This window comes from Rattus rattus, chromosome 2 (assembly GCF_011064425.1).
Source record: "Rattus rattus isolate New Zealand chromosome 2, Rrattus_CSIRO_v1, whole genome shotgun sequence".
NCBI lineage: Eukaryota > Metazoa > Chordata > Mammalia > Rodentia > Muridae > Rattus > Rattus rattus.
The window spans coordinates 176,553,032-176,696,851 of record NC_046155.1 but is presented as its reverse complement, the minus strand read 5'-3'; the positions used below and the strand labels follow the sequence as shown (position 1 = coordinate 176,696,851).

Sequence of the window (143,820 nt, the reverse complement as noted above, 5' to 3'; positions counted from 1 at the left end):
TACCCGGCCCACGCCAAGGTCCACCATTCTTCGGGTAGTCCATGAGTATCATTTGTTGTGGGTAGTCCCCCGTATTCAAGGTCTTTTGCTGGACACTAGCCCATTTGGGCGTAGGAGCACAGAGTGTTGGGTCCCCGTATTCATAAAACAACTGGGCAGGCTTCCCTTCTATCTTTGCACATAGCCAGCACTCTAGGACCAAGAGGCTTGCCTTCGGGGCCACTGGAGAGGCCCCTCTTGTTTTTCCTGGGGCAGTCCCTGACCCAGTTTCCTTTTTTCTTTGCATTAGGCACACTGATCTTTAGCCAGGAATTCTATTCTATTGCCAGGTACTGTCTTCCTAGGTTCCCTAACTATTGTGGCCAGTATATGTTCCTCTCCTGTCTTTTATCTCTCTAGCTTCTTCTTCTTTTTGTCTCTTTTCTTCCTTAGCCCCCTGCTCTTTTTACCTTCTTTCCTCTTTCTCTTCCTCAGTCTCTCTCATATCTTAACCACACTTCAACTTTACTTTCTCTGCAACTTACACTAACTCTCAGCAACTTAGCTTAACCCTTCAAATTTCTGTAACTTTTTCTTTATATCTTTTTCTTACGTTAGCCATATTGGTAGGGCACTTTCTAGTCCCTCAGAGACCCACTCTTGGAGCCTGGCGGCAGACCCGGAGCACTCCCTACCTTCAGAGGTATTCAAGTCAACAGTCAGGAGTGAGGGTCTTCCATCCATGTCTGGAACATTCTTTCTGGCCTCTAGTAGGATTCTGTCTTTCCTCGGTGGTAAAGAAGACCTGTAACAGTTACTAACAAGCATCTCAAATGGGATAGTGAGAAAACAAGAGAATCTTGAGAATAGAGGTCCACTGAAGAGGGCAAATAGCATTTAGTCACACAGCTAAACCAGGAGGACTTTTTGGGACAAAAAGGCCATTGTAAAAATAAGCACCAGCTTTGTGTCTGTGAAACAGAAAGGCAAGCAGAGAAGGAGCTGATCTGTTACCGACTATCTCTCTGGACTTAAGAACTAATAACAAAAGGATGGAGAGATGGTTAGGACCTGGGTGCTAGATACCAAGTGACAAAAGAATTGTAACCGGTTCACCTGGGACTTTCAGGACCTCAGTAGCAGCCCTTTACCAAACTGTCTCACTGGGTTAAATGCCCATGGAAAAGAAAACATTAATACTGACCTTGGCCACAGCCAAAGCCTGAATTCTAAATTGACTAGCAAAACAAAGTTCTTCACAGTTTGTTGCAGATTCTTTTTGAAACTATTTTAGGGGCTTCTCTGCCCCCCAACCTGGGGCATTTTGACCACAGGGGCAGGAACTGGCTGCTGAGGGGATAGGATCAAAGGCACTCTCCATGTCAATGATGACTAATGGGGAAGGTTATTTAATGTTGGAGATCAACTCCTCTCTTGGAATAGGGCCAGCAGATAAGGCAGGCTCCCTTAAAGAACTTCTCTTAATGAACGCTCTCCTTCTGTGAGCAAGTGTTGAAGGTCTGGCCACTGAAGGCAGCCACTGAAATTATTTTTTTTTCAGGGCCAAAGTCTCATAAAACAACCACTAACTCTACGCTATCTTTTTGTTGTCAAAGCGGCAACCCCAGCCGGCCTCCTCACCTTGAAACTCCTCTTATGTTGACTTGGCCTGGGCTGTGCTGTTGCCCATGTGCAGCCTGCAGCTTGCTAGCAGGCCTGTATGCTCACCACCCTCAGCCCCTACATTTTCCTACTCTGTGCTGTCCCTTCCTTAGAAGCTGTGAATGTTTAAGGAACAGGGAGAATTTTTCTTCAGGATCTAAGGTAAAGCTTTCAGGTTCTTGTTAATGTCTGCTTCAGACAAGGTCACTCACTAACCTGGAGTTCTTCATACACAACTATTAATAGCAGCTAGACTGGACAAGGGGAGTAAAGGGAGGGGCAGCTCTCCTTGGAGAGGAGGCTCAAGGAGAAAGATAAAACTCCCTGGCAGAAAACAATTTTTCTCAAGCAAATTATTTTTAACTTTTAAGTTAAGCACCAAGAGGACCAAGTAAAACTCTTTGACAAACAAAGCAAACAGTTTCCTGATTTCAAACACAGTTGTCAGTCCAAGATTTCAAAAACAAAACAAAAGCCAAAAAGACACTCGACAATACCACAGAAAACAAACCAGACAAACAAGACCAAGACAAAGCATCCTATAACCAATTTCCACAGATGCCTGGTACCTTCAGTACCTTGCCCAAACTGCAGCTTAACCTTAGCTGCTTCTGGGATGAGACGGATCATCTGATTCCACCTCCCAACAGGATTCCAGAGTGTCCTCTTGCCCTAACGTCTGTCCGATGGTCCACCATCAAAGACAAAGGGGTTGTCACAGCCTGCCCCATGGCAAAGAAAAAGAACACCAAACACAGAAACAGAACACAGACAACAGACACTAACACGTCCGAGCACACTCATCTGCGCCTATACTTAAATAGGCAGCCGAACGCGACCTCGGGCTCTCTCGACTGCTCTCCACCTCTGGAACGTCTTCCAGGGCTGCAGCTTGTGGGCTCAGGGCATCCCCCCTTCCGTGGCCAGAGGGTCCTCACGGACCACAGAGGTGGCTGCACAGAGTGGGATTCCACATCCACTCTCCTCTCCTATTTCAGACCAGTACAACACACACATATACACACACAGCACACACAGCGGAATCAAAACAGAGACAGACACAGACAGCGGCCGCACACTCAGATACAATTGGGGATTCCCCTTACCTCCAAGAAGGTCTTTGGAGTTGTGGGTGGTTGCGAGATCCCGGACAAGCCCCCAAATGAAAGACCACCAAGGTGGGGAAGACCCCCACTCAAATCTCGAGACAACGCAACCCCCCAAGAACTCACGAGAAACCAGTCTTGAGGTACTGAACAAGAGGTGTATTTGAGGAACCAGAGCCCTGGGGATGACACGTATCTCACACAGGAGACAGAGGAGTTGACCCCGAGCCCAATTAGGGGAAGGGATTTATAGGGAAAATTACATAGGTAGTTGGCAACAGTCACACAAAGCAATTCCATTGGTTTGTAACTTGGGCTCAGTTCAACTCTAGGCCACCCTTCTGGGGCAAGCTGACCCTAATTCTCGTTTTTCTCAGGACTGTTGAGTCAGGCCTTATCGAGGCCAGATGGTTTCTGGTGGCTATAGCCAGGCTACATCCCCAAAATATGTTATGTTATTCTTTGCTGTGAGGTGCACTTGTCCTCACAGCAGGGTCAGTGGGGGATAGTTTAAAATCTTTATTCTTTCAAGGGTCTTAAAGCCCATGTTCACAGTGACACACATATTCAACAAGGCCACACCTCCAAATAGTGCCATTCCCTGAGCCAAGTATATTCAAACCATGACCGATACTCTCTTTATTTGGGGGATGAGCACACAGGGATACAGAGGTATGAGAAAGAAACAATTCTATTATCAGGACTCTGTGTGGTGGTGGTTGGGGGTTGTTAGGCAACAAATCCTTTCTCATTTACTTTCTTTTCTTACCAAATTACCAGAGTTGTTGGGCTTACAGTCTGGACCCCAAAAGCCTTCCCAATCCAGGCTCAAGCACTCGTCCTCTGTAGAAGAAACAGATACTCAAGAGTAGTGAAAATCAAAATGGGAGAATTTATTGAATGTGACCATATTGATACTATATAACTGGTTAGCAAAAGTACACCAGTTTCCTTCCTGGAATGAGGCTGTGGTTTTATTGCCCCAAACTTCCTCCTTCTGACTTCTTCATTTCTGTAAAACGTCACAGTTCCTCCTCACCCTTCTCTACGGACTGGCCATGTCATTTCTTCTTTCATATCCCCGCCCTTTTGTTCCTTCCTCACCTTCTCTTCTCTCCTGACCACAGATCCTCACTTGATAATGTCTGCATGCCTGGATACTAACATTCACTGAAAGAAATGTGCTCATTTCTCCTTAAGACATTGGAGAAATATTTACCAATTGTCTCAATATCATACTCTTTAATGTTAGATGATTATGACATCAAAATCCCCTCTCAGTTTGTGAGGATCATGGAGTAAAGAGGCATTCTCATTTTCAGAATATGACATGGTATACAGGAGTGTGTGTAGCCGGAGTGACTCATCAACCTACACTTGCTCTCCTACTGTACAAGAACATAAGATGCCATACTGCATCCTGAATAGAAAGGAAGATGGCTATAAAGATGTAAAAACACCATTGTACTACATTAACTATGTGCTCAGGCAAATTATTAATCAAATCTTTTCTTAGGAATTTGACCAAGGAAGCTGGAGAAGGCTCAGGAGTTAGGAGCAATCCCTCTTCTCCCAAAGGACCCACATTTGATTCTCAGCATGTACAGTTGAGTGGCCCACAACTGGCTGTAACTCCAATACCAGGAGAGAGCTGGTACTATATTCCAGCTTCTGTGTACAGATAGGCAGACAGGCAGGCACACACACACACACACACACACACACACACACACACACACACACACACACACAATGCATTCCCATAGATAGGCACACAAATAAAATGTTATTTTTTCAAAAGTTTCATTAAGGAGGCAATGTTTGATTGTTGTGACTGCTGAAGCACCATGCACTTCTCTGGTGGTTTCAATGAGAACCACCATGGACTTGTATATTTGAATACTTGGTTTCCAGTGTGTGGCATTGGCTGGTCAGATTATGGACATTTCAGGACATGGAGGCTTGCTGGGGTAAGTAGGTCATTGAACATAGGCTTCGATGATTTATAATCTTGACCTATATCCAGTTCACTCTCTCTTCTTGTTGGTGAACTGATAAAATATGATCAGCCAGCATCCTACTCCTGCAGCCTGCTGCCATGCTATCTTTTCAATTGTAGATTGTCTAACCCTTTGTGACTGTAAGTGAAAACAAACCTTCCACAAATTGCTTCTATCTTATCACACCAACAGAAAAGTAACTAATGCAAAACCCCTTCTGCCATAAGGATTCTACGTTGTAGTTGGGTTTTCTCCTTATTGAACATGTTCATACAACAATTCATGTTCATAAAACATGAATTTAACAATAAATATTTCAAAGTATGTAACTCAATAGCATTGAGTAAATTCTCAATGATATACAGCCACCACCAGTATCTAGTTCCTAGACATTGTCACCATCCCAAAAGAGAACCTCATGTCCACAAAGCAGTCACTGCCTTTGTCTGCTGCAGCATGACAATGCAAAGTAAGGTGTGACATGGTTTCTACCCCTGGAACAGAGCCAACAGGATGTGGGTCTCCTCAAATGCTGATGGTTGCTGGACGTTTAAGGCTTGTTTGCATAATAATGTACATATTTTACTTTGTATTCCTCCTTCAGAGAAAGTTCTCCCTGCCAAGGTTATTGGGGAATGTTCTCCTTGCTGAAGTTAATGACTCCATGATAATCAGAAACAGCTCATTTCTGAGAGGTAAGGCTGTGTCTGATAATCCTCCAGTAAAGTGGTGATGCTGGGACCTTCAGGATAGCCCTCAAGGCTGTGGGAAAGAACTCTGAAAACATGAGTTCAAGAATACATAAATCAGGAATAAAAACTGTTCCTCACAGGATTTCTTAACTATGCAAAATATAAAGATACAATATGAATTGTATGAAGGGCTTCATGAACCTGAAAAAAACAGAGGTAGCTGCACTAATGAGTCAACTTAGTCAGAAAGATATTAAAGGAGACATGATTTGGTCAACAGAGGAAAAAACCTAGATCATGAAAGAATAAGGAATAATTAACAAATAAGGCTCCGAAAGATGGTTATATAATATTATGGTAAAATGGTGGTCTTCTCCTTGGAAGCCATCAACAACTAAATTTAATCTAGATATTCTACTCCCTAAAGAGGGTAGTTTTATGTATGATCCAAATAGAGGTTGGGGACAGCAAAAGTCTGCTATCAAGAAAGAGGTGAGGGCTTAATGATAGTCCTACTTTCTGGGATCACTTAATACTTTCCAATAATAAGCCTTGGAGTTGCTGAAATTAAAAAATATCCAAAGATTAAAGTAATATATTGAGGTAGCTAAGAATTATAAAAAATCAGCTTCAATGCTGCTTGCATCAGCAAAAGCAAGAGTTTGCTAAATTACCCAAAAATTTTTTTAAACTATTATATTTAAGCTAACTTTCTCACATAAAAATAGCCTTTATGTCTAGACTCAGAAATCACAAGGGGATAAAGTCATAAAATACTGATTCGTGGAATGATCAAAAGAAATCCTGGGGTAAATGATTAAACAGATATGCAATTCCTAAGGAAGTAGCTTAAACAAATAAAAGACTGTGCTTTGGTCTGCCAGAGGAAGAGAGTGAGAGAGAAAGAAAAAGAGAGATAGAAGGGGGAAGAGGGAGAGAGGGAGAGAGGGAGAGAGAGCTATCTCGAGGTGATTACAGAGCTGTCAGCTTGCATCCTTCATTGACTCTGAGTCATTCTTAGGCCATGCCCATTCAGTCAAGCTGAGGCAGGACCTTGGCATTTGTCCACTACTCAACTTGTGATTCCCACAACTGTGGAACAGGAGCATCTTTCTCAAAGTAGTGTACAAAGCAAGTCTGTTTTTAAAATATTAATTTTTATTATTTAAATTACATGTGTGCAGGTGAGGGAGTGGGGGGAAAGTTTGCACATGAGTGCTGTGCCCTTGGAGGCCAAAAAGGATAAAAGATTTCTTCAAACTGGAGTTACAAGTGGTTATGAGTCACTCAATGTGGATGCTGGACACTGAACTCTAGTTCTCTGCAAAAGCAGTACATATTATTAACCTCTGAGCCATCCCCCCATACTCTGTCCATATTTGTCCTTCTCCCAATGCCCCTTTCCAATCCTCTTATTCTCATGATGTTCAATTTCTTTCTCCCCAAACCTCCCCCTTCTGTGGATGTGTCTTATGAATGAAATGAAGACAGAGTAAATGACACTATTTATCATACTCTATCATTTAGCCTATTTCAGTCATCTCATATTTTCTTATAGGATACATCACAATCTAATTCCCCATAGAATGATTGTAATGTACACTATATTGGTAAATTGTCATGTGTTATTTAAGTTTGGCAAAACTTAACTCTGGTAGTGTAGAAAGCTCTTCTATGTCAAACACTAGCATGTTTACCTGAAGTGTCCTCATGTATTTCTATTTTCTAACCAATATAAATTAGTTTTGTATCTTTGTGTGTCTCTAGTTATAACATACATGATAATAACATACATGTAACGCATGTTTATAAATAAAATAATTTATATGTTTTATCTTCTTTATTTTCTTTTATTATTATCTTTCATTTCATTTAGTTACCTGTCTCATTGTTACAATAAAATAACCTGTCAAAAGCAACTTAATGGAGCTGAAGAGATGCTCATTGGTTAAGAGCAGTTGCTGTTTTTGCAAAGGACCCAGGATAAGTTTTTAGCACCCATATGGTGACTTACAATTATTTATAACTCTAGTTCTAGAGGAAACAATGTCCCCTTCTGACATCCAAGGACACCAGCCACACATATAATGTACATACATAAATTCAGGCAAAGCTCTCATAGAACAAAATAAAATAAATCTTTTTTTGAGACACTTAAGGAAGGAAAACATTGCTCTGGCTGTCTTAGTTATGGTGTTCTGGCTGTGAAGAGACACCATGACCAAGACAACTCTTATAAAGGCAAATATTTAATTGGGACTGGCTTAGAGTTTCAGAGGGTCAATCCCTCATCATCATGGTGAAAAGCATGGTATTATGACATAGTGCTGGAGAAGACAAGAGTTCTAAATCTTGATCCAAAGGCAGGCAGAAGGAAGCTGTCTTCCACAATGTGCAGAGCTACAACATAGGTCTTCAGAGCCCACTGCCACAGTGATGAACTTCTTCCAGCAAGGCCACACCTACTCCAACAAGGTCACACCTCTAACAGTGCCACTTCTCATGGACCAAGCATATTCAGATCACCACACTGGAGCACTATCCCAGGCTACAGTCTATCTTGGTGGGAAAATCATAGTGGCAGGAGCATGAAGCAGCTGCTCACATGGCTTCCATTCAGAAAGCAGAGAGAGATAAATGCTGGTGCTTGGCTCACTTTTGCTTTGTTATAAAGTGAGAGACTCTAGCCCATAGAATGTTGCTACATATATTTAAGATGGGTCTTCCCATCCTCATGAACCTAAGCTGGATAATCCTCACAGAGATGGCCAAAGGTATGAATCTATGGTAACTCTAGATATTATCAAGTTGACCATCAGTAGTAATCATAAGCCAGAAGGAACAAAATGTTGTAAATTTAGAGTACAGTTTTTCAAAACTGTCAACTTTATTTCATGGGACTTAAATTACAAAATATTAAGAACATGGATAGTATATGGACACCATTACTTGGATTCCATAGTGTGTGTGTGTGTGTGTGTGTGTGTGTGTGTGTGTGTGTGTGTGTCTGTTGTGTCTGTGTGTGTGTCTAATTATAGAATAAATAAATTAGAGACATGATTATGAATCTGAGTTGAACATGTCAGGGAAAGACATGAAGTTGAAAGAGGAGATTATGGATAAAATACATCCTACTCATGTATACATTTCCAAAAATTATTTTAAATGAACAAAATACCAATGAGAAATGTAAACATCACTCAAAAAATTTTAATTCTCTTCTAGTGAGTTTTATATACAGTTTTATTAGCTCCTTTCCATTGTATGTTAAAGACCTTGACTAGAAGGAAATTGGGAGAAAAAAAGATGCATTTAACTAACACTTCCAGGTCACAATCTATCCCTGAGGGAAATCAAGACAGAAACCCAAGGAATTAGAGACAAGAACTGAAGCAAAGACCATGCATGACTGCAGCTTACTGGCTTGTTCCCTGTGGTTGCTCAGTCTGCTTTTTTTTTTTTTTTTAATAATATTTTATTTATTTAATGGATATGAATAATTGTAGCTGTCTTGAGATACACCAGAATCTGTTACAGATGGTTGTGAGCCACCATGTGGTTGCTGGGAATTGAACTCAGGATCTCTGGAAGAGCAGTCAGTGCTCTTAACCACTGAGCCATCCCTCCAGCCCCTCAGTCTGCTTTTTGATATACCTCAAAACTATCTGCCCAGGAATGATACCAGCCACAATGATACCTTCCACATCAACCACTAATTACGAAAATGTTCAAAAGACTTGCCTGAAAGCCAATCTTCTGGAGGCATTTTCTCTTCTCAAATGACTCTGGGTTGAGTTGACATAAAACTAACTAAAAAAGTTGAGACTTTCTCAACCTGACAATCACATTACTATTAAACTATAACTTTCCCTTTTTTGTTTATCCCCAAAATAAGAAATTAACACTAATATTCAATATAAACATCTCAATGTGAAAAAGTCCTTTAAAACTTCTAAAAATAGGGGTTGGGGATTTAGCTCAGTGGTAGAGCGCTTGCCTAGCAAGTGCAAGGCCCTGGGTTCGATCCCCAGCTCCGAAAAAAAAAAATAGAAAAAAAAACTTCTAAAAATTAAAAGTTCAGTCTCAATTTCTCCACATATTGGACAGCATCTGCTGTCATCTGAGCTTTTGATCTTAGACAATTTGACTGATGTGAGATAAAATCTCAGGAAATTTGCATTTCCCTGATGACTAAAGATGTTGAACATTTCTTGAAGTGCTTCTCAGCCATGCAAGATTCCTCAAAATGACGCTGAGATTCCACCTCACACCAATCAGAATGACTAAGATCAAACATGCAGGTGACAGCATGCAGCATGAGAGTGGGCTTTGGGATTTCAAAAGCATCTCTCTCTCTCTCTCTCTCTCTCTCTCTCTCTCTCTCTCTCTCTCTCTCTCTCCTTTCTCTCTCTCTCTCTCTCTCCCCTTCCTCCCCTCCTCTCTCTCCAAACCCCACCTCTGCCTTCAACTTTTAAATCAAACGTGAACTCTCCATCATCTTGCCTGCCTGTTGTCACGGTCCCTGCCATGATGACCATGAACCCCTCTGAAACTGTAAACAAACCCCTAACTAAATGCTTTCTTTTATAAGATCTGCCTTATCCATTCTATCCCTTCATAGCAACAGAACAGTAACTAAGACAGTAGTCAAGAGCAAGTTGGGAAGGACAGACTTTATTTTATCTTAAGGATTGTAGTTCATCTTCCATGAAAGTCAAGACAGTGACTCAAGCAGAGCCTAAAGGCAAGAACTAATGCAAAGACCATGGCAGAGAGTGTTGACTACTGGCTTTCTCTTTATACCTTGTTCAGCACACTGTCTGATACCACTTGCCCATACCACCACTCACAATGGGTTGACCCCTCCCATACCAGTCACCAATCAAGAAAATATCTCATAGACCTGCCTACCGGCCAATATAATGGAGACAATTCTTCAATTAACAGTCTTCCCGACAGGTGACTTTAGCTGTGTCAGGTTGTCACAAAACCAACCAGCACATCTGTCTCTCCTCAATACTCTTGACCTCCAGTACTTCTGAAAATGTCTATGTATGGGAAGTTACCAACTGAGTCTACACCTCTCGAAGTAAAAGCAGAAGGTCAAGTCTCCTTCAGGAAAGGTACAGATGGACAGCCTTGACACCACAGGTCAGATGTATCCCTGTAAGATGTCAGTTTTTGGAGTTGGTGATGTAGCACATTAGACTGGGTGAGGGAATCCCCTGTGTGAGAAGAACATACATACATACATACATACATACATACATACATACATACATACATACGTTTTCCTAAAGCCACTGTGGTGTGGTCTGAGATGCCACAGTGGAGAAAAGAAGAAACTATTACTTTTTTAGCCCAGTTGGGGGCAGCATTGATATCTAGGATACCAGTTAGTCCTATGTTGCCAACTGGGTGTGATCTTCACAAAGTCTCCTCCAGTTTTCAGTCTCTGGTCCATAGGGATGCTGGAGAGTCCTACAATTATTTCAAACATTTATTGTCCAACTCAAAACCACAATTGGAAGCCGTGCTACACTTGCTACGAAAAGAAAAACATTAATACCGGTTGGTGAAGGGGTAGAGAGGTCAGAACGCTAAATTGCATGTGGTGGCAAATGCCTGTAATCTCAGCACAAGGGAGGCAAGTGACAGACATACTTGTGAGTTTGAGGACAGCCTGGTCTACATAGTGAGTTCCAGCATGGCCACAAGAACATATGGAGACCCTGTCTCTGACACACACACACACACACACACACACACACACACACACACACACACACACACACACACACACGGAGAGGGGGAGAGAGGAGAGAGAGAGAGAGAGAGAGAGAGAGAGAGAGAGAGAGAGAGAGAGCAGCCTAGTGGGAGAAAAGAAAAAAATCTAGTGTTCTTCTGGTGAGAATTCAAAAGATCTTCAGAAATTAAGAATTGAACAAACCAGATGTAGTGACATATGCATTTAATCAGAACTAAGGAGGCAAAGACAGACAGCTCTCTATAAGTTTGAGGTCAGCCTGGTCTACATAGTGAGTTCCAGAACAACTAGAGCTATGTAGAGAGACTGTCCCAAAAAAGAAATTGAATTGCTCTATGAGCCAGTCATTTTATAGAAGAATGCAATATTGTTTACAAATGCTAAAAAGATAATAGTGACCCATCGGTGGATGGGTAAAGAAAGCTGTGATTATATATGTATAATGGAATATTAGTCAGTCCTTAAGAAGAAGACGCTGAGCTGGGCAGTGCCGGTGCACAGCTTTAATCCCAGCACTGGAAAAGCAGAGGCAGATGAGTCTCTGTGAATTTGAGGTCAGCTTGGTCTACAGAATGAGTTCCAGGACAGCCAGTGCTATACAGAGAGACCCTGTCTTGAAAAACAAAACAAAATGAAAAAGAAAATCCTGTTATGCATTCTAATGCAGAAACCTTAAGGACATTGTGCTAAGAGAAAACCGGCCAGCTCTGTTCCCTCCCCTCAACAAAGTAAATATTTAAATGAGTTAAAACTGAAGAGATAGCCAGCTTGTCATAATCCCAGGTGCCCAGACTGCTGAAGCAAGAGTTAGTACCAAGAGTTTAAGGGCTGCTGAAGTGAAGTAAATATTGAGTTCAGTGGCAGCCTGGGCTATGTAGGGAGATGTTTTCTCAAGAAGAAAAAAAAATCACTGAGGCAAAAAGTTGAGGTTATTATCAAGGATCAGGGAGATGGAAGGGTCAGGGTTAGTAAAAGTGACTGAAATGGTCAATACTGCCTGTAACCACAATTTTTTTTAAAAGTTTGTTTTCTACTTAACTGAGAAACGCAGATATTTGTGTAGGGTGGAGGCAGGAGTCACAACCCAGCCACTCTGCACACAGGCATGCAGGGGTAGGGCTCTTGCCATAATCCTATCCACTTGGATTTAGAATCAGGAAAGAAGGGAGAATGGCAAACCTCACAAAAAAAAAAAAAAGAAAAGAAAAAAAAAAAAACTTTTAAGGATTGTAGCCATCATCTCTGGAGATCCTTTCCTACTTCCTCAGATTTCCTACTTACTACCCAAGTGTCCAGTGTTCTTCCTATGCCCTCAGTGGGCTTTCAGGAAATCTTCCTGGTGTGAAAGGGTGGAGAGGGAGGAACTTCGGGAACTTAGGCTGTCCGCACTTTGGCACAGAGGTAGTAACAGAAACCTCAGCAAGAATGGGAAAGCACCCCTCTAGAATAGCGTACTCCACACATAGATTACTCTCCCCACCCCACCCCATCCGTTACCTTTTTCCTCCTTTCCTTCCTTCCCCCTCCATCCATCCACTCTGAACCTAGACAGTGTTCTCATAAAGTCCTTTTGCTACTGTGCACCCCAACCTTGAGCTATGCTGGCTGTGCGGGCAGCCTGCACCTAACTGAGCTGTACACGTTCCCGAAGCCCGAGGTGCCGTTCACTGCAGACTTATGGCCTCTGGCTTTATGGACTTCAGTACAGACTCTGCCTAGATGACTCAGTTTGGCTGATAGGATGGAAAGAGATAACATACCATGTGTGGAACACACCTAAGGAACACACTTCCTTGTGTGTTTCCGGTTCGTTGCTTGTTTTTTTTTTTTTTTTTTTTTTTTTTTTTTTTTTTTTGAGTCAGAGTCTTGCTGTATAACCCAGGCTGGCCTCAAATTTGCCATCCTCCTGCTTCCCACTTAAGAGTACTGGAATTATAGGCTTGTGCCACCATATCAGCAAAAAGCTCAAAAGATGCTTCCTGCTGTGCTCCTCTTGGGCTAGGGTGGGCCAGATTCTGTTTCTTCCCTTCAGCCAAGGCAGAATTCCTTTCTCTGACATGAACCTAGATAGTACATGTCTTAGAACTGTGTCCTTATGTTTCTCATTCCTTCCTCTTTACCCACAGGGTGCTCCCTGTCCCTGGACAAACCCTCTGTAAATTCCTTGGGCCTGAGCCAGTTACTGTGGAATGGGCCCCAAGTAGCAATGACCATTTCGATTTGAGTCAATTAAAATAATTAGATCCACTTAAATTCCATTTTCTCAGTCCCACTAGCCACTAGTGACTATCATGTTAGACAATGTTAAAAGTCAATCTCATCATTCCAGAAAATTGTATCACTAATCTATTTCTTTTTTTTTTATTTTTTTTTTTTTCGGAGCTGGGGACCGAACCCAGGGTCTTGCGCTTCCTAGGCAAGCGCTCTACCACTGAGCTAAATCCCCAACCCCACTAATCTATTTCTTAATTGCTCCTAGGTGACCTCTCTGAACAGACCATTAGCTGGCCTACGTAGAAATCTTGCTCATGCAAATTAATTTCACTAAGATCTAAAACTATTGTAAAATTTGGAAAGATATGTCCATGTATCTTGAATGTCATTAAAAGTTACTCTTTGAAAGGAGAACAGGACTGGCAAAATGGCTGAGTGGGTACAGGTGCATACCGCCAAGCCTGAAGACTTGAGTTCAATCCCTGGAAAGGACAGAACCAACTTCTACAAGTCCTCCTCTCACGTACACACAGAGTATATCATGCCCCCACACCTATAAAATAAATAAACAAATAAATAAATAAAAATGTAAACAAATTTTAAAAGAAGCTCATTTTTATGTTCTCTTTTCTTCTTTGAAATGTTCAGACCAAATGCAATGTATCTTGAACATGTAAGAAAGAAAGGAAGGAAGGGAGGTGAATGGGAAAAGGAGAAAAAGGAAAGGAACATGACTGGTCCCCAGTACGATGGAGAAAGTTTATTACACATATATGGGAGAACGTAGCCAGAGACATGGACATCTGGGCGAGTGCAGAGTGGACACGATCCTGGGCCATGTGGGGAAAGTGGGAGGGTAGAAAAGAGGGGAAGGAGAGGGACCAGGTGCAGCAACCAGAAAGCCTAAAGGAACAAAGAATGTCGGTAACCAAAACTGTTGGATTATATAGAGAAGAGCAGGCAGGGCAGAGGATGTCAGCCAGGAGAAGCCTGTAACATATAGGGACTGAGGAACTGAGGGAGAACCTAGAGGGCAGTGTCCATTTTGACATGGTAAATAGGTACCTCAGTCATCTGTCCCAGGTTTAAATTCTAACAGAAGGAAGGCAAAGAAAACAGAATAGTAGCTAATGCAACCAAACTATGGAAGAAAGAAAAGAACTCTTTGTGTTTTAAAATTTATTTATTCTTTAATCTTTTTATAAAGTCCAGATTCTATCACCCTCCTGTTCCCACCGCTGACTGTTTCACATACCACACCCCTCTCACCCACCCCATACCCTGTGTCCAAGAGGATGTCCCCACCTCACACCCCACCCCACCACACTGCCCACACCCTGGGACCCCAAGTCTCTCAAGGTTTAGGTGTATCTTCTCTGACTGAACCCAGATCCAGAAATCCTCTTCTGTATATGTTTTGTGGGGCTCATATCATCTGGTGTATGCTGATGGTTGGTGGCTCAGTGGATCCAGGTTAGTTGAGACTGCTGGTCTTCCTATAGAGTCGCCCTCCCTCTCAGCTTCTTCCAACTTTTCCCTAATTCAACCTCAGGGTCACGAGCTTCTGTCCATTAGTTATGTGTAAATATCTGTATCTGACTCCTTCAGCTGCTTGTTGGGCCTTTCAGAGGGTAGTAATGATAGGCCCCTGTTTGTAAGCACACCATAGCATCTGTAATAGTGTTAGGTCTTAGAGCCTGTCCCTGAACTGTGTCTCGACCACCTCAGCCAGCAAGGAAGACGCAACACTGTCGGATTCTTTTCAACAGCCTTTATTGTAGGAACACCTCATTATTGATATGGGGACCCTGAGCAACAAAGCCACTAGCCTTATATATAAAACAGGCTATGGCTGTAATTTTGTCCTCTATGGATTGGTGGAGCATGAAATACCTCACTAGCATGAATATCACCCCGGCCTTGTAGATGCTGGAGGTATGCCAACACATGTGCTGTAAGGTTGTTTACCACAAACGACCACCGGATGTCAGCGCCATCTTTTTATCTATATGTGCTGCTCCCTACAGAACTGGATCTCAATTTGGGCCTGTCACTGAACCTCTTCTTCCTCAGACTCTCCTTCATTTTTGTCCCTGCAGTTCTTTCAGACAGGAACAATTCTCAGAGTTTTTGACTGTTGGATGGCAATCCCATTCCTCCACTAGTGCCCTATCTTTCTACTGGGGTAGACTCTATAAGGTCTCTCTCACAACTCTAGAGCATTTATGTCATCTAAAGACCCTTCCTTTGAGTCCTGAGAGTCTCAATTCCCAGGTCTCTAGTACATTCTAGAGGGTCCCCCTACCTCCTATCACCTGAGGTTCTTGTTTAGAATCTTTCTGCTGGCCCTCAGGGCTTCAATCCTGTATCCCCACCACCACCATCAATACCTGATCATGTTCGCTTCTTCCCATCCCTGTCACCTTTTCCACCCAGTTCCCTCCCTCCCCTGCCCTCCTGTGCTTGCTTTCTTCTCCCTCCCAAGTGGGATTGAAGCATTCTTACTTGGGCCCATTGGCTTGTTAGCCTTCTTGAGTCTTATGGATTGTATCTTGGGAATTCTGTACATTTTTTTGCTAATATCTACTTACTAATGAGTACATATCATGCATATCCTTTTGGGGTTCTCCGACTTCAATCACTCAGGATAATATTTTATAGTTCTATCCATTCGCCTAAGAATTTCATGTAGTCATTATTTTTAATAGCTGAGTAGTATTCCATTGGGTAAATCAACCACATTTTCTGTATCCATTTTTCTGTTATGGGATATCTGGGTTGTTTTCAGCTTCTGGCTATTACAAATATGTCACCTCCGTCTCCGTCCCGCAGAAAGGAGCGACACCGCGATGTTCTTCTCAAAGCAGTTTATCAGGAACCTTTCTTTCTGCATGCAATCAGCGATCTTTCTTTTCTTTTCTTCTCTCTCTCCCAGCCCCTGAGCACACTCCCTTATATCTTCCCTCAACTCCGCCTCCTCAGTCCAGACTGCGTAATCTCAGTTCATAGGTCCACGTCACATGGCCTGATCTTACGTCATGGTGCGCCTGTGCAGCTCTCACAATGGACGTGGCTAGTTTCAGGTGTGTGAGGAAGTCAGGTGCTGTCATGAGACTTAGCTGCAGTCCCGGGCGCCATCTTGGGACTGCCGCCACACCCGCTCCCCACACAAATAGGGCTGCTATGAACACAGTGGAACACATGCCCCTGTGGCATAGCAGGGCGTCTTTTGGGTATATGCCCAAGAGTGGTATAGCTGGGTCTTCAGGTAGATCTATTTCCAATTTTCTGAGGAATCTCCGGATTGATTTCCAGAGTGGTTTTACAAGTTTGCAATCCCACCAACAATGGAGGCATGTTCCTCTTTCTCCACTTCCTTGCCAACATGTCCTGTTACCTGAGTTTTTTATCTTAGCCATTGTGATTGGTGTAAGATGAAATATCAGGGTCGTTTTGAATTGCATTTCCCTGTTCTTCTCAGCCATTCGAGATTCCTCTGTTGTGAAGTCTTTGTTTAGTTCTATACCCCATCTTTTGATTGGGTTGTTTGGTTTCTTGAGTTCTTTATATAGTTTGGATATTAGCCCTTTATCAATGTGCAGTTAGTGAAGTATTTTTTTCCCAGTCTATAGGTTGCCAATTTGTACTATTGACTATGTCCGTTGCCTTACAGAAACTTTTCAGTTTCATGAGGTCCCATTTATCAATTCTTGATCTAAGAGCCTGAGCCATTAAAGTTCTGTTTAGGAAATTTTCCCCTGTGCCAATGAGTCAAGGCTCTTCCTCGTTTTCTCTCTATTAGATTCAGTATATCTGGTTTTATGTGGAGGTCCTTGATCCATTTGGTCTTGAGCTTTGTGTGAGGTGACAAATATGGATCTCTTTTCATTTTTCTACATACAGACTGCCAGTAAGGCCAGCACCATTTACTAAAGATGCATTTCTTTATTCCATTGTATATTTTTGGCTTCGTTGTCAAAGACCAAGTGTCCCTATGTATGTGGTTTGAGTTCTGGGTCTTCAATTCTATTCCACTGATCAACGTGTTTGGCTCTGTACCAATACTATGCAGTTTTAAATCACTATTGCTCTGTAGTATAGCTTGAGGTCAGGGATGATGATTCCCCCAGAAGTTCTTTTATTCTTAAGAATTCTTTTCAATATTCTGGGAGTTTTGCCTGTCCATAGGAATTTGAGAATTGTTCTTACTATGTCTTTGAGGAATTGTTTTATGATTTTGATGGGGATTGCATTGAATCTGTAGATTGCTATAGATAGGATGGTCATTTTTACTATGTTAATTCTGCCAATTCATGAGAATGAGAGATCTCTCCATTTTCTGAATTCTTCTTTGAATTCTTTCTCTTTTTTTCCCTCCATCTTTATTAACTTGGGTATTTATTATTTACATTTAAATTGTTATTCCCTTTCCCGGTTTCTGGGCCAACATCCCCCTAATCCCGTCCCCTTCACTTCTATATGAGTGTTTCCCTCCCGATCCTCCCCCCATTACTGCCCTCCCCCAAACAATCACGTTCACTGGGGGTTCAGCCTTGGCAGGACCAAGGGCTTCCCCTTCCACTGGTGCTCTTACTATGCAATTAATTGCTACCTATACAGTTGGAGCCCAGGGTCAGTCCAAGTATAGGCTTTGGGTATAGCTTAGTCCCTGGAAGCTCTGGTTGGTTGGCATTGTTTTTCATATGGGGTCTCAAGCCCCTTCAGGTCTTTCAGTCCTTTTTCTGATTCCTTCAACGGGGGTCCTGTTCTGAGTTCAGTGGTTTACTGCTGGCATTCGCCTATGTATTTGCTGTATTCTGGCTCTGTCTCTCAGCACAGATCTACATCCGGTTCCTGTCAGCCTACACTTCTTTGCTTCATCAATCTTATCTAGTTTGGTGGCTGTATATGTATGGGCCACATGCAGGGGCAGGCTATGAATGGGTGTTCCTTTTGCCTCTGCTCTAAACTTTGCCTCTTTATTCCCTCCCAAGGGTATTCTTGTTCCCCTTTTAAAGAAGGAGTGAAGCATTCACATTTTGATCATCCGTCTTGAGTTTCATTTGTTCTAGGCATCTAGGGTAATTCAAGCATTTGGGCTAATAGCCACTTATCAATGAGTGCATACCATGTATGTCTTTCTGTGATTAGGTTAGCTCACTCAGGATGATATTTTCCAGTTCAACCATTTGTCTACAATTTCATAAAGTCATTGTTTTTGATAGCTGAGTAATATTCCATTGTGTAGATGTACCACATTTTCTGTATCCATTCCTCTGTTGAAGGGCATCTGGGTTCTTTCCAGCTTCTGGCTATTATATAAATAAAGGCTGCTATGAACATAGTGGAGCATGTGTCTTTTTTATATGTTGGGGCATCTTTTGGGTATATGCCCAAGAGAGGTATAGCTGGGTCCTCAGGTAGTTCAATGTCAAATTTTCTGAGGAACCTCCAGACTGATTTCCAGAATGGCTGTAACAGTCTGCAATTCCACCAACAATGGAGGAATGTTCCTCTTTCTCCACATCCTTGCCAGCATCTGCTGTCACATGAGTTTTTGATCTTAGGCATTCTGACTGTTGTGAGGTGGGATCTCAGGGTTGTTTTGATTTGTATTTACCTTATGAATAAGATGTTGAACATTTCTTTAGGTGTTTCTCAGACATTCAGGATTCCTCAGCTGTGAATTTTTTGTTTAGCTCTGAACCCCATTTTTTAATAGGGTTATTTGACTCCCTGCGGTCTAACTTTGTGAGTTCTTTGTATATTTTGGATATAAGGCCTCTATCAGTTGGAGAATTGGTAAAGATCTTTTCACAATCTGTTGGCTGCCGTTTTGTCCTAACTACAGTGTCCTTTGCCTTACAGAAGCTTTAGAATTTTATGAGACCCCATTTCTTGATTTTTGATCTTAGAGCATAAGCCATTGGGTTTTATTCAGGAAATTTTCTCCAGTGACCATTTGTATGAAATTCTTCCCCAATTTTTCTTCTATTAGTTTGAGTGTATCTGGTTTGATGTGGAGGTCCTTGATCCACTTGGACTTAAGCTTTGTACAGGGTGATAAGAATGAATCAATCTGCATTCTTCTACATGTTGACCTCCAGTTGAACCAGCACCATTTGCTGAAAATGCTATCTTTTTTTCCATTGGATGGTTTTGGCTCCTTTGTCAAAAATCAAGTGACCATAGGTGTGTGGGTGCATTTCTGGGTCTTCAATTCTATTCCACCTGTCTATCTGTCTGTCTCTGTACCAATACCATGCAGATTTTATCACTATTGCTCTGTAATACTGCTTGAGTTCAGGGATAGTGATTCCCCCCAGAAGTCCTTTTATTGTTGAGGATAGTTTTAGCTATCCTGGGTTTTTTGTTATTCCAGATGAATTTGCAAATTGTTCTGTCTAAGTCTCTGAAGAATTGGATTGATATTTTGATGGGGATTCTATTGAATCTGTAGATCGCTTTTGCTAAAATGGCCATTTTTACTATATTAATCTTGCCAATCCATAAGCATGGGAGGTCTTTCCATCTTCTGAGGTCTTCTTCAATTTCTTTCTTCAGAGTCTTGAAGTTCTTATTGTACAGATCTTTTACTTGCTTGGTTAAAGTCACACCGACGTATTTTATATTATTTGGAACTATTATGAAGGGTGTCATTTCCCTAATTTCTTTCTCGGCTTGTTTCTCTTTTGTGTAGAGGAAGGCTACTGATTTATTTGAGTTAATTTTATACCCAGCCACTTTGCTGAAATTGTTTATCAGCTTTAGTAGTTCTCTGGTGGAACTTTTGGGATCACTTAAATATACTATCATATCATCTGCAAATAGTGATATTTTGACTTCTTCTTTTCCGATCTGTATCCTTGACCTCCTTTTTTTTGTCTGATTGCTCTGGCTAGAACCTCAAGAACTATATTGAATAAGTAGGGAGAGAGTGGGCAGCCTTGTCTAGTCCCTGATTTTAGTGGGATTGCTTCAAGTTTCTCTCCATTTAGTTTAATGTTAGTGACTGGTTTGCTGTATATGGCTTTTACTATGTTTAGGTATGGGCCTTGAATTCCTATTCTTTCTAGGACTTTTATGATGAAGGAATGTTGAATTTTGTCAAATACTTTCTCAGCATCTAATGAAATGATCATGTGATTTTTATCTTTCAGTTTGTTTATATAGTGGATTTCGTTGATGGTTTTCCATATATTAAACTATCCCTGCATCCCTGGAATGAAGCCTACTTGTTCATGGTGGATGATTGTTTTGATGTTCTTCTGGATTTGTTTTGCAGAATTTTATTGCATATATTTGTGTCGCTATTCATAAGGGAAATTAGTCTGAAGTTCTCTTTCTTTGATGGGTCTTTGTGTTTTAGGTATAAGAGTAATTGTGGCTTCATAGAAGGAATTCGGCAGCGCACTATCTGTTTCAATTTTGTGGAATAATTTGGATATTATTGGTATGAGGTCTTCTATGAAGGTCTGATAAAATTCTACACTGAACCCATCTGGACCTGGGCTCTTTTTGGTTAGGAGACTTTTAATGACTGCTTCTATTTCTTTATGAATTATGGGGTTGTTTAAATGGTTTATCTGTTCCTGATTTAATTTTGGTATCTGGTATCTGTCTAGGAAATTGTCCATTTCTTCCATATTTTCCAGTTTTGTTGAATATAGACTTTTGTAGTAAGATCTGATGATTTTTTGAATTTGCTCTGTCTCTGTTGTTATGTCTCCCTTTTCATTTCTGATTTTTTCAATTTATACACACTCTCTGTGTCCTCTCATTAGTCTGGCTAAGGGTTTATATATCTTGTTGATTTTCTCAAAGAACCAGCTTTCAGTTCTTTTGATTCTTTGTTTAGTCCTTTTTGTTTCTACTTGGTTGATTTCAGCTCTGAGTTTGATTATTGCCTGTCTTCTACTCCTCCTGGGTGTGTTTGCTTCTTCTTTTTCTAGAGCTATTAGGTATGCTGTCAAGCTGCTGACATAGCTTTCTCCTTTTTCTTTGTGCAGGCACTCAGAGCTATGAGTTTTCCTCTTAGAGCTTTCAATTTGTCCCATAAGTTTGGGTATGTTGTACCTTCCTTTTCATTAAATTCTATGAAGTCTTTAATTTCTTTCTCTATTTCTTCCTGGACCAGGTTATCATTGAGTAGAGCATTATGCAACTTCCATGTATATGTGGGCGTTCTTTCCTTATTGTTATTGAAGACCAGCTTTAGCCCATGGTGGTCAGATAGCACGCATGGGATTATTTCTATCTTTCTATATCTGTTGAGGCCTGTTTTATGACTGACTATATAGTCATTTTTGGAGAAAGTACCATGAGGTGGTGAGATGAAGGTATATCCTTTTGTTTTAGGATAGAATGTTCTATAAATATCTGTTACATCCATTTGGTTCATGACTTCTCTTAGTCTGTCTATGTCTCTGTTTAATTTCTGTTTCCATGATCTGTCCATTGATGAGAGAGGGGTGTTGAAATCTCCTACCATTATTGTCTGAGGTTCAAAGTGTGCTTTGAACCTTAATAAGGTTTCTTTTATATATAGGTGTTCTTGTATTTGGAGCATAGATATTTGGGATTGAGAGTTCATCTTGGTAGATTTTTCCTTTGATGAATATGAAGTGTCCTTCCTTTTCTTTTTTGATGACTTTTGATTGAAAATCGATTTTATTCGATATTAGAATGGCTACTCCAGCTTGCTTCTTCAGCCCATTTGCTTGGAAAATTGTTTTCCAGCCTTTTACTCTGAGTTAGTGTCTGTCTTTGTCTCTGAGGTGTGTTTCCCATAGCAGCAAAATGTTGGGTCCTCATTGCATATCCAGTTTGTTAATCTGTGTCTTTTTATTGGGGAATTGAGTCCACTGCCTTTGCGAGATAATAAGGAATAGTGATTGTTGCTTCCTGTTATATTCTTGTTTTGATGTGAGATGTCTGTGCTTGTCTTCTCTTTGTTTTATTGCAAAACGATTAATTTCTTGCTTTGTCTAGGGTGAAGCACGCCTCCTTGTGTTGGGCTTTATTATCCTTTGTAGGGTTGGATTTGTAGAAAGATATTGTGTAAATTTTGTTTTGTCATGGAATATCTTGGTTTCTCCATCTATGTTAATCGAGAGTTTTGCTGGATACTGTAATCTGGGCTGGCATTTGTGTTCTCTTAGGGTCTGTATGACATCTGTCCAGGATCTTCTGGCTTTCATAGTCTCTGGTGAGAAGTCTGGTATAATTCTGATAGGTCTGTCTTTATATGTTACTTGACCTTTTTCCCTTACTGCTTTTGGTATTCTTTGTTTTGTGCATTTGGTGTTTTGACTATTATGTGATGGGAGGAGTTTCTTTTGTGTTCCAATCTATTTGGAGTTCTGTAGGCTTTTTGTATGGGCATCTCTTTCTTTAGGTTAGGGACGTTTTCTTCTATGATTTTGTTGAAGATATTACTGGTCCTTTGAGTTGGGAGTCTTCAATCTCTTCTATACCTATTATCCTTAGGTTTGATCTTTTCATTGTGTCCTGGATTTCCTGTATGTTTTGGACCAGTAGCTTTTTCCATTTTACATCGTCTTTGACAGTTGTATTGATGATTTCTATGGAATCTTCTGCTCCTGAGATTCTCTCTTCTATCTCTTGCATTCTGTTGATGATGTTTGTATCTATGGCTTCTTGTCTCTTCCTTTGGTTTTCTATATCCAGGGTTGTTTCCCTTTGTGCTTTATTTATTGCTTTTATTTCCATTTTTAACTCCTTCACCTGTTTGATTGTGTTTTCCTGTAATTCTTTCAGGGATTTTTGCATTTCCTCTCTATAGGTTTCTGCTTGTTTATTTGTATTTTTCTGCATTTCTTTTTTTTTTCTTTTGTTTTCGGCGCTGGGGACCGAACCCAGGGCCTTGTGCTTGCTAGGCAAGCGCTCTACCACTGAGCTAAATCCCCAACCCCTTTCTGCATTTCTCTAAGGGAGTTCTTTATGTCTTTTTTGAAGTCCTCCATCATCAGGATCAAATGTGATTTAAAATCTAGATCTTGCTTTTCTGGTGTGTTTGAATATTCATTGTTTGCTTTGATGGGAGAATTGGGCTCTGATGATGCCATGTAGTCTTGGTTTCTGTTGCTTGTGTTCCTGTGCTTGCCTATAGCCATCATGTTGTCTCTGATGTTACCTTGTTCTGCTATTTCTGACAGTGGTTAGACCGTCCTATTGGCCTGTGTGTCAGGAGTGCTGTAGACCTTTTTTCCTATTCTCTTTCAGCCAGTTATGGGCACAGAGTGTTCTGCTTTCAGGCGTGTAGTCATTCCTTTCTACTGGTCTTCATGTGTTCCTGTGGGCATGTGTCCTGTGTCCACCAGGCAGCTCACTTGGAGCAGAAAAGTTGGTCTTCCCCGTGGTCTGAGGCCTGAAGTTGCTTTTCAGATCCAGGTTACAGCTCTCCATGAGGGCAACAACCAGAAGGGCCTGCCCCACCTTTGCTCGGTACCCTGTGCAGAGGGGGCCCAGATGGCACTAGGTGTTTTCCTCTAGAGTCAGAAATGTGGGCAGAGAGTAGTCTCCTCTGGTTTCCCAGGCGTGTCTGCCCCTTTGAAGGTCTAGCTCTCCCTCCCATGGGATTTGGGTGCAGGGAGCTGTTTGACTGGGTCCCTTTAGAACTGGGCGGTGTCTGTACAGCAGCATTGAGTGTGCCTATCTTCCTGTTCCCAGAGGCCCTATACCTTGATTTCTTTCCTGAGAGACTTGAAGTTCTTGTCATACAGATCTTTCACTTGTTTGGTTAGAGTTACCCCAAGATATTTTTTATTATTTGTGACTATTGTCAAGGGTGTTATTCCCCTAATTTCTTTCTCAGTCTGTTTATCATTTCTATAAAGATTGCCTATTGATTTATTTGAGTTAATTTTTATCTAGCCACTTTGCTGAAGTTGTTTATCAGCTGGAGACGTTCTCTGGTAGAATTTTTGGGTTCACTTATGTATACTGTCATATCCATCTGCAAATAGTGATACCTTGACTTCTTTGTCAATTTGTATCCATTGACATCTTTTTGTTGTCTTATTGTTCTAGCTAGAACTTTGAGTACTATATTCAATAAATAATGGAGAGATTGGGCATCCTTTCCTTGTCCCTAATTTTAGTGGGATTGCTTCAAGTAACTCCCCATTCAATTTTATATTGACTGTTGATTTGCTGTAAATTGCCTTTATTATGTTTGGGTATGGGCCTTGACTTCCTGTTCTCACAACAAAGCCAAAAGGACAGAACCATATGCACATAATGTCACCTACAAAAACAAATGTAACAGGGACTAACACTCATCTGTCTATAATATCTCTCAATATTAATGGATTCAACTCTCTTATAAAATGACATAAGCTAACAGACTAGATATGCAAACAGAATCCAGCATTTTGCTGTATACAAGAAACACACCTCAATCAAAAAGACAGACACTATCTCACAGTAAAAAGCTGGGCAAAAGTCTTCCAAGCAAATGGTCCCAAGAAGCAAGCTGGAGTTGTCATCCTAATATCCAGTAAAATAGACTTTCAACCAAAAGTTATGAAGTGAGATGATAAAGAACACTACATATTCATCAAAGAAAAAATCCAGCAAATGAAAGGGTCAATTCTGAACATCTATACTCCAAATGCAATAGCACTTTACTAAAAGTAAACTTATGGAATATAATGAAAGTAGTGCTAAGAGGAAAAGTCATAGCTCTGAGTGCCTCCAAAAAGAAACTGGAGAGAGCATACACTAGCAGCTTGACATCACACCTGAAAGCTCTAGAACAAAAAGAAGCAAATACACCCAAGAGGAGTAGAAGGCAGGAAATAATCAAACTCAGCACTGAAATAAACAAAAAACGAAGAGAACTATACTAAGAATCTACAAAACCAGGAGGTGGTTCTTTGAGAAAATCAACAAGATAGATAAACCCTTAGCCAGAGTAACCAGAGGGCACAAAGACAGTATCCAAATTAACAAAATCAGAAATGAAAAGGTAGACAAAACAACAGAAACTGAGGAAATTAAGAAAAAAAACAAACCATCAGATCCCACTACAAAAGCCTATATTCAACAAAATTGGAAAGTCTGGGATGACATAGACAATTTTCTAGACAAATACCAGGTACCAAAGTTAAATCAGGATCAGATAAACCATCTAAATAGTCCCATAGCCCATAAAGAAATAGAAGCAGTCATTAAAAGTCTCCCAACAACAACAAAAAGCTCAGTTGGGTTTAGTGCAGAATGCTATCAGACTTTCAAAGAAGACTTAATACCAATAATCCTCAAACTATTCCATAAAATAGAAAAGAACTTTTTCTTAGCCTACCCATTCTATCACCCAGCCCTTCACCTCCTGCAAAGCACCCAGTATTTCCTACTCTCTCTCTTTTTTAAAAAAAAGATTTATTTATTTAATGTATATGAGTACCCTGTAGCTGTTTCAGACACACTAAAAGAGGGCATCAGATCACATTACAGATGGTTGTGAGCCACCATGTGGTTGCTGGGATTTGAACTCAGGACCTCTGGAAGAGCAATCCGTGCTCTTAACCACTGAGCCATCTCTTCAGTCCTCCTACTCTCTTTCATGTGTTCTGCTCCTTCCTCTCTTCCTACCTCAATCTTGCTTCCCACTCAGCCCTCAGGACCCAGCTCTCACTCAAAACCACAGCAATTCTCTGGGTTATTACTAAATCCTTTGAGCCTTTTGTTTGGTTTGGTTATGTTGTGCTTTGGCCTGAATTTGAGACCCCAGGGTTGCCTGCTTTTTTTTCTTCAATAGATTTGAGCTAAATGAATAGCATTTTTAGACTCGAGTTATTAAAATCATTATATCTAGACTCGAACACATCTTTTTAAGTCAGAATAGGAATCAGGACAATCTACATGTTTTTGCCATGAGACGTTTGTTTACTTCTTTGCACAGAAATCTTAGTTTTAGAACCTGAAAGACTCTTGGGAAATGTTTTCTGCATCCTGCTGTTTGTGGAAGTGTTTTCCCTGCAAAGTAATTGAGAAGCTTGAATAAGTGTTTGAGGGTTGATGAGAAGTGGGGAGAATGTGGTACATGAGGCAAAGCCTGAGTTCAATCTACAGAACGATGATAATGGTGATGATGATGATGTAATCACATTTATTATTTTAGTTATGTTATTACTAAATCTATTAAGAATGAATTCAAGGATATCAAGATGGCTCAGTGTACAGGTGTTTGCTGCCAAGTCTGACAACCTGAGTTGGATTTCCAGGACGTACATGGTAGAAGAAGAACCAACCTCATCGAGTTGTCCACCAGCCTTCACTCATGTGCTGTGCTATGGCACGTGCATTTGTGTGTGCACACAGTGAATGAATGAGTCAAGAAAATTAAAAAAAGTATATTCCAATATCAAATGGCAAATATCAGCAATGACACACACACACACACACACACACACACACACACACACACACAATACTTCTGCAGCAACTAATCAACTCCTACCTTCCCTATAATTATAAGGAAGGGATTTAAGATACTTTTTGGGGGGTTGGGGATTTAGCTCAGTGGTAGAGCACTTGCCTAGCAAGCGCAAGGCCCTGGGTTCGGTCCCCAGCTCCAAAAAAAAAAAAAGATATTTTTTGGAAGGTTTTGAGCTTTGAATGACTCTCAGATGCTACTGTGATTTTGTTTGTTGTTTGGTATTTGGACTTTTTTGAGACAGAGTTTCTCTGTGTAGACCTGGCTGCCCTGGAATTTGCTCAGTAGACCAGGCTGGCCTCAAACTCAGAGGTCTGCCTACCTCTGCCTCCCTCCTGAGTGCTGGGATTTAAACTGTGCACTGCCACCACCCAGCCATTTGTTTTTTATTCCTTACTTTTGTGACACTAAAGTTTATGCTTTCTTTCTCCTTAAAACTGTTTTTATATATGGTGAGTAATGCAAAAAATAATTAAATGTAAGAAAGAAGTATAGTGAGTCATTGTCTCATACACTGCCCTCTTCCCAGTGCACACACAAACACAAACACAGACACATATCTCTCAGCTGGATTATGAGCTGAGGCTGACTCTGAACTCCTGATATTCTTGACACCCGTGTGCTGGGATTCTAGGTGTGTGCTACTCTACAAGCAGTTTTCAAAAATCATCTCATACGATTTCTGATTATTTAAAGAACAGCGCATGTTCTTTAAACACAATCTATATGAGTGTTGAATACCCCAAAGATGATTTTCCTACTCAGGAATATTTGGCAGTAGTGTCTGTGTTGTGATCTGAGTTTTTCTTTTTTTTTTTTTTTTTTTTTTTTCGGGGCTGAGGACCGAACCCAGGGCCTTGCTCTTGCTAGGCAAGCGCTCTACCCCTGCGCTAAATCCCCAACCCCGATCTGAGTTTTTCTAACTCCTCCCTTCCCACTGAAGTGTGTGCCCCAAGGTTATGGAGAGGATAGGTAACAAAATGCTTGGACTTTGTGTCCATGGGCCCTAGCATTTTGAGGACCCAATCCCAGATCTGTTCTGATCTTGGACTTATGACTCCTAGATTAGATTCCATATCCAGATTACTCAGGTACTATGCATCCGTCTAGTTACATCTTCTCTGGGCAAATCTCCTAGTGTCTGGTTCTATCTCAGAATCCTTTCTGCCTCCTGGATGTCCCACCTTCTATCCTACCCTTTCCTATAGGCCATAGGTTTTTAAATTGACAGGTGATGCATCCACAGAATACACAAGATGTTCTCTCTATAGAAGTATAGAGAAAGCCTGGAAACACTTTTGGCCTTGCAAATGAGACATGTGGGAAATATCTGGAAGAATCTCACAGTCAGAGCCTAGGGACTTCTGCTGAACAGACGCTCACAGGGTGACCTTTGGGACAAAAAAATATCCAGCCCCATAGAAATGTGGATTGAGAGAACCAACTATATAGGCTTATCCTCTGACCTCCATAGACTACCCTCTCACTGCCCTCTAAACACACAAATGAATTTTAAGGTGTACTTTTATTTTTAATTATCTGTGTGCTTGTGTGTCTGTGCGTGTATGCACATGAGTGAGGGTGCCCAGAGAGGCCATAGAACCTGACGCTGGATCTCCTGGGACTGGAATTACAAGTGATTGTGAGCCATCTGACCTGGCTACTAGGAATAGCACTTGGGTCCTCTGCAGAAACAGTTAACCACTAAGCCACCTCTCTAACTGCAATTTAAAAAAAAAAGTTTCAAAAACCCACAACCCATACAGAATAACATTGCCTATAAACCTAGCATTGAGGGAGTGAAAATAGATGGACCTCAGGGGTTTGCTGGCCAGACAGCCTACCAAATGTGTGAGCTCTGGCTTTAGTCAGTAAGAGATTATGTAAATAAATAAATAAACAAACAAACAAACAAACAAACAAGCAAGTATGTAAGTAAGTAAGGATCTGGAAATATAGATCAACAATTAAGAACGTTTGCTCTTCTGGGTGTTGTGTTTTATAAAAACAGATATAGAGAGGAATATGTTTGGTGGATGTGCAGTCAGTGTGGACCCATGCTGAGGCATCCTTTCCTCCTGAGGGACCAACCACACAGTGGTATTGTATAGAATAAAGTTTATTCAGGGCATGGGGAAGGGAGTTGAGAGGGTAATAGAGACAGAGAGAGAGAGAGAGAGAGAGAGAGAGAGAGAGAGAGAGAGAGAGAGAGAATATAAAAAAGAGAAAGGAAATTATTCAGCCCCAAATAAAAATATTTGAGAGTGAAAAGGTTCAGCCCAAATTCCCAAATTGTAAGAGTCCCTGCCCATGTCAGGAACTGTACCCTGAAAACTAACTTCAAGACATGCATAAGGTTGCCACCTTATACAAGAAGAAGGAGGAATACCACAGGGAAGGATTAGTTCCCACCCCCACACCCCACACCAAGTTGGTTTCCCAATGCCAAGTGGTCAGCCCTAAGATCATATGCATACAGGCAACCTGACACAAGCTGAACAGCTTGGGTTTGTGTATTTAGGAGTTTATAATTCTGTATATGTGTGTGTAAGTATGTAGCAACAACTGAAGACAAAAATGGGGCTGTGAGTTTGAGAGATGGGTGGTGCAAAAAAGAGATTTAAGGAGGAAAGTAAAGGGGAGAAATAATATAATTATATTATACTTTCAAAAATTACTAAAAATAGTAATAAGATAGAAACTAGATCAGCAGTCATGAAAGCCTTATTGAAGATTCCTCCACAAGAGAATGATGTATTTGTATATCCTCAATATCACTGAAAAAATATTCTGAAAAAGAATTATTTTGAAACAAAATCAGTGGTGGTACATGCCTTTTAATCCTAGCACTTAGTAGCCAGAGCTGGGAGATCTCTGAGTTCTAGGCCAGACTGGTCTACAGAGTGAGTTCCAGGACAGCCAGGTCTACACAGAGAAACCCTGTTTTGAAAAATATAAAGAGAAAAGAAAAAGAAAAGAAATAAAACTAAAACTATTTATTTTTTTACTTATTCATTTTACATCCTGCTCACCACCTCCCTCCCAGTCACGCCCTCCCACAATCCTTTTTCCTCCCTCCTCCTCCCCTACTCCTCTGAGCAGGCTCCTTTGGTAGCCCCCCACCCTGGCACACAATGTCTCTTTGAGGCTAGGTGCTTCCTCTTCTACTGGGGGCAGACAAGGCCAAAATCGTAGTGAATGTATCAAAACCAAGAAAGAAAGGAAAACCCTTCTCTGACCCTAATCCTCCCTGTAGATAATCTATCTCACTTCCCCAGCCTGACCTGGCCTCCTCGGAGCCTCCCTTCCTCTCCTTTCCTGATTCTAGCCTTGCTTTCCCCCACTGGTCCTCTTCAACCATCTCCTACCCACACCCCCAGCCTGGGATGTTATTAAATCTGGCAACCCTGTTGATTTTGTTTATGTTTATTATTTTATTGTCCCTGGATTTCTTCTTGGACTCAAGAGGCCTACCCTCAATCCCCCCTCCCCCTTTCTCCTGCTACTGCAGTGGCCTTGCCCCAGGGGTTCCCTCCTTCTTATCACTCAAACTTTGCACTTCGGGTAGATTTTTGCTCCAGGCCTTACCTTCTTTTTTCTTTTCCCTGAGAAATCAGCCTCATAATCTATGAGTTTTAGTGTTTAGTTCAAGCATAAAGGAGCCTGTTCTCTAAAATGAGGAATTGCAAGTGGGGGGTCTGCTGAGCATTAAAACAAGCTCCAGGCATTTGTGATCACATCCCTGGGCACACAAAGTGTATGCTCTTGTAGCTGGCTCTGCTCCAGCCCACTACATCCTCCAAGATCAGTGGTTCTCAACTTTCCTAATGTTGCCACCCTTTAATACAGTTGCTCACGTTGTGGTGAACCCTAACCACGAAATTATTTTTGTTGCTACTCTATAACTGTAATTATTTTGCTACTGTTATGAGTGGTAGTATAAATACTGGATAGGGAGGATATGCGATATCTGATGCCTGTGGGAGGGTCTTTTAACTCCCAAAGAGGTCTCAACCCAAAAATTGAGAACCGCTGCTCTTGGATGATCTCTGAGGGTCATTGAAGCTGGCAGAATGAATTGAATCAAAGACATCCTCACACTAGCCTCTGAGCCCTTTTGTGGGTTACCTCACACAACAGACAAGAGTTGGTTGTGTACATTGCCCCCTTGACCTGTCACATATGTCATCTTTTGTCACATATGTTACAAATGTTATAATTACATTATATATCTTAACTATATATTTGTTGCAATGTTGATGAAGTGTAAAAACATGCACACCCAGAATAGGTAACTCAAAAAGCTAATAAAATTCATAAACAGCCAGGCAAAGTGACACATCTCTAATCCTGGCACTCTGGAGAATAGAGGCAATCAGATCTCTGTGACTTTGAGAATAATTTGATCCACATAGAAAGTTCCAGGCCAGCCAGAGCTACATAGTGAGACACTGTCACCTCAGCTATCCAGGATACTGAAGTGGAAGGAAGTGAAATTCAAGTTCAGCCTGGGTTACTCAATGAAAGACCCTGTCTGAAAAACAGGGTACAGGATAGAGGATAATTTTTACACTGTGCATAAAAACATTATTCCTACAGGAGGGAGTGGTCTATAGCTCCGTGGTACAGAGTTTAACTAGCATGTAGAAGGCCCCAGTTTCAATCCCTACTGTCACCAACAAAACAATTCATCAACAGCAATGTGTGCAGGTGGGGGTGGAGTTGTGTGAGGGTGATTGTGCAAATGAGTTATAGTTGTCTTCTTTATCAGTAGGGATTGTTTAACCTCCAGTTCTATTCACTTTCTCAAAAATGACATAATCATGCTTTTCTTCAAGGCTGCCCAAAACCCCTTTGGGAACATACACCACCATTTCTTTATCCAATCATCCATCTGTTGACAGGTGTCCAGACTAATTCATTAAGCTGGGTCCTGTTAAAAAGCTGCAAACACATGGACCAGCAGTTATGTGTCATTCTGATTTAGATTTCTCCTAGTGGCTTTCAAGGTGACCTCTCAGTGTCTACCAAAGTCATTTCTTTTCTACTTGATTTCCTGTGTGTCTGTGTTCCATGTGCTTTCTGTGTATCCTGTCCAGAGTCCCTGACTCCAGTGCCTCCTGCAGACCTCCCAAAGTTTCTCTATAAACACCGGGGAATTGTCCCTGTACTATAAAGGCCTAGACTAACTACCATGCCTAGCCTCTAACTTTCTCTGAATGTGCTCCCTCCTCCCTGGGCTGTACAAGGTCCCAGTATAGACCTTCAGTGTGTATCTCAAAGGGGCTTATTTATTAGATGTGTAACTGGGTCTCCCTCTGAGCCTTCCAACTTTCTGCAGATTTTATCATAAGCCACACCACACTTGGGAACAGCACACACACCTCACACCCCCCCCAAACACCTTCACTCCTGCTGTGCTCCATCAACTTCAGAAGAATGTTTTGGATGCTAGTGTGTTGTCTACAGACACAGACATTCAGAGTAAAGACCCTTCTCTGGAAGATGGTTGCAAATAGGAATATCCTGGGGAACTCTCCAGGGCAATGTCACAGCACTATAGCACTTCTTTCCCATCCATCTCTCTCTTTTCAACTCTCTCTCTCTCTCTCTCTCTCTCTCTCTCTCTCTCTCTCTCTCTCTCTCCTCCCCCTTCCCCCCCCTCCCCCCCTCCCCCCCCTCCCTCCCCCCTCTCACGCACACGTGCACACGTGCGTGCACACACACACACACACACACACACACACACACACACACACACACGCACAAGCACGCACAAGCACGCGCGGTCACCACTCCCCCAACAGCTGTAGTCTGGAAAAAATTACTCTTCTAAACAGCCAGACTTCCCTGGTTTCAGGAAATTCCAGGCTAGGCGGGGGAGGGGCCAGGCTGGGGACGAGACGGTCCATACCCGCTAGCTCTGCTCCGGCTTCCACTACGCTCAGTCCTGATCTCCACCTACCCCCACAATCCCTTCAAAGGGCCTTTAGGTTTACTACCAGCAAGGCTTTCTAGTCCTTTAAATCCTAGAGGCAAACTTTGAGGGACTAAGGAAGGCTGGGAGGGGCCTATGGCTTAACCCTCTCAGTCTGGGACAAGAGGCCAACTCTCCCTGGGCGTTGACTCGGTGTTAGGTTGGGAGGCTGCTATGGCCCCCGAGAGGGGCTGAAGCTTATTCCCGGTGCAGGTAAGAAGGAACCACAGTGGGGGCTTGCCAGACTCTGGGGGCTAGTTTCCTGAGTCTGAAGGAGGAGGGCAGTAAACGATAGAGAATGAAGAAGCCCGGACTCCTGGAATGTGAGGGAGGAAAGCAGGGTAACTCCCAGCTTGTGAAACCAGAGAGCTCGGAGGTGGGGCTCCTGGGACTCAAGGGTGCAGGACCCAGCGTGCAGCGGTGGCACTCAGACCACATGCCTAGGTCCTGAAACCCCTACCAGGTAGGACGCGATACTTGTTTTGTCAGGTGAGATCCCGCCGGGAGAAAGAAGGAAAAAGGCGTCAGAGAGGTAGCCTCCAAGGCCAGGAGAGACCCCAGTTTAAGCCGGATTCCAATTCAGTCTGGACCACGAGGTGAGGAGCGCAGGAGTCTTCAACCAGAGAAAAAAGGAGACAGACTAGTTACCAAACAGACCAGGGCCTTTGAAGTCTCTGATGCAGCCCACTTCTTCAATGTGTACGGAGGGGAGGGTGCTTGAATGTGTGGTTGGCCTTAGACCAGTGTTTTGGATATTAAGTGGACAGAGTCTCCCCTGCTCTGAGAATGGGCATTGGTAATCATCTATTCTAAATCTGTAGCTAATGCTAACTGGTTATATTTTTTATTAGCCTTAATGGAAAGCACTCCAAAAATAATTTTTTGGTACCTGTTCTCCAGGAATGCTCAAATATTTTTGTTGGGGTGACCCACATAGCATAATCGTCATGCATAGTGAGACTTTTGGAATTTTTGTTTAAAAAAATTAGAATATTCATTCATTTTAATCCCCGGTGTAGGGATGTGGGGCTGCTTCAGACTTTCTTCAGCAGCTGTGATTTGCCTACAGCTCTAGCAGAAGTGTGGGTTTGCCAGCTGCAGATTTTTTTTTTTTTTTTTTTTTTTTTGTGATTTTGTGACATTTGGAATTCTGGAAACTTTTCAAGGGTTACATAAATGTGAGGACCCTGAGAGAGGTTGGTAGTTCTTGGTTGTTTAGGGAGGCTGTTTGCGGTATGCTGGTAGCCATGATCAAAGAAAAAAGAAGAAACAAAAGTAAAGAAATTAGTGTTAGGGGATGAAATGGGGTGGGGAGGGTTATAAAGGGTGATAAGAACAACCCACAAAGTAGCAAAGACCAGATATAGTTATGGACATGTTAGACTCAGGAAAACCTAAGTATGTCACTGAGTTCAGCAGTAGTGACCTTGCTTCCTCATTCGTTAACCGATAACAGTCCCACCTAATCCTGTTTTATGAGAGCATTCTGTGGCTGACTATGTGGGATAGAGACACAGAGTTGGGGCTCCTGGATGAGGCAGCTCATATGCCTATGTCCCCACAGATGGCGTTGTTGAAGCAGGTGGGCCCTGCACAGCCCAAGAAGCGACTGGAACGTGGAGCACTCTCTATCTCAGCACCCCTTGGAGACTTCAGGCACACATTGCACGTGGGAAGCAGTGGCGATGCCTTTGGAGATACCTCATTCCTGAGTAGGCACGGGGTTGGTCCACTTCCGGAGGCTGGAGCCCCACCAGTTGTGGCCCCACATTCTGTCCCTCCACCTGCAGTTCCACAGGCCTCTGTGCCTAGTCTCCGAGTTCCTTCACCTGCAGACCCGCTACTGTCCTTCCACCTGGACCTGGGCCCCTCTATGCTGGACGCAGTGTTAGGCGTCATGGACGCGGAGCGCGGCGAGACAACGGCCACCAAGCCCAATGGGGATGCCCTCACTGGAATGCAGCATCCCAATGCCCACTGCTGCTCCAATGCTGACTTCCAGCTGGATGATGTCATTGGTCTGTAGTATCTTGATTCCCGCAACTCCTCCCTCCCAGCACTCCACTTTTGTACACATAAATAGCCGAGTTTTACGCGGGAAGGGGTGCAGAAGCAGGACAGTGGTGGGGTGCCACCAACTAAAAGTCAAATCTGTCCTCAGTGATGCCTCTTTTAAGAGTTTGAAGGTGTATTCATGTAATGTCTCTCCCAAAAGGCGGACTCTCGTTCCTGACCTCTCCCACAGCCCTATTCATTCCTCATATATTGACCGATCCTCACTGCCACCTGGTCTAGACCTGGTGGCAGCTGCTACAGGAAAAATTGGCCTAAAGAGTCACAGTCACCTGGCCTTCCACTTCCCTCCAGGTGCACTCTGACTGGGTGGCACCGCTCCACTTTCAGGGAGCAGCTCAAAGGGAAGTGGTTGGTGACCTTTGGAGTCAGGAAGGGTGTGGTTCCTGTGTGAAGGGCTTCGGGTCCCACCAACTGTGTGTCACCCTGTGGGTGGCTGTTGCGTTCCAAATCTGGGCACAAAGTTCAGCCTGAGCCCACGGATGTCGAGATATTTTAACATCCCATAGGTGCAGGGCTGTCTGAACCTATATCAGGACTGAGGGTGAAGTAAGATTCTCAAAGGTTTCCAGAGGGAAGGAACATCTAGACTTGGTCTCTGGGTTTGGGATGGAGCTATCTTAGGTCCCTAGAGGGATGAGATCAATTTAAATTAACCGGACCACAGGCAGGTCCAAATGGGTAGGTCGCATATGTCAACCCTTAGGCTGGGGACGGGAGTAAAACCGGACCCCCACAAACAGGAATAGATAAAACCATTGAACCTTGGTGAATTCAGGGTTAGACCAACGGGGGACGGAGCATATGTAAAATATTCAGGTGGGGTGGGGCCAAGTTAGAGGGGTGAGGCTCCCAGGAAAGACAGGAGCGGACGTCTGTAAGTAACTTAATATAGACAGGACCAGAAGTCACTTTACTCATTATGAGGTATGGTATGTAAGTTAATCAGTGGTATGGGGGCTGGCTACCAACTTTAAGGATGATTGGGGGCGGGGCCAGGACCGCTGAGCCTAATCAGATGCTGCCCTGCCAGGCTTCCTAGAAGTCTCAAAGGTCTGGGCAGATGCAAAGTATCTGGAGGCTGCGGGCGGGGTTTTCTAAGTCCTACCCCCACCAAGGCTGAGGAGTATATGTAAATCAGATGCGGAGAAGTCTAGCTCCTAGGCTTTCTTGAGGCCCCAACAGCGGATGAGGCACGTGTCAAATATTTGCGAAACTGTCTCGCTAAAGTCCCAAAAGGGAGGAGCACATAGAAAGTAGTTGGATGGAATGTGACATGGCTCCCTTGGGTTCCAGAGAAAAGCTCCACACTCACGTAAATTGGCTGGTTGGGCAGGGCCAGATTCTCAAAGGCTCTCTGATGGGCCGGACTATGTAAATCATTTTAGGCGGGGCAAGACCGTGTTCCCAGCAGTTTACAAGCCGGATAGTACAGAAAAGCTGGGCTTGACTTTGGCGCACCAGAGCCCCTGTTACATTCTGATCCCCCGCCTCGTCCTTTGGCGTCCTTCCACCTGAGGCGGGCAGAGCTCCTGGCGTCACAGTTGGTGATCAACGCTGCGGACTGAGACCACTTAGTGCGTGGGGGACTATGGAGGCCTCGGCCGATTCCTCTGAGGCCTCCGCCGCCTGCCGCTTCTTCCTAGAGGGCCGCTGTCGCTTTGGTGCGCGCTGCCGTCAGCCACATCCCGGGGCCCCGGCGCCGTCCCCCGAGGTTGCGCAGCCTGAGGCCGGGTCTAAGAAGCCTGCTCTGCGTACTGCTGCTGACGTCATCCGGCGTATCCGCTGGGACCCGCGCCTGGACCCCGCTGACTTTTCTGTGGGCTACACTGACCGCTTCCTGGGTGTGCAGGAAGAGCCATTCAGTGCCTTTTGCTGGGACGAGCCGCTAGCAGCGCTCGGACCCGGCGTGTTGGCAGTGCCGCAGCACCGCATTCGCTACTTCCGCTTCCGCGGCCGCCTGGTGTGGGACCGTGCCTCCCGTACTGACCTTATTTTTGGCTCGGGCTCTGTGGCTGGACGGGGACCCACCATCCTCGATGCTCTGGACGACCGGGACGAGCATTGGAGAGAGGTTAAGCCAGAAATTCCGGACACAGAGAAAACAGGGGTGGGTTTCGAGGATCTGGACACCCAGGGTGCCCCTGAGGAAGGGGGTGGAAACCCGACCACGACTGGGCTTGATACGGGCCTAGAGACACAGGAAGAGGGTGGGGCAATCAAAGAGACCAGAACTGGGCTTGATTCGGGCCTAGAGACACCCGAAGAAGGTGGGACAATCAAAGAAGCCAGAACTGAGCTTGATTCCAGCCTGGAGAGACTGGAAATAGATGGGCCAACCAAAGAGACGGTACTGAATGGGACCACTGAGTTAGAAACACCAGACCCAAGCACATGCTGCTCAGGAGTAAAGGAGATCTTGAACTCTGTACAAGTGCCCAAAGCCACAGTGCTTTCACAGTGGCAGGTGCAGGTCTTGGAAACTTCAGGTTCTGCAGACGAGATGGAAAGTGTGTGGGATCCAGGTGCTTGGCCTGATGACAGAAGGGCCCCTCGCAAACCCCGGCCTACACATTTTGTGGCACTAATGGTGACAGAGCCTGGGCTTAGGGCTGAGGTGGTCAAGGCCCAAGAGCATCTGGTCCGGATTGCCCCTTATTGTGCCGAGTTCCTGGTACCAGCACAGGCCCTGCACCTGACAGTGGTCTTGCTAAGGATAACAGGCCCTGGGGAGGAGGCTGCAGCGGTTAGAGCTCTTCGGAGAGCCATCTTGAAACCAGGGCTTCAGGCACCCTCCGAGTTACAGTTCCGTGACTTGATTCTTCTGGGCCATCATGTGCTCTGTGCCACACCTTCCCCAACACTGGCAAGCATGGTCCAAACACTGAATCAGAGGCTAGAGGCCGAAGGGCTTAGAGTGGTGCAGCTGCCAGAACTACAACCACACCTCACGCTGGCCAAAGTACCACATGGAACCCAGGTCTGCCTCCCCAAGCCTGAGTATATCTTGAATGAGGAGCTAGGAAGGCAGCCCCTAGAGAAACTCTGGCTGTGCAGAATGGGCAGGGCAGGGCAGAGCTACCTGCCCCTGGCTCAAATTCCCCTGAACTGACTAAGGTTTCAAATTTCAGAGAAGAAACAGGTTCTCACTCTCTCTCTCTTTAATTTTGGTTTCAAGCTTCCAAAATGTACTGTACTCAATGCTCAAGGAGAATGAAGGAAGGGGAGGGGGAGAGGTGGGGAGGGGAGGCAGGGAGGCATCTGGAAAAAAAGCAGCCTGACAGTCCAGCTGTTTGCAACCTCATAGCACATCCTCCAGTTACATGGCAGAGGGGGGGCAAAAAAGAAAAGGGGAGAAGGAAGAAAAGTAACTTAAATAAACACACACACAGAGAAAAGAGAAGGAAACGTGACGTGAGCTGGTGATCCATGAAGGCAGAGGGGAGGAAAGAAGGGAGGGTAACCATTTTACCTGTGTTGAACCAGGGAGTAGGAAGGGAAGAGGAAGAGGGAGGGAGGGAAAGAAAAAAAAAATCAGAAGAAACATTGGGGCAGAGGGAGGAAGGGACACGGAGACAACTTAATACAACTTGAGTAAGACGAGGCAGCCCGGCTGGCATGGTCCCGCGAAGGCCTTGGAGTCCTCAGTGCGGTGCGGCGCTGGTCTGGTTGTGTTGGTGGTGCTGGCTGGCGTTTCTGGGGTGAGGAGCTGAAGGTGGGGCATAGTCTTTAAGTGGCTTCCCTCACCCCAAACACTGAGGCCCCAATGGCTGGGCAGCAAGAGTCTATGAAGAGGCAGATGAGGCAATGGGTGTGGCTGGCTGGTGGCCCACTGCAGGCGGGTGCGGGCTGGACAGCCTGTCTTCTTTCTGCTGGCCCCCCAGCATGGGATGGGCCAGCACGCAGAGTCAGGTGCTGGAGTACAAGCTCGAGAGAGAGAGAGAAAAAACACTGAGACAGCATTAGTGGAGGTGAGAGGTGGACACAGAACCTGTAGCCCCCACCCCACCCTGCTCCACTATATACTCCCAATTATCCCCTCTGAGACAAAAAATAAAAACGTAGAAAAATCTCTGTACAGGTCCCCGGTGGGAAACGGGGGTAGGGATGCCGGCTCTTCCTGGAGCCTACTCCCCACAAATTTTTACAACCCATGTCCATGGCTCAAAAACAAAATTTGAAAAGGCGGCGCTGGGCCACAGCCCTGCCCCCGCCCGTGCTCGATGGGTGCTCAGAAGGCTGGCAGCTGCGCCAGGCTGAGGCGGCAGTCCACGCTGGAGTTGTCCGGGCCCGTGTAGGACAGGCCCAAGGGCTCTAGGAAGGCCCGGCAGGCGGCCTCGCCCTCGAAGGCCAACTCGGCCTGCAGGTAGGAGACGGGCAGCGCAGGGCGGAAGCTATGGAGACAAGAGGAGAAAATGATGAGGCAAGCAGACAAGGGAGGGCCCAAGAGCAGAGAGCAATGCTCCCCATCTGGGCTTGCATTTTCCTCAGCAAGGAACCTGCTGGCTTCTGCAGCCCCTCCCAACCTCCCCATTATCAGGGGCTTGGGGGGGCAAGGGATGGGGTTGGTAGCCCCAGTGCCCAGCTGTGCCCCCCCTTGCCCACACTTACCTGTTCAGGAAGGAGGGGGCAGGAGGGAAAGGGCCCAGCTTGGCTCCTCTGCTGACTGAGGAGCTGGAGCCAGACAGAGTAAGTGGTACATGGGCTCAGAGGGTAGGGACAATGGCGCCCCTCCCCACAGGATGTTCGCACAGAGTGTTACACTCAGCAGTGCCTTCAGGTTGCTACTAAGATGCCCTAATTGTGTACATGTACTAATTCTGGGGAACCTCTCCTGAAGGCCACCAAAACCCTTTAACCACTTAGAACGGAACCCAGGCAACCCATGGCCCTGGGACAGAACAGCCTGCCTTAGGCTATGGCAGGAACACAAGTCGGATAGCTGTCTGCTGTGCTAAGTTCATAGAAAAGGTGCTGTGAGAATGAGGTCAACACAGGCCAGAGCTTGAAAGCTGCCCACCAAGTGGCTTACTAGATTACAAAAGGCAGAGTAGCCTGATGTCCATTCATTCCAGCTAATCAAATCTGGAGCCACAGTCCCCACCTCCCTTGAGTTGGACTTACAAAATTCTAGAACAAGTTTTTTGACGCCATAGATTGTAAATCCTACTATAATGGAACCACTAATGACAAAACACTGCTGCCTAGCCTGGCATTTAAGGCCCCTCAAGACTTTTGACAGAGCTCTTGACCAGGGTTTTTCAACCTTGGCAAGACTGGCACACACTGCTGCCGGGCATTTTGTTGCACAACATCCCTGGTCCCTACCCACTATATGGCAGCAGCATCCACAAGCAAAAATATCTGGAGAGGTGTTTGCAGTGGTGTTGGGAATCTCTTCCTCATATGGGCAAGCATCATGCCATCGATGCCTTGCAACACCACCCTTGTTGCCACAAGTCCCCAGTCCAAGACTTCTGACAGTCAAAAATGGAATGGGCACAAGGTGTCATCTCAAGAGACTGCTAGCAATATGAGCCAAGTCACCCTTTCTAGTGTCAGGAAGAGCAGCATCTAGCTGCAGGCAAAGACCCTGAAAAAGGGGAAAATAAACCAGGTTCCAAACTGACGTAACAGGAGTACAGGGAAGGACAGGACATGACACCAGGAGCAGTGAGGTCAGAACAGTGGGAGAAAACCTGGAACTGAAGGTGGCTGAGGAGGAAAGCAATGAGGGCCAGGGTGTGAACAGGGGATTAGGAGGGGACTCCAGCAGAGAAGCTGAAGGCTGACCAGGATGTGGAGGGGATGTGGCAGAGCCACAGCACAGAAGGCAGCAGAGTGCAGTGCCACATACGTTTTGATCATGGCCTTGAGGGCGGCCTTGCGCTCCCGGTCTGCAAACTTGTCCACAAGGTAGCCAGACATGCAAGGTGCATGGCAATAGAGCTTGAAGAAGCGGTGGTAGTTGCCCAGGGCCCAGGCTGCCCTCAGTGCCAATGCGTGTGACACGCAGGGGTCTGCCTTCATCTCCCTCGTGAGGTATGCCAGTTCCGTAGTGATGTCTGCACAGGAGGTAACTGGAGGTCAGGTGGCAGGGTGCCATCTTGGGCATGGTACCCTCCATCTTGGGAATGGGCATCTCACCTCCAGAGTTCTTGGTGAAGATGTAGTAGAGAATTCGGTATGCAGTAAATTCACCCACGTTGCCTGCTAAATTCTCCGCGTACAGCGACTTAAGCTGTGTTTGGCACTGGTTGAATTCTTCATGGTCACCCTGAGGGTAGGGCATAGAGGGAGGGGTGTGAGGCACAGGCCAAATACAGGTGATTTCAAGAAAGGAGTGGGAGGAAGCTACCAAGCTCCCTACCTTTTCCAAGGCAATGCGGGCATGGGTCTCATACACCTCACAGTGAACTCCGTCCGGATGCCTTGCACCTAGGCAAAAAAAAAACAAAAAAAAAAAAAAAAAACAAAAACAAACAAACAAACAAAAAAAAAACAGCAGCGTCAGGCAGAGCAGAACAAGTTAAGACAGCTGACATCAGAACCCTCTCAGCATTTGCCTTACTGTCAGGTCCTGTCGAATGGACTTCATCTGCTCACAGGCAAAGGCATAGTCCTGCTTCTCCTTCCAGTGGGACTTGACCATGCACAGAGACTTCTTCAAAACCTCCAGGGAACAGAATTAAAGCTAAGTGGAGAGGAGAGCTGACAGGCCAAAGCCACTGTGTCCCCACTCAACAAGAGCTGCATCAAAGCCACTATCAATGACTCACCACTGCTATGACAAACAAAATTGAGCCAATACGCAGCAGGTATTGGCTAGGCCATCCTGATACACAACACCAGTTACCTTCCCAAGGCTATCTTTTTCTAGGGCCCCACACATAAATCTCCCTTAACTTTGCTGGTCATAAGGCAGATTGTGGCCGGGCTATGCCCCAGATGTGAAGGGTCTGCATGAGAAGATTTTCTCATAGTCAGAGTTACCACCTCTGACATCTGACATGTCCCATGTACCCCTCTTGCTATGTTAGCTCCTTGTCCTAATGCCAACACATCCTTGGGGCAGACACACTCTGCCTGGGACTTACAGCGACAGGTCGCACAGTTGATGGGTCTGGGGCGCAGGTGAGCCGCAGATAATGCTTTGTGATGTCAGGACAGGTGCCCACAATCTGCAGCTCCTGCCAGTCAGGGTCAGCTCCACTGCTTTCCAGGTTACTCATTTGTAGCACCAAAGGTTCAAGGCGCAGGCGACGTGAGTGCCCATGCTGGAAGCGGGCTGCCCTCTTTTGCTTCTTAAGTTCACGCTCTGGGTCCTCACACTCCAGTGCTGCCATCTTCTTGCGGCTGCGTTTGGTAGGAGCTAGGTCATGTCTGGGGAGAAAGGGTTAAAAAGAAAGCCAATATCTTCAGCCACTCTGAAGGCCATCTACCCCACCTGTGAGACCCACCCAAAGCAACTTACCTCTTTCCACGCTGCGCCCTGCCTCGACCTCGATCCATGTGAGCCCCGCGACCTCCCCGACCCTTGGGGGGTGGGTTCCTGCGGCCTACAGGGTGGCACTCATTCCCTGAGTAGGAGCTGTCAGAGTCTGAGTGTGAGTCACTACACAAGAAAGAGGAAAAGTCAGGCCTGAAGCACAAGGGTCAGGATCCAGGCAGCTCCCTCCCAGCTGCCTTCCAGTCTAAGCCCACACACCTTCTCCGGAAGTGTCGGGTAGGAGACCTAGATGAGGAGCGGGAGCGCGAATCCGTGCTGGAGGAAGAGCTGTTATCCTTCATGAAGACGTTGCGGTTGCCGAACTTGGCGAAGCTGCTACCCCGAGCTCGGCCAGCACCCCCAGCCCCAGGTGTCCCTCGCTGGGATTGGGCACCCCCGCCCCTTGTCACAGAGCCTGCCCCCCTGGAAGGGTGAAGGCTGCTAGGGGCCTCCCACCGCTTCTTCTTGGGGCTCTCAGCCACAGGCTCCCTGGTCAGCCTGAGGATATAGCAGGGCAGGGCATTACCAACCAGCCACCAACCTGCAGTTCTGCAGACCCCACCCCATGGCCCAGGCCCACAAAACCTCAGAAAGGAGAGGCACTTACCCCGGCAACTCAGCCACTGTGGTGCAGGAAAGGGACCAAGCCCAAGATTGTCTGTGTCCAGGGGATGCTCTTAGCCACTGAGCCACCCATGCCTCCCTAGCAATCCCTTCCCATGTCCTAAAACCCAACTTTGATCACTCCTAGACCTCCTACCCACCCCATGGAGACATGAGATATAAGTGTCCTCTTTCGGGATCATGTCTCTGAAGCTGCTAGTTTTGGTGTCCATGTCCCCAACCCACACTCAGCAACCCCACTGTTTCACAGTGTCATGCAGACTGACCCAGGCAGAGGCTCTCGGCTCCAGTCGATGGTGTAGGCAGAGCCATCCTGGAGCCGGGCCTGTAGCACCTCCTTGAGCAGTTTCTCTGTCCGGTCCTTGTCCTCTTCTGACTCGCAGGCGGTAAAACACCGTTCCACATATTCCTTCATGTCCTGAGGCCAATCATCTGGCTTCCCAGACAGGTTTCCCCGGCCAGAAGGCCCACTGTGGGAAGGGGGACAGATGAGGGCACGCAGGTAGGAGGACCCACACATCAGCAGAACTTCATCACTGTGATCTAAGAAGGCAGTTCTGTACATTTCTATGTTCCCTAAAGAGGGACCCCTGGAACATAGAGGATGAGTAGGCAGGGTCAAGCATGATAGTCACCTGTGATTCTGAGTTTTCTCGGAATTGGGCTGGGGTCCAAAGCTACTGTGTTGACCCTCTGAATTGGAGCTGAAGCTCTGGTTGGTGACAGCAAAGGGCCGCTTCTGGATATTAAATTTTAGACCTCCAGTCCCAGGGGCTGCTGTGGGACAATAGCAGAGACAGAGTTGGACCCTTCCCCAGACATTCAAACAGGCCAAGCTCTAGAGAACAAGTTCCTAACATGAGCATACCTATTCTAGGACAGTTTTCCCCTTAACTAGGGCCCATCGCAATACTTAGACAAAGGTCCAGACACCCTGTGTGGCTCACAGCTAATCTCCAACCCTCTGAAATCCCCCACAGATCCTCTAACTTACGTTTCATGCGGGTCCACAACTGCTGACCCTTCTTGGGTTTGGCAGGTTCACTGTAGCTGTGTGGCCCATAGGTCTGTCCTGTAGGAGCCCCTGCCTGATTGTGCTGAGTGGTTGGGGCTGTTCCAGACTGAGGGCCGTTGTTTAAACTATGTGTTCCATGTTGTGGGTTTGAGGGCTGAGGGGGTTGGGCTGCAGGTAGCTGCTGTGGGGAAGCCTGGTAGGCCATACTCTCATCCATGCCAGGGACTGGAGGCTGCGGGAAAAAGCAGAGGCTGAAAGCAGCAGGCAGCATCCTGAGGCTGAGTCACATGGTATTCAGTCTTTATAGTCATCTCTTTAGCACTCAGTACTACAATCTCTTATGGGCTGCCATTATGTGTGCTCAGTGACTACCTGGGGTATCTACTTTCACTAGCAGTTCATTTCACAACTGAGAAGATTAAGCCTTAAGGGACTGAACAACTTTACACAGCCTAGCTGTCAAGGAGCAGCTACCAAAAATGCCAACACTGGGGCTTGACTCTACTACACTGACGGTACATCCACTAACTAAGGTTCCTTCTCTTGAGCATATCAACACATGACAACACAACTGTCCAATCCCTATGACAAGACTGCACCCTCTTGACTCTGAAGAGCCATTAAGGCGTGGTAGTCATGACTCAAGAGGTCCAAAGAAGAGGCTAACCAAGCACTCAAACCCAGGTCAATGTACTTCCCATGCTCTAGGCTCCTCTACTCCTCTAGGTTGTGCCAGATGCAAAGGCACATGTTGGGTAAGTATGGGTGTGTGTGCACCATTTGCTGTGTGGGGGCTGGGGCAGGGGCTGAGGGGACATGCTCTTGAATGCAGATATAAGTGCACATGCTGGAGGAAAAGAGAAGACAGATTGCCAAACTACAAACTACTCCTGCTACCTCCCCAATACCGCACATATATAGCCCCTTGGCCTTGCTAGCCTCATGCCCATTCTACTTTTAAAAGTTAAGCTTTTAGATTAGCAGCTTCTTGGCAAGAAAGAACAAGGAGGAAGGGAGGAGCAGCTTTGAAATCGTGCAGACCATTGGTTGCATGTCCTCTCAAAACCCAGGCTCTCTCGCAGCTGACCAGGAGCAGCTAGGCACAGCATTACCTGGTTTAGAGTCCCTTGGTGCTGGGGAGCCGATGGCTGCTGGGCTGTAGCTGAGCCGTAGGAGCTGGCCATCCCATACTGAGAGGGGGAGCTGTAGCTCTGGTACATGCTCTGCCAAGGCACAGTGAAGTCAGAGTTAGTGGACGCTGCTCACCATGCCTTTGGCCTCCCTTGGAACTGTGTACAACTCAAGAGGCTATAGACTCCAGGCCCTTATTTTTTTCTACCACACAAATGCACCAATCAAGTATTTTCTAAAATAAAATAATAATCTAAAACAAAAATCTCTTTATTCTACTTATGCTCATGCCCAGAGTCCTTGTTAATAGGTAGTAAGAAATAGTAAGTGCCAACACTTTTAAATGCTATGATAAAGTGATAGGGGCAACAGCTCACCCCTTTAATCACAGGACTTGGGCGTGGGGGAGAGGCAGGTTAATTGCTGTGGAGTCTGAGTAAGCCTGATCTATACAATGAGTTCTAGGCCAACCAGAATTACACAGTGAGACATTGTCTTAAAACAAAACAAAAAGTCAGAACAACAAAACAAACAAAAACACCCACCAACCAACCCAAAAAAAAAAAAAATCAAGCTATTGTGATGTGGTGGTATACATTCAGGCAGTTGAGGCAGAAGGCTGAAATTACCCTGGGCTATATGGACTCTGACTCAAAAAGAAAAGCAAGAACCTAGACTTCAGTAAAGTTTACACACAACTACAGGTATGAGTGGGTAATGTCCTGCAGTAAGTATCATGAAAGAGAACTAGGCAGAAAAAAGGAGAAGCAGGAAGATGACTTAAAAGGCAATGGGAGGCTCTCTGAAGGTGTTCTCTGGGCAGCAAGGAACCTTGAAGTGAGCATGATAAAACGAAGAGCTGCAGCAGAGCAAAGCATAGGGGACGAGGACATGCTGATGTCCTGGGGTCTGGAGGCAGCGGGAATGTCAGCATCAACAGTGAAATGGACCAGAATGGATATGCCGGACCCTGTGAGACCTGAGCAGAAATCTGGTGGTTTGGGGGGCATGGAAGGGTGGGGGAGGCTGCTATCTATCTTCACCCCAACCAACCACTCACCCACCCCTTGCAGTCAGGTCCTCACCATGGGGTAGTAGTAGCTGTAAGGATAGGCATAGTTGTACTGTTGGTACCACTGGTAGTACTGTTGCTGCTGCTGCTGCAAAGCTGAGGCTTCTGCCTGAGAAACGTACTAGAAAAACAGAAGTGTCTGTCAGTACCAGCCACAGGAGCCCATGGGCACTACAGTCCCAAGAGGGCAGGCCCAAGGGAGCAGACTCTGTATAGTATGACTACACATCTTAAAGATGGGGAAGATTCTCTTTAAGATCAGTCAGGCCCTGGTTGACCCAAAGAAGTTAACATTTTCACTTCATCAGATTTAGTTAATAGGAAAACATGTTTACAGACTCCCTAAGGTACTCCCAAATCCTGCATTCCATTCTCACTTGTGCACTGGCCACAGGCCCACTGCTACTGGCTTTGGAACTGCTGGCAGCCCCTGCTTTGCTGATGCTGGCCAGGGCCTGGCGGGCCTTCTCCCACTCTGGGTTCTCATGCATAGGAGTCTCCATTCCATTTTCTCTGCTGGCCCCAGCCACCATGCTGTACTGAGAAGACCTGTAAAAGTGAAGCAGAGCTATGTTCTCCCACTGTATACAGGTAGACAAAGTTTGGGAGGGAAAGCAAACCCAAGGCTTGAATTCTAGAGCTAAACTCCCTTCTCACCACAGCCCAAGCTGAAGGTAGCGCATAACCAAGCAAACAGAAGGCTGACCAATATGTACATAAGTTTACACGTGACCTTAGGAGAACTGTTTTTTATAAGCCAGTAAATTTTGATATGGCCAACAATGAAAAAAAATTTAAAAAAAAAAAAAAAAAGGAAAGAAAAATAGTCAGAAAGAGGGGGCTGGAGAGGCAGCTCAGTGTTTAAGAGCATTTAGTAGTCTTGCATTGTCACAGATTCTGTTCCCAACACCCATGTCAGACGGCTCACAGCCACCTATAACTCCAGCTCCAAGGAATCTGATACCTCTTCTGACCTTGATGAGCATGGGTGACACACACTTACTCACACCCACACATGCCCAAATTCACAAACATAGAAAAACTCAAAGGGGAAGCTTGCTCCTCCATCCTAGCCCCCAGAATGTGCATTTCTTCCCCCAAGCTATACAAGGTCCCACTGTGTCTTGTTCCTCTTTGTCCTCCTCAATGGGCTATGTTCCCCTACCCCTACTAACCAGTCTGCAGTGCGCTGATCACCCACGTTGGCCGCCATCTGGACCTTGGGGTGTAGGGAGTAGACCTCGGGAGCCAGACTGCTTTTTCACTGCCTAGAAGAAAAGAGATGAATCAGGAAGACCCAAGAGAAGCTAGGCTGGAAAGGGAGAGTATCTCAGAAGGGAACACTGGTAAAGAATGGAAAAGAATCCAAGTGTAGTGATTGCTGGGAGTTCAACACTCATCTGGGTTACATGTTGAAATCCTGTCTCGAAAACAAACAGCCAAAAGAATCAGAATCAATTCCTAGTGTGGAATGAAGAGACCTGAGCATGAAAGGAAAGACCTCCCTTGGAAGGCTCTAAGACTAAACTGCGGGATATGAAAATGAAAACAAAGAAACTAAAACTTGCATTACATACTGTGTGGATGTGAGGGAAACCTGGCTCAAGTGATGGATGCAGAAACCAGTCAGTCCTGGACAGGAAATCAAAAGAGAATCCCCTAGTATACTGATATAGCAAGAAGGCGGCTCTCTGATGTGTAACTACCAGTGACTAAAGTACTAGCTACCGAAGAAGCTTGGCAAGAAAGAAGCCTCTGGGGACACACTGAAGAGTAAGGAACTGAGACTGGGAGAACATTGGAAAACAAAGTTTCCAAAGAAAAAGGTAATCTATGGATGTCCCAGTGAGCAGGAGCGGGAGACTCCCCCTATTTTAAGTCACTGGCTGTCAGCACCTACCAGACTTAATCAATTACAGTCTCCAGAGGACAGAGAAGAGACTTGTATGGGATGTTCCTAGGAGCAGGAGTTGGTTAGGGGGAAAACAAGTGGCAATTACTCAAGTAAGGTGTCTGCAGATAAAACTTTGACGAAATTGTGGGAGGCGCGCAACATTCTTAATAAACTATTAGGGGTGAAGCGAGTATCATAAAAAAAATATGAAGGACCACTTTGGAAATAGGGCTGGAGCAGTCCAAACAACAGTAAGATTTACATCAAAGAAGCCTATTGGAGAACCCGAAATCTTACAGGAAGTCTAAGGAGCACTGACAGGTCTCAAAGGCCTTAAAAACAAAAACAAAAACGTTGGGTGGAGTCAAGGGGTCCTAACTAGGGAAGCAGATAAGAGAGCCTCGGGTTACTAATTGGTATTAGGAGGAGGCCTGAGGGAAAGGGTCAGATGGACGAGGACAACATGAACTGTAAGTTCAACAGCACCTGGCTGTCCCGCAGGCATGGGGTCCACGACGCTAGGTGGAAGTTAAGGCCGCTCTGAACCCAAGCGACCTCCCTTGTCCCTGCGGCCAGCCACCGGCCCGGCCGCGCCTGCGCACCAGGCTGCGAGGGTGGCCTCTCTAGGTTGCCCCAGGCAACAGGGAGGCCGGCGTAACAGCGGGTCAATGGGGCCGCAAGGGGAGCGTCTAGGGTACTAAGGTCCGCGGCGTTCCCAGGGTCTGTGGCAGAGCGGAAGCGGACGCGCACGCGCAAAGAAGCGCTCCCCTCGCTTACCCAGCGCGCATGCGCGGCGGCGCTCCGGCAGCCACACCCTTTACAGACGCAGGGCGCGGCGTCGGTTGGCCTCACCAAACAGGCCAGGGCTCGCGGAGTACGGAACCCGAAAGAGTTCCTGTGCTCGCCTGCCAGGCCTCCCACCAATACCCACACTCACTAGAACCACTCGCTCCTGGGATTCGTTGCCGGCGGCCCAAGGCAGAAGATACAAGACAACCAAGACAGCGTTCAGTCACCGGCGGGCTCTAGACTGGGGCTCGAACGTCCCGACCGCGGCGTGATGACGTTACAAGGACGTCCGTCCCCGCCTCGTGTCGCGCACAGCCAATAGAAGTCACCGCTGGGTTTGAACCGTCCTCCACACGTCCCGCGACGCAATCGCGTGTGGGCGTTGTCGGCAAGCCGGAAGCTGGCTTTAGACGGTAGCCCCGTGGGGACAAGCACCGCGAGCCCTCCCAGTCTCTCGTACGTGTACACTATAGGCTAGTTTTGACTCAATCTACAGTAGTCAATAGGACCTCAAATGTAAAGTATAGGAACAGGAGTTGTGAGGCTGCGCACTGCGCTATGACGATAAAAACAAATTGGGTGGAGAGAAGAGGCATAAAGATGAATCCTCCCTTGGAAAGCTTGTTTAGTGAATAAAATTGGAATGGCGCACCTGGCGTGGAGAATAGCGAGTGCGAATCAAAGGAAGCGGGAAACGCGTCGTTTGAGGAATGGGAGTAGCCACTGAACCGTGACGCTGGAAAGGTATCCTGTAGGGTTTTGGGATGGTGAGATATGGACAGGACAGAGAGGCAGCTAGCAGAACTGTATCTGTTAAGGTCAGGATGACCTGGAACTCAGAAATCCGCCTCCTTCCTATGAAATGTAAGGTGTGAGCTGCCACTTAAAGCCCACGGTTTACAGTGAGAGTGATTGAATTGTGCAGTCCAATTTGGGATCCCCGGTTAAATAATCTATGAGACAGTACCTTATAGACCAATTTCTGGTCTCACATTGTACAAGCAACTTTTGGTAATGAAACAACACTTGGATAACTTTGTATCATTTGCTAGTGTTCGGTTGGTAGGTTTCTTCCCATCTCTTTTTTTATAATGAACTTTTATTTTAGAATAAATTTAAGTTTACAGAAATAAAAATTGCAAAGGTAATACAGGAATTGAGCACACTGCCCAGTTTCCCCTATTGCTAGATTCCACACCTCGAATTCACCATGGTTTATTTGTTAAAAGTAAGAAATTGACATTGCTTTAATACTCTGAACTAAGCCGCAGACTTTAGAAGTGGGTACTTTTCTTACTAATGTTTTCTGTGCACCAGAATGTAACCCAGAACATCATGCTGCATTTATCCTGCTTATTACCTATCATGTCAAGAGCTGTTTTCTGGATTTATGATACTCATTTGCTTCACCATTCAACTGAGGTTCAACCAGTCAAATAACTTGTCCACATTAACATAGTGGTGCCAGGTCTAGGACCCAGAGGCTTCCAACCAGCACAGGGCCAGGGATACTCCCTGGTGCTTCTGTACCCGACTTGCCACTGTGAACTTGACGATCCTGCTCTACATTACTGTTCTTCCTTTTGTGAACATTTTTGTCTCCAGGGTTTAACTGAGCCAAGGGTTGCCTGTTCATCTCTTACTGGAAGCTTGTGCCCCAAAGGATTACCAGGTTAAGAGATGTGAGCAGGGTTTTGTTTTGTTTGTTTGTTTTAATTATTATTATTTTCACATAGCTGGTGATTCACCGCCTCTGAGCAGCATATTCAGAGAACCTTTTCCCTGAGCCTCCAGACTAGCACCAGCCAACACCCCACTTTAAAGTCCACAACAAGTAGGTACTAGAAAGGGGAACGTAGCACATTGTATTTGCTAATCATTAGAACTTGAACATTTTAGCTGGTGATATGGTGATACATGCTTTCATCTCAGTACTAGGGAGGCAGAGGCAGGCTGTTGTCTGTGAGGTCAAGGCCAGCCTGTTCTACAAAGAGTTCCAGGACAGCCAGGTCTATTACAAAGAAAGCCTGTCTCAAAAAACCAAAAACCAAAATGAAAACCAAAAAAACCCCAGTTTTATCCTTTGTCTTGGGGATTTTGTTTCCTTGTACGTTCATCTCAGTTACTTATTACTAAATTGAGTTGGTCTGTTTTTTTGTTAGATAATAGAAGCTTTTTGAATTATGTTTATCTATTAACAACAATGTTTTCCTTTGTCATGCGTGCTACTGTTTTTTTTAACAAATAAGAACTACATAGGAATTGTTCCCCAGACAATAAATTTCCCTTTTGACTCTGCCATGTTTGTTTTTACTTGACAACTTGATGATTGCCTCATCTTTTCCTGTCTGGATTTATATTATCTTCCTTAAACCTTCTCCCTTTATATCACTGTGGTAGCATTACGAGAAAATATTCTACTTCTCTCTGAAGACTTCTGTCCCTATCCTGAAACAAGCGTTAGTTTTCTGACGTTCTTGTGTAGGATATGAGCTGCTAGGAAGCAAGTTGATTCGATTCCACACCGTTCCTAATCCCAGCAGGCTTTGAACATTCCACGTGACTGGAAGGTTGACTCTTCTGTGGGTGCACGCATGTTTAATTTAGTGTTAGGCTTACTCTCTTCTTGGATCTGCTTCTTCCCCCTTGTCAGGATTCACACGTGACTTTCAGAAGCAAAGCAGTGCTGAGCCTGGACAAGAGGAGAGTTGCCTTTCAAACACCAGAGGAGTCCCCCTAGCCCAGTCAAGACTTCTTTCTCCAGGATTGGGGCAGGGGTGATAAGAAGGACCTAGGTACTTTAAAATAAAGTCTTCCCTTTTATTTCAAATCAGCCCTCTTCCAAGTTAGTGCCATCAGTTGAGATCACTGGCATATGGCAGGAAACGGCCATGCCTGCACCTGTGTCCAGCTTTGTCCCTCCAAGGACAGGGCTGGTACCCAGAGGTGAGGAACACCACGCTGTATGGTCAGCCCCCTTCCCAGACAGCCCTGGTCTCTGTTGTGCCACCCCAACAACCACCTGTGCTAAGGAGAAATGGGAATGGGGGAATGTTAGGGTCAGAACAGGATGTCATCCTATGTGAGGTGTCCATAGCCAGCAGTGTTAATGGTCAGAGCCCAGCCAAGGTCAGGTTAGTGGGGCCTTCTCCAGCAGCCAAGGAAAGGAGCTAGAGAAAGAGGGAGAGATGAAGAGCTGAATTGGCAGGAGATACTCCCGTGGACACCCACCCAGCATAAGAGAGCTACTACAACTGTAGGGGAGATCCAAGACCCAACTGCACATGAAGGTACTTGAAGCTTACCAAAGAGGAGAGGCAGGCTCCACACTGGAGGGGAGGCTCAGATGGAAGACTGCCACTGCACAAAGCGCTTGGATTCCTGGCAAGATAACAGGGACAGAAAAGACATACAGAATCTCTTGTGGACTATGGAGCCCTTCCTTCTTCCCTCAGGCCCAGGATCTAGACCCCAGACCTCCCTCATGCCCAAGACTCATCCCTCTTCCCATAGGATCTCAGACCCAGAGGTTTGGTCTCATTTTCTCTCTTCCCAGACCTAGGAATGCAGTACTCATTTTTTCTTCTCTTAGACCCAGGATCCCAGGCCCAAGTCCTCTTCCCTTCAGAGGAGGGTCTATACCTGAGGGTTGAAAGGGTCGTCATCGTCTGTGTCATCGTAGTCATCACTGAAGTGTGATGTGGGGAGTGGCAGAGAAGCAGGATGGAAACCAATCAGGAGGCTGCCCCATCCCCATCAGTGGCCCTGGGTACTGCCTCCTGTCCCCTCCCTGGGGACCCTACCCTCTCTCCCCTGCTGACCTGGGTGGGAAGAGAGCCCAGGCACGGGGCAGGCTGCAAAGAGTGGTGGCTAGGGCCCCGGCAGACAGGAGAGAAAAGAGCATCAGGAACAGCAGGCCCTCTAGGGCATCTTCACACAGGCCTCGGAGTGCTGAGCCATAGTCCTGAGGCAGAGGGTGAGGAGGCTCAGCGTGTGTACACATGCGTTTCATACATAGGGCTAACCATCCATTTACCTGGCTGTCACCCAGACTATGCCCAAGTGTAGTCTCTTGTCAGAGAGCTGTTCCGAACATGGAAAGTCATCTGTATACTCAGCTTGTGCCGTTGCTGAACAGCAGCCCAGCAACCCACCCCACCCCTATTTTATCTCAGTCCCTGCTCCCCACATGCAAAGTGACCTCGCATCTCCACTCAGCACCTAGAGAATGAACTGCTCTCCCAGCATCTTGGGTGGGCAAGCCTCTACACTGTCATTCCCACCAGCAACAACCCTGCCTATCTTTGCTCTGTCCACATGCTATTGACAGACGAGGACGCCAGCAGCATCTGTTCCTGCACTTGTGGCAGCCACATGCTCACACATCAGATGCCCCCTGGCTCCTGCAAATTGCTGGCTTACGTAACACTTAGGTTTGGGTGTCCACATGATAGACATGCAAACAGGACTGGCTACTGTGACCACCATCGTGGAGGCCAGCAGAGCCTCTGTAACTTCGATGCCCAGTGGCACAGCCAACATTCTGCCAGGATGGACTAGTCCTCCCTTGTTCCAGGCATGCCACCAGCATTGGCAACCTTAAGTGCATGGGACCCGGGCAACTACTGTGGAGGTCAGTGAGCTGGTAAGACAGGAAGATGTTAAGGCAGTACATAGCAGAGGCCATGCGAAAAGGACACCAGGAGACAGGCAGAGATGGTCAGGTCCAGTCAGAGGCACGTGGCTGGGCTGATGTGGGGGACAGGTAGAAACACCAAGGCTGAGTGTCTACACAGGCCCCTACTAGGTCAGTGCCAAGAGCCCTGGCTTTAATCCATGTGGAGGGGGATTCATGAAAGGGTTTTTAGATGAAGACTGATCCGATTGTGTTTGAAAGGATCACCAGCTGTTATTGGACAGATGGAATGAGCAAAATGGGCATGCAAGAGGTGAGGAGGGCTGGGGCCTGATGCAGTGCGGGCTCTATGAGCAGCAGATGCATGGAATGTGAGAATAGGGAGTTAGAAGAACAGTCCTGACTTCCTGGTTCAAGCATTGGGGTAAACACTGTTGAGTCAGGAAGGCATGGGGTGAGGAGGCCACCAGGACAATAACCAGTTATGTTTGCGTCAGGTCCTTACATTCTTGCAACCCCGTGTAATGCTGCCTTTGGCAATGGTGGAGAGACGCTAAAGCCCAGAGTAGCTAATCACACAGCCCAGAAAGGGTAAAGCTGCATCCAGTACCAAGTCCCTTAGGTTTCAGAGACACCTCCCCTTGCCTCTGTAGACCAGGCTGGCTTCAAACTCACTGAGATCTGCCTGCCTCTGCCTCAGCCTCTGGCAGGGCTGTGATGAGAGCCCATACCCAGCTCACCCTTTCTTAGCCTGGTGTCTCTTATCTCCATTTTGTGTGTATGTTTATGTTTTTAATGCTTGTGCGGAAGAGATGTTTCTATGCCTTTTCATGTCAGGTGGGAGAAAGAGTCAAAAGTCAAACACAGTTTTGTTTTGTTACAAGAGTTTCTCTTTGTAGCACCCATTGTCCTAGAATTTGCTCTGCAGACCAGGCTAGCCCCAAACTCAGACATATGTCTGGCACTGCCTGCCATGTGCCTATATTAAAGCCACGTACTACAGCCAGCAAGATTTTGTTTGGTTTTGAAACAGGCTTTCTCATTGGGACTTGGTACTCACTGAGTGGGATAGGCTGGCAGGCAGTATCTGAAGTCTACTTCAGATAGCCACCTGTCTCTTGCCTCCTCAGTGCTGGGATTGTAAACCAGCACTATATTCTCGGCTTTTTACCTGGTTTCTTGGCGATTGAACTCAGGCCCTCATAATTGTGTGGCAAGTATTGAATTGATTGAGCAATGTCCTCCGTCATGTCCTTAATTTTAACACGTGAGGAAACTAAGGCCTACATGGGGAACCAATACCCATGGTCATGTGGTTTATCAATGTTGGGTGCAGACTCTGACCCCTCACCCCTCCTCTTGGTCATCTTGGAATCAGAATTGGAGATCAACATCTGCATAAGTCATAAAGCAGGACTTGGGGTACAATAGAGCAAGGACCCCCAACTTCCTGCCCCTTGGCTTCCTCTTTGGTATTGTTATATACTGATCCCTCTGGGGCAGGATGCCCCATTAATTTCAAACTTTGGATACCCAGCAAATAGTGGTTTGGGACAAGGATATACTAGGTGTTGCTTGGGTCTTCTTGTGGGGAAGAGTCTGTTTGCTGAGTCTGTATCCTAATTCTAAGGCAGACAAGCTGCCCAGAAGGTAGTGAAGAAGCTCTCGTCCTTCAGATCTGAGTTACAATGAGCCCTTGGGTAAAACAGTTTCAGAAGCATCTCAGTGCCCTTCCATGAGGTCTTTGCCTTCTGGGCAAACCATTCAATCACCTTCTCCAGCCTCTGGGTTTGTAAAACAAGGTAATAACATTTCCTGCTGGGTCTGGAAACACTTCTCATTCCAGCTAGTGGGGGGTGGGGCGGAGGACTAAAGTCTGACGATGAAGAGTCCAAGGCCTAGCTGGGCCACTTACTGAGACTTTGGCTCAAGATGAAATGTACTTTTTATAAAGTCTGGGTGCTGAAGATGTAGCACTCAGTTAGTAGAATCCTTGTCTGAGATGCATGAAGCACTTGGTTCCATCCTCAGCACCTCATAAACTGGGTGAGATGCCACAAACTTGTAATCTCAGGAGGGAGGTATGGGCAAAACGATCAGAACTTAGAGTCATTCTCTACTATGCAGCTAGTTTGAAGCAAGCCTAAGCTAGACAAGCCCCCCCCCCCGCTTCCCTACCCTCCCTCATCCCACAGGTATAAATCAATGGTATAAATATAATAGGCAGGGGTATCTGAATACAGTCCCCCAGAATTATAAAAGAAAAAAGTCATCCTGATCTTGTTTATGGAGGGGTCAGTGACCAGTGAATCCTGTAGAGCCAGGATCATGGCAAAGCCTATGTGCATGGAGGGTGTCACTGTGGGAGACTGTAACCTGGGAAAGTGGTGAGGGTGAGAGTCTTTATAACACTCAGCATTTACTCACAACACTCAGAAATGCTGGCTTGCTCCTGAGGCCAAATAGAGCACAGCTGAGCCCATGGTGGGCTCACAGGCTGCCTTGCCCCTGCCTTCACCTTTTCTTGCCCCTTTCACATCAAGAGCTATCTGGCTGGCTAGCGTTCAATCTAGGGAACCGGGGCTTGCCTGGGCTTCCATTGCAGGGCTTAAGTGGCTGAGAGGCTTTCAAGGAGGAGGGGAGAGGGTGGAAGATGAACACAGAGCAGGGTGGTGGGGTGGTGGTGAGAGAGGAGAAGGGGGTAGTGAGAGAGGGAAGGGGAGGGAGAAAGAGAGGAGGAGGAGAGGAAGGGAAGGAGACTGAGGAAGAGAAGAGAAAGCAAAGGGGAGGGGGAGAAAGAGACTGGGTTAGCTAGCACCTAGAGAGTACCTTGTGCAGACTGCGGCAGTGCAGCAGTGCCACCAACTGGTGGAAGCTTCTTTCTGTCACATTCAGCGTCTCCTCCAAGGATAACAAGGGCTTCTGCAGTGGGAGGGAGGAGACACAGTTACCTTCTTGTCTTTTGCTACCCAGTAAAGTAGGCCCTGTCCTCAACCCAAGGACCCTACCTCCCAAAGGGACCAGCCCTTCCCTTTTATATAGGTTCAGACACACCCTAGACCCTCTTACCTCCACTGTTGTCCTATAACCAAAAGAAATGTGGATTTTTCTTGCTGCAACCCCTTCCTGTAGGCTCTGTCCCAGAGACCAGCTCAACTCTATTACCCCACCTCTTTCCAAAAGTTTGCACACAACATGAAATCCTGCCTACTTGGAGAAGGGCCAGCTCCTCGAGTCTATCTGACCCAGTCAATCTGCCCCTTTATGTGAGTGGGGCCAGCATCCCAGAGGTTCACCGGGTTCAGCCCTTTTTTCCTCTCCGGCTGGTCCATTGACCTAACCTGTGCAGCAGGAAATTGAGGGCTAGCTTCCCTCTCCAGGCCTTGCAGCTGAGAGTGGATGCTGGCTAGAGCACGCTGGGACAGAGTCAGCCTCTGCAGGGTGATAAAAGAAAGGAGGACTCAGGTCAAGGTGTCCATCATGCCATTGACTATACCACTCTGGGCCTCAGTACCCTCCACCTCCCATGGAAGCCTGGAGCCTCTAGCATAGCCCAGCACATGCCCTTGAGGCTCCACATCAGCCATCGCCTCAGTGCCCACATCTTTTGCCCACAGTCCTAACCTGTTGGAAGGGGTTGGAGACCGCCTGGTTGCACAGGAAATAATAGTTGAGGATGTCTGAAGTGGAGGGAGAGAAAGGAGCAGGCTATAAGCCTGGGCGCCCAGGCTCTCCCTGGGCAAATCTGGAGGGCTAAAGCCTTGGGGACATTCCACACCCAGTTTGAAACTTTATTGGGGTCTCAAAGACCTGCTAGTCATTTTCCATGCTTTCCCTTCTCTCTCTCTCTTCCCCACTCCTTCCCTTCTTTCGCTCCTTCTTTTCCCTTCCTTTTCTCTCTCCATCCCTCCCTTTCCCCTTCTTTCTCTCCTCCTCTCTCCCTCCCTCCCCTTTGCTTTCCCCTCCTTCTGTTCTTCCCTCCCCTTCACCCTCCCCTTCACCCTCCCTTTTCCTTTCGATCCCTCCTCTTCCTCCGTCTTGTTCAGTTCAGTTTGCTGTTTTGGAGACAGTTTCAAGTAGCCCAGATTTGCCTTGAACCCTCTATGTAGCTACGGATGACCTTTAACTCTTCTGATCTTCCTTCCTCTACTTCTGAGTGCTGGGCACAAGGCAAGCTTTATGTGTTGCTGGGGATCAAACAGCTTTGACAAGCACTCTACCAATGGAGGGACATCCTCAATTCCATTCTTTTTTGTTTGTTTGTTTGTTTTTGTTTTTGTTTCAGAACAAGGTGTGACCAAGTCTAGATAACCCAGGCTGTCCTTGACCTCACACCTCAACCTCCTAATTGCTGGGATTATAGGTGGATAATATCACACCCCATACGCTCACCCCTTCTGCTTCAGCCATATCTGGAAGCAGATTCAACTGACCTAATTATGCTTCCTTGTTGTGCCACAGTCCAACCTTCCTATCACTGAGGCCCAGGGCCCACTTCCCCTTGTCTGGTCATACCCACAGGCATTTTGATTCTACCCTTTCCCCATCCTGCCAGGATTGGTAGATGCTGCTGCTCTCTACCTTACAATGGACGAGGCCCGGGGGATAGGAGGGAGTGCTGAGGACAGCAGGGATTTCTGGGAATCACCTGAACTGAGTCCTGTCTCCTCCTGGGTCAAGTTCAGCACATAGGTGTCTGGGTTGGAGCAGAAGTCACTGAGACCCTGATGAAGGAAGCAGGAAAGGATCAGAATGTTCAATTTCATATTTCCACAGAACTCAGAGGTCCAGGCCCCAACCCTCCTCCCCCAGACCTAGGGGTCCAGACTTCAGCTTTGCTCAGGCTGATGAGTCTAAGCACCAGCCTCTGCTCTCTTTGGATCCAGCAATTAAGGCCGAGATCTCAGAACTGTGATCATGATCCCCTACACCTTAGGATTTATGGCATTAACCAGGTCACAACCACCCCCGGATCAGAACCCCTGAATCCAGAGCCCCATACTCACCACAGCTGTGGCAGCCTCTAGGCCCATAGAACCCCAGCTCAGGACAAGCACCAGGAGACTCATGGCGGTCATCCTTGGGGGGAGGTGGTTGAACTTAATCAGCCTTGCCTCTTTCTACACCCCATATCTAATCACAGCCCTCCCCAGTACCCACCAACCTCTGTAGCCTAAGGGATTAGAGTCAGGCGCATGGGAGTAAAGGGTGGGGTAAGACCCATGACTGACTGACGTCAAATACAACATCTGTTCAGTTGGAAAAGGAAAGAGGAAGGCCTTGGCTGCCAGGTCAGTAGCCACTATCCCAACTGTTCCTGAACCCTAGGAGGCAGCTGTTCACCGCTGGGCTGAATTTCCTGGGATTTAACTGCACAGGGTCTGGTAGGTTCTGAGGTAGCTTCCAGGCCTTTCCACAGCCCATTTTATTTAGCTAGTCCCTCTCCACCACCAAGCTGTAAAGTATGGGGATTGGTTCAGAGTTGATTTCTGAAATTAAGAGCTTGACTATTTAAGGCTTGGCTTATGTCCAGGGCTGTGACAGGTGGAATAATTCTGGGTCATAGGGTGGTAGGAGAGGTTGACAGCTGTTGTAAACTGAAAGACCAGGTCATATACTTGCTCAGCACAGTGTGTTTTTTTATCAGTCTCCTGGCTTTGATGCAGTAGCTGCACATCTTTCTCAGGGAGATTCCAAAGACAGTGGGTACCAGGGCAGAAGTAGCATGGGTTCTGCCAATGATGGGCAGGCTGAATTTAAGCCCTATCACAGTACTTCCTGGTTTTGTGGTCCTGAACAAGTAACCCAGTCACACTGGGTCCACCACCTCCTACTGTTAAACAGAGAACAGTGCCTACCTCCCTGCAAGGATTAGTGTGAGAGTTCTATGAAATCCTAAGGGCTGTGTCTGGCATACAGAGAACTGTGCAGTAAGAGCATAGGTCCTCCATGCCCGAATATTACCTCAGGTCCCTCACCTGCCATACAGGGGACCTGGTAGCATTTCCTCCATGGGTTTGAGGTGACCAAAGGGAAAAACATATGTGGCATATCAGAGATCAACCCCTCCCCACCCCCTTTACGGCAAATGCTATCTTTGTCTTTCTCCTGGCTTTAGCACGTTGCTTGCTGAGGATACATGGTGGGGCCTGTTTCCCTCTCCTATGAAATTTGCTCCACTCACACAACCACCAGCCACTTGCTCTGCTTGGCCAGGCCCAGGAGGGTGAAGAGACAAACCAGAAGCACCAAGAGCAGCAGGAGGACATAGGCCAGCCACCTGAAGAAAGAAGGGCCAAGACAGTGAATCTTAGAGGCTAGTGGCACCCCAACCCAGTCTGGTCCTGTAACCTCCCTGCTACCTGGTGAAATGGCTCACAAGATTCTGGAGTGTTCTGCAGCATAGGTGTGGAAGTGAAGCACCTGGTACCCTACCCAATTCACATAGAAGTTCTGTGGTAGTGGGCACAGTCATCGGCCTCTCTGAACAGGATCCCCAACCCAGCACTTTAGGGTCAGTCACCTGTGACCTATCTGAATATTTCAGAGGTATGGCGCATAGGTCTCAACTACCCAATTAGCTCTGTGAACTCTTTCATGGTTCACTGGTAGTTTCCCTACCAGTAACATGAGGGGGCATAACAGGATCAACCTCAAAATTTGTTGTCAGGTGGATGAATTGGTTTGTGGGTGCAGTTATGTTGGATAAATCACTATCCAGGGGGCTTTGAACACTATATAGTACTTTAAGTAAGTAACGCACCAGTACTGCAGGGGAGGATGCTTGGACAGCCCCAATTCAGTGCTTGGCACACTATAAATGCTCAATAATGGTGTCATTCTCAGCAGTTCCCATGGAGGCGTGGTTTGCAGCCTGAGTCCTTGTCCCTTACCACACTGCCAGACTCAACCTCTGTGGCCTTGATGCATTTGCTGAGGGCCTGTCTAATGGTCTAATGTCAGATACTTTTACAGAGCATCTTCCTAGAATCATACTCACACCTACCACTACCTTCCCAACCAAGCTCCCAGGATCCTAGTAACCATGACACAGAACCTGCCTGCCTCCCACTGAATTGATGCCCCACCATGTATCCTCAGCCGGGATTGTTTCAGCCCCAGTGTGCTTGGACCAGGGAGCATGGCCCCCTGCTTGGGAATAGTAGATTCAGGGGTATCAGCTCAAAGCCAGCAGGAATGGGATAACTATGAGTAGGTGAAGCCTGGTTGTGTTGGCTGCTGAGATAGATGGCTGCCTCAGAGGGCTGCATAGCTTGTCCTGTCCCCTCAAGTACCACCCTTTAGTATGGCCCTTCCAAACACCCTGCTGTCTCCAGACAAGCCCCTTCTTATTTAATTTGCTCCAAAGCACTCATTACCCACCTTACAGAAAATGTGTTTGCTTTTTAAAAGTATTTTTATGTCTACTACCAAATGCATGCCTGCTGTCTGCAGAAGTGAGAAGAAAATCTTGGATCCCACGGAATTGAAGTTATAGATAGTCGTGAGCCACCATATGAGCGCAGGGAACTGAACCTATGTCCTCTACAAGCAAAGCACAGCAACCGAACCAAACATAGAGCCTCACACAAGCTAGGTAGGCAACTCTATCCCTGAGTCATATTCCTAGCTCTTCAACTGGGGGATTCTAGGCAGGGGCTTTACCACTGAGCCACACCCTCAATCCCTTATCAACAGATTCTAGGCAAATATTCTTCCATTATCACATCCTCAGCCTTTTTACTTTTTATTTGGATACAATGTCTCACTAAGTTATTTATACTGGCCTTGAAACCTGTAACCCAAACAGGCCTTGAGTTCCGGAGCAGTTGAGATTACAGGCCTTTACCACCAGGCCTAGCTTCATAGGCCTGTTTTATATTGCTCTCCCAGCTGAGAAGAGTCCCTCCTATGTGGGATTTCCTATGTTATCTCCACTGCTTGGTATATCTATTTTACTGCTACTGTCTCATCTGTCATTGTGTGCTCTTTGTTTCAGACACTCAAAGTTATTAACTAACTCGCCACAATCCATTTTGAGCTATGCACCAGGGGACTCACTTTAAGGTGGGGAAACTGAGACTCAGGGATGGAAAGAAACTTGTTTAAGGACCTACAAATCTAGAGTGGCCTCCTGAAGCTGAGGTCCTCAATCACCAGGTGTTAAATTAAGTAGTTGCACTATGAACACTGTTGCCTTCGGAATAATCTACGTAGGATTGCTACTAGGTTAGTCCAGGAGCAACTGTGTGGAATGGTGATGTACCTGATGAATGATTCATGGAATGGCTCAGTGAGTGAATGAATGAGAGAAGTGGTTGATCATTGATGGGGTATATAACTATGAGGGTGGGCCCTCAATCACTTGGCCCATGTTGTCACAGCTGAGTACATCAGCCTTGTTTTACATTCACAACTGGGTAATTCTCCACAATGGGGCTGGCCTACAGGATGATGGACAGCATCCGTTCTCCACCCACCAGGAGCCAGCAGCTTCTTTTTCAATCAGTGGGACAAATTAAACTATCTTTAGCTATTATCCCACATGCTCCAGGATAGAGTTTGAGACCACAATGCTTAAAAAAAATAAATAGGAAAATCCTTCTCTCACCTGTACTCCTCCACGAAAGTCACATCCTCGGCCACCTGTACTGGGCTCAGGGACACTCCCTGCCAGAAGGCCAGGCCTTGCAGGTGCTGAGCTGCTGCCTCAGCCTGCCTTCTGGCTCCCCGGGTGGCAGCCACCAGCTCCATGCGTTCTGACAACACTTCCTCCAGGGTGGTCAGCTCTGTCTTCACAGCCTCACCCAGCCTCTCTACCGTTTCCAGCACCTGGGAAGGTGACATAGTCATCATATTTTCCCAAAGTCTAGGGTTGTGGATGAGGGATAAGGTCTGGGGGTGGGGTGGGGAGGGGGGGAGGCAGGGGATGTTGATGTAGGACTGAGGAGTGTCCAGTGCCTGAGATCTGGGGTCTGGGGCATCTGGAGACTGAGGAGAAGGCGAGTCAAGGTGAGGCTCCCAGGTCTTGTCAAGAGCTCTATTTGGTCAGGGTGCTTGAGTCCAAGGTGAAGATTCTAATCCCAGCATTGAAATTAGGTAGAAAAGAAAGGGGTGGGGGAATCTTAGGTCTGAAGCCTGCATCTGCCTTTTTGAGGTTGGGGTCTAAATCTGATTAGTAGGTACTCAACTTCAAGGTTGGAAGTGGGCTGCAATCTTAGCCCTGAGCTCTGGAATCCTGGGAGCATAAAATCTCACTGTGGGGGTGGGGTTGGGGGTGGGGGGTCCTGAACTTGCATTTGGGCCAAGGACAGGGTCTCTAGTTTGTAATATAAACTGAAGCGCAGGCCTGGAGCTGGATGTGAGTCCTTAGGCTCACTCTGAATCTTCTAGATCCAGCTCCAGTTTGCTGGGTTGGGGTTGAACATATGGTCTAAGGTCTGCAGGTCTAAGGTTTGCAGTTCTGCATCTGGGGATTCAGTTTTTGGTCTGAAATCTGCTTCGATTTGGTTGCTTTTGTTCTCCAGTGGGGGACCACATCCCCATGTGAAGATCAACTGGGGTGTGAGTCTGCAGTCTGGTCAGTGGCTGGATCCCTCACCAAGTCATCAATGGTGCTGAGCGTGTGGTTGGCATGCTGCAGTGCTGAGCTGAGCTGGGACACCCCATCGCTGGTCTCGCTGTTACCATAGAAACCAATGCCAATGCCTGCACTGAAGGGAAAAGGAAGAAGAAATACCAACCAGTCTCAGACCCTGGAGGGTGGCACCATGCCTCCACACATACCCGTCCTCCCCGCTTCTTCATTTGCCTATCCAATCTCTGCATCCACCCTATTGGTTCATCCTCCGTGGGAAAAAGAACAGTCAAGGTTGGCCTCCACCAGTTGCCAAGGTAACCGGAAGACCTCACTCCCCCTGCTGGAGAGACGTCATTGTGATGCTAATGGTGGGTGGAGTGGTGGAAAAGAAGGAGCCCCCAGATTTAACTCACACCTCCCCAGAGTGGAACCCTGGTTTTTGCCTTGCTAGCCCTGGATTAAAGGTTATCAGTTCCTAATTATGATCAGCTCACAACCAACTCCCACATCCTTTGCAAAGGCATTCAGTATTTACAGCCTTGTCTTAGGAATCATTAGGCCAACAGCTGTCTCTTCTAGCCCAGGTGTTCCTTGCCCCTTCCTCCTCAAGGCCTAGACCCTTTTCTTTTGTAAAAGACATTGTGCCTGGAGCTCTAAGCCTTCCCCTATGATGCCCAGGGATCTTGGCATCTGGCCAGCTGGAAGAGACTGAGTGAGAGAATGTGGGAGGGAGGGCTGGAGGCCAGGCCAAGAGCTGGGCCCCTGTCTCTGCCCAGCCAACACACAGACCTCCATTGTAGAGCTTGAATATGGGGACCCACTTTCCTCCCTTAGTCTGTACTTCACACTGGAGGGGGGCGAGAGCCTGATGCCCTCACAGTTCCCAGTCTTGGGCTACACAGGCCCCACCCCAAACCTTGGATGGGAGCCTAGTGCCCCTGCCCCATTGTTCTGAACCCTACAAAGCTCCTCTTGTTCCCAGGCTTTGAGGGGGCTGGGGCTGTGTCTCTCCCCCACTGGGCCTTTGTTAACACACCCCATCCACCCCCATTCTGGAGAGCCCGATGAGAAAAAAAAATCTTGGATATAGGGCGCCCAACCCCCATATACTCCCAAACACACACCCTCTTCTTCCTACAAAGAGGAAGAGTGGCCCGGAGCCCAGACTGAGGAGGGGACACCATATTCCTAAAGGACTTCTGCTGGCCATCTATGAGGTCCCCAGAAAGTCTCAGCACCCTAACTAGCCATGACCTAGGGGCTGGACTCAGAGCCAGCAATCTTGGTTCGATGAAGGGAGTTCCTATTGAGAGTCCTGGAGGCTTCTTATACCCTGAGTCTGACTCTCCACTTGCCTTAACTTAAACCACATAGGCTTGAAAAGTCATGTTCTTCCTTTCCTGAGGCGCCCTCATTCAGGACCAGATGTGGCAATCTTGAGCACAGCTCTCATCACCAGAAGGATTCAGACATAGCTTTGGTGTAGGCTGAGTAGGTGCTCCTGGTGATGACCCTGTGAGGTCTGTTTGTCTGATTGGAACTCTGTCTGAAATCACAGAGTGCCTACTGTGGCATGTCCAGTGCCTGGCACACACTAGTTATGCTCAGTTGTTGAATTAATAAGTTGATGCATGAATGAATGAAGGAATGAATGAATGAATGAATGAGTTTGATCAGTGTTAACATTCAGAGGGGACCTCCAGGACCCACACACTGTGCACTCTAGTCTATTCTTAGTGTAACTAGGGTATGGGTAGTGCTGCAAAACACATGTTATAGATGGAGAAAATGAAGTCTAGAGAGAGTATCTCACTCCCCTAGGTAGCACCACTGGCCAATGAGAGAACCACTGAAACCCCCAAACCTGTAGCAGGCTGTCTATTCTACTCCTAGGCAGACCTCTTCATCCTCCTTAAGCCTCTCTATCTGTTCACTCACAAGACAGGCAGGCACTCTTAGTGGCTAGAGATTCTCCTTCCTAACTCTGGGCTCATATCCCCAAGGTAGCCTGAAGAAGACTTACAGCAAGTATAGGAAACTCTGTCCCCACCCCCTACCCACCCTGGGGCCCCATTACCAGCCCACGAGAAGGGCAGCAATGCAGCTCCAGGTGACACAGCCTCCTCCAGGTGGGGGACTCTTGGCCCCAGGGGGTTCTGGAGGCCTGCAGCAGCAGAAGCGGATGAGGTAGACAGCGATGAAGATGAGGCTCAGGCCCAAACCCAGCCCAGCCAAGGCTGCCACCAGCAGCAGGGCCTAAGGAAGAGGTGTTGAGAAGCCTCAGAAAGCACTTTCATGTCCCAGACAAGAAGTTCCTCCTCAGCTGTATGGGGCCAAACCCAGCCTCTGATGGTACTCAGGTTGAGGAGAAAGATGAAATACCTATTTCCTCTCACATTAACAGCTGAGGCCCCTCTAGATTTTAGGGCTAAGTTTCTGGAGGCAGTATCCAAGTAGGGGACATAACCCTTGGGTTCCAGCCCTGCTCAGTTCTGTGTGCTCTCAAAGGGATCTCCCCTCTCTCTGAGCCTGGGTTTCCTCCTCATTGCATCCAGGCAATTGAACTGAAACATATTCTAGGGACTTGCTGATGAACTATATGGGAATAAAAGGCAGGAAGGCTTCCATTTTTGTACTTCAGGAGAACAGGAGAGGTAGCCTCCTGCTTTCCCTCCTGCTGCTGAGCTCACACACCCATTGCAACTGAGTCTGTCATCCCAGAGCTGGGGAATGGAAACAGGGATGGCATGACAGCTCGTGCGTGCATGCGTTCATGCGTGTGTGTGTGTGTGTGTGTGTGTGTGTGTGTGTGGTGCAGAGACAGAGACAGAGATAGAGACAGACAGACAGACAGACAGACAGAGACAGAGAAGGCTCAGGAATGGAGATAGGGAAGGAAGGCTGAATGAGCAAAAGAGATGAAGATGCACACAGAAAGAGGCAGCCAAGGAAAGAAGAGAGAGATGTAGAGATAAGACACGGAAAACACCAGAAGGTTTAGGGCAGAGAGACAGACAGAGATGAAGAGACAGACAAAGAGAGGCATATAAAGAACTATATATATATAAAAAAAAAAAAAACAGACAGGGCAGAGTATACAGTGAGACCCAAAGGATAGAGGAAAGAAAAGGTAGGCAGAAAGGATGTTGATAGCTGGAAACACCTTGCAGAGCAGGGTGGCTCTGATTACAGGTACATGCCTATAACCCCAGCATTCTGGCAGCTGAGGCGAGAAAACAGCCACAATTTCAGGCTATACACATACACATACACATACAACATACACATACACATACACATACACATACACATACACATACATATACTCCAGCCAGTCTGGACTAGAGAGTGAGGCCATGTCTCAAATAAACTATAGAATAGTGGACTCTGCATATGATAGGGTCTTTTAGAAGATCTGTGTCTCATGTCTTCTCAAAGGCCCAGGACTGGACATGGTTTTTCTAGAGTTACATAGCAGGGTAGTGGCAGTGTGAGGTCTGAAATCACAACCAAGCAGTCCCAGGGGCTCCTGTCCCTAAACCATGGCACAGCTGCCTGTCCCGTGTACTTGTGTACCGGACAAGTGTGTGCAGTGTATCGGATGTGGCTGTGAATTTGCCTTCCACCAGATGAGGGCATATGGTGCATAAGGTGTCTGTGTAGATCATGCTACATGACTATATGACAGAATACTTGTGGGCATTAATATTTTCTGAATAGATCTGCTTCAGTCATTGAGTTGTGTTAAGTAGACTGAGCGTGTGTGTGTGTGTGTGTGTGTGTGTGTGTGTGTGTGTGCGCGCGCGCGCGCGCACGCGTGCTTGTACACATGTGAGGTGGGGTAGGTATGTATAATGTATGAGTGTGCCCATGTGTGATGGTGTACATGTGAGTGTGTTGCTTATATGTGACTGGTCATTACGCTTGTGCAGGTCCTATCTGAGAGTCTCTTATAGTGTGTCTTTCTGTGCTCACAGTGGTCATTTCCATGAAGAATAGTGTCCCGGGGAAGAAACTGTGTGTGCCTCAGCTGTGACTATGACTGATGAGTATCAGGCTGAGTTAACTGTTCTAAGCAACTATGGTGGCACTGGGGGCTCTGGGGGGATCCCTAGTGACTGAGGAACTCTCCAGAGCCATGAGCCCCGTGAATCTGGCTGGGAGTGGGTGGACCAACCGGCTGGAGGCTGTGATTGTATAAGTGGCTGTGGGCGCGGGGATGGCGGTCCTCCTTTGGAGGGGAGAGGGGGCGGGTGGAGTAGGCAGGGAGGAGCCGCTCAGGCTGTGCCAGCCATGACCCAAATAGCAAGCACACCAGCACACGACCCCCCTTGCTGCTTTTCTGGGAACAACCCCCTCCCTCAAAGCTCTCCCAACCCTGTGCCCCTTTCCCAGAAGCCATCCGGGTCAGCTACAGAGGTTCTCACTTGAGGGGAGGGCAGGGCCAACTCCCAGCCCCCCCACTAGGCCCTCAGCTCAGCCAAGCTTTTCTCCTCATTAATCTCAAAGTGAAGGACTTGAATTAAACTGGGTCAGGGGACAGCACCTCTGCTCCCCCCCCCTCAACCTCCCACTAGCTGCAGCTGTGCCTCTTTCCCTACGGACCCCAGAGTCTGTGAGGGTCCACCACCAGCCTTACCCACCTCGGACCCAGGCCTGTTGTCTTCCTTAGCCCAGAACCTAACCACATCTCTATCCTAACCCTCTCTGGCACCCTAAAGACCCCTTCCCTCCTGGGACAGGCGGAAGGCACCTTGAATCCTCATCTCACCTCATCTGATTTCCCCAGCCCTGGTCTCTATTCCCTATTTCAGGATATCAATTCGTTCTAGACCTCAGCTGCCTCCCCTGCCTTCCCTCTCTCAGTCCTTTCTCCCCCACCGCCCCCCCCCTTTTTTTAATCTGGGACATATTTACCAGTTGGGATCCTGTAGGGGCGGGGTCCTTCTCTCCTGGGACCTCAAGAACGGACCTTTCCTTAGATGACCCTAGAGACTGGCTTTCCAGGCAAGTCTCAGAAACCCAAATCCTGGGGCCCCATCTCCTCCCATTCAGGACTCTGGGAAGTCTAGGATCCCAGCTCTCCTTATCTAGGAAGAGAGGGGTCTGCACCCCCCAGCGCACGACCTAGGGGAACCTCAAGGTATGAGCTCTCTACCTCTAATCTTGGACTTGTACTCACAAATGCAGGCCAGGTCCCCAGCCCCTAAGACGCTGGAACTCTGACCTAACCTCCCGTTCCCAGGGGACCTGGCCCAGGTTTGCCATCCCACCTGCTGGTACTCTTGGTCGCGGGGAGCAAAGCCGCTGGGCACCGGGCGGAGCTGGAAGTCGGCACGGGGCAGCTGGTGGAGGAGATGCACCCAGGCAGAGGGTCGGTAGCCCGGGGGTGCCCCCATGGCCCCGGGGAGGGGCAGCGGGGCGGACCGGGCCGGGAGCCTCGGTGCTGTGCGGGGCGCGGGCGGAGCGGGGTTTGCGGGGCTCCCGGGAGCAGGAGCCCGGAGGGCGGGGGGTGGAGATTGGGGAGGGGGAGGCGAGGCAGCGCCTCAGTGCTGCCTCTGGTGGCCACCGGAGGCAATGCGGCGTGAGCAGTGGGCCCCGTTGCTCCGCCCTCTCCTGGGCTCCCACCTGCTGCCTGAGCAGGTGCGGGTGGTCTTTGCGAGTCAGTGGTATGCAGGGGCTGTGCTTGCTGAGAGCAAAATGGATTAGCCTGCCTTGTCCCGGTCCGTACAAGAGCCAGGATACTGGGATTTCTCTTTGAAGCACACAAGCTCTTTATCCTTATGTAAAACCTTCACCTTGCCATAAAGGTCATTAGTATTTGAGCAGCATTTAGCCAGGCGCGCCAATGAAAAATCCCTCACTTTAATGTTGTAAAGACAGCCTCTGCTTAGGTAAAAGTCTCCTCCCCCGCGACACATTTTGTCGAAACCTGTATATGGACAGAGTTTCTAGAGAGAAATCCTCCTGTGTGGGCAGACCCTTCCAGAAAGACCTACACACGTTGTGAAGACTGTTTATTATAAGGACCCCACCTGCTTTGAATAGGACCCTAGTTAGTTGTATAGTGACCCATCCCATCTAGGGGAACTTCCCACATGTTTGCAATCTCCTCCAAACTGCTTCAGTCTATATAATAACCCCCATCTCTTGCCACTCACTGTAAAGCTATCTTCTAAGCCAAAATACTTGTGTTGGGTCTTATGGGAAGCTACTAAAGTCACACAGAGAGATGATGGGAGGCAGGTATGGAGACCCTAGAGGGAACCTGGCCACCGTGAAATCATCACTCAGACCTTCACTAAGAATTTAGGTCACACTCAGTCTTTGGCGTGACCTAAAACAAACATCCCTAAGCTGCCCTTTGCCCTAGGCTCCCTAGTGGCCCTTTGGTGTAGAGGAGGGCTAATCTTTGCCCCTGGAATGCCCAGTAGTGTTTCTGTCTGGCTGAGGAGGGCGTTGGATAGAAAAGAGTAAGAGTTGACCTCCCTATCCCTTCCCTGCATTTTGGTTGAGGATAGCAGAGAAGGGCTAGCATGAGAAGTAATGGTGATTGTGTTGGTGCTGACTATGATGGTCCTGGTGATATAGATGGTAGTCATGGAGATGGCAGAATTGTGATGGTGGTGGTGATAATGGTTATAATGATGGTGAAACTAATGCAGCTCCTGATGATGATGGTGGTGGTGGTGATAATGATGATGGTGATGAGGCAGATGACAAGATTCTCCATGGTATTGATAAGGGTGGCTGAAGAGAGGGTGGTGATGTTGTTGGTGATACTAGCAATGGTAATGATGGTGATAGTGATGGATGGTGATGTGATGATGGTGATGATGATGATCATGACGACAGTGTCAGTAATGTTCGTGGTGGTGATAGTGATGGTGACCAGAATGCTGGTGGTGACAATAATGATGCTTGTGATACTGGCAGCGATGGTGGCGATGATAATGACAATAACAAGTAGAAGTAAGAAGTTGGACGGACTTGTACCCCCTACCATCCCAACCAAATGGTCTGCATGGAGCTTAGAAAAGGCAAAGACTCTGAGATGAGCAGCTGGAGGCATTTTAACCGACTTGAAGTGACTTCCGAATCTGAAGTCTTTATTTCCCTATCTATAAAAGCGAGAGGATAAATGTTTTGTGTCAGTTTAAAAACAAGTGAGGGCCAGAGAAGGTAAGTAGTGGCACCTCAACTTCTAGGACCAAATGCTACAATGAGAAACCGTAATCTGGGACAGATTCACAGATGCACAGACACACACAGAGAGAAAGGAGGGAGAGGGCAAGAGATGGAGAGAGAGGTTGGGAATTTGAACTGATTGCCTCTCTGTCTGCTCCTACACTCTATTTGTCTCCATCTCTCTGCCTCCTGCATGTGTGGTTTGGTCCCAGAAGGCAGCCTCTTTGAGGAATTGCTTCAGTTGGTATTGACTAAAGTCAAGACACATGTCCTATTACATCAAAATGTGTGGTACTGTCTGATACAGGTCTATTGGCTTGACCTGCATCTGGCATTGCTCTGTTTCTTTCACCTGGATATGGAAATATGGCCCTTGTTTGTTTTTAGAGTCCCCAGCTGGGGACACTATTCCCAAATAACCTCAGGTCCCACAGGCATTAATTGAAGCAGCGTGTAAAGAAGCTGGTTCTGGACACATGGTGATGCCATTTAGTTTCAGCCAGTGTTGCCATATGGGAAGAGGAACCCAGCCTTACCAGATGTTCCAAATTTCCAAACGAAGACTGAAATCTGGATATTTTTAAAGCAAAATCCCTCAGCTTTTAAATGTTAAAGTGAATTCAAATAAAAAAAATGACTGTGTGGGCCAAATAAAACCCGTCTGTGGGTTGGAATTGGCTGGTCTGCAAGCTCTGGTCTATCCAGACACTGTGCCTCACTGGCATGCAAGGGGCAAGCAGACGAAGGGGGCGCATGGTGACGCTGAGGCAGAGAAATGTGAGAGAGGCTCAGGAGGGGTAGTAATGTACCTTCTCTTAGGGAGCCCTCGTACCTGGCCCTTCCTGACGGAAGGTGAGAGCAGGTCTCTGCTAAGAGACTATAAGAGCCTTACTGGTTAGCCAGGCAGGTGAAGATCCCTGGAAATATCACCACGTTCAGCTTCCCACTTCTAGCACATAGTAGGTTCTCACTAAATGGAATCAGCTATGTTCATTGTCCTGCATGCCTCATACACAATACAGGTCTCCGCTCTGTTCCAGGTACTGCTTTTTGTTCTAAAAACAAGCAACACACTCTCTTATTGATAATAGCTACCCATGTAGCTAGTAGTACTAAGGCAAAGTAGTAAGTAAGGCAAAGAAGAAATATAGTTTATGACTTTAGGAAAAAGGAAATATTTAAGTGACGGTATCCCTGAGAAGCCTACACATCTGTATTTACTACTGCACTATGCACAATTGTCAAGTTACAGAATCAGCCAGGATATCTGTCAGCAGATGAATGGATTTTTTTAAAAAAAAGTGTTATGTATACATACAATGGAATTTTGTGCAGCAGTAAGGAAGAATGAATCATTATTTTCAAGAAATTAGATGGAACTGGACATCCTCATGTTAAGTGAAATAAGCCAGATTTATAAGGGCAAATATTGCATGTTTTCTGTCATATGTGGAATTAGATCATATATATTGTAGTGTACAATGCATAAATACTATTAATAATTAAAATAAGTAAATATTCTATTTGAGTATGTAATGGGAAGAAATGATTGCTTCTTGATATAAAAAACACTTAGGAAATGGCTCTTCCTGAGAGGAGGTGACCTTCCAGCATACAGTTGTGACTGACAGCTTAGATGTCACAGCTGAGCTACCTGGTGTGAGTCCAGATGGTAGAGTTGCTAATTATATGTGCTAATATGACTGGGTTGGGGGATACATGGATTATTAGTACAACTTTGTTTCTTTATCCACATTTGGTATGTCTGAGAGCAGTTGTTAGAGACTAGATTTCAGTCCCATCTCACAGATACAAGTTTCTTGCCTCTCCCCTATCTATTGAGGATTAGAAAAGGGTAAAGTCACACTTTATTCCATACCTGTAACATTCTCTTCTTCTGGTGTAGGACACTTGAACACCTGATTCTCTGGCCTTTAGACACAAGGTAAAGCCAACCTATTGCTTCTCTGGGTCATTTTAGTTTCCATAATTGTTTGAGCCAATTCCCATCATAAACTTAATTCAATATATATTTGTATCTGAGTGTCCATCTATGTGTATGTATATGTGTATGTGTGCATGCATGTATGTATGTGTGTGTCTGTGTGTCTGTCTGTCTGTCTGTCTGTCTGCCTGCCTGCCTGCCTGCCTGCTTGCCTGCTTGCCTGCTTGTGGTGCACTGAATGAGAAATGCCTGCTTCCTTTCCCCCAGACTCATGGACTTGAACATTTGGTCCCAAGTTAGTGGCAGAGGTTATGGAGCCTTTAGAAGGAGGTACTTTGCTTGAGGAAGTATGTCACTAGGGATGGACTTTGAGAGTTTAAGCCTCATGAAACTTTCAGGTTGTTTTCTGTGTTTCATGCTTGCAGTTGAAATGTAATCTCTCAGCTTTAAGCTCCAGTCTCCTGCTGCCATAACCCCCATCCCCACCCAACATTACAGCTTCTCTCTTTAGAATCCTAAGTTCAAATAAAAAGTTAACCAATACAGAACTTGGTACCAGTAGTGTGGTCAGTCTGTCCACCTATCTGACTCTGTCTGCCTGTCTGTCTGTCCGTCCACCCATCCATCCATCCATCCATCCATTCCTGTGTCTACTTACTCATCCATCTATCACTTGTCCATCCATTTGTACTGTTTCTCTGCAGAACTCCTACCTTGGTCTGGCAAGTCTACTCTTAGATACTTGTTTATTCAGGAAAAATGAAGACATTCATCCACAATAAAAACTATGAAAGAACATCCATACAGCTATAGTAATCTAGGGCTAGAAACAGTCTGAATATCTATCCACAGAGGATGGCAGAGATTCCATACCTAGAATTACTAAAGGGCCAAGAATCTGTGGCTACATAGGTCATAGGCCCCAGGGGAGAACCAATAATGTTCTCCAAAATGAACATAATATTAAAACATTGACTTATTACTGTGTCCCATAGATCAGGTACTCTCTCAGTTCTCATTAGAGAAGCTTCTCCTTCCAGGAGATAGCAATTAACATAGAAACCCTCAACTGGTCACTATATAGAGAACAAAATGCTCTGGGGTTCTCTGCCCTAGACTGGATGTTCACATCACATCCGTCCTTCCAAGGTTCAGGGATCTGTTCAGAAGAGGCAGACAGATGGTAAGAGCCAGAAATGGTGGGTAACTTCAAGTAAACAGTATTTCCCAGACATAACAGGTCAGATAAACTTATGACTTTATGGAGATGTGACATTAAGAACAAAACTCACTCAAGCTCCAGCTAAAGTACCAGTGTAGAGGAGGAAAGGTTAGCACATAATGCCACCACTAATTGAGGAGCTATTGACATTTTATAGCTGCTAGCAGAGGGAGAGTGCCTTTTTAAAACATTATGTGACCCCTGTGACCAAATGCTGTAACAAGCCTCAATCCTAAGACTAGCTGGGCAACAAAGAGTGGTAGGAGCTTGGTCTCAAAGAAAGAATGGTAGGAGCTTCGTCCCAAAGAATGGGCTGAACACGTTGACTCCCTTCTAAAACAAACATTCCAGGAAAGGAAAAATAAAAAGAAAAAAACATTAAAGTTGAGAAACTTGACATATGCTTCCTCAGCCAATGACCAAGGCTAGTGGTACCAGCCATGAGGATAAGGACCCCATGTCTGTGGTTGGTTGAATGATAAATGTCCTCCATAGTCATGGACATTGGAAAACTTGGCTCCCAGTTTGGTGGCTCTGTTGAGGGACACTTAGCTCTGTTGGAGGAAACAATCAGTGGGTAAACTAGGGAAGCATGGTGGCCGATCTTTAATCTCAGGTCTTGGGAGGCAGAGACAGGGGAATTCGTGCTGCTAGGTGGCTAGCAAACTCTTCAAGCCCTGCATTCAGCAAGAGATTCTGCTTCAGCGAATAAACAGAAAAGAGATATAGGAAGACAATTGTTATCAACTCTGACCTCCACATACAATTGTTATCAACCTCTGACCTCCACATACAATTGTTATCAACCTCTGACCTCCACATAAAATTGTTATCAACTTCTGACCTCCACATGTATGTGTACCTTTATGCACAAGAATCCTCACATATGCGAACATGCATACGTACATTCATGTATATATGTCTACACATAGGCACACTACACACACACACACACACACACACGCACACACACACACATACACACAGAGACAGTGGAGCGTACCCCAAATGAGGAACATTTTACAAAATCCTTCACCAGTGCTCTCAAAGTTGTCAAGGTTACTAAAACAATGAAAGCCTGTGAAACTGCCAAGGCCAAGAGGAGACCAAGGAGATAGGAGGGACAAATGTAACAGAATCTTGGGACAGAAGTGACATTAAGTCAAAGCAAAGGGAATCTTAGTACACTGTGAATACAGTCAAGGACAATGTGACCATGTTGCTCATTAGCTGTGACAAGGTATCTTAGGAATGTGAGATGATAACTGGAGAGAATCTGGGAAAGATGTTTAGGAATTCTAAAGTTGGTAACCTACCTAGGCAACTGAATAATGTTAATACTAATATTAATAATCTGATATATTTCTAAAATTAAAATATTCTTTAAAAAGCAGCCTTAATTAAAAAAAACACAATAGAAGAATTTTAAATATGAGGTCTTGCATTAGTGCAAGGGCTCAGATAATAAGGCGATTGTTGATGTAGGGGGATGCTGGAGCAGTGGGGCAGAGGAGTGTGAGTGGGGAGCACCCTCATAGGGGGCAAAGTGGGTGGGGATAGGGCAAATGTGGAACGGTGTGTGTGTGTGTGTGTGTGTGTGTGTGTGTGTGTGTGTGTGTGTGTGTGTAGTGGTGACCAGGAAAGGGGATATCATTTGAGATGTGAATGGAATCATTAATCAAATGAATGGAACGATTAACAATAATAAAAAATAAACAGGGTTGGGGATTTAGCTCAGCGGTAGTGCGCTTGCTAGGCAAAAAGTCCTGGGTTCAGTCCTCGGCTCCGAAAAAAAAATGCAAAAAAAATAAACAAAGAAAGCTATAAAAAGATTCAAAAAGGGATTGCTACCAAGTCTAATGATTCCTGGAACCCACATGGTGGAAGGAGAGAGCTGACTTCAACGCCCCCCCCCAACATGTGCACAATAAATAAACAAACAAGCAAACAAATGTTGCAAATATCTTCAAAAATGAAGTTGAGGGCTCCCTGTGTAAGCAAAAACACTTTACCTTTCTCATCTATCTTCATGCACTCTATGTGTCTGAGCCTTCCTTTTTGTTTTATTTATTCTAAATGTGTATGATTATTTTGGCTTTCTGAATGACTGCAAAAATGTATGTGCCTGGTGCCCTCAGAAGCCAGATTACAACCCCTGGAACTGGAGGTACAGATAGTTGTGAAACACTATATATGCTGGGAGCTGAACCCAGGGCCTCTGGAAGGGCAGCCAGTGCTTTTAAACATCGAGTCATTTCTCTATCCCCCACCACACACATGTTTTTTGTGACAGGGTCTCCTTATGTAGTCCTGGCTAGCTTAGAACTTGCTATGTAGACCAGGCTGTTCTTGAATTCACAGAGATCTGTCTGTCTCTGGCTCCCAAGTGCTGTAGTTAAACATAGGTGGCATTCTGCCTAGCTGAGGCCCAGTTTTATCCTTCCTTCCTTCGTTCCTTCCCTCCTTCCTTTTTACTCCTCCTCTTCCTCTTTCTCCTTATCCTCATCTCCCTTTTCACCCCTGGGTCACAATCTACAGAATTCCTTCTCTATTTTATTGTTGTCTGATGGTTGGCATTTCAGTGGCCTTATCATCAAGACTCTTATGAAAATGGCTAATTATGAATTGGCTCAAAGTTGCATCTCTTAACCCAGTGGAAGGCTGAATGAGACCCTCACAGGACAAAGGAGGGGCCAGAGCACAGACTGTCCTGTTCTGTCCCCTTATTCTGTCCCTTTCTCCACTGCTCCAATTTCTGACGTCAAGACAAGGAATATGGGGTGCTCTGACTGGTGCTGGTTCACTTTGGCTGTTCTCTCCCACATCTTGCCAGGAAAGCAGCTGGAATCTTTGTCTGGTGAAACACTTGGGAAGTCCTCTTCTCTTTTGATCAGTCTTCTAAGAATGAGTCCTTTCCTTAGTGCCAGCTACTGTTGACAGAAGGCAAAACCAGAACCCTTACTTCCAAAACACACTCCTTTCTCCAAAGGGAATAAGCGATAGGTTATTACAGAGCCCAAAATGCATAGTGTTGGCATTCCTTCTATGCTCTGCCCAACAGTTACCTAGCAACAGCCAGGTAGGCCAGGCTTGCTATAAAAGGGACTGTTTGGCCTCTTCTTCCTCTTTTTCTCTCTCTCTCTCTCTCTCTCTCTCTCTCTCTCTCTTCTCTCTTCCCCCTCCCCCTCCCCTCTCCTCCCCTCTCCCTTTCCCCTCCCTCCCTGCCCCTCATCAAAGCCATGCTCTACTGTGGAAATAGTTCCATTAGATTTTATTACTTATAGAAAACCAGTCATAAATCATTGCCAAACACATTGCTGCAGGCCACAGATAAGTGAATTATGGTAAAATGGGAGAAACAAAGGGACTCTGGCTAACTTGAGTGTGGAGTATGGTTCTCACAAGCTGTACCCTTCCCCCCATTCCCTCTGCCTTGCTTAAAATCATTACATTATATTCCTAAAACTAGCCCCCTACTTTCTTATGTGGCCACTTCCTCTTCCTGAGGCTGACTACCAAGGTCCAGCTATCTAAGTATTGAAGTCCAGCAATCAAAAGTTCACTTTGGCTCACCTAATAAACATGCCCAACTAAAATCAAACACCACATCCACACATGGGATTTCCCCTTGTACCTTTATAAAATGACATTTTCCTATGGGCCACGTCTGTCTCCTCTCTATCCAGAGGCAGGCCTTTGTCCCACTCCAGGACAAATTACTCCTGCCCCCTCTGCTTTGTTTCCTTTCTCTTCCCCCTCAACTCCATCTCTTATCTTTGTCTCTTATCCTCCTGACCAATCCCTCTGAGGCAAATAAATTTCCTTTGTGCTGAGAGCTTGGTCTTGGGGGTCTTGAGCCAATACTTTTCCTTGCAGGAAAACCCTGCTACAGGTTTCTGTTGCTATCTGACACCATTCTGAGCTTTTAGGTTGGTGGAAGTTGGTGGTGTACTAAGAATACATTTTAAGGGTTTTTATTTTCCTAAGATCTTTTAATAGGCGGCTCTCATTCCTCATATTCCTTCATGAAACCCTTAATAATACATTTCCTCTACCTGGGATCCTAGTTCTGATACCAGCTGGATATCAAATAATTCAATTCATTTCTGATGATAACATTGGAAGGTTTGATAGTCACAGTATGTTAGGTCAGACACGGGGGTGGCCAGTAGATTGCTTTCAAAGGGAATAAAAATAGTCTGAGGTAATTGGGCTCTGGGGTTCTGGTTTGAAGCATTTTAATCTACACTCTTCAAGTTCAGTCTTTGGCCTTGTAGAATCTTTAACAGAGCTGCAGCTCCTGTCTTTTCTCTCCTTTCTCTGTCTTCCTCCCCCTCACCTCCAGCTCACACTGTTTTGATGTCCTCCATCCAAAGATCACCAGGAAAGCAGCTCTGTTGTGTGTTACTTCACATGGGAATCTTTTGGGTCATCCAGAATAGAGAGTGCAGACAGCGGGGAGGAAAGGGTCCATCCAAATACACCCTGGTAAACTAATAATGCACATGCTAGAGCTACTTACAGGAGCATGATTAAGGGGCACTCATAGGAGCATAGGCAACTTGGGCAGCTGTGTCACTGCAAAGCCGATTTCAGCATGGGTGATGTTGCTTGCATAAATCCTACATTCCTGGAGATCCCTGATATCTTCCAGATAGTTCAACTGACTATTTTCCTCAATCCCATCATTTTGCTTGCTTCTATTGGAACCTCTGACTGGGGTGAGGGTGGGGGCTAAAAGTCTTTCTTGTAAGTTTTTTGTGGGTTTCACGAGCTTCCAACCTCCCTGCAGAAAAACTATTTCAGTTTGGAGGTTAACAGCTAAGTGACTCTGGGGTCAATCAGATTGAGTAAATTGCTCCAAAGCTCTGGGAGAACCCACATTATGGTGTTAGAGGTCAGAGGATAATTCGCATGAAGTAAAAGTGTGTTTTAGCTGATGTATGTCTACCACCCAAAATTCCTATTGAACCGGTAGACCCAGTATGTCAGATGTGGTTGTATCTTTAAAGGAGATGACTGGAGAAAATGAGGTCACAAGGGTGGGCTCTAACACAACTGGAATTCTTGTCAAAAGAGATTAAGGACCAGTGAGATGGCTCATCATGTAAATGTGCTTTCTGCCATGCCTGAGGACCTGAGTTCCGATCTTGGGACCCACAAGGTTTAAGGAGAGAACATGCTCCCACATGTCTTCTGACTTATACATGCATGCTATGGCATGTGTATAGTATACATAAAAAGTTAATGAGTGTCAAAATAAATAGGGCCTAGAGAGAGAGCGCACAGCAGTTGAAAAGGCTGGCTGCTTCTCCTACAGGACCTGGGTTCCATTTCTAGCACCTCTATTAAGTGTCTTACACTTGACTGTAACTCCAGCTTCCAGGGAGTCAACACTTCTGGCCTTCAGGCACCAGCATACACATGCACGCATGCACACACACACACACACACACACACACACACACACACACACACACCCAAAGGGGGGGATAAAAATAAAAGTCTTTCAGTTGGAGAGAGGGGCCTTAGATGGAACAAGGAAAGCAAGGGGAAAGTGATGCAATTACATTTTAGTAAAAATTATACAGAGCAGGAGAATTGGCTCAGTAGTTAAAAGCTTTTTCTTCTTCTCTTTCTTTCTTTTCTTTTTTTTTTTTTTTTTTTTTTTTTTTTTTTTTTTTTTTTTTGCTCTTGTACAGAATTTGGGTTCAATTCCCAGCACGAATGTAGTGGCTTGCAACTATCTGTAACTCTGGTCTCAAAGAATCAATGCCTTCTTCTGACTGCTTCTGACTGTTTAGGCAAGGTAGTTACATACCTACATGTAGGCAAAACACACATATATAAAACTCCCACATTTACATGGCTGGGATGAAGGCCAGTGGACAGAGTGCTAGCTTAGCATGCACAAGGCCTTGGGTTTAACACCTAGTACTTTATAAATCCGGCACGTTGCTGTATACCAATAATGCCAGAACATGGGTGGCAGAAGCAGGGGAAACAGAAATGCAAGGTCATGCTTAGCTTTACTGTCAGTTCAAGGCCAACTGGGCTACATAAGACTATGTCAAAGAGAAATAAAAGGAAAGCAGGAAAAAAGAAAGCATCATGGGACATGGATTTACTTGGTATGCTGGCTGGTTTTACGTTCATTGCCATGAGCAAAAGTCATCTGAGAGGAGGGAACTTCAGTTAAGTTAAATGACTCTGATTCCTACCAGAGGGGCATTGAGAAACTGAAGTAGCCACTTCTCCACGCCAGGCATGGCTTCCAGAGCAGGGAGGGGCCATCAATCCACCCATTAAAATATTCAACCCAAAATTTGTCTTAACTACAGGATGTGCAAGGATAAGGATGGGACAGAGACTGAAAGAACAGCCAACCAATGACCGTTCCAGCTTCAGACCCACCCTATGTGAGAGAACCAATTCCTGACACTATTAATGACACTCAGCTACAGTTGCAGACAGGAACAAAGTGTAACTGTCAGGTTTGTAAGGGTGAAGCCTAAGAGGCTTCATCCATCCAGCCACCCACAGCCAAACATCAGGCGGAGCTTGGGGAATCTTGTGGAAGAGTGGAGGATAGAAGTAAAGAAACCAGAGGGGTCAAGAACACCACAAGAAGTGCTCGCTTCGGCAGCACATATACTAAAATTGGAACGATACAGAGAAGATTAGCATGGCCCCTGCGCAAGGATGACACGCAAATTCGTGAAGCGTTCCATATTTTTTATACAAAGAACTCAAAAAGTTAGACCGAGGGAGACAAATAACCCTATTAAAAATGGGGTTCAGAGCTAAACAAAGAATTCACAGCTGAGGAATGCCGAATGGCTGAGAAACACCTAAAGAAATGTTCAACATCTTTAGTCATCAGGGAAATGCAAATCAAAACAACCCTGAGATTTCACCTCACACCAGTGAGAATGGCTAAGATCAAAAACTCAGGTGACAGCAAATGCTGGCGAGGATGCGGAGAAAGAGGAACACTCCTCCATTGTTGGTGGGGTTGCAGACTGGTACAACCATTCTGGAAATCAGTCTGGAGGTTTCTCAGAAAATTGGACATTGAACTGCCTGAGGATCCAGCTATACCTCTCTTGGGCATATACCCAAAAGATGCCCCAACATATAAAAAAGACACGTGCTCCACTATGTTCATCGCAGCCTTATTTATAATAGCCAGAAGCTGGAAAGAACCCAGATGCCCTTCAACAGAGGAATGGATACAGAAAATGTGGTACATCTACACAATGGAATATTACTCAGCTATCAAAAACAACGAGTTTATGAAATTGTAGGCAAATGGTTGGAACTGGAAAATATCATCCTGAGTGAGCTAACCCAATCACAGAAAGACATACATGGTATGCACTCACTGATAAGTGGCTATTAGCCCAAATGCTTGAATTACCCTAGTTGCCTAGAACAAATGAAACTCAAGACGGATGATCAAAATGTGAAGGCTTACTCCTTCTTTAAAAGGGGAACAAGAATACCCTTGGCAGGGAAGAGAGAGGCAAAGATTAAAACAGAGACTGAAGGAACACCCATTCAGAGCCTGCCCCACATGTGGCCCATACATATAGAGCCACCCAATTAGACAAGATGGATGAAGCAAAGAAGTGCAGACCGACAGGAGCCGGATGTAGATCGATCCTGAGAGACACAGCCAGAATACAGCAAATACAGAGGCGAATGCCAGCAGCAAACCACTGAACTGAGAATGGGACCCCCGTTGAAGGAATCAGAGAATGAACTGGAAGAGCTTGAAGGGGCTTGAGACCCCATATGTACAACAATGCCAAGCAACCAGAGCTTCCAGGGACTAAGCCACTACCTAAAGACTATACATGGACTGACCCTGGACTCTGACCTCATAGGTAGCAATGAATATCCTAGTAAGAGCACCAGTGGAAGGGGAAGCCCTGGGTCCTGCTAAGACTGAACCCCCAGTGAACTAGACTGTCGGGGGGAGGGCGGCAATGGGGGGAGGGTGGGGAGGGGAACACCCATAAGGAAGGGGGGGGAGGGAAGGGGATGTTTGCCGGAAACCGGGAAAGGAATAACACTCTAAATGTACATAAGAAATACTCAAGTTAATAAAAAAAAAAAAAATTAAAAAAAAAAAAAAAAAAGAACACCACAAGAAGACCCACTGAGTCAACTAACTTGGGACTGTGGGGGGTCACAGAGACTGGGCCACCAACAAGGGAGCATGCAGGAGCTGGACCTAGACCCCCTACATATTTGTAGCAAATGTGCAGCTTGGTCTTCATATAGATCCCCTAAGTAGAGTTGGGGCTCTCTCCGTTTTTTGTTTTTTTTGTTTTTTTTTTTTTTTCTGCCATTGGATCCCCTTCTCTTTACCTAGACTGCCTGGTTGGGCCTCAGGGAATGCACACTGGGACTAGATGCCCCAGGGTGAGGTAGAACCTACAGGCTTCCCCATCTTTTCAGAGAAGAGAAGGGGCAGTGGGAGGAAGGATTTGTAAGGGAGGGGAGGAGAGGTAGAAGGAGGGCAGTGATCAAGATGTAAAGTGAATAAAAAATTAAAATTAACAACAAAAAAAAGGGAACAAAAGAAAAAGAAAGAAGAAAAAATTCCTTTAGAAGATGGGGCAGAAGGTATTTTCTTAATTTGTGATTGATGGTGGAGGATGCTGGTGGTTCCAACCCTGGGATGTGGTTCTATAAGAAAGCAGGAGACTGGGCAAGCCTTCCCCCATTGTCATGGTGTTTCATCACGGCAATAGTAATGCAGACTAAGATGTTGGGGTTATTATTTTTATTTTTTTTTAAATTTTATTGTTTTATTGTAAAAACCTTACAAATAGAAATATATATCATGCAAAGTTTACACAGCTCAGTGAACTTCTACACAGTTAAAAGTTGCCATTAGACAGAGAGGCTGTGGAACTTCATACTGGATTTCACACTTTTCATTGTTGAATATATTTCTATGCCCTTATCCACCACTGCAAACTAAAAGTCTGTAAGAGAGTTAGAAGCTGAAAATAAGGCAGCAGGCTAGCTCTAGGTGGACACTGGGTGTGTGTGATTTGGTGTGTTAATACATCTCCTTTATAACAGGGCAGACATGCCAGGCAAAGAAATCATCACTCGACTGGAGAAGAAACTGTCTGGGATTTCGAATCCATCTTAAGTGACATCTGTATTAGTTATTTTTGCATTCCCATTATCAAAATACCTGGCAGAAACAACACAAGTTGGAGAAACTATCCTGGCTTGGTATCAGAGGGTTTCAGTTCATCATGGTAAGGAAGACATGGTGGGGGGTGGGTGAGGGGGGTGGGGTCAGTTCTTGGTGGCTGGAGCATGTGGCAGAAGCAGTGCCACAGGGAGACCAGGAAGCAGAGAGAAAATAGGAATCGGGCACAACCTTGAAGGGTTTGCACCTAGTGACTGACTTCATCAGTTAGACCTCACCTAAAGATTCCACAGCCTCCCTAAACAGTGCCACCACCAGGAGATAAGCTTTTACAAGAGCAGGTCTGAGCTGGAGACCTGGGTTGTGGGTGTGGGTGTGGGTGTGGGTGTGGGTGGGGATTTTAAGTTCAACTCAGAAAAGCATCCTGTGGGGTTGTTAGACTCCTGGGGAGGCTGCCATGATTTGTGTATCCTCCCTCCCTCCCTCCCTCCCTCCCTCTCTCCCTTCCTTTTCTACTGTTTCATCAAATCAGTTTTAAGTAGTCCACTCTGGCCTCCCTCAAGCTTGCTATATGGCAGAGTGACCTTACACTTTTAATCCTCTTGCCTCTACCTCCTGAGTTCTGGTATTACAGGTCTATATCACCACATGCAATTTTATGCTGTGATGGGGTTCAAACCCAGGGCTCTGTTCATACCAGGTGAGTGCCCTAACAGCTGAGTTACATCCTCAGCTCCTGTGGAAGGCAGCATCCCAAAAAGATGCCACCCCTAAGTCTTGCTTTCCCTCTTCCTCAGATGTGATCTTGTGGCTATTCTAGGCTTGGAAGATTGCAAAGACTGTCATCTCCAGGCTTGGGCAAGAATATTTGTCTCTGTGGCTCTATCTATCTTTGTCTAATCATCTGCAGCAACATCACAGGCAACAAAGGAGTGGCACCTGCCAGTGAGAAAGAAAGCTTGGATGGTGTCAGGACTCTGGCTAGGAGGAGTTCTACTGTTCCCTGAACTTCTCTCCTCCAAGGTACTTCCTTTTCCTGTGGATGATGCGCTCGCTCTTGCTGTCCTGCTCTGACCCTCTCTGCTCTTGTTTACTGTACCTTTCCTTGGGCCAATCTCTCCCTCAGGCAGCCTTCTGGCTGTTCTCATTTTTAGGCAGCTTTCTCACTGCCAGACACAGATCCTACTTTGAGCCCTCTGTGATCCCTGCAAAGGTGGCTTGGCCCAGTGTTCACAATGGCGCCCTTCCCATCCCAAACCTCTGGGATGCACATTTTTATTTTCTCATTTCATGCAAGCATCAGAATGTTTTAGAATATAGATATGATGAAATCAACAGATAAGAGAACAGCCATTGAAAGGGTAGCTTTCGGTAGACTTAGCGACATGCAGTGTCACACATAACTGTATGGGGAAGCACAAGACTGATCAGAAGGTACTGGCAATAGGGGACTTGGTAAGCAAGAGACATTGTTGTATTCTGTGAAAATCAAGTTTAGGATTAGTTAATGTTCAATAGTTTGGGTGGCTCTGAGGACAAGAGTGCCATTAATGCCTGGCACCTTTTTTTGGAGCGCTGATTGATTGGTCATTTCTCCACCGCCAGTGAAATGAGCCAATTCAAGCCAGATTAGATTATATTAAAGGCAGATTTATTGGGAAGCTGCACTCAAGAGAGTTCAGTGGCCCCAAGGATGGAGGCCAGGGAAGTCTGGGGTGGGGGTGGGGGAGAAAAAGGGTGTGCACATACAGACACAGACACACACAGACACAGACACATAGAGAGAGGGAGAGGGAGAGGATTATATAAGGAAGAGCCTCTGGGGGAAGGACAGCCCAACCCCTGGGCTGGAAAGTTCCAGGTTGGGGGAAGGGTATGCCCGCTAAGGACTGAGGGATGCTAGGAGAATTTGGAGGCCAGGTCTGTTTTGATATGTAAACTAAGCCCCAGAGTCCTAAACCTTGGTGACAGAGAAAAATCACCCAGAGCATGACAGACCCAACAGAAAAGTGGGTAGATGCTCTGTGTGTGTGTGTGTGTGTGTGTGTGTGTGTGTGTGTGTGTGTGTGTGTGTTTTGGAGGGTGGGTTCTAGACTGTGTAGTCTGTATAGGGAAACTAAAATCATATAGCTATATTAGCTAGGTTTACTTAAGAGCAATGGTTTTCAACCATCCCAATATTTCAACCCTTTAATCCAGTTCATGGTGTGGTGACCACAACTATAAAATTATTTTCCTTGCTATTTCATAACTGTAATTCTTTTACTGTTATGAATTATAATGAAAAATCTGATATGCAGGATATCTGATATGTGACCTCTGTGAAAGGATCTTTAATCCCCCAAAGGGGCCTACAACCCACACCTTGTAAACAGATGACTTAGAGGAACACAAATGACAGATTGTTTTGGTTGTTGCTGTTGTTTTGTTTTGAAACAGGGCCCAAGAATGGATATTATATAGGGGGTTTATTAGATTGATTTATTCAATATGGACTGGGTAGTTCAATAATGGCTGTCTGGACACTAGAAAGGGTGAGATCCATTAGCCTAGTCCACCTCAGCTCTCTTAATCTTGTGTTGAAGGCCACTGACCTTCACTCCACAGGTCACAGGAAATGACCTGCCTCAGACAGGCGTGTCTCTTAGTTGAGCCCAGGTCCAGTCAAGTTGACAACCAGATTAAACCTCACAATAGATGAGTTGTTTGACATGTCTAGAAAATTAGTCCTCTTCAGAGTTTTTGAGACCACAAGATGTCAGAGCACAAACAAACAAAAACATATGGACTGAAAGTACATGATTCACGTGCAAAGCCTGTTAGTCAGGAATCCATTGGTTTTGAAGGGAGATGTTTACCTTGCTATCGTAAATCTTTCTGCAAGGTATTATTAGGTTTGCAGTAATTTGTTGCATCGATTATCTCTAAGAAATCCATAAGCAACCTTTCATAGGATTTTAGCCTCCAAGATACTTGTTCATTATTGCCTTTTTTTTTGGTTTGTTTTTGTCACAACACTGGCATGCTGAATACTGGCATCTAGTGGTACTATCTAAAATGGCAGTCAACGTCCTTTGAAACAGGGCAGCCTGCTTACTTTTGGAATGTTTCAGCCTCAGATAGGAACATTTGAGAAACACTACTTCCAGAACTTCTCTGGGATCCTTCCTCTTGGAACTGTAGAAGAAACAGCTAGACTGCACTGTTTCCATATGGTCCTATAAATCTACTCCCCTTTTTGCTTTATTTTTAGTTAATAGGTTTGTTTTTTTTTTTGACAATTTCATACATGTGTATGCTATATTAAGGTTGCGGTGACTCTCATCTACTCTCTCTGATGTCCCTCCCATCCTTCAACTCTTGTTCTTCCACTCATGCCTTTGGTTTTCTTTGGAGACTCAAACTTAACCAGTGCTTGCATCATCTGCTTGGCAAGTATCCACTGGAACCTGGTAGATTCACCAGTAGTTTCAGAACTAAAGACAATGACTCCCTCTCTGCCAGAATTTATCAATATCTAATAGCTCATCAGAGAGGATGTGAAATCTCTAAACACAGTGCCAACCTGCCAGGCAAGATTAGTCCTATTGTGTAATCGAAGCATGACTGTTATTGGGATAACCCACCATTCTCTGATTAGATTTGGGATCTGCTACATAGGAGGGAATCCATGCTTGGCACTGCAAATCTGGTCAGAAACACTCAGCTAGGGAACTCATGGGCTCTCAGGACACTTCGTACTGTTGCTTGGCTAGGTTGACATACCTACCTTCTAAATATATTCATACACATAGATAATTTTTACTTAATCAAGAAATTTTTGATTTCAGTTTTCTAAAAGCAGAAACTCATACTGTATAAAGTGCTGAGAGTAATTGACAGTTGAGTGTTTATCTCTCAACAAGATTTTTATATCTTGTTGCCTTGGGCTTTGGGAACATTACAGATGAGGAGGAAGAAAGAATGTAAGAGCCAGAAGATATGGAGAGACAGGCCATGACATACCATCTTCTGGTTATGATGTAGACAATATAATCCTGAGCTTCTTGTAGATTCTATCACCTGCACTGGGTCTGCACAAGACTAGGCTTGTCAATAGACAGTTGCAGAAAGGGAAGAGTCTCTCAGGACCTTCATGTTTAACTTTCCTGACACACTGTAGGCTGCTGCAAAGGACTACCTTACATCTGGCTTCCCTGGAAGTGGGTAAAATGGATGATGAAATTCTAGAATGTTCTGAAAGTTGTCTTTCAGGCTGCAGCTATGTGGCTATATTAATTCTCACATAGTGAGGAGAACAAGAAATGGAGAGATAGATAGATAGATAGATAGATAGATAGATAGATCATCTAGTTCTAGTGTATTTCCCATCACATAGGATGCTAATGCCATCACAGAAGCTTCATTCTCATGATTTTTATCTAAAACCAACCACCCAAAAAGGCTTATAAATGCCATATAGTTCAGGGTTGGAATTCATAATATAAATGTTTTTATTTTTTCCACAGGAGAGCATGAATACAGTTCCCCAATATCACCAAATATGCAGTTGAGTTTCCTGAATTTGGGGAAATTGTAGGGGCAAGAATATCCGGATGTTCTGGATGTGGTAGATAAGCCTCACCCTGGGAAAACAACCTTTGTGATCCTGGTATCTCCTCTTCTAGCTAAGTATCCTGATAAAAATTTTAGGCATAAAATTTAGAAGTCACTCTGTTTCCTGCTGTTGACTCCGATGTGGTGGCTGTGGGTTGGGAGTACCACACAACCATCCTCACTTGACCATACATGTGAGAGGAGAGATAGAATATGGATATGGAGGTCTGACCAGGGACAAAAATGAGGGATTTGCTTTATTTGGAATAACCAGGAGAAGTATTTAAAACATTTTTAATTAAAACTTATTTAACTGTATGGTTGTTTTGCTTGTATGTATGAATGTGTACCATGTGTATGTAGTGCCCACAAGGCCAGAAGAGAGCATCAGATCGAGTGAGACCAGAGTTGCAGATTGTGAGCTGCTACATGGGTGCTGGGAACTGAACCCAGGTCCTCTGAAAGAGTAACATGTGCACCTAATCACTGAGCCATCTCTCAGGGTATTTTAAGGTCTCCAGGAGAGGTATTTTAAAGTAGTAACACAAGGTTGCACAGGGAGCATGAGAAGCAGCTGTGGCTAGTGGTTGCCAGGCAGATATCTCAGCAAATGCAAAGGCCATGCACAGGGCTGAAGACTGAGGACATTTTGGAGAGAGCAGGTGGGAGTGAGTTGGAGAATTGCTAAAGTCTGGGTCTGGGAGCAAGCAGGGTGAACTCTGCAGTTGTCAGATGTATGGTGGTAGGGAGTTCAGATTTTATTTCCAGTCAAAAGAAGCTACTGGGGGATTCCAAGCACAGCAGTAAGGTTCTGAATGGAACTTGGCAAGAAATGTGTGTGGGCCTCGATGCTGCAGATGCATTCGCTCCAGCAGGTGAGATAAAATTAAATCATTTTATTTATAGCATGACAGGCATGGAGCGATGTGCCACCAACTAAGAAAAAGGCAGCAGAACCTAGCAACTCTTGTATTTTAAAATTCATATTCTGTCTGTCTTTCTCCACTCTCTCTGTTGCTTTCCCTTGTAGGCTCATTGAGGAATGCAATGAAATCATTTTTAAAGATGTGGTGTGCTGGACTTGATGGCACATGCCTTTAATCTCAGTCCTTGAGAGACAGGCAGGTGGATGTCTGTTAGTTCAAGACCAACCTAGTATTATATCAAGGTCAAGGACAGCCAGGGCTACATAGAGAGAACTTGCTTGCCTCAAACACACATGCACACATGCATGCACACCAAAACAAAAAAACAAACAAAAGCAAAAACAAAACTGAATAACAAAAACAAAACCAACCAACCAAAAACAATAAAAGAGAGAAATGAAAAGAAAAAAGAAAACAAAGAAAGGAAAAAAGGAACATTGGTTAGAAGCTCATAGAGTGAGAGAAAGCTCCACAAGATGATTTGAGCAAGAAAGGGATGGGAAAACCCAAGTCCCTTTGCTAGTGGATGTTTGCACGTAGGGTCCTCAGTGCCAGCCAGCTGTCTTAGGTTAGGACTTTATGCACATTTCTCTGCTAGCATTACTGCCTCCTAAATTGTTCATGACCAGAGAGATGGCTCAATGGGTAAAAAAAGCTTTGCAAACTTAAAGGCTGAAGTTGTATGCCCAGAACCCATGTAAAAAAGGCAGGTGCTGGATCACCAACCAGGTAGCATACACCAGCTGAGATGAGGCCTCCAACACATACACAGCAGAGGACTCCTGGGTCTGGGTTCAGTCATTGAAGATGCACCTAACCCTCAAGAGACTGGAGGCCCCAGGAAGTTGAGAGGTCTGTTGGGGTGGGGTGGGACATTCTTGTGGAGACTGGGGGTGGTGGGGAGGAAGTATGGGATGTGGAACAGTTGAGGAGTGGACTGGGAGGGGAATAAAATCTGGAGTGTAAAAATAAATAAAATTTAAAAGACAGATGCTGTGGTAGGAGGCACGTGAAATCCTATTACTCTTATAGCAAGATGAGAGAGAGGCAGTTATGAGTTTGAGGCTAGCCTAGACTCCAGGACAGCCAGAACTATATAGAGAAACTCTTATCTCAAAACACAAAAAGAAGAAACACTTTAAAGGAAAACAGGCTTGAGAAAGGGCCCAGCAGCTAGGAGCACTGGGTGCCCCTCTAGAGGACGAAGGTTCAATTCTATCATGTAGAACCTTGTGAACCAGGTAGGCTGGAGTACACAGCATGGGGGAAACAAGAGCAAGTGTGCCTCAACAAGGTGGAAACAGAACCAACTCCTGAAAATTACCCTCTGATCTCTACAAACACATATACACATTATTGTAATTGTGTCTCTGTGTTTGATATGGTGGCCAGAAGGCAACCTCCAGTGTTGGTTCTTGCCTTCTACCTCGTTTGAGATGGGGTCTTTTTGTTTGCTGCTCTGTACACCAGGTTAGCTGTCTCACAGGCTTCCAGGAGTTCTTTTGCTTCCATCTCCTATCTTACTGTAGGAGTGCTTGGATCTCAGACCCATGCTACCTTCTCCAGCTTATGTGGGTTCTAGAGATTTGAACTCATGGTCTCAGTCTTGTGAGGTAGAAGCATCTCCCCAAGCCCACAGAATGATCTGTGCCCTAAATAATTATTTCCTTTCTACTTCTTTCCCTGTTAATCTGCTTTCTGATCCTTGAATTTGCCTTCTGGGTGTTTCCTATGGATTGGAGTCATGTTAACAATGTCCTATGACATCTACTTTCTAGTCATAGAGCAAAGATATTTTCAGGGATCCCCTAGTAATAGTGAAATGTGTGGGTTAGTTTTTGTTAACTTGACACAAACTATAGTCACCTGGGAAGAGGGAACTGCAACAAAGGAATTGCCCCCCATCAGACTGGTCTGTGGGCATGTCTCTTAGGGTATTTTTCTTGATTGATGAATGATGTGTGAAGGGAGGGCCATTCCTGCGCAGGTGGGTCTTGGGTGTGTATAAACACAATCTGAGCCAGCCAGTAAGTGTTCCTCTATGGTCTCTGCTTCAGCTCCTGTCCCCAAATCCCTGGGGTTCTCACTTTAGTGTCTTCCCTGGCTTCCCTCCATGTTGGACTTCCATTTGTAAACCAAACACGTCCTTTCCTTCCCAAGTTGTTTTTGGTCAGCATTTTATCACACCAACGGAGAAGCAGACTAAAACAGGGACATATCAGTCCTCACTTCTTTTATGCGACTGGGTAATGATCTCTTGTGTGTGTTTCACTATTCTTATTTTTTCTGCCATGATGGTTGTCTTAGGTAGGGTTTCATTGCTGTGAAGGGACACCATGACCACTCAATCTTATAAAGGAGAACATGTAATGGGGCCAGCTTACAGAGGTTTAGTTCATTATCATCATGGCAGGAAACCAGGCAGAGTGCAGACATGATGCTGAAGAAGGAGCTGAAAGTTCTACATCTTGATCTGAAGGTAGTGGGAGGAGACTGTGTCTCATACTGGGTGTAGCTTGAGCACGTATGACCTCAAAGCCTACATCCACAGTGACAAACTTCCTCCAACAAGGCCACACCTACTCCCACAAGATTACACCTCCTAATAGTGCCTCTTTCTATAGTCAAGCATTCAAATACATGAGTTTATGGGGGGTATTCCTATCAACCCTCCACAGTGGTCATATTTTTTTCAGATGCTGCTACCGTTATTATGACTTCTGGGGTATTTCCTAGGGATATGGGCCTTCCAGATGAAGAGGGGGAGGAGGGAAGAGGAAAAAGAAAAAGAAGGAAAAGGAAAAGGAGAACCAGAGGACCAAGAGGAGGAGGAGGAAGAGGAGAAAGAAGAGGAGGAGGAGAAGGGTGGGGTGGGAGACTAAGTCTATTTGTGGAACCTGAGTATGAGTTTAAGCTTGATTCCCTCTCAGTGCATTTGTGGCTTGGCTCCACAAACACATCAGCTTTCATTCCAGTGAAATGAGTTAATGGCTCTTCCACAGACACTCATCATAGACCAACCCTCTTGACCTTCACACCCATCCTATGAGTCAGACACAGTCATTACTACCATTCTGTGCTCAAGAAAACAGATGTTCAGAGAAGGTGATCCATCTGGCCACCATTACCCAAATAATGGATAGTAGAGCTGGGATTTGAGGGCCAGATGTATAGGCCCACAGCTAAATCCTCTAATTCTTGGGCTCCACAAGGAAGTTGGAAGATTATTAGAAGCAACCCATCAGTGGTTGAAAGTGTAAGCAAAATGTGGAATAACCATGCAATGGAATATTATTCAGTCCAGCCTGGTGGTACAGACCTGTTAGTACAACTTTTCAGAAGATTGACACAGGAGAGGATACAAGTTCAAAACCAGCTTGAGCTCCAGAGTAATCTAAAGATCTTCCTAGGACATTTAGTGAAACCCTGTCTCAAAACAAAAGAAAAGGGGGTCAGAGATGTATCTCAGTGGTAAAGCACTTGCCTAGAATGCCCTAGTGAGGATTTGGGAGTGTAGTTCAGTGATAGAGCACTTACCTAGCATATTTCAGGTCTTAGGTTCCATCCAGCATCGCACAAAAATGAATATTACTCAGCCAGAAATGGGATGAAGTATTGATACCTAGAACATGGGTGCACATGATGAGTGAGAGAATTCAGACACACAAGGTCACAGGACATATAAGTCCATGGATATCAAAATCCATGCCAACACAAGTAGATAACTGATTTTCAGAGTAGTTGGTCAGGACTGATTGTTTAATGGGTCAGGGTGATGAATTTATCTTGTAGTTAGGTTACGTGTGGGTATACCCACCAATTTACACATTTTAAAATGGTCAGTGGAGGGTGGGCAAATGAGATAGCTTGGTGAGTAAAGGCACTTTATGATAAACCTGACAACCTTATGTCAGTTCTTGAAACCCACTGTCTCACTCAAGTTGTCTTCTGACACTCACATACAATGTTTCCCTCAACTCTGCCCCACTATATAATAAGTTGATATTAAAGAAAAATTTAAAATAGTCACATTAGCACCACATTTTGTGAATTTGATCTCAAAAAAAATCCCCAAAAAACAAACCGAAACAAAATAACCCTGTATGACTACGCATGAGAGGCATATCCAGAGAAAGGAAATTCTAATTTCTTCTCAGGACCTAAGAGTTCTAGAGCTCAGCATTCACCCAACAGAAATTCAAACAAGCATTCATACATGCAGCTGATACACAATGTTGATAGAAGGAAGCTCACACCTGGTACTGAAAATCTGTCCAGGAACCTATTGAGGAGCTCACAGGCCCTGTTACTATTATTCTGCTAACTGGATTGTACCGGCTTTTGTCAACTTATCAAAAATCTAGACATAACTGGGAAGAGGAGCTCTTAATTAAAAAAAAAATGCTTCCATAGGATTGGTCTTTAGACAAATCTGTGGGGCATTGTCTGGATTAATGATTGACTTGGGAGGTCTCAGATTGCTGTAGGCAGTGCCCATTCTGGGCAGGTGATCCCGACATGTATAAGAAAGCAGTATGAGTGAGCCCCAGGAGCGAGCCGGTGAGTGATATTCCTCTACTTTCAGTTCCTGCTTTGACTTCCCTTATTGTTGGACTGATACTTAAACATAAGATTAAAATAAACCCTTTCTTCCCCAAGTTGATTTTGGCCATAGTATTTATCACAGCAATAGAAACCCTAACTAAGACATGGACCTAGTATCTATCAAACTGCCCTCTGCATTTCCATCTCTATGATTAGTGTGTCGTTTTTACCTCAGCAGAGTATAAGTGCGTGTGGACTGCTCGTAAGTAGGACATCTCTATCACACTCATTCTCCAAGGACAAAGGATCATTGTCACGCAAAAGGAGATAGGCAAATTCTAAGAACCAGAGCCTAGGGAGGATGTAAGTAAAACAGTGTCTCCTGGATACAGTAGGACTGCTGTAATTTTTAACATTCATTTATTTATTTTTTACTTATTCTCTTTACATCTGCTCACTACTCACTCCAAGTCCCCCCTCCCACAATCCTTCCCCATCCTCTTTCCCCTTCTTTTCTGAGTGGGTGGGGCACCCCTGGTTATCCCCCAACCATGGCATTTCAAGCCACTGTGAGGCTAGGTTCTTTCTCTCCCTCTGAGGCCAGACAAGGCAGCCCAGCTAGAAGACCATATTCCATATACAGACAACAGCTTTTGGGATATTCCAATTGTTCAAGACCCACATGAAGGCCAAACTACACATCTGCTACATATGTGTGGGGAGTCCTAGGTCCAGCCTGTGCATGTTCTTTGGTTGGTGGTTCAGACTCCGAGAGCCCCAAGGATGGCATAAAATACAGAACTTCAGTATATTATGAACTAAACAGGAACAGGTGTTGCCTGTTCAAAAATCATGTGACTGACAAGTGGGAGGGGCTCACCAGTCCCCCTAATTAGCTGAGGAACTGTTGACAACTGATGGCTTCTGGGAGAAGAAGAGTCGTTTTTCTTTAAAGTCATGGTTCCCTAGGCTCCAATGTATGACCCTATATGGATGAGTGTATAAGCAGCAGAAATCGCACTTTTAGGGTTACTGAAATAAAAACAAACAAAAACCCCCAAGAGGACTCAAAGTAAGAAAGGGTGAAGGATGGATCTGAGAGGAGTTGGGTGGGAGAGGAGGTGGGTATGGTCAAAGTACATTGTATGAAAGTATGAGATTCACAGAGGATTAAAAATATGCTATATTATAAAACCATTCAGGGTAAGCTGCTATTGGAAGAACTCAAGCAGGATATGAGTAGACAGTCATTGTCAAATTCTTTCAACCATTATGTTTGAAAATCTGCATATTTAATTGTTGAAGAGCTCAACCTTCTCACCCACAGGGCTGTCAGTCTCTTATTTACAGAAAAAAAAAATCCTCCTTGGGCACCTGGCAGAAAGTGTGTGGGAAGGCAGGAGGCACAGGAGGTTTTATTTAAAGCATCACCTTGGCTGGTGTGCAGAGACAGATCACGGTTGCCATCTTTGGATCCGAATGTGGAAGCTCTTTTCCTGTTTGGAAAAAGTTTCCATCCATCTGGGGCTTGTTGGGAAGTCTTGCTTTGCCTCCTTTTATGGAAGCCTCGCTTGCCCACTGTTACTCTATTGAGTTTTGTTTAGAGTCCGTTCTGGACTTCACCTATCGTATGGTTTTATGTGGGACTTCCCTGGGGAGTGGTAAGGCAGTGATACAAGGAATGATGATGTACCTAGTTGCCCATTCCCTTTTCTTTCTCTCCTCCTTCCTTCTGTCCCTCCCCTTTCTTTCCTTCCTTTCTCCTTTCCTCTCTCCCTCAACTTATTCCTTCCCTCTTCCTTGAGGCAGTGTCTCTTGGTTTCAGGGAGTTCAGGCTGATCTTGAACTCTGACTTCCTGCCCTCTGACATCTGGTTTGTGTGATGCTGGGGATGAAAACCAGTGCTTTGTGAATGCTCAGCAAGGACCCTAACATTGAGTTATACCTCCAGCTCTGAACAGGAGTGTTTTTCATACTAGAATGTCCCACTGGTCCAAATTTGGCTCAATATCCTCTGTTTTGCTTCCTCTGAGTCATTTTGAGTAAGGATTGTAAGGGATAGGATTCTGTAGCCCAGGCTGCCTCTGAAATCTGGGCAATTCATCTACCCAACCCTCTCTCTTTTTTTTAAGAACCATCTTTTATTGGGGGAGGGGTCATCAATCCTTCTTGGCCGCCGCCTTCCACATGGCTGGCAGCACTTGCTCAGCTCCTCCCTCTTTCTCTTGGCGCGGATGGGCGGGCCTACCCTCTTCTTGATAAACTTGAGTGCTCGCTTGTCCTTGGACACCTTGAGCAGCTCCATGGCTCGCCGCTCGTAGGGCGCGAAGCCGCACACCTCCCGGATCATATCTCGCACGAACTTGGTGTGCTTGGTGAGGCGCTCGCGGCGGCCGCTGTGTCTCGGCTTGCTGACGTTTTTCGTCACTTTGTGGCCTTTGTTGAGGCCCACGGCCATGGGGTAGCGCAGGGCCATGGCTGCAGCTTTCCGATCTACCCAACCTTCTTGAGTGTTGGAATTATCTACAGGCATAAACTATCAAGCCTGGCCTCAGAGCTTGATTCTCCAGCCTTTACTTAGACTTCAAGAACTGCCCAACATCTTTGCAATCATTTTTTTCTTCTCTAGACAGGGTTTCATGTAGCTCAGGCTGGCTTCAAACTATGTAATTTAAAGACGACCTTGAAGTCTGGGTTTTCCCAAATGCTGAGATTCCATACAAAAATAGCCTACCACACCAGCCTTTAGAAAATTCTCGTTTCTTCAGATATTTTATTACATTTATTGTGTGTGTGTGTGTGTGTAAAGGTCAAAGGGCAAATTCTCTTCTTCCATCATATAGGTCCCAGGGATTGAACTCAGGTTGTCAGACTTGGAGGCAAGCACCCTACTCATTGAGCCACCTTGCCAGCCTAAAACAATTTTATATTATTGATCTTGCTATGCTGCCTAACTTATTTGCCATTCTTTTATGTGTATGTGTGTATGTGAATGTATGTATATGAACCATTTGTGTGCAGGAGTCTATAGAGACCAGGAAAAAGGTGTACGGTCTCCTGGAACTGGAGTTACAGATGGTTGTGTATAATAAATACACAACCTGGGTCCTCTTTGCCTGCTGAGCCATCTTTCCGGCTCCCTGTTATCTAATTTAAAGAACACAAGACAACTGCTCTTATTATGTTCACAGAATTGGGCTGTTTTTGCCACAGTCAATCTCTGGATATTTTAATCACCCAAGAAGGAAACTGTAAAACTGTTGGCACTCATTCCTTATTTCTCTCTTCCCTTAACTTTCTTCATCCCTCCTGGCCCCAGGCAATCTCTTACTTATTTTCTCTCTCTCTATGTTACCATAACTTGGACTCCTCATATAACAGTAATTATGTATCTTTTGACTAGCATCTCACTGTACCCCACTCCCTCCAGATGCCTCATCGTCTGACAATTTCTGTTCTACCCATACACTCAGCCTTTGTAGATCCCAATTATTATGTGGCCTGATATATTTCACACAACCTCTGGGTTTATCCATGGTGACACACATGACAAAATTCCTCTCCTTTTAGTTTTTATGTTATCTTTTTATATATGTGTATGTATCTATTTGAGGGTATAGGCACATGTATGCACTGTTTGTGTGCCTGTGTGCAGAGGCCAGAAGAGGGCACCAGAACACTTAGAGCTGGAGTTAACAAGATTATGCAGGACATGCAGATTGTTGTATGGATGCTGAGATCCAAACTCCAGTCCCCATGATTCGAGCAGCAAATGCTCTTAATTGTTAAGCCCTCTGCAATCTTGTGGATTCCTTCTTTTTATGGCTGAATAGTACTTCATTATGTATGCATACCACATTTTCTTTATCCATCCATTTACAGACTGCACTGCCTTCATTAGGTTCTTTTGCTGTAATAAAAAAAAAAAAACAATGACCAAAGAAACTTGAAGAGGAAAGGATTGACTTGGCCTACATGTTCTGATGACAGTTCATCATTAAGGGGAGCCATGATAGGAAATCAAGCATGGCAGGAACCTAGAGACAGGAAGTAAAGCAGGAACTGTGGAGGAGTGCTGCTTACTGGCTTGCTCCCCATGCCTTGCTCATCCTATTTTCTTGTACACCCCAGGACCACCTATCCAGGGGTACCACTTCCCACCCCTCAAATCAGAGGGAGACCACTCACATCAATCATTAATCAAGAAAATGCCCACAGACTTTGCTATAGGCCAATCTGATGGAGTCATTTCTTCAATTGAGGTTCCCTGTTTCTAGATGAACCTAGCTTGTTTCAGGTTAACATAAAACCAACCAGGACAGGCACTTGGATTAACTCCACCTCTTAGTTATTGTGAACAATGCTGTAGTGCATATGAGAGTGCAGGTGTCTCTTTGACACTGGTTTCATTTTCTCTAGGTATGCACTTAAGTGTGGAGTTTGTGGACTGTGCAGGGCATGCCATAACTAGGACATTGCTAAGTTGTGGGATACAAAAGCTGCTAGTGTGACTGACTTAGAAGGGATAAGACAGTAGCCATATTAAACCTCATGACAGCTGCACTGCAAGTCTCTAAACAAAGTGAACTCCTCCACATCTTTCAGGTGCATCCAGGCTGTGTCCCGTTGTTGTGTCTAGCACAAGCTCTCTTTATGCACCCTAAAACCTACCTTAGTGAGGGAAAACAGTATTATCTATAATGTCAGCTAGGGCTGTCCCTGCCCTGTTAAAGTGCTCAGTGAAAGCTCATGTTTGTGATTTCACTATCCACTTTAGAGCCCCTTTCCCACTGTTGGGGCCTGAGCTATGCTTAACCAGTTTGCTGCAGGTTGGTGAGATGGCTTAGCAGGTTTCTCAGCTACTGTTCTATAGCTATGAAGGCACACCATGACCAAAGTAAGTTGAACAAAACATTTAACTGTGGTCTTGCTTACAGCTTCAGAGGGTTAGTCCATTAATGTCATAGTGGGAAATGTGGCAACATGCAGGCAGGCTGTCTTAGGGTATTATTGCTGTGAAGAAACACAATGACCATGGCAACTCTTATAAAGGAAGACATTTAATTGGGGCTGACTTACAGAGGATTAGTCCATTATCTTCATGGTGGGAGACATGGCAGAGTACAGGCAGGCATGGTGCTGGAGAAGGAGCCGAGAGTTCTACACCTTGAGCTGAAGACAGCAGAAGAGATTGTGTGTCACACTGGGCAGAGCTTGAACATGAGGCATCAAAGCCCACTCCCACAGTGATACTCCTCCCCCAACAAGATCATGCCTACCCCAACAAGGCCACAATTTCTAACAGTGCCTCTCCCTTTAGGCCAAGCATTCAAACACACGAGCTTAAGGGGACCATACCTATTAAAACCACCATACAGGTCTACTCTGGAAAAGTAGCTGAGAACTACCATCCTGATCCATAGGCAGGAGACAGAGAGAAATACTGGGCCTGCTGTGGGCTTTTGACACTCCAAAGCCCCTCCCCAATCACATTCCATTTAACAAGACTACACATCCTAATTCTTTCCAAACAGTTCTACTAAGAGAGCACCAAGCATTCAAATGTATAAGCATGTCAGGGCTATTCTCACGTCACACTCAAATCACCACAGTGGAAAAATGTGCTTGGCGTTAGGCCTACATGGCTAGTAGAGAATCTTCTCTCACAAGTTGTGTTTTGCCCTTCACAAGTGTGGCACATGCAAGTCTACACACACACACACACACACACACACACACACACCTATAGACACACACTAAATACATATACATTTAAAAAAACAAGGAAGAGAGCCAGGTATAATAAATAGTGTAGTACTTGGGAGGCAGAGGCTGGAAGATCTCTAAGTTTGAGTACAGTCTGGTCTACATAATGAGTTTCAAGACCATCAGAACTATATAAAAATATTAAAAAATAAAAACGGAAAGAAAAATGGTTTTCCTTTGCACCAAGAGCTGAATTGGGAAGATTTATTTTTGCGTCCATCATTTCTGAGCACAGGGCACCGCTGACTGAGGAGCAAGGGAAAAAAAAAAAGAAATGCCAAGAATTAAGACTGATCCTAGGATACTGGATGGGGGCTACTGGTTCTTAGATAAAGCTCACTGGAGATGATTAATTACTTCTATACCACATCTTTCAGCCAGCCTACCATGATGTTTTCCCTGAGGTACCAGCAATTTAGTTGCTTGACTGACAGCTGTCTAGACATTTCATCTTTGCCTAGATTACACCAGCAGCTTCCTGGGAGCAGAATGGGCGACTGTCCCAGGGAGGACAGTAACAAACGCTGGTTCAGAATCATGAGTTATCTTCTTAGTTAACAAGATAAGTATCTAGCCTGTCTGTGAGTGCCACTGCTGCTATGTCTGAAGGTTCACTGGAGGTAGATAGCCACTCCCTGGGGGAATCATGGGAGCTGCCAATCAAGTAGCTGCTTCCTCAGTCATCATTGTGACTGTTGACAGCTTTAAATACCCCGTGGCTGCTGAGAGTCACCAATCCAGCCACTGACACCTGGAAGAGACTTCAGATCAGACAGTTTCCCCCCCTCTGTAGGAAACACAGTTATCACTGTGGTTGCCCCTCCAACAACATCTCTGCTTTGAGGAACTTTGCTTAAGCCTTGGAAGCTTTAGAAAGCCCTTGACAGTAACTGCTCCAGGTGACTCTATCAGTGACCGCTCCTATTCCTTCACAGCTGTGTTACTCTGTTCGGGGAGGAACATCTCCAACTCCTGACAGCTAGTGTGCAGTCTTGACTGGCTATAAAAGCAGGGTTTCTCTCACTATTTATAGAGAAGTCAGGGAGACTTCCCTGACTGTGGTTTGAATGAAAAAATGCTCCCTCCTGCATTGGCTCATGTAGTTGAACACTTGATTCCTGATTGGTGGTTCTGTTGGAAGAGGTTATGGAACCTTCAGGGAGTAGAACTTTGCTGGAGGAAGTCACCAGGGGTGGGCTTTGAGGTTTTATAGCCTCACCCCACTTCCCGATATCTCTCTCTCTCTCTCTCTCTCTCTCTCTCTCTCTCTCTCTCTCTCTCTCTCTCGTTTCTGTCTCAGTCTGACTATCTGTCTCTTTTCCTCCTGTGTTGTGACTAGCCCACTTCTTACTCCTGCTACCATATCTAGCCTTGCATGTTTAGGTTGTTTTCCTGATATGAGGGACTTGATCCCTCTGGAATTGTAAATTAAAATAAACCCCCTTCTTCCTTAATTTGCTTTTGTCAGGGAATTTTATTACTACAATTAACTAACTAACTAACTAACTAACTAACTAACTAACTAACTAGCTAGCTAACTAACCACCCTTACTAACTAACCACCCTTACTAACTAGCTAGCTAGCTAACTAACTAACTAACTAACTAACTAATTAACACACACACACATCCCTTTTCTTCATTCTGTCATGCATGTTTGTGCATCATGGGCCACAGTAAGACCTCCTGTAAATGATTGCATTGCCTAGTTGTGGTCTCGATTGTGCATAAAGTGAGTTGGGTTAGTAACACAAAGAGCACAAGACATCTATAGATGCCAGGCCCAGGCACACTCAACAGTCTTGCAGAGGTCAGAGAAGGCAGAGCTGTAAGCCCCCACCACTGAGCATTCACAAAGCCTCAGAGAGTTCCTTTCTTCAGCTGCTGGGGTCATGGACACTGCTGCTGAGTGCTGCTGAGCGGTGTCCTGATTAAGGACACCAGAGGGACCTGATGCTAAGAGAGCTGCTCTTTGCCCGTTCATGACTTCCATCTCAGTTGAACAAAAGGACCCTTAGCCAAGTGAAATAATGAGAGTTCACCAGGAAGGCAAGGTTGGAAGAGCCTGTAATACCATAACTGTGAATTCTTCTCTATAAAAATAGTTTTTATGAATTCTTTGAGAATTTCATACATCATACATGATCATAGTCACTTCCCATCTCTTCCAAGATATACCTTCTTCCACTCTCACCCAACTTGTTTTCTTTGTTTCTTTTTTTAAAAATTCACTGAGTTCCATTGGTGCTATCCCCATACCCTTGGCTGTGTGGCTATCTAATGATGTGAAATCAACCTATCAGGGGACACACCCTTAAAGAACATTGACTCTCCTTCTCCCAGCAGCTATCAATAGTCAATAGATCCTTAGCTGGAGTTGGGATTTTTGTGTTCACCTTCTGGCCCCATGCTGGCATTTCATCTGGCTTGAGCCTGTACAGGTCTTGTGCATGCTGTAACAATCACTGAGTTCATAGGTGCAACTGCCCTGCAGTTTTGGAAAACACTGTTTCCTTGTGGCCACTCACCATCTCTGGCTCTTAAAATCTTTCTGTCCCTTCTTGTGTAATGACCTCTGAGCCATTTAGGGCTGAGCACTCCATAGTGTTTTATTGTCTGAACTTTGACAAGTTGTAGGTCTCCATGTTAATCCCCATCTACTAAAAAAAAAGCTTCTCTGAGGGTTGAGAGATGCATTAATCTACAGATATAATGATAAGTCATTATATAGTGAGTCAGCTTAATACAATGTCCATTTAGCAGAATAACAGTTATAGGTTCTCCAATGTGGCCTATGACCTTTCTAATTATAGGTTCTTTTCCTTTAGATTTATTTATTTATTTTATGGATATGAGTACACTGTCGCTGTCTTCAGACACACCCAAAGAAGGCATTGGATCCCATTACAGATGGTTTTGAGCCACCATGTGGTTGCTGGGAATTGAACTCAAGAACTATGGAAGAGCAGTCAGTGCTCTTAACCGCTGAGCCATCTCTCCAGCCCCCTAATTATAAGTTCTTGAGCAGAGTTTTTTGTAAAATAGCCATGCTGTTTTTCAGTGGACAAATGACTAAACTATGGTATATCCATACAGTAGAATACTATTCAGCAGTAAAAATGAAAAGCTCCAATTTCTAGCTAAATTGAAATGGCACCAAGCTATGTCCTAGCACCAAAACTTCTGTACTACGCCTGAACCAGAGAAGCTTCTCTTTGCAATGACTGACAGTGAATGCAGAGACTCATGCCTGTTCAGGGTGACTGTTGAACGCTCAGCCCTAAGATAGGATATTCACACTATCCCCCTTGTAGGCTCAGGGAACATTGAAGAAGAGGGGTGGAAAGAATGTAAGAGCTAGAAGATAGGGAGAAGAGCCATGAAATGCCATCTCCCAAGCAGGAGCCGGCCATTATAATCATGATCTCCCAACAACTGTGATTACCTGCACTGGTCCCTGCACAAGACTGGGCTAGTCATCAGTCAGTTTTGGATCGAGGAGTTGCTTTTGATGCCCTCCCTTTCTCTGCTTTGTATCCACTGGTGAGTCTGTCAGACTCCAATGAATAGTTTTAAACCCATGGTCCCACAGATGGCCTTAGTTAAACCTAGTGTGCCATAAAACAAAGCAGAAGGACATGAGTATGAGGAAAAGACTTGTGCTGTTACGGGAAGGGGAATTAAAAGGTATAGATCAGTGGTAGAACACTTGACTAGAATCTCCTAGTGAGGGGCTATGGGCATGGCTCAGTGGTAGAGCACCTGCCTAGGCTCCATCAGTGAGACAGTAGGGGCATGGCTCAGTGGTAGAGTCCTTGATATCACGTGTAAGGAGCTAGATTTAATTCTAAGAACGAAATAAATAGAGGAAAAATCATTCAACTTTGGGGGACTTCTGTGGGTGGTGGAGCTCTCCTGGGAATCTTGAGGCTTGACGTTTCAGGAACATCCCTCTGTCTCTGAGTTGTGATCATGTCTCTAGTTATTACCTAGTGCCTGTGTTTGGAACCGTGCTATTATTTCTTTGGACTCCATGACTGCATGGTAATCACCCAGCAAATCTAGTGTCTCTGCTATAATTACTCTGCTGGCTGTGGGAGTTCCTGGTACAATGAGCCAGCTGGGCTGCAATTCCCCATCTGATCTCAGTGACTGTACATAGTTGCAATCTGGTGTCTAAAACCCTGTCATAATTACCCAGCCCTGTATAATTTATTTTATTAATTAAGAATGACATCGAAGCTCCTGTGTTTATGTTCCTCTTCTGGGTGTTTCTAATGCTAGCTTTTTCTTACATGTGAGAGAAGTTAAGACATCTTATCACCTGGTAAAATAATAGTACAGGCACAGACCTCTGCAGATACACAAAAAGGAGTGTTATAGACTCACCATGTACAGATCTGTGACATGTGTACTGTACAACTCAGGAGGATCCCCCTGAACTCCCTTCCCCAACATAGGCATTCAGAGGTCAACTTAATGCAGAGCCATGAGAAAGAAGGGGTGGGAGGCTGCTGAGGAAGATGGACGAGACTGTTTGAAGGTTACTGCAATGAAAGGCCTCTTGTTTGAGTAGTTCAGCTTTATAAAAGAAGTCGAGGAAAAGGAGACTCATTGCTGGAGGTGTCTTCAACTTGGGACAGTTTGTGATACCCTTTTACTCAGGTTAACTTTAGAGAGTGACAGGGTCCCATGTGATCTGGAGTTAGCCACCTGGTACCTTCTCTTTTCCTACCTGTTTCCTCAAGACCCAGCACTCTGTACTTCCTGAAGTTCCGTGACCCTCTAGCTATTCAGTACAAGCTTCTCAAATATCTTTTCTGGTCATATTAAGCAGACTGTGAACAAACTCACATCAGCCTGCCATCTATAGGGAATTTATTTCAAGACACCCAGCAGATGCCTAAAACCACACTGAGTATTGAATCAATCTATCTATCTATCTATCTATCTATCTATCTATCTATCTATCTATCTATCTATCTATCTATCTACTATGTGCCTACACCCCCCCTGTCTCCCACCCCAACCAAAGCTCAGTGTATAAACCAGGCACAAGACCTAGCAGTCATCATAAAAATATAACAGGACAACCATAAAACACTGTAATAGAAGTTATGGAGAATGAGGTACTCCCCCCACCATACCTTATTAGCACTGTTTTGGACAGAGTATTGTTTTGAGAAAAATGTCATCAAATTTACTCAGAGAGGCACATGATTGAAAAGGTATAATCTGTTTACTCCTGGAATTTTCCATTCAGTATTTTCTGGTTATGGGTAACAGTGGGTGATGAACTGCAGTGAGGTTGAACTATGGTAAGGAGGACTCCTGTATTGTACCTGTGGCTTTCAACCTTCTCTCTTCTGTTGGTCTGCAAGAATACAAATGTAACAAGAGAGGGTTGTCTGTCTGCTGTCTATCTTGGTAGATACCAGGAACCTGGAAAAGTATTTGACAGATTACCACATTTTACAAAATTCACTGAAAGCTCCATACACACACACACACACACACACACACACACACACACACACAGATGGAGAGAGAGAGAGAGAGAGAGAGAGAGAGAGAGAGACATACAGACATATAGACACACAGACACACATACACAGAGACACCCACAAATACACATACACATACATACACATACATACACATAGACATCCACAGACATCCACAGACATCCACAGATATACCCACAGACACACCCACAGACAGACAGACACACATAGACACACAGACACACATCGACACCCACAGACACAAACACACAAACACACATTTCACAAACATACAGAGACACAGACACACATAGAAACACATATACACAGATACAAACACACAGACACACATATTCACACACACGTACACAGACACACAGACACATAGACACAGACACACAAGATCTTAGTAGTTTTCAAAACCCCTCTCTTATCACTATTTTCTATCCCCCTCTTTTTTTTTTTTTGGTGAGCTTCCTGGCAAAGTCTCCCTTACATTTTTCATACATTTATGCATGTTTTGTGTGTGTGCCTGACCCACTGCAGGGTAGCCCAAATGCTTGAATTACCCTAGATGCACAGAACACATGAAACTCAAGACGAATGATCAAAATGCGAATGCTTCACTCCTTCTTTAAAAGGGGAACAAGAATACCCTTGGCAGGGAATAGGGAGGCAAAGATTAAAACAGAGACTGAAGGAACACCCATTCAGAGCCTGCCCCACATGTGGCCCATACATATACAGCCACCCAATTAGATAAGATGGATGAAGCAATGAAGTGCAGGCCGACAGGAACCGGATGTAGATCTCTCCTGAGAGACACAGCCAGAATAAGGCAAATACATAGACGAATGCCAGCAGCAAACCACTGAACTGAGAACGGGACCCTGGATGAAGGAATCAGAGAAAGGACTGAAAGAGCTGAAGGGGCTTGAGACCCCATATAAGCAACAATGCCAACCAACCAGAGCTTCCAGGGACTAAGCCACTACCCAAAGACTATACATGGACTGACCCTGGGCTCCAGCTGCATAGGTAGCAATGAATAGCCTAGTAAGAGCACCAGTGGAAGGGGAAGCCCTTGGGCCTGCCAAGGCTGGAACCCCAGTGAACGGAATTCTTGGGGGTAGGGCGGTAATGCAGGGAGGATGAGGAGGGGAACACCCATATAGTAGGGGAGCTGGAGGGGTTAGGGGGATGTTGGCCCAGAAACCGGGAAAGGGAATAACAGTTGAAATGTAAATAAGAAATACACAATTTAATAAAGATGAAAAAAAAAAGTTAGCTTATGTACTGTTTCCCAGTTCTATATACGTATCTTCAAATTTAATAACGAGGTTTTTCTTTACAACTTAGATAATGGATTGGAATTTTGGAATTGTCTGGGAATGATATTTTTCTTTGAATGTATGACTTATAGTAGGCCAACCCTGCTCCTGTGGATAGTCCCACTTCTATTAGCATATGGGTAGCACAAACTGGAACCAGTGGGGGAGTAGGAAAGACGGCACAAATTTTAGTAGAAGTGGGAGTAGAACTGGGATGAGCTATTGGGGGGAGTGGAGGATGAATGTGATGAAAAACATTGTGTGCCCATATGAAATTCTCAAAACCTAATGATATATTAAAATTAAAATGAGCGATATGTTTGTAAATTAAAAGTGCACACAATTTTTGTAGTACATGTAATATTTGCTTAACTTGGGATTCTTTACATTTGTTTTAAATATTATACTATATTTAAAAAAAGGGGGGGGGTCTTTTTCCCATTTTGGTCACAAGAGGGAGCCCAAGACACAGATTAAGTTTTTGCAATGGGAAACTGGGTGCCTCAGCCTAGTGACTTTTAACTGTCTCCCATGATCCTCTACTTCTCCATCAGTGGCACAGACGGAGACAACAGATATAAAGAAGTTGACAGTTTCTTTTGTTTCTACTGGGCATTGAACCTAGGACCTAGTGCATGCTGGTCAAGTGCTCCATCACCAAGTGTACTCTCCAAATACTCTTGCCTGTGGAGAAAGATCTAATGTATGAGGACTGGAGTTAGTAGCAGTGTATTGTTTCATGAACTTTGCTTTGTGAGCGGATTATTGCTATTTGCTTGGGAGAATGGATTACTTTGTAAGACGATGTAAGATCTTTCAATTGTATATTTTAATTAAGACATCATATCCTATTTATCTTAAATATATGCAAAATTTATTTTAAAAGCTCTTCGTGTTGGACACTTTAACTAAATACAGTGTAAATATTTTTAAAAATTATTAGTTGTTGAGACTTATCAACTTTTATAAACAACTTTTATTTGTCTACACACACACACACACACACACACACACACACCAGTTGTGTTAACTGTAATTTGTTTTTTTTTTTTTTTGAGTTTTAGATATCTTTCAAAGTCTTTATACAATCATTGGGGGAAAAGAATTGAACATGTTAAGTAAGTACAGATTATAGCCATTCTTTGGTGTTAACTTACATTATATAGATAGTATTATCGTCTCCACGCTCTTTTATTGGGCCTAATGAGTGCGGCAGAAAATGGCTAGCCTATCCTCACTATGTGATGATTATGATTAGAGTAAACCAACGGCAGAACAAATGTTAGAAAATCCGATAGCTCTGTGAAGGTCTAGCATGGAGATGGTTATTTTAAGTTTATTTGCAAAGAACTCACCCATTTCTCCTCTCTCTCTCTCTCTCTCTCTCTCTCTCTCTCTCTCTCTCTCCATCACTATAGAAACTAAATAAATAAACAACAAACTATTCAACAAAACCCTGCAGACATAAGTTGTTATGGCTAATATGTGCTGAATAAACTGGTTAAGCCAATCAGGAGCCTGGTCACGGAAACCATGGCAAAGAGGAAATGAGATGGACTTTGGTATGAATTTAGATCCCGTCAATTGTTAATCATGTGTCATTGGAGTCACTTTTTCCAAGCCCCCCTTAAATTCTTCATTTCAAATAGGAAATCCCTTTTTTCATAGGATCATGGAGCAGGCTCAGTGAGACAGTGCACACTGACCAGTACATAGGTAACAAATACTTTTTGTATGTGAGTGCTTCCTGTGACTAATTCTTAACTGTCAGTCATGTTTTTGCTTTATAAGATATTTATGTACTATTTATAGGTGCATCCTAAACTACTCTCCAATGGTTCTTCTCCTTTACTATTTTCCTTTACTTTTAGGGATATGTGTTAATAGGTCAACCGCAATATTTCTGCACATGCACATAGTGGGCACTCATCATAACAGGATATTCATATCTTCCTATCTGCATCATTTCTTTTTTTTTTATTATTATTAACTTGAGTATTTCTTATATACATTTTGAGTGTTATTCCCTTTCCCGGTTTCCGGGCAAACATCCCCCTCCCCCCTCCCCTTCCTTATGGGTGTTCCCCTCCCAACCCTCCCCCCATTGCTGCCCTCTCCCCAACAGTCTAGTTCACTAGGGGTTCAGTCTTAGCAGGACCCAGGGCTTCCCCTTCCACTGGTGCTCTTACTAGGATATTCATTGCAACCTACGAGGTCAGAGTCCAGGGTCAGTCCATGTATAGTCTTTGGGTAGTGGCTTAGTCCCTGGAAGCTCTGGTTGGTTGGTATTGCTGTACATATGGGGTCTCGAGCTCCTTCAAGCTCTTCCAGTTCTTTCTCTGATTCCTTCAACAGGGGTCCTGTTCTCAGTTCAGTGGTTTCCTGCTGGCATACGCCTCTGTATTTGCTGTATTCTGGCTGTGTCTCTCAGGGAGCGATCTGCATTCACATTTTGATCATCCGTCTTGAGTTTCATTTGTTCTAGGCATCTAGGGTAATTCAAGCATTTGGGCTAATAGACACTTATCAATGAGTACATACCATGTATGTCTTTCTGTGATTGGGTTAGCTCACTCAGGATGATAGTTTCCAGTTCCAACCATTTGCCTACGAATTTCACAAAGTCATTGTTTTTGATAGCTGAGTAATATTCCATTGTGTAGATGTACCACATTTTCTGTATCCATTCCTCTGTTTAAGGGCATCTGGGTTCTTTCCAGCTTCTGGCTATTATAAATAAGGCTGCGATGAACATAGTGGAGCACGTGTCTTTTTTATATGTTGGGGCATCTTTTGGGTATATGCCCAGGAGAGGTATAGCTGGATCCTCAGGCAGTTCAATGTCCAATTTTCTGAGGAACCTCCAGACTGATTTCCAGAATGGTTGTACCAGTCTGCAATCCCACCAACAATGGAGGAGTGTTCCCCTTTCTCCACATCCTCGCCAGCATTTGCTGTCACCTGAGTTTTTGATCTTAGCCATTCTCACTGGTGTGAGGTGAAATCTCAGGGTTGTTTTGATTTGCATTTCCCTGATGACTAAAGATGTTGAACATTTCTTTAGGTGTTTCTCAGCCATTCGGCATTCCTCAGCTGTGAATTCTCTGTTTAGCTCTGAACCCCATTTATTAATAGGGTTATTTGCCTCCCTGCTGTCTAACTTCTTCAGTTCTTTGTATATTTTGGATATAAGGCCTCTATCTGTTGTAGGATTGGTAAAGATCTTTTCCCAATCTGTTGGTTGCCGTTTTGTCCTAACCACAGTGTCCTTTGCCTTACAGAAGCTTTGCAGTTAACTGTAATTTGTAACAGGCCTCCAGATCTTCTTTCAACTGCTTCCATGATGGAAATACCTACAGGCCATAAAACTCAGCAAGTAGACAGTACCATAATGAAGACCTAACCCATCAAACTCAGACTACTTCTGTAGTCTGTTTCTGGTTAAATGTTCTTGTTGACTGAAGTATGTTAATTCAGGATATCTTTTTTGTGCTTAAAAGCTTAAGAACTTCTCAGTCCGTTCTACACTGGGATCCTGAACACCCAGTGTAGTTACAGACTGGCTAATTAAAAATTTTCTGTTGGTTTAAACCCATGTCTGAGAGGTCTTCTCTGGTGGATTTCCCACAACAGTATTTACCCCAATTACAGCACTGTTCTTTTTGTACCAATCACAACATTCTCTTGGATGGACCATCAGGGTAAGTGCTCCTTGACTGGCCTAAGTAAGAATATTTGGAGAGACACTTCACTGTAGATTTTCCAACCAGTTATGGCTAGGGCTACAAATTTGGGAGCTAGGGTTGTGTGTTGACAGTAGGTAGCTCCAACTGTTGCATAGCTTCTATAATGTATCTCTAGAGTACTCCAAGTTGTCTGTGCTGGTAAAGGCTAGCTAGGTTGTCTGACTTAACAGTTGTCACTTAGTCAGATTGTCCCATATCTCCCAACATGTTTATTTTCAGGAGGTTAAGTATCAGAGGTATGCTTACAATGATAACATAATTCGACATCAGTATTTGCTGATGTATGCCATGGCATCCAGTTTCATACATTTACGTTGTTGTTTTTTGGAGACATGTCTGGGCTGTCCTGAAACTTACTATGTAGACCAGGCCCAATCATGAACTCACAGAGGTCCACTTGCCCTGCCTTGGATTAAAGACTTGTGCCTCCATGCCTAGCCCTATACATGGTTTTAATATCAATTATTTAATTATTTAATCTTTTAAAATTTCACACACATATATAATGTATCATGTATGTCCAATGTCATATCCATCCTCCACTTCCCCAGTCCAGCTCTTTTTTTTTTTTTTTTTTTTTTTTTTTTGTAGTATACTTTTTTTTTTTTTTTTTCATCTTTATTAACTTGGGTATTTCTTATTTACATTTCGATTGTTATTCCATTTCCCGGTTTCCAGGCCAACATCCCCCTAACCCCTCCCCTCCCCTTTATATAGGTGTTCCCCTCCCCATCCCCCCCCATTAATGCCCCCCCCCAACAATCAAGTTCCCTGGAGGTTCAGTCTTGAGAGGACCAAGGGCTTCCCCTTCCCCTGGTCCTCTTACTAGTCTATTCCTTAGTACCTTTGCAGTTAGAGCCCAGGGTCAGTCCATGTCTAGTCTTTGGGTAGTGGCTTAGTCCCTGGAAGCTCTGGTTGGTTGGCATTGTTGGTCATATGGGGGTCTCAGGCCCCTTCAAGCTCTTTTAGTCCTTCCTCTGATTCCTTCAATGGGGTTCCCGTTCTCAAATCAGTGGCTTGCTGCTGGCATTCGCCTATGTTTTTGCTATATTCTGGCTGTGTCTCTCAGGAGAGATCTACATCCGGTTCCTGTCGGCCTACACTTCTTTCCTTCATCCATCTTTTCTAATTGGGTGGCTGTATAAGTATGGGCCACATGTGGGGCAGGCTCTGAATGGGTGTTCCTTCTGCCTCTGTTTTAATCTTTGCCTCCCTATTCCCTGCCAAGGGTATTGTTGTTCCCCTTTTAAAGAAGGAGTGAAGCATTCGCATTTTGGTCATCCTTCTTGAGTTTCATGTGTTCTGTGCATCTAGGGTAATTTGAGCATTCGGGCTAATAGCCACTTATCAATGAGTGCATACCATGTGTGTTTTTCTGTGATTGGGTTACCCCACTCAGGATGATATTATCCAGTTCCATCCATTTGCCTATGAATTTCATAAAGTCATTGTTTTTGATAGCTGAGTAATATTCCATTGTGTAGATCTACCATATTTTCTGTATCCATTCCTCTGTTGAAGGACATCTGGGTTCTTTCTAGCTTCTGGCTAGTATAAGTTAGGCTGCTGTGAACATAGTAAAGCAGGTGTCTTTGTTATATGTTGGGGCATCTTTTGTGTATATGCCCAAGAGAGGTATAGCTGGGTCCTCAGGTAATTCAATGTCCAATATTCTGAGGAATCTCCAGACTGATTTCCAGAATGGTTGTACCAGTCTGTAATCCCACAAACAATGGAGGGGTGTTCCTCTTTCCCCACATCCTCGCCAGCATTTGCTGTCACCTGAGTTTTTGATCTTAGCCATTCTCACTGGTGTGAGGTGAAATCTCAGGGCTGTTTTGATTTGCATTCCCCTAGGACTAAAGATGTTGAACATTTCTTTAGGTGTTTCTCAGCCATATGGCATTCCTCAGCTGTGAATTCTTTGCTTAGCTCTGAACCCCAATTTTTAATAGGGTTATCTGTTTTCCTGCCATCTAACTTCTTGAGTTCTTTGTATATTTTGGATATAAGCCCTCTATCTGTTGTAGGATTGGTAAAGATCTTTTCCCAATCTGTTAGTTGCCGTTTTGTCCTAATAACAGTGTCCTTTGCCTTACAGAAGCTTTGCAGTTTTATGAGATCCCATTTGTCGATTCTTGATCGTAGAGCATAAGCCATTGGTGTTTTGTTCAGGAAATTTTCTCCAGTGCCCATATGTTCGAGATTCTTCCCCACTTTTTCTTCTATTAGTTTGAGTGTATCTGGATTGATGTGGTGGTCCTTGATCCACTTGGACTTAAGTTTTGTACAGGGTGATAAGCATGAATCGATCTGCATTCTTCTAAATGCTGACTTCCAGTTGAACCAGCACCGTTTGCTGAAAATGCTATCTTTTTTCCATTGGATGGTTTTGACTCCTTTGTCAAAAATCAAGTAACTATAGGTGTGTGGGTTCATTTCCCGGTCTTCAATTCTATTCCACAGGTCTATCTTTCTATCTCTGTACCAATACCATGCAGTTTTTATCATTATTGCTCTGTAATAGCAATATTGAGTTCAGGGATAGTGATTCCCCCCAGAAGTCCTTTTATTGTCAAGGATAGTTTTAGCTATCCTGGGTTTTTTGTTATTCCAAATGTACTTGCAGATTGTTCTGTCTAACTCTATGAATTGGATTGGTATTTTGATGGGGATTGCATTGAACCTGTAGATTGCTTTTGGTAAAATGGCCATTTTTCTATATTAATCCTGCCAGTCCATGAGCATGGGAGATCTTTCCATCTTCTGAGATCTTCTTCAATTTCTTTCTTCAGAGGCTTGAAGTTCTTATCATACAGATCTTTCACTTGCTTGGTTAAAGTCAAACCGAGGTATTTTATATTATTTGGGACTATTATGAAGGGCGTCATTTCCCTAATTTCTTTCTTGGCTTGTTTCTCTTTTGTGTGGAGGAAGGCTACTGATTTATTTGAGTTAATTTTATACCCTGCCACTTTGCTGAAAGTGTTTATCAGGTTTAGTAGTTCTCTGGTGGAACTTTTGGGATCACTTAAATATACTATCATATCATCTGCAAATAGTGATATTTTGACCTCTTCTTTTCCAATCTACATCCCTTTGATTTCCTCTTGTTGTCTGATTGCTCTGGCCAGAACTTCAAGAACTGTCTTGAATAAGTAGGGAGAGAGTGGGCAGCTTTGTCTAGTACCTGATTTTAGTGGGATTGCTTCAAGTTTCTCTCCATTTAGTTTACTGTTAGCTACTGATTTGCTGTATATGACTTTTATTATATTTAGGTATCGGCCTTGAATTCTTTTTTTTCCAGGACTTTAATCATGAAGGGGTGTTGAATTTTGTCAAATGCTTTCTCAGCATCTAATGAAATGATCCTGTGGTTTTAATTTTCAGTTTGTTTATATAGTGGGTCACGTTGATGGTTTTCCATATATTAAACCATCCCTGTATGCCTGGGATGAAGCCTACTTTTTCATGATGGATGATTGTTTTGATGTGCTCTTTGATTCGGTTTGCCAGAAATTTATTGAGTATTTTTGCGTCAATATTAATAAGGGAAATTGGTCTGAAGTTCTCTTTCTTTGTTGGATCTTTGTGTTGTTTAGGTATAAGAGTAATTGTGGCTTCATAGAAGGAATTTGGTAGCGCTCTGTCCTTTTCAATTTTGTGGAATAGTTTAGATAGTATTGGTATGAGGTCTTCTATGAAGGTCTGATAGAATTCTGCATTGAACCCATCTGGACCTGGGCGCTTTTTGGTTGGGAGACATTCAATGACTACTTCTATTTCTTCAGGAGTTATGGAGATGTTTAAATAGTTTATCTGTTCCTGGTTTAACTTTGGTACCTGGTATCTATCTAGGAAATTGTCCATTTCCTGCACATTTTAAAGTTTTGTTGAATATAGTCTTTTGTATTAGGATGTGATGATTCTTTGAATTTCCTCTCATTCTGTAGTTATGTCTCCCTTTTCATTTCTGATTTTGTTAATTTGGACACACTCTCTGTGTCCTCTCGTTAGTCTGGCTAAGGGTTTGTCTATCTTGTTGATTTTCTAAAAAAACCAACTTTTGGTTCTGTTGATTCTTTCTATGGTCCTTTTTGTTTCTACTTGGTTGATTTCAGCTCTGAGTTTGATTATTTACTGCATTCTACTTCTCCTGGGTGTATTTGCTTCTTTTTTTCTAGAGCTTTTTGTTGTGGTGTCAAGCTGCTGATATATGCTCTCTCCTGTTTCTTTCTGCCGCCACTCAGAGCTATGAGTTTTCCTCTTAGCACAGCTTTCATTGTGTCCCATAAGTTTGGGTATGTTGCACCTTCATTTTCATTAAATTCTAAGAAGTCTTTAATTTCTTTCTTTATTTCTTCTTTGACCAGGTTATCATTGGGTAGAGCATTGTTCAACTTCCATGTATATGTTGGTGTTCTTCCCTTATTGTTATTGAAGTCCAGCTTTAGCCTGTTGAGGTCTGATAAGATGAATGGGATTATTTCTATCTTTCTGTATCTGTTGAGGCCTGTTTTATAACCAATTTTATGGTCAGTTTTGGAGAAAGTACCGTGGTGAGAAGAAGGTACATCCTTTTGTTTTAGGACAGAATGTTCCATAAATATCTGTTAAATCCATTTGGTTCATGACTCTCTTAGTCTGTCTATGTGTCTGTTTAATTTCTGTTTCCATGATCTGTCCATTGATGAGTGTGGGGTGTTGAAATCTCCTACTATTATTGTGTGAGGTACACTGTGTGCTTTCAGCTTTAATAAGGTTTCTTTTATGTATGTAGGTGCCCTTGTATTTGGAGCATAGATATTTAGGATAGAGAGTTCATCTTGGTGGATTTTTCCTTTCATGAATATGAAGTGTCCTTCCTTATCAGTTTTGATGACTTTTGGTTGAAAATCAACTTTATTTGATATTAGAATGGCTACCCTAGCTTTTTTTCTTCAGACCATTTACTTGGAAATTTGTTTTCCAGCCTTTCACTCTGAGGTAGTGCCTGTCTTTGTCTCTGAGGTGTGTTTCCTGTAGGCAGCAGAATGCAGGGTCCTCATTGCATATCCAGCTTTTTAGTTTGTGTCTTTTTATTGGGGAATTGAGTCCACTGATGTTGAGAGAATAGGAATAGTGACTGTTGCTTCCTGTTATATTCGTGGTTGGATGTGAGATATGTTTGTGTGCTTTTCTTGTCTTTGTTTTGTTGCTAAGACGACTAGTTTCTTGCTTCTTCTAGAGTGTAGCTTGCCTCCTTATGTTAGGCTTTAGCATTTATTATCCTTTGTAGGGCTGGATTTGTAGAAAGATATTGTGTAAATTTGGATTTGTCATCAAATATCTTGGTTTCTCCATCTATGTTACTTGAGATTTTTGCTGGATACAGTAACCTGGGCTGGCATTTGTGTTCTCTTAGGGTCTGTATGTCATCTCTCCAGGATCTTCTGGCTTTCATAGTGTCTGGTGTGAAGTCTTGTGTAATTATGATAGGTCTGTGTTTATATGTTACTTGAGCTTTTTCCCTTACTGCTTTTAATATTCTTTCTTTGTTTTGTGCATTTGGTGTTTTGACTATTATGTGACAGGAGGAGTTTCTTTTCTGGTCCAATCTATTTGGAGAACTATAGGCTTCTTTTTTGTCTATCGGCATCTCTTTGTTTAGGTTAGGGAAGTTTTCTTCTATGATTTTGTTGAAGATATTTACTGGTCCTTTGAGCTGGGAGTCTTCACTCTCTTCTATATCTATTATTCTTAGGTTTGATCTTCTCATTGAGTCCTGGATTTCCTGTATGTTTTGGCCCAGTAGCTTTTCCATTTTACATTATCTTAACAGCTGTGTCGATCATTTCTATGGAATCTCCTGCTCCTGAGATTCTCTCTTCTATCTCTTGTATTCTGTTGGTGATGCTTGTATCTACAGCTCCTTGTCTCTTCCTTTGGTTTTCTATATCCTGGGTTGTCTCCCTTTGTGCTTTCTTTATTGCTTCTATTTCCATTTTTAATTCCTTCACCTGTTTGATCGTTTTTTCCCTGTAATTCTTTCAGGGATTTCTGTAATTCCTCTCTACAGGCTTGTATTTGTTTATTTTTTATTTACGTTTTCCTGCAGTTCTCTAAGGGAGTTCTTTATGTTTTTCCTGAAGTCCTCCATCATCATGATCAAATGAGATTTAAAATCAAGATCTTGCTTTTCTGGTGTGTTTGGATATTCAGTGTTTGTTTTGGTGGGAGAATTGGGCTCCGATGATGCCATGTATTCTTGTTTTCTGTAGCTTGGCTTCCTGCACTTGCCTCTCGACGTCAGATTGTCTCTGGTGTTACCTTGTTCTGCTATTTCTGACAGTGGCTGGACCATCTTATGGGCCTGTGTGTCCGGAGTTCTCTAGACCTGGTTTTCCTGTTTTCTTTCAGCCAGGTATGTGAACAGAGTGTTTTGCTTTTAGGCCTGTCTACTGGTCTTCAGGTGTTCCTGTGGGTCTGTGTACTGTGTCCAACAGGCAGGTAACTTGGAGCAGAAACATTGGTCTTACCTCTGGTATCAGGCCTAGAATTGCTCATGGGGGGCTGTGCTTCAGCTCTCCGTGAGGGCAGCAACCAGAAGGGCCTGCCCTGCCTGTTCTCGGGCCCCTGTGCACATAGGTCCCAGATGGTGTTAGGTGTTTTCCTCTAGAGTCAGAAATGTGGGCAGAGTGTAGTCTCTTCTGGCTTCCCAGGTGTGTCTGCCCTCTGAGGGTTTAGCTCTCCCTCCCATGTGATTTGGGTGCAGGGAACTGTTGACCACCTCCCTTCAGGTCCGGGAGGTGTCTGGATTGCAGGGGACCTGCCTCTTGAGTCCCCCTATCTTGCTGTTCCCAGAGGTTCGATACAGTTTCGTCTTGGGCCAGGGATGTGGGCAAGGGTGGGAGTATTTGTGGTCTCTCCCACCCTGCAGTTTCAGGATTGCTCACCTGTCTGGGCGGTGAGCTCTCTCTCCCACAGGGTTTAGGAGCAGGGAGCTGTGGGCTGGGGAGTCCAAGTCTTCTTATAATATATCTCCATTCCAACATTTCTCCAACATATCTCCATTCCAATTTTATGACCTCTTTCAAAAAATTATTTTGTATTTAGTTATTTGTTCATTTGTTTTAAACCCTAAGTCCAGGTAGTTGCTGCCCATACATGCAAATGTGTGAAGTAATCCACTGAAGCATAGATAGGCAACATACAAGTTATCACTCTTCCACAGAAAAATAATTTTACTTCTCCAAGAAACCATCAGTTTTCAATAATTTTTCAGCTATTTGTGAAGTTTTGGTAGTTTAGTGTGCGTGTGTGTGTGTGTGTGTGTGTATTTGTGTGTGTTGTGTATGTGTGTGTATATGTGTGTATATGTGTGTTCGTGTGTGAATATATGTGCACAAGTGCTTTATGTGTATGCTATGGCACCTTCATGGAAGTCAGAAGAAAATTTTCACAAGTTGGTCCTCTCCTTCCATCTCATTGAGACAGGATCTCTCTTCCTGTCTTCTTGCTTCCAAATGATTTTCCTGCCTCTGTAGCTTATCTCAATGCAGAATTGCTGTGATTACAGACATTAGCTGCCATATCTGGCTTTTTGTGGTTTTTAGGAATTGAACTCAGGTTGTCATGCTTGCTCAGAAACCTTTATCCACAGAGGCATCTCCCCAGCACCCATCTCCTGCTCCTGACAAAGTTTTGCTCTTAAGGGAATGATTTCCAAGAATGACAGAAATGAAGTTGGCACATTACCCCTTCTCATCTGGAAGAGCACAAACTCTGAGATGAACTAGGCTGGTACAGTGTGTGGGCGCCCTTCCTGGCACTTCATGCTATTATGTCTTCTGTCACTCTGCTTGCCAGAATGCCCCCAATTCTCAGGCAATTTGACAGACTTTTAACAGATTAATTAGGCCACCACATTCAGGGCAGATTAATGGTAACATCTTAGGAGACACCAAGGGGAATCCGTGCAATGCCGTAAATGATAGGTGATAGTGGAGGTTGTGAGATGTGTGCTAGTTTTGGAGAGTTCTGAGGAGGAGACCCACATAATTTGCTAAGCTGTGAGGAAAAGAAAGTGTGGAGAATAGTGCTGTATTTTATTGTAGACTGCAATACTAGAAGATTGGAATTCTCATTATTTGACACAGGAAGTAGCACAGGAAGAGGAGCTTAGGAGCATGCCTGTCTCGTTTCCATTATTCCTTCTCTCTCCCTCCTCCCTCTCCCCCTCTCTCTCTCCCTTCTCTCTCTCCCCTCTCTCTCTCTCTCTCTCTCTCCCTCTCTCCCTCTCTTCCTCTCTCCCTCTCTTTCTCCCTCTTTCCCTCCCTTCCTCCCTCCCACCTTCTTCCTCCTTGCCTCCCTCCAACCTTCACTCTGTTTATATACATGCAAGACACCACCATATCTGCACATCTGATACAGTCTTTGCAAATTAAAATAGATTTTTATGTGTATGTATGCATGTTCAGGTGCTCATGGAGTTCAGAAGAGGGAATTGAATTCCCTGGAATTGTAGTTACAGGAGCTTCTGAGCCACCTGATATGGGTGCTGAGAACCAAACCCCAGGTGCTCTGTATGTGATGGTAACTGCTGGGCCATCTCTCCAATTCTGTTAAAAAATTATGTGCATGGGTGTTTTGCCTATGTGTAATTCTTGTACTACATGTCTGTCTATTATTCACAGAGGGCAGAAGAAGACACTGAGTCACCTCTAACTGAAGATATGTGGATGTTGGGAATTGAACCTGAGTCCTTTGGAAGGGCAGCAACTGCTTTCAACAATTAACCACTGGACATCTCTCCAGTCCCCAATTTTGTTTCGTTTTGTTTTTTCTTGTTTTTAAACAACATTGTTACTATGTAACCCAGGGTGTTCAACTCTTGATTCTCCTACCTCTGCCTGCCTCCTAAGTGATAGAAGAACAAGTGAGTCCCACCTGTTTTTTTAGTTTAGTTTTTGTAGTTTGAGCAGTGTCTTTTGTTTTCCTTCCTCTAAAACCAAGGCTAATTGTAGGTCCTCCTTACCTGTTTCAGTGGGCCCTTTCTACCTATCTGAGTCCATTTTGCTGAGGACCTCATCTTCTGCTGAAGTTCCATAATTCCATTAACTGCAATGTTCAGCTCTAGTATCTCTACCCATCTCATTTTGTGGCTTAGCTGAAATTCCAGTTCCTGTTTTTTGTCAGTTGTCTTTGTCCCACACTGGCTACTTTCACTTTCAGAATCAGCAAACCCCAGACAGTTGTATACTTACCCAAAGTGTGATTACCTCTTCAACAGCCTTCCTTGTTCTATTATTTATTTATTTATTTATTTATTTATTTATTTATTTATTTAGAGACAGGGTTTCTCTGTGTAGCCCTGGCTGTCTTCCAACTTGTTATATAGACCAGGCTGGTCTCTAGCTCACAGAGTTCTGCTTGCCCTTGCCTCCTGAGTGCTGGGATTAAAGGTATTCATTGCCACGGCCCAGTTCCTTGCTTATTCCAAAATTGCAAACTCTTGGTCTTTCTGTCTTAGAGAGACTCCAGTATATAATGTTCTGTCTTGTTTGTCCTTTTTCTCCATGTTTTTCAATGTTGAGGGTCAAGTTCAGGGGCTGAAACATGCTAAGGCAACTTGCTTTATCACAAAGCTGCACTTCTATCCATTAAAAAATGATTTCTATATGTATGAGTATTTTGCCTTTAATTATATCTATGCATCACATCATGTTTCTGGTACCCTTGGAAAGCAAAAGAGGGTGTAAGATCCGCTAGACCTAGAGTTACAACTAGAGTCGTGAGCCGCCATGTATGTTGGGAATCAAAATTGTATTCTCTTCGGCCCTTCATCCATTTTTTTTTTCAATAGTGAAAAGGTTAGTCCATAGTAAGCTAGGCTGTGGTTTAGGAGAGTTAAAAGTTTACTTGAAAAAAAGGAATAAACCACAAGATAGCTTGTCAGCAACTTTGTCATAGAAAAGGGAAGAAGTAGTCAGAATCAAAATGAGTTGAGGACATAATAGTACACAAACCAGAAGGTCATTTGTTTGAAGCCAGCCTGAGCTGCATATCGAAACCTTGTCTCAAACAGGGCCATCTCTCTATCTGTCCCCTAGAGAATGGCGCCTCAGGGCTGGGGATGGAGCTCAGCTGGAAGAGCATTTACACTTAGCATGTATGAAGCAAACCTTTGGTTGAAGCTCTATTTAGCCTGAAGTGGTAGCAGAGAGTGGCCTTATCTGGCATCAATGAGAGGAGAGGCCCTTGGCCCTGTAAAGGCTCAATGCCCCGTGTAGGGGAATTCCAGGGTCGGGAGATGGTAGGGAGTGGGTGGGTGGGGGAACACTCTTATAAAGGCAGGGTAAGGGGAAAAGGGATAGGGGATTCCAGAGGGGAAATCGGGAAAGGGGACAACGTTTGAAATGTAAGTAAAGAAAATATCCAATAAAAAATGTACCCCTTCCTCCCAAAGAAACTCAAGAGGTGGAGGAGACAGGAGGATCAGAAGTTCCTTGGGTACATAGAGAACTCTAGGCCAACCTGAGCTACACAAGCTTTGAGAAACCAGCTCAATTCTATTTTGTAGTCAGGAACCACTTTGATACTATAGCTCTTTGATAGAGGTTTAAACAGTGAGATCTCTGTTTATTGTAAAACTTATGTTTCTGCAACCCCATAAGAACAACAATACCAACAAACCAGAGCTTCCAGGGACTAAACTGCTACCCAAAGAATATACGTGGACTGACTCACGGCTCCAGCTGCATATATAGCAGAGGATGGCTTTGTTGGGCACCAATGGTAGGAGAAGCACTTGATCCTGCCAAGGCTAGACCCCCCCAGTTTAGGGGAATGTCAGGATGGAGAGGCGGGAAGGCAAGGTGGTTGGGGAGAGGGAATACCCTTAGAGAAAAAGGGGAGGGGGATGGGATACGGGACTTATGACTAGGAAACTGGGAAAGGAAATAACATTTGAAATGTAAAAATATCCTGTAACAAATGTTCTAGGAAATCTTTTTTTAAAAGTTTTGTCTCTGTTAAAGGAATAAAATTGTGGGCCACTCTTCATTATAGAAAAAAAAATTTGAAGATCATTTTTCTGTATAATCACTTCAAAAACATGAATATCAATTTGGAGGTAAGAGACATCTGGCATTTCTTAAATTAGTGTTGCAGAGAAAGCTATCATTTTAAACATCAGCAAAGATGTCAGTTTTTGTATTAATGACATGACTACATAATTATTGAATTATGTATGCTATTTTTATATATGGATACCTGTGTAATAATCAAACCAGGGTATATACTGACAGTATAATTTTGCATACACCAAAATTTAAAGAAATTCACAGCTGTGAAGAGTAAAGTCCTAGTTATAGAACAGCCAGCAGTGGAGCTCCAATCAGCAGAGAGCATTAGGACATAAGGATTGGAATAGTGGAGTTGGTGACAGTGATGGTAGTTGTTTGCTCATAGAGCCATGGGGTAGATGGTAGCCAGGACCCTCAGGCATGGAAGGGGACAACATGTAATGATGAGAGTGCTGACCGGAAATGAGGCTTCTGATGTGACCATTGATGTAGAATGGTTGGGTGCCATTTCCTAAGAACTCTTGACTTGGGACTTTCTGTGACTGCATCTTCAGGAACCCTAGAAAGAGTGACACCGAAGGCAGGAATTCTGCTTGGCAAGGCAGCTTACTACCATGTGGACAAACAGGACTCTGGTATTTCTGTTTACAAACCTAGTGCAGTCCACATTGAGAATTTGATCAAAGGACCATAGTCATTACTCTAGTCAGTTTTTCACATTAACATACATCCAAGTGAAAATAACTAATCTGTAAGACTCAAATCAAAGAAATAAATTGTAGAGAAAGGAAGAAGAAACTTCAACCTAAGACTTACACATTCCAACAGATGAAAAAAGATACAACACATGGGAGTCAAAACTCCACTCTCACATCTACATAAGTGAGTACTTCACAGCATCAGAAGACAAAGAGGATGATGTAATTAGATTGCCAGATCAAGTTTGTGGTGAACTAATGTTACGCAGTTTTAAACACTATGATGGTTAGAAGCCCCATTTCCAGTCTCTCACTTTGGATCTCTATTTTTTATTTCATTGCAAGTGATTATTGGCCCAGGAAGTGGCACCGTTGGGAGGTGTGACTTTATTGAAGTAGGTGTGGCCTTGTTGTAGGAAATGTGTCATTGTGGGCAAGGGGCTTTAAGGCCCTTATCCTAGCTCACTGGGAACCAGTCTTTCCCTGTTTGCCTTCAGAATGAGATGTAGAATCCTCAGCTCCTCTTGTACAATACCTGTCTGAATGCTGCCATGCTCCCACCTTGATGATAAGAGGCTGAACCTCTGAACCTGTAAGCCAGCCCCACTTAAATGTTGTCCTTATAAGAGTTGCCTTGGTCATGGTGTTTGTTCATAGCAGTAAAATACTAAGATAAACACCAAGTAGACAAATCAAGTAGAATTAAGTCCAAAGAATTTAACACAGAGAGAAGAAAGTTTTCAGAGGGTACAAATGAAATAGTATCTTGGTATAAAAATTTAAAATATGGAGAAACAGTGCAAAGAACTATATGGGAATTTTGTAAATAAAAACATCAATCAGTAAAACAATGCAATATAAAGCATTGGTATCAGATAAAATTACACAGAAAAAAAAACACCAAAATATCACAAATGAAGGGCAAGATCAATATAATAATACACATAGGTATATATAAAGAAAATGTACGCAAGAACATAACCAAAATTTTAGGACACATTCAAAAGACAAAATTTACAAATATCTTGGATAGAAGAATAAAATCAAATTGTTGAAACAAGCTTTCCTATGAGATTATTATCAATAATTTCCCATACCTAGAAAATTAATAGACATCCAAACAGAGGGAGCATTCTTAACTTCAAATAAGCACTATCAGAAAAAATTCCTCTATGACATTACCATAATTAAAATTCAAATAAAATGGCATTAAAAACTGTAAATGACAATACAAAGTCCCATAAGAAGGCAAAAACATGAGGATAACGTTGGGTCTGTTGTACACAATACTACAAGCTAGGAGACTATGAAACAGTGAACTTCAGGCTTTGAAAGGAAATAATCATCAGCCAACATTTCTACACCCAAACATTATTTAAGACAATTTAAAGCCAGAATTAAGGCAACTCTAAAATACTCATGATTACTGTGCATTTGTGTGCATGATGTATGTGTATCAGCTGGCATGTGCTGTGGTATGCACATGGAGGTCAAAAGATAACTTAGGAGTCAGTTCTCTCCTTTTGAAGAACCAGCATCCCCACATATTAGGCTTATACGCCATTTTACACTAAGGATAAACTAGGTTCATTCCTATTCATGATTAAACCTATGTTTCTGGAGGACTGGGCTATGCACCACCTGTAACTTTGACTACAAATGGTTCCATGTTGCCTGTTCCAGGAATTGAAATCATGTCTTTGTTGCAAAAAGTTGTTTATAACCATCTTGCAAACCTACTTCTGTTTCAATAGCCTTGTTATGACTATGTGTTGTTACCTCCACCTTGTAACCATGTCTGTGTTTCAGGAGGTTGTTATGACTAGCTTATGATGTTACCTACTAGCTTCTTGTTTAATCTTCTCTATAAACTGAAACACTGTTGGAGGTAAGGTGAGGAGAAACAGGTGCTTTTTTTTCTCCTCTTAATTTTGACTAAAACTGCAAATGAATCCATTTTGTTTAACCCACCAAAATTAAAGAAAAAAAAAAACCCCACCTATTCAGATATTCCTGGGAGCCAAACTTCTATGAGCCTGCTTCCCCAGGCATAGCTGTATGCTTGTTGAAATATCCACAGTTGTCATCTCGATTCAGGTACCTGAATTTGGTTCTGGAAGGCAAGGACCTCTTCCCTAATTAAACTACTATTTTTTTTTCATTTCATAAAGGTAACAGTGGAGTAGCAAAAGGTAAGGATAGGATGTTTGCACAGGTTGCAATCCAGCTCCATGTCTTCATGCAAAACATTTTTCAAATGAATGAAGCCACTGAACCACAGTGTGCTCATCTACAAAAAGGGTCTCACAGTAGAAACAGTTTTATCACAATAGAATAAAAATTGATGTTGAGCACTGTGGCACATGCCTGTTATCCTAGTATGCTGGGAGCAGAGGCAAGACTATCGTAAGTTTGAAGCACGGTATTCTGCAGTGGGAGTCAAGCAAACTGCAGGTATTTAAAGGTATTTAAAGATATGCCTGGCATAGAGAAAGGGCTAGGAAGCATCCGCTGTTATTTTTATTGCCTCCCTCAATTCTGTTTCCATGAAGTGGTTCTACTGATATATTCAGTCAAAGAACATGATTGTGCAATCTATATGTCTACAGTTTATCTTATTTTTTTTTTTTCTTTTTTTTCGGAGCTGGGGACCGAACCCAGGGCCTTGCGCTTGCTAGGCAAGTGCTCTACCGCTGAGCTAAATCCCCAACCCTATCTTATTTTCTTAAAGATGAAACATCAAATCACCAGAGAAACTTCTTAGTGCACTGGGCATCAGGTAATGTAGAAATCTGTAATTGGCTAAAGTGGACAGTGACGGGGAGGAGCTAAGCCTTCAGTGGGGCATTCCTATCAGCCCCTGCAGGATTCAAGGAACATCACAATGGAACTGAAGAGATGGGTAAGTAGTTAAGAGCACTTGCAACTCATGCAGAGGCCCTGGGTTTGGTTCCTAGTACCAATATGGTGGCTTCCAGCCATTGTCTGAAGTGCTATTGCCAGGGGATCTGATGCCCTTTTCTGCCTTCTGTAGGCACTGTATGCATGTGGTATACATAAGTGTAGGTAAAACACATATAAGATAAATACAAATGCATATTAAAGTAATAAAGAATGTCATAGGAGCGGGGCCCAAAAGATTGTAAGAGTGAGAGGATGGGGAGATGTGCTTGAAGAGGATGCCATCTGGATAGAGCCTTTGCTTTTGCGAACTCACGGCAGCTGTGGTTATCTTCACGAGAGTTGCACAAGGTTGGGCCCTGTCTTGTTAGGGCTCTACTGATGTGAACAGACACCATGACTAAGGCAACTCTTATAAAGGACAACATTTAATTGGGGCTGGTTTAGAGGTTCCGAGGTTCAGTTCATTATTATCAAGGTTGGAACAGGGCAGCATCTTGGCAAGCATGGCACAGGAGGAAATGAGAGTTCTACTTCTTTATCTGAAGGCCACTAGGAAAAGGAAAAGACTGGCTTCTAGTCAGCTAGAAGGAGGGTCTTAAAGCCCACACCCACAATAACACACTTTATACAACAAGGCCATACCTACCCTAACAAAGCCACACCTCCTAATAGTCCCACTCCCTGGGACAAGCATATTTAAATCACCACAGGCCCGTCGATATTTTACTGCTGACAGGAGATGGGCTTCACAGGTACTATTGGTAACTAACAGTTGTTGGGAGAAGGTGTTTCAGCTTTTTGAGCAGTGTAACCACGGATAAGTTTCTCCTTCTCCAGTAAACATGTACCGCTTCCTGGTCTTGGAGCAAGCAACCCTAATTAAATATAGTGGGTCATACACCAAGAAGACATAGAAATAAAAAGGGGACTTAGCGAAAAGGGTTTCTATGGAGGAAGAAAGGGGACCAGAGGGCATGAAAATGGCCAAAATTATTTATATAAATATCTGAAACTATTCAAAACAATGAAAAGAAATCTCAAATATCCCCTTAGGTTATTATACTATCTTTATTAATTATCACTTTTGCATTTGGAATTGAGTCAGCTCTCAGAACAGTGATTTTCCTAACTCCTAGCTATGGCTGAGCTGCTTCAGTGTCCTCAGCCATCCATCTTACTTCCTCCTGAGCTAGCTCACCATTTCTCAAACTACACATTTCTGCAACAGCAGCAAGATCTTCCTGACATCTTTCTCAAGCCCACGTTTTTGTTGTACTTTATTTTATTTTTGCTTTGGACCACAGGGTGGATGTCTTTTCCATTGGTGTGCTGGCTGCACCCTCCACTGTGGCTCACTGCATTGTTGAAGGACAGCCTTTTAGTCTGTAACACTGTGCAGTGTTGTCCTTCAGGCAGATGCCACAAGGATTACTCTCCTCCCTTCTCATGGCAAGCTGTGAACTCTCCTCTTCTCCTCCGAGCAGGTTGGGCACCCTGGCTACCCCCTTCTGGCACTTCAAGTCTTTGCAAGGCTAGGCACTTCCTCTCCCACTGAGGCCAGACAAAGCAGACCAAGCTGTATGCTCTTAATCGATTCTAACCAGTGGAATGTGTACAGAAGTGACTTGTGCCACTTCAGTGTTCTAAGAGTGAAATGCTGGGTGGCCGCAATGGAAGAGGAATCAGTATACACTGCAGTGAGGAGAAAGATTTGTGAAATCACCACAGAAATCAATATGGAAGCCCCCCTCCAAAACAAAACTCCTAAAAATAAAGTAACTATTTGATCCAGCTAAACCACTTCAGGATATATGCCCAAAGGAACCATATTATTCCTGCACATTTATGCTTATTATAGCACTATTTACAATAGTCAGGTTATAGATCAAAGCTAGATGTCTACCAATAAATGAATAGATAAAAGAAAATATGGCACATATACAAAGTGGGATTTCTACCCAACCATGAAGGAGAATAAATTTGTGGCACTATTAGGAAAATGAATGGAAGTGTGGAAATATAACAGACTCAGAAAAACAAATATTATATATAGACTAATATGTAAATGTGCATTGATGTATTTGTATATATAAAAGTAGGTAATGGGTGAGTGAACATGAAAGAAGTACAAGGATATATATATATATATATATATATATATATGTGAAAACATCATGATTAAACCCATTACTATAGAAATTTAAAAAAGGTAAAGATAAAGATAATAAATGGATATACCATTGTCTTTCTCAGGTTCAAGGCCTAGTGAAATGAAGCCAGAGAACTGGGTACCTGAGTTACCCCAGGAAGAACTTCATATGCTAGCCTGGATCTCCCACATGGCAGTCTCACACCATGGAGGAATAAAAATCATGTCCATTCTTTTTTCCTGTTTATGATTTTGTTTTGAACTATGTGTGTATGTATACATTTATGCATATACATATAGGTGCCTATGGAGGCCAAAAAATGACATCAGATCACTTGCAGCTGGAGTTAAAGACTGATATAGTTTGATGTAGGTTTTCAGAACTAAACTTGGGTCCTTTCTAAGGAGAGTATAAATTCTTTACCACTAGCTATCCTTTCTGGGTCCAGCCTGGTTCATTTTAAAAGGCATAAAACATGACTTCAAGTTATATAATCTTTGAGGAAGTTTGATATATATTTTTCTTAGACTATGGATTTCATTGACTTGTATAATTCAAGTGTCATGTACACATAGACCTGATTCAATACATAGCCACCACTGTGAAAATGGTCCAGTTGATCAGAAAAATGAACAAATCTATATATGGTTATATAAAAGCATGACTGATTTAAGCCTCTCCATTTTATTTTAGGCATGCTAAGCACAGTGATGGCAAGCTCAAATTTAACTGTGTCTCCCTTGGCAGGTCAAGGCCAACATAGCTGATGTAAACCTGATATGTTGATCAGAGATGGTGTTCATGGAGGACATGGGCAGGCACAAGAATATTTTAAGAGAACAGTTCTCCTTTATACCCCTGTCAAGAAAGAGGACCCAAGCCAGGTGTGAAACACTTGGTAAGAAAACCATAGTAGTTACGATGTGGCATCTGATAGCCAGAGCTGTATAGCTGTTGGCCAGGCTGAGGCTAAGAGAGACAGCATAATATTACTGTGTGTGCTTCCTGAGTTTCACTTGGCATATTTTAGAATCATGAGAGCCTATAAGTTGTGAGTTTCGGAGGCTGGAAAGACAGGCACCTAGACACAAGTTCTGCTTTCGTCCATGATGTAGACATGTCCTGGTTCAAGGGGAGAACAGAAAGTGATAGAGGGGTAGTTTCTATTCAGGCTTCCTGTTTCCCTGACCCTAGCTAGAACCAAAAACCGTGAGGCTAAATCAAGCCTAGATTTTGAGTAAAATACCGAACATTTAAAGTTGGAGTTTGTTTTCATGTAGTCTGAGAAGAGAGGGCAGGTTTTACAATAAGGTGTGAAGGTCTATCTTCACTTGGTCTATTTCAACAGAGCTGGTGTTAGAGGAGAACAGGCTGATAGGGTAATGTTCAAAATGATATGAAGTCTAGATTCTTATTTGGAACTCATTAGACTTTATTTTTTTCTTTTTGTCTTAACTGAAAGATTGATTTTTTTCCATCTTTATTAAATTGGGTATTTCTTATTTACCTTTCAAATGTTATTCCCTTTCTCAGTTTCCATGCCAACATCCCCCTAACCCCTCCCACTTCCCTTCTATATGGGTGTTCCCCTCCCAATCCTCCCCCCCATTACCGCACTCCCCCCAAGAATCCCATTCACTTGGAGTCCATCCTTGGCAGGACCAAGGGCTTCTGCTTCCATTGGTGTCCTACTAGGCTAATCATTGCTACCTATGCAGTTGGAGCCTAGGGTCAGTCCATGTATAGTCTTTGGGTAGTGGCTTAGTCCCTGGAAGGTCAGATTGGTTAGGATTGTTGTTCATATGGGGTCTCGAGCTCCTTTAAGCTCTTTCAGTTCTTTCTCAGATTCTTTCAATGGGGATCCCGTTCTCAGTTCTGTGGTTTTCTGTTGGCATTCACCTATGTATTTGCCATATTCTGGCTGTGTCTCTCAGGAGAGATCTATACTTGGTTCCTGTCAGCCTGCACTTATTTACTTCATCCATCTTATCTAGTTTGGTGTCTGTATATGTATGGGCCACATGTGAGGCAAGCTCTGAACGGGCATTCCTTCAGTCTCTGTTCTAAACTTTTCCTCCCTATACCCTCCCAAGGGTACTCTTTTTCTCATTTTAAAGAAGAAGTTAAGCATCCGCATTTTGGCCATCCTTCATGAGTTTCATGTGTTCTGTGCATTTAGGGTAATTCAAGCATTTGGGCTAATATCCACTTATCAATGAATTCATACCATGTGTGTTTTTCTGTGATTGGGTTACCTCACTCAGGATGATATTTTCCAGCTCCATCCATTTGCCTATGAATTTCAAGAAGTCATTGTTTTTGATAGCTGAGTAATATTCCATTGTGGACATGTACCACATTTTCTGTATCCATTCCTCTGTTGAAGGGCATCTGGGTTCTTTCCAGCTTCTGGCTGTTATAAATAAGACTGATATGAACATAGTGGAGCATGTGTCTTTGTTATATGTTGGAGCATCTTTTGGATATATGTGAAGAGAGGTATAGCAGGGTCCTCAGGTAGTTCAATGTCCAATTTTCGAACTGAGAACAGAATCCTCATTGGAGGAGTTAGAGAAAGCATTGAAGGAGTTCAAGGGGCTTGCAACCTCATAAGAACAACAGTACCAACCAATCAGAACTCCCAGGGACTAAACCACCACCCAAAGAGTATACATGGACAGACCCATGGCTCAAGCTGTATATGTAGCAGAGGATGGCCTTGTTGGGCACCAATGGGAGGAGAAACTATTGGTCCTGCCAAGGCTGGACCCCCTCCCAGTGTAGGGGAATGTCAGGGCAGGGAGGCAGGAAAGGGGTGGCTGGGGAGGGGTAACACCCTTATAGAAGAAAGGAGAGGGGGATGGAAGACAGAGCTTATAGTGGGAAACTGGGAAAGGGAATAACATTTGAAATGTAGATAAAAAAATGGATTCAAATGACTGCTCTTCCAAAGGTCAGGAGTTCAATTCCTAACAACTACATGGTGGCTCACAAACATCTGTAATGGAATCCGTTGCCCTCTTTTGGTGTGTCTGAAGAGAGCAACACTGCTCATTTATGTAAAATAAATAAATCTTTTGAAAAATGGAGTCAAATGAGCCATCTGAGTTTGGTGTCTGCTGTTGGAGATTAATTGGGTAGGTGGGGCTTCTGAAACTTCAGACATTGATCACTTTAAAATAAAAACCTTCTTGAGCTGGATTCACATTTGGACTGGTTACTGGAACTCCTTTCCTCCTGCCTCCTCTCGGTTTTTGTCACTGCAGTTCTTTTAGATAGGGATAATTTTGGGTCAGAGTTTTGGACTGTGGGTTGGCAAGCCCATCCCTCCACTTGATTCCCTGTCTTTCTACTGGAGGTGGACTCTACAAGCTCCCTCTCCCTACTGTAGGGCATTTCATCTGAGGTCTCTCCCTGTGAGTCCCGAGCGTCTCTCACTTCCCAGGTCTCTGGTACATTCTAGAGTGTCCCCTTGTCTGGTGGGGAGCAATGGGGGATCTTCTTGGAGATGGGGAGGAGGAATGGGATGAGTAATTGTCAGAGGATGGAGCAGGAGAATAATGACTGGACTGTAAAAAAGATTAAATAATAATAATAATAATAATAATAATAATAATAATAATGCAAAAAGGAGGAAACTCAATCTTAAGCTAAATCTGGGGGTGGGGTTTGGATGCAGCCACCTTTACTCACAAAACAGTATGTAAAATTATACATTATATTTTGCTTATTATAGCTGTAAGAAACAGCATTAAAATTAACCAACTGGTTTATTGATAGCTACTGATCCTGAATGTAGCATTGTTGTCACTACTACTAAAAAAATAATAAATTACTGATACAAGTACCAAACCAAACCAAAACAAAAATACCTTCTAAGTGTAGTGAGATCAGAGGTAAGAGGAGTCAAGTTTAAGTGGATACTTTCTTCTTTTGTTCCTTTGAGACGTCAGATGCTGAAAATAGCATACTGCTCTGTCTATGATTGCTCAGAGTATCATTTCCTATACCTTTACCTGTTATTTCCCCCCTCAGAAATACAGTGCCCAGAGACAATTTTAGTAAAGATAGTGCCAGTTGGAGCCTTCATGTGGTAGGAACCAGACCCTGCACATGCAGACTACTTGCTTCTCCACTTAAGAGGGTCTGGGGGAGAAGAGGGATGACACATCTCAGGCAAGTGCCCTTAAATCATGAGAGTTATGTGCTATAGGCCAGCAGACTGGACCCACAGCTGGGAGGTCTAAGCAAGAGCGGATTCTGGCTGAGGTGGTAAAGCATTGCACTCTATTACTCTTTAAGCCTGGCAGAGGAATATTCTTCCCTTAACACATAAAATCTGTTCTCCTGTCTTAACATGGAGATCTCACTGTTGGTTAAAGGAAAAACTGGAGAGACTGGATTTCTCTGCAATCACCACTGAAACTAAAATCCCAGAAGTTATGCTAATCATTTCCTGCGACTTCTAAATCAGTGGTTTGAGCTGAGTGTGCATAGTCAGAGAAATCATATGTCCACTCAGTGCAGGAAGTTCATAGGTCTTGAGCGCCCTAGATTAGGAGAAGATGGGTCCCATAGTACATACCTAAGCCCTCAGTCATATTCAATACAGAGACACATATGGCCATATGACTCAATATTCCCTTCCGTAGAAGACGCCTTCTTGGTGTTAGCAGTTCCGGGAAATAGGTGTGCACACTCCTCCAACTCCCCAGATACAAGTTCTTCCTCTGTTACCACAGAAGAGAACAGTAGCTCTTTAATTAGCCCATGCTTGCCTCAGAGTCCAAACTTCAGAACAGCCAGGAAAAGAAATTAGATTTTTTCTGGTGATTTCACTGTCATTTTGAATCATATATAAGCATCCTCAGTATAGCCACAATTCAATGCAGGTGAAACTCCAATGCTCTTACAAGTGTAACTTGGCAAGATAAAGGAGTCAGTAACTCTCCAACCCATAACTCATGCTAAAGTGGTAAGCAGAGTGCAAAACTGTCTATTCCCATTAATATAAATGCATCACTCAGTAAAATTGACTGTTTAGGCCACATATAACAACTGCTAAGCTCACACTAACAGAAACGAGCATGCAGGCCCAAGTTCTGCCTTCATGGATTCAGCCAATGGTGTATCAACACGGCCCCTGCAACCCCTTCCCAAGGCAGGTACTTTAAACATGGTCCAATCCCATGGCTAGAAACTGAACCCTAACCATGACTCCAATCTATGGCTACTGAGGTCAGTAGTCTTAGGGAAGAAAACTATTGTTTTGCTAAATGAATGTGTTTTCAAAGTGCCCCTAAATATTTGTGTTTGTGGCCATATATTTGTGCTGCTCTCAAGCTTGGCCAGAGAAGCTTCTCATTGCAGTGCCTAGTGGTTAATGTTGACACTCATAACTATGTAAAATACTGAGGATAAGCAGTAGTGAATACTCAGCAAAAGATGGGATAGCTATCTTCTGTCTCAAGGCTCAGGAAACACCATAGAAGTGGGGTTAAAGCCAGAATGTGGGGCAAGCACATGTGGGCATAGAACTTGGGGACTGAGGCACTAGACAGAAGAACTGCCTCAGACCCTGGAGAATCTCAGACTTGAGAATGGCAGAAGTGGTGCCAATTCCCCGACAAACTTCCTAATCTGGAACACATAACCATGGCACCCCACTAAGGAGACCATGACAATTAGTCATGTAGCATAAAAATCCGCAGTTCTCCATGCTAATGAGGTATCTAAATAGTCTCTGAGTGTTCAGCCAGTGAGCTTCCCTTTCTGGCCATTCCTTTCCACAAAAGGTATTTAATTCCTGGCTCACTGAGGAGGGTGCATGCATTCACATTTGCCATCAAATAAAACAGCTTGGTAAATCAAGGGCCATCTCTTTCATCAAGGAATGCTAGGACCAGGTTGGGGTGTGAGGGGGTCTTCATCAGGAGCTGGCCTAAATCTCCAGGAGGTGGCTTTCTCTCCCAGCCCCTTTGTACTCTTGAAACCAAACCAGATTCATCCGACCAGAGTTGAGCCTTACACTGTGTGCCTGGCTAGTAGATGCCCTGATAGGAAGCCCTGACCCATGAACCCCAGTTCCCAATTTCTAGCAGTATGCAGATGACACCTGGGTACCCAGGAGACTGGGAACCACATCATCCATCCCAGACCCTGCTGTTTCCCATCCAAGAAAACTCAGAATGAGGACTCCCATTTATGGATTGTGTTCTGCCTCCACTGAGTGGTTTGCCAGTAGCATTTGGGCATTTAAGAGGCAAGGCAGACACACGGCCTGACATCAGAAGATGGGGAGAAGTGCTTTGAAATGATGGACATGATATGGCTATTAGACTCCCAAACTTGTAGCAGCTATGGTGATCTGCACAAGATCAAGCCAGTTGGAAATCCAGCATGGATGGTGAAAGAGCTGCCTAGGTTCAACCTCTAGCTTAGGCTCAATTAGCTATTGATGACTTCTGTGAGTGGGAAAGTTAGTTTTCTTTAAGGGTGTGGCCTATGGCTGGTTGACAATGTGCCAGTTGATGGGTTTATATCCATGGATATTTGGAAAGCACTAATTGGATTCAATTAGTGGGTAAATAAATAAATAAGTAAGTAAGTAAACCCATCACAGCATGGTGGAACATACCTGCCATTCTAGAATTTAGGAGATAAAGGCAATAGGATCTGGAATTCAAGGTCTTTCTTAACTATAGTGAATTCAAGGCTTAACTATAGTGAATTCAAGGCTTAACTATAGTGAATTCAAGGTTTAAAAACATGGCACCAAAAAAAAAAACAAAAAGAAGCCAAACAAACAAACAAAAAAAATTATGGCACCATGATTTTAAAGAAACAGGAGGATAAGGAGGAGAAATTAAAATGTAATATGTATATGTATGAAAACTAAAAAGTGTAATATAAAAATATTGAATTCTACTCCATAGACTATAAAAAAGTTTCTCTGTTGATGTTTGAGAAATATAGTAATTTATCAGTGTAATGATAAGTCATTAGGAGTTTGTTTATATTTTTTAATTTTCATACATGCAGTCAAAATATCCATATACACAAAACAAAATGAAAACTATGTTAAAAAAGTTTAAAGGGTTTGAGCTATAACACAACAGCAGAGTACTTGCTTGGCAGGTGGGAGACCCTAAATTCATTCCTTTCTAATGAAAAGAAGAAAAGGGAATGTGAAAGATGGGAGGGAGAGTGTAAGGGAGGGAGGGAAGGAACTCCGAAAATGGATCATCTTGAGTTTGGTTTAGCAGCTGAGCAATTTTCCAGCGACCCAGGTTAGTATTTTTGTTGGTGGTAGTTCATTCTGCTATACAATGACTGTATGTGTGACCTACAGATGCCACATCCTGATGATGCAGTTGTCAGTGATGGACAGACACTCACGAGGGTAAAGATCCCCTTGTAAAACCCTCTGTAAGAAAGAGAGTGAATCAGTGAATGTGATTGTTGTGGGGAGGGAGTAATGGGGGGAGGATGGGGAGGGGAGCACCCATAATGAAGGGGAGGGGGAGGGGCTAGGGGGATGTTGGTCCGGAAACCGGGAAGCGGAACAACATTCGAAATGTAAATAAGAAATACTCAAGTTAATAAAAAAAAAAAAGAAAGAGAGGGTTTATTCCCACCAATCCTCAATACATAAAGTTTAATTTACTTTATCACTTGGTCACATTTGGCCATCTGAGCTGCTGTGGACAAACTGGGCCTGGTGGCGTAGGCCTTGCAATCCTAGCTACTCAGGAGGCTGAGGTAGGACAATTGCAAGGTCAAGTGTGGGTGAAATGTTGGACTGTTGAAATTGTCTTAGGTCAAAGTTCAACCCTCCCAGGCTCAGAACAGAACTACTTACACAGAGATAAGACTTTATGAGTAGGTCAATTGAGTATATGCTGTTTTGTCAACCATCAACAGTTTCAGCTAGAGGGAAAGTGGGGAATCACCATCTCCAGACACAGAGAACTTTAGAGACTCTCTAAGAGGATGCCACACTACTCTACTTTTGTTCATCTTGACAGATGGTCATCCATTTGTCCTCAAACCCCAGGTCTGTCTCTTTAGATTTCAGCATCTTTAGAATTTTGCTTATTCTACTTCATTCTATCCTAGTTTCAATGATAATGAAAGAATATAGAGAGGAAGAGAGAATAAGGAGGAGAGGAAAAGACAAGGCAGAAGTTTTTGGAAAGAGGGAACCCCAAATGAAAAAATACATCTATCATATTATCATATTGGCCTGTGAGCAAGGCTGTGAAACATTTTCTTGATTAATGATGGGTATATATCAGCCTATTGGTGCACCTGGGTTACATAGGAAAGAAGACTAAGCAAGCCATGGGGAACAAGCCAGTAAGCAGCTTTCCTTCATAGCCTCTGCTTCAATTCTTGTCTCTAACCTCTTGCCTTGAGCTCAGTTAAAGTCTTACTGGAAATCTAAGATGACATAAACCACTTTCTCTCCCACTCGCTTTTGCTCATGGTGCTTTATCACAGCATTAGAATTCATAGCTAAGACAGAAAAAAACCATAAAATTTGTTCTATTAACATTTTAACTGCATAATTTACTAATATTGACTATAGGTGCTATGTTGTCTTAGAGTTACTTATATTAATTGACCAAAAGGTTTTGCCTCTTGATAAATAACTTCCCAATGTTTTCCCTTCTGGTAGATAACATTCCAAATTTTGCTTTTATGAATTTGACTTGGACTATTTAATTTTTGAGACAAAAAACCTTGCTATATAGGGCTGGTTGGCTCAGAACTCATTATGTAGTGCAGACTGGCCTTGTACTCATGGCAATCCTCCTACTTCACCCTCCCAAGTGTAGGGATTATAGGAATGGAACAGCATGCCCAGCTTGAATATGGCTAATTTACATACTTTCAATGAGAAGAACAACTCATCACCCATTCTTCTTGGTCTTGTTTATTTCACCTATAGCCATTTCTTGAATGTTCAGCCATGGATTTTCACATGGCATCATCACCATCTTCATTACACTGTCTATGTACACCACACTTTCTTCAACTACTTTCAGAATGATTTTTCCTATCAATAGATCTTGGGAATAGAGTTGCAATGATTACATGAGTGCTGACATCTTTCTTTCATACTTGTTTTCCCCTTTACCAGGGTTCTATTTTTAATTTCTTTGTATGCATGTGTGTGTGTGTGTGTGTGTGTGTGTGTGTCTGAAATCATAATGCTATTTCCAAAGAGAAAGAGCAATCTTTCCTGTGATTTCTACTTTTTTCCCCTCTAGCGGCATGGAGGGAGGGTGTCTGCTTACCTAAAATGATCCTGACTCATTAACTCAGAGGCAGCATTCCTCAGAATATTCAAGAGCCCATGTTCTTATAACAGGAAGAGAAAGATCAATTTATGCACACTTCTGACAATATTTATTAGTTTTGAAAAATATTACCTTTGTCAGTGAGATGGTTCAGTGGGTACAGATGCTTGCTTCTGAGTCTGACTACCTGAAGTTGATTCCTAGGACCTTACATTGTGAAGGAGACAAATGACTTTGGCAAGTTGTCCTCAGACAGACAGATACACACACACACACACACACACACACACACACACACACAGCCCAATATTATTTAACAGTAAAAACATTATCTATAGCAGGACACATTTAATGTGTGAAATATCTGTTAAGATGTTTTACAAAAATCATAACATGAGCAGCTTTGGGTATTGAAATGTCTTGCATGAATTGGTTGCTTTTACTTTCTATGATGGGAACCTGATATGTACCATCTTATTCTTGAATATTTACAGAGAGGCAAGCAAGTTGTGGAATGAGCTCAGCTGCATCTAAACTTAGGGGCCTGAAACATGTTTTAAAACCTGATATCTTCTTGTGAAGCCAGTGACTAAGGGAAAGAGTAAACAGTCCAGAAGAGAAACCTCTTCCTCTTTGTGTGAGGAACCTCATATTGAAACCCTGTGAAGACATCCAGTGCACACATCCTGTCTCTTGTGCCTGCTGCAGGGCTTCTGCTCCAGCCAGACCTGGTAAGGTTGCTGGAGCCTGAGTCATGCCACTTCATTCTGTCATCGTGCTGGTGCTTGGTGAGTCCTGGGAAAAACTGAGGGATGGGAAAGGGAGTCTGTTCCTCACTCAGTCTCTCCACCCCCAGTCTCCTACTTGGGAGATATCTCTGCAGACTTCCTGTTAGTAACAGGGACGGGGCACGAAGTCCAGTTCATCTTTAAAAGTAGTTAGGAAGAGCCTGTTTAGAAGGGAAGATGAATGGGGAACATTTGTTTTTCTTGGTGTTGGAGGTTGAACTCAGGGCCTCATGTGTGCTAGGTGTAAGCATGCCATCACCTAATTGTATCCCTTACACCCCAACCCTCTTTATTTTTCACAATCACAAGTGTTATGTAGTATTGATTATCCTTCTCAGAATTAAATTTTTTTAATTCTTTGAGAGTTTCTTACATTATTCATCCTTAACTCTTCCAGGATCTACCTCTCCTCCCTACTCTTAACTTTGTTCCATTTTTTGTAAGCACTTTAAGACCAATTTGTGCTCATCTAATACTCTTTTTTTTCTGATCAAATACTCTTAAGTATGTGGTCTAGCACTAGAGCGAGGCTGACTCAATAGGAACTATACTTTATTTTATATTTGTGAGGCTTGGTCTCACTATGTAGCCCTGCTTGTCCTGGAACTCATTATATAGGCCAGGCTGGCTTCAAACACATAGTTCCACCTGCTTCTCCCTCCCATTCCTGGGATTAGACTTATGAGCCATTAAGATTAGCTTTATGGGCTACACTCTTAAATAAAACAAAGAGAACTGACTCTCCCTATTTCAGCAGTCAGCAATTCCCAATAGCTTTAAGGCTAAAGTAGGGAGTGTATGCCTAACTTCCTTCCAACTCTGGTATTTGGTCTTGTTTGACCTTGCATAGGTCTTGTGAATGCTCTCACAACTGCTCTGAATTAATGTATGCAGCTGACGTTTGTGTATTCCATGAAGCCATCTACTGCATCTGGCTCTAGCATTATTTCCATCTACTCTTCCTAAATGCTCCCCAAGTCTTATGAGGAGGAGATTATATTTAGTTTGTATGTTCCCTTTAAGGCCGAACATTTTGCACCCTGTTTTTATCTACACCTTGTCCAGTTATAGGACTCTGTGTTAATCTCCATAGGAGCTGCTGAAATGAGGGCTGGGGTGCATCAATCTATGGGCATAGTGATAAATAATTCTTTTATTATATATGTTTAAAATATTTTTGAGAATTTCATAGGTGCATGCAATATGTTTTGATCACATTCACCTCCATTATTGCCTGTAACTCCATGTCCACTCCCTCCCTATCCCAATATTGTGTCATTTTTTAAAAAAAAATCCAATGAATATAATTTGTGCTGTCCATCTACACAAGGGTGTATGACCATCTTCTGGAGCATGGTCAACCTACCACAGGCCATATCCTCCGAGAAAACTGACCCTCCCTTCCCCAGAAGCTATCATCTGTCAACAGCTTCTCAGATAGAGGTGAGGGCTTGTGAACCTTTATCCCCCAAACCCAGCCTTCATTTTACTTTTGGTTTTGAGACACAGTCTCTCTAATATGCTCTGATTGACCCTGAACTCACATTGTAGCCCAAATAATACTTGAATGTCTACATCTGTGGCTTTGGGGATAATTTAGAGTTCTTACAAAACAAGATGCAAGATTATACTCTGATGTTAATGTGGAGGAGTGGAGGGTCAATGGCTGCATAATCACGGGAAGCTGGATGTCCCTACCTACATTTAGTCTTTCCTAGATTCTCATTTCCAAGCAAACTGTGGGAGATGTTTTTCTTACTGGAATTTCTCTTTCAGTACTGTGCCTGGGATGGAAAAGTAACACACAGGAGGGTGAGTTATGTATTCTGTTGCTTTTGTACCCATGGGTAGCTTTGGAGGGGATCATGTGCATCTGGAATGTATGGAAAGAGACCCTCAAATATTCCCTGTAATCATAAACACATCTAACTCTGTAAGCTTCATCTTTCTCTTTTTTTTTACCTGTCTCCCTTTGTTTTCTTGTTTATAATATTTTTAACTGACAAATAACAATGATATACACCAATTGGAATGCAGCATGCTGTTTTGATATGTATTTTATATTATGCTATGAATAAATTGGGCTAAATTGAATGCAAATCACTTCTAACACTCATTGTTTTTAAGGTTGAGAATGTTACATATCTACCATTATTGGAATTTTGAAAGGAACAACCTGTCACTGTCTGCTTGGTAGATCTCTAGAAATGCATTTCTCCTGTCTAAATGGAATTTTGTACCTTTGACCAGCATTTTCTCTTTTTTCATCCACCCTCTCTTTAGTCCTCAGATAACTGGTCTACTATCATTCTATCCATTTCTGAGATGAACACCTTATATTCCATAAATAAGGGAGATCCTATGATATTTGTCATTTTTTGATTGGCTTATTGTACTTAATCCCTCCAGATTTGTTCTGGTGGTCATTAAGAGCAGCATTTCCCTTCTAAAGAATGTTCAGTGTTCTAACATGTTTGTGCACCACATTTTCTTTATCTATTTATCTACCCAAGTTACTTCTATACTTGGAGTTGTGCTGTAAAGAATGTGGGGTGAGATATATTTAGAAAAGGCTGTCTGCAAAGACAGTTTAATTCAGTGTGACCAAGCTTGCTCCTGAGAGATTTCTCCCACAATCCAGACCTCTCTTAGGATCCCCTTAGGAAGGCTTTGACAGTCCCCACAGATAGAACATAAAAATTCACACTTGATCTCTCTTGTCCATGTTCCTATATGTATTATGTCACCATGTCCTTGATGCAGCCCCCTCCAGTTAATTTTTAAGTCCATTAGATAGTTTAATTAATGTGTTTGTTTTGAGACAGATTCTCACTATGTGTTCCTGAATAGCCTGGAACTTGCTATGCAGACCAGGCTGGCAGTGCTTCTGCCTCCTGATTGTTTAGATTAAATGTATGTACCACCACAACTAGCCTTAACCCACTTCTTTGCATAAAGTTATGTTTACTTCTCTCTTAAGTCCTCCCTTCCTTACTCTTTGTTGCCTTCCCTTATGTCTACTCTGCTTGTCTACACTGCTTGACTCTCACCCTTCTTGGTACCACAAAGATTGCTCCTTGCCATACAGAAGCACAAATATCATCTTTCTACTTAATGAAATCTGAAAGTTTCATCCAGAAGCATTTATTTTTGTTTTATCTTAGAGGCTTTACATGTTATTTTCCAACTTCCTCTAACTCCCCAAACAGTCTTTTCTGGTCCTGTGAACTGGGCACCATCTACCACATCTCTCCTTATTTTACTTTTTAAAATTCTTCTCTCATATATCACATCCTGAGTGCTGTTTCCCCTTCCATCCTTCCCAGAGTCTTCTCTTTCCCCTACACCCAGTGTCTGCCTCCCCTAAGAAAAGTGCAGGTGTCCCAGGGACATCAACCAAATAGCTTAATAAACTGCAATAAGACCAGACACATACCATCACATCAAGACTGGAGAAGGCAGCACAGTAGAAGGAAAAGGGTCCTATAAGCAGGCAAAAGAATCAGGGAAAAGGCCTCAGTTACCACTGTTAGGAGTCAAGAGCATCAAGGTACTTACCCCCCTCTCTCTGTGTGTGTCTAGATCAGACCCTACAGGCTCCATGATCTCTGCTAGATTCCATGAGTCTTAGTCAGTTGTTTCTGTGTGCCATGTTCCTATAGTGTCCCTGAGTCCTCTGATTCCTCCAATATTTCCTCTCCCTCCTCCAAAGTACTCCCCAAGTTCTCTCTACTGTTTGGCTGTAGGACTCTGCATCCGCTCTTATCAGTTGCTGGATGAAGTCTCTCTGGTCTCTTTTATAATGATTCTGCTTGGCTTCAGTCCCAAAACACATTTCAGGCAAGACAAACTATAGATGGAAGGTTTTATGGCTGGGTTAAGGTCCTCCACCAGAGGCCTTGCCTGGTTATAAAACATGGCTGGTTCAGGCTCTGTATGCCCAATTAATGTGAGTTTTTGTTAGGCTTACTCAAGTTGATTCCATGGAGTTTCCATTGCACTAGGTTTTTAATCTTGTCTCCAAAATGCCCCTCCCCCCAATTCCATTAATTTCTCCTAGTATTTTTCCCTCCCCTCCTCCACCTGTTCCCTTTGGTTTCCAATTGGTCTCCATACACCTAAGGCACCTGCACTTCGGTTGTCCTATTTCTTGAGCTACATGTGGTCTATGGATGGTATCTTGGGTAATTCGAGCTTTTGGGCTAATATCCAATTATCAGTGAGTGCATACCATGTGTGTTTTTCTGTAATTGGGATGATATTTTCTAGTTCATTCCATATGCCTATGAATTTTATGAAGTCATTGTTTTTGAAAGCTTAGTAGTACTCCATTGTGTAGATATACCACATTTTCTGTATCCATTCCTCTTTTGAAGGATACCTGGGTTCTTTACAGCTTCTGGCTATTATAAATAAGGCTGCTATGAATGTAGTGGAGCATGTGTCTTTGTTTTATGTTGGAGTATTATTTGGGTAATTTGCCCAAGAGAGGTATAGCTGGATCCTCAGGTAGTACAATGTCCAATTTTCTGAGGAACCTTCAGACTGCTAATATATGCTCTCTCCTGTTTTTTTTTGGAGGCACTCAGAGCTATGAGCTTTTATTATTAGCACTGGTTTCATTGTGTCCCATAAGTTTGGGTATATTGTGCCTTCATTTTCATTAAATTTTAAAAAGTATCTAATTTCTTTCTTTATTTTTTCCTTGACCAAGTTATCATTGAGTAGAGTATTGTTCAACTTCTATGTTTATGCAGACTCTCTGTCACTTTTTATGTTATTGAAGGCCAGCCTTAGTCCATGATGATCTTATAGGATACATGGGATTATTTCTATCTTCCTGTATCTGTTGAGGCCTGTTTTGTGACCAATTAAATGGTCAGTTTTGGAGAAGGTACCATGTGGTGCTGAGAAAAGGTATATCCTTTTGTTTTAGGATGGAATGTTCTATAAATATCTGTAAAATCCATTTAGTTCATAACTTCTGTTAGTTTCTCTATGTCTCTGTTTAATTTTTGTTTCCACAATCTGTCAATTGACGAGAGTGGGGTGTTGAAATCTCCTACTATTATTTTGTGCGGTGCAATGCGTGATTTGAGCTTTAGTAAGGTTTCTTTTATGAATGTAGGTGTCCTTGTATTTGGAGCATAGATATTTAGGATTGAGAGTTCATCTTGGTGGATATTTCCTTTGATGGATATGAAGTGTCCTTCATTATCTTTTTTGATGACTTTGATTGAAAGTCAGTTTTATTCGATATTAGAATGTCAACTCCAGCTTGTTTCTTTGGACCATTTGCTTGGAAAGTTGTTTTCCAGCCATTTACTCTGAGGTAGTGTCTGTCTTTGTCTCTGAGGTGTGTTTTCTGTATGCAGCAAAATGCTAGGTCCTCTTTACGCATCTAGTCTGTTAGTATATGTCTTTTTATTAAGGAATCGAGTCCATTGATATCAGGAGATATTAAGAAATAGTGATTGTTGTTTCCAGTTATTTTTGTTGTTAGAGGTGGAATTATGTTTGTGTGTCTCTCTTCTTTTGGCTTCATTGTAAGGAGATTACTTTCCTGCTTTTTCTAGAGCGTAGTTTACCTTCTTGTATTGGAGTTTTCCATCTATTATCCTTTGTAGGCCTGGATTTGTAGAAAGATATTGTGTAAACTTCATTTTGTCATGGAATATCTTGGTTCTCCATCTATGTTAATTGAGAGTTTTGCTGGATTTAGTAGACTGGGATGGCATTTGTATTCTCTTAGGGTCTCTATGACATCTACCTAGGATCTTCTGTCTTTTAGAGTCTCTGGTGAAAAGTCTGGTGTAATTCTTATAGGTCTGCCTTTATATGTTACTTGATATCTTTCCCTTATTGCTTTTAATATTCTTTCTTTGTTTTGTGTGTTTGGTGTTTTGACTATTATGTGATGGGAGGAATTTCCTTTTTGGTCCAATCTTTTGAGTTCTGTAGGCTTCTTGTATGTTTATTGACATTTCTTTCTTTAGGTTAGTATTGTTTTCTTCTATAATTTTGTGGAAGATATTTACTGGCCCTTTAAGTTGGGAGTCTCCACTTTCTTCTACACCTCTTATCCTTAGGTTTGATCTTCTCATTGTGTCCTAGATTTCCTGGGTGTTTTGGGCTAGGAGCTTTTTGTGTTTTATATCATCACTGTAAGTTAACTTAAAGAGGAAACACAGAAACCCATTAAAGAATTACAGGAAAACACAACCACAAAGGTGAAGGAATTAAAGGCAGAAATAAAAACAATAGAGAAAGCACAAAGGGAGACAACCCTGGAGATAGAAAACCTAGGAAAGAGATCAGGATTCACAAATGAACCAAATGGACTTAACAGATATTTATAGAACATTCTATCCTAAAGCAAAAGGATATACATTCTTCTCAGCTCCTCATGGTACTTTCTCCAAAATTGACCATATAATTGGTCAAAAAACGGGCCTCAACAGGTACAGAAATAGAAATAATCCCATGCGTGCTATCAGACCACCACAGCCTATAGCTGGTCTTCAATAACAATAAGGGAAGAACGGCCACATACACGTGGAAGTTGAACAATGCTCTACTCAACGATAACCTGGTCAAGGAAGAAATAAAGAAAGAAATTAAAGACTTTTTAGAATTTAATGAAAACGAAGGTACAATATACCCAAACTTATGGGACACAATGAAAGCTGTGCTAAGAGGAAAACTCATAGCTCTGAGTGCCTGCACAAAGAAACAGGAGAGAGCATATGTCACCAGCTTGACAGCACACCTAAAGCTCTAGAACAAAAAGTAGCAAATACACCCAGGAGGCGTAGAAGGCAGGAAATAATCAAACTCAGAGCTGAAATCAACCAAGTAGAAAAAAAAAGGACCATAGAAAGAATCAACAGAACCAAAAGTTGGTTCTTTGAGAAAATCAACTAGATAGATAAACCCTTAGCCAGACTAATGAGAGGACACAGATAGTGTGTCCAAATTAACAAAATCAGAAATGAAAAGGGAGACATAACTACAGATTCAGAGGAAATTCAAAAAATCATAAGATCCTACTACAAAAGCCTATATTCAACAAAACTTGAAAATCTACAGGAAATGGACAATTTCCTAGACACATACCAGGTACCGAAGTTAAATCAGGAACAGATAAACCATTTAAACAACCCCATAACTCCTAAGGAAATAGAAGTAGTCATTAAATGTCTCCCAACCAAAAAGAGCCCAGGTCCAGATGGGTTTAGTGCAGAATTCTGTCAGACCTTCATAGAAGACCTCATACCAATATTATCCAAACTATTCCACAAAATTGAAACAGATGGAGCACTATCGTATTCCTTCTATGAAGCCATAATTACTCTTATACCTAAACCACACAAAGACACAACAAAGAAAGAGAACTTCAGACCAATTTCCCTTATGAATATCGGCACAAAAATACTCAATAAAATTCTAGCAAACTGAATCCAAGGGCACATGAAAACAATCATCCACCATGATCATGTAGGCTACATCCCAGGCATGCAGGGATGGTCTAATATATGGAAAACTATCAATGTGATCAATTATATAAAGAAACTGAAAGAACAAAACCACATGATCATTTCTTTAGATGCTGAGAAAGCATTTGACAAAATTCAACACCCCTTCATGATAAAAGTCCTGGAATGAATAGGAAATCAAGGCCCATACCTAAACATAGTAAAAGCCATATACAGCAAACTAGTTGCTAACATTAAACTAAATGGAGAGAAACTTGAAGCAATCCCACTAAAATCAGGGCCTAGACAAGGCTGCCCACTCTCTC

At 44.0% G+C, this 143,820-nt stretch overlaps 4 protein-coding genes, 1 long non-coding RNA gene, 2 other non-coding genes and 1 pseudogene across 10 annotated transcripts; 4 read left to right on the top strand and 4 right to left on the bottom strand.

Annotated features, from left to right (window-relative positions):
• The first annotated feature begins 32,833 nt into the window (after positions 1-32,833).
• Positions 32,834-35,044, top strand: Cdc42ep5 (CDC42 effector protein 5). 3 transcript variants are annotated; one of them, XM_032894464.1, is made up of 3 exons: positions 32,836-33,072; positions 33,349-33,455; positions 34,424-35,044. In XM_032894464.1, exon 3 carries the CDS (start codon positions 34,424-34,426, stop codon positions 34,883-34,885), a length of 462 nt encoding a protein of 153 aa, XP_032750355.1. In that variant the 5' UTR covers positions 32,836-33,072; positions 33,349-33,455; the 3' UTR covers positions 34,886-35,044. The 3 variants fall into 3 exon arrangements, with proteins under 3 accessions (XP_032750357.1, XP_032750355.1, XP_032750356.1); XM_032894466.1 differs by lacking the exon at positions 33,349-33,455 and having other exon boundaries at positions 32,834-33,072; XM_032894465.1 differs by lacking the exon at positions 32,836-33,072 and having other exon boundaries at positions 33,155-33,455.
• Positions 35,045-35,781: 737 nt separating this feature from the next.
• Positions 35,782-38,340, top strand: Leng9 (leukocyte receptor cluster member 9). Its single transcript, XM_032894461.1, has one exon. The coding sequence runs from the start codon at positions 36,524-36,526 to the stop codon at positions 38,042-38,044; it is 1,521 nt and encodes a 506-aa protein (XP_032750352.1). The 5' UTR covers positions 35,782-36,523; the 3' UTR covers positions 38,045-38,340.
• Positions 38,076-49,374, bottom strand: Leng8 (leukocyte receptor cluster member 8). Its single transcript, XM_032894460.1, is given in 17 exon segments — positions 38,076-39,326; positions 40,790-40,997; positions 41,080-41,209; positions 41,303-41,343; positions 41,346-41,370; positions 41,504-41,605; positions 42,030-42,315; positions 42,407-42,547; positions 42,641-42,919; positions 43,312-43,515; positions 43,681-43,822; positions 44,040-44,292; positions 45,173-45,283; positions 46,277-46,384; positions 46,641-46,812; positions 47,439-47,531; positions 49,095-49,374. Coding segments are annotated over 16 exon segments (2,403 nt in total). The 5' UTR covers positions 47,477-47,531; positions 49,095-49,374; the 3' UTR covers positions 38,076-39,163.
• A 655-nt stretch (positions 49,375-50,029) lies between these two features.
• Positions 50,030-68,677, bottom strand: Ttyh1 (tweety family member 1). 2 transcript variants are annotated; one of them, XM_032894463.1, is made up of 14 exons: positions 68,436-68,677; positions 65,240-65,418; positions 63,184-63,295; positions 62,194-62,414; positions 59,767-59,862; positions 58,589-58,661; positions 58,231-58,306; positions 57,207-57,262; positions 56,924-57,016; positions 56,412-56,504; positions 52,768-52,910; positions 52,589-52,634; positions 52,252-52,327; positions 50,030-51,638 (listed from the first exon to the last, which is right to left on the bottom strand). In XM_032894463.1, the coding sequence occupies exons 1-13, from the start codon at positions 68,559-68,561 to the stop codon at positions 52,289-52,291; spliced, it is 1,353 nt and encodes a 450-aa protein (XP_032750354.1). In that variant the 5' UTR covers positions 68,562-68,677; the 3' UTR covers positions 50,030-51,638; positions 52,252-52,288. The 2 variants fall into 2 exon arrangements, with proteins under 2 accessions (XP_032750354.1, XP_032750353.1); XM_032894462.1 differs by having other exon boundaries at positions 51,178-52,116.
• Positions 68,101-117,913, top strand: LOC116892646. Its single transcript, XR_004386960.1, has 2 exons — positions 68,101-68,305; positions 117,784-117,913. It is a non-coding gene; the product is annotated as an uncharacterized LOC116892646 (long non-coding RNA).
• LOC116894834 lies at positions 80,148-80,254 on the top strand. Its single transcript, XR_004387049.1, has one exon. It is a non-coding gene; the product is annotated as a U6 spliceosomal RNA (small nuclear RNA).
• Positions 87,200-87,370, bottom strand: LOC116894954. Its single transcript, XR_004387148.1, has one exon. It is a non-coding gene; the product is annotated as a U1 spliceosomal RNA (small nuclear RNA).
• On the bottom strand, positions 94,904-95,249 carry LOC116892645 (annotated as a pseudogene).
• Positions 117,914-143,820: the final 25,907 nt, after the last annotated feature.

Excerpts from the sequence above, each read along its gene's own strand:
- Cdc42ep5 (XM_032894466.1), top strand. The coding sequence starts at position 34,424 with ATGGCGTTGTTGAAGCAGGTGGGCCCTGCACAGCCCAAGAAGCGACTG.
- Leng9 (XM_032894461.1), top strand. The coding sequence starts at position 36,524 with ATGGAGGCCTCGGCCGATTCCTCTGAGGCCTCCGCCGCCTGCCGCTTC.
- Ttyh1 (XM_032894463.1), bottom strand. The coding sequence starts at position 68,561 with ATGGGGGCACCCCCGGGCTACCGACCCTCTGCCTGGGTGCATCTCCTC. Across the intron at positions 65,419-68,435 it reads GCGACCAAGAGTACCAGCAG|GCCCTGCTGCTGGTGGCAGC; the intron begins GTGGGATGGCAA and ends CCTCTTCCTTAG. Across the intron at positions 52,911-56,411 it reads ACTGCCGCAGTCTGCACAAG|GACTATGGCTCAGCACTCCG; the intron begins GTACTCTCTAGG and ends CCTCTGCCTCAG.